The sequence below is a fragment of the Festucalex cinctus genome, chromosome 15, assembly GCF_051991245.1.
Source record: "Festucalex cinctus isolate MCC-2025b chromosome 15, RoL_Fcin_1.0, whole genome shotgun sequence".
Lineage (NCBI taxonomy): Eukaryota > Metazoa > Chordata > Actinopteri > Syngnathiformes > Syngnathidae > Festucalex > Festucalex cinctus.
Genome location: NC_135425.1, coordinates 8,982,697 through 9,116,225, shown reverse-complemented (window position 1 = coordinate 9,116,225; position 133,529 = coordinate 8,982,697). Strand labels below are relative to the sequence as shown.

At 38.7% G+C, this 133,529-nt stretch overlaps 6 protein-coding genes across 11 annotated transcripts; 5 read left to right on the top strand and 1 right to left on the bottom strand.

Annotated features, from left to right (window-relative positions):
• Positions 1–6,451: 6,451 nt before the first annotated feature.
• On the top strand, positions 6,452–8,650 carry ier5l (immediate early response 5-like). Its single transcript, XM_077497293.1, has one exon. The coding sequence runs from the start codon at positions 6,580–6,582 to the stop codon at positions 7,429–7,431; it is 852 nt and encodes a 283-aa protein (XP_077353419.1). The 5' UTR covers positions 6,452–6,579; the 3' UTR covers positions 7,432–8,650.
• A 10,404-nt stretch (positions 8,651–19,054) lies between these two features.
• ptpa (protein phosphatase 2 phosphatase activator) lies at positions 19,055–57,855 on the bottom strand. Of its 2 annotated transcripts, XM_077498602.1 has the most exons (11): positions 57,727–57,855; positions 57,215–57,512; positions 54,405–54,508; positions 53,861–53,947; positions 53,468–53,593; positions 50,213–50,330; positions 47,906–48,005; positions 47,568–47,692; positions 42,408–42,508; positions 31,555–31,662; positions 19,055–20,224 (listed from the first exon to the last, which is right to left on the bottom strand). In XM_077498602.1, exons 3-11 carry the CDS (start codon positions 54,471–54,473, stop codon positions 20,150–20,152), a joined length of 909 nt encoding a protein of 302 aa, XP_077354728.1. In that variant the 5' UTR covers positions 54,474–54,508; positions 57,215–57,512; positions 57,727–57,855; the 3' UTR covers positions 19,055–20,149. The 2 variants fall into 2 exon arrangements, with proteins under 2 accessions (XP_077354728.1, XP_077354727.1); XM_077498601.1 differs by lacking the exons at positions 57,215–57,512; positions 57,727–57,855 and adding an exon at positions 55,241–57,122.
• On the top strand, positions 55,285–72,512 carry crata (carnitine O-acetyltransferase a). 5 transcript variants are annotated; one of them, XM_077498599.1, is made up of 14 exons: positions 55,285–55,339; positions 57,249–57,545; positions 57,697–57,815; positions 58,676–58,729; positions 59,479–59,644; positions 61,420–61,594; positions 61,784–61,962; positions 62,084–62,184; positions 64,188–64,307; positions 64,405–64,527; positions 64,707–64,842; positions 67,805–67,867; positions 68,300–68,437; positions 71,699–72,512. In XM_077498599.1, exons 2-14 carry the CDS (start codon positions 57,261–57,263, stop codon positions 71,912–71,914), a joined length of 1,875 nt encoding a protein of 624 aa, XP_077354725.1. In that variant the 5' UTR covers positions 55,285–55,339; positions 57,249–57,260; the 3' UTR covers positions 71,915–72,512. The 5 variants fall into 5 exon arrangements, with proteins under 5 accessions (XP_077354725.1, XP_077354723.1, XP_077354724.1 ...); XM_077498597.1 differs by lacking the exon at positions 55,285–55,339 and adding an exon at positions 55,353–55,790; XM_077498598.1 differs by lacking the exon at positions 55,285–55,339 and adding an exon at positions 55,823–56,440.
• Positions 72,513–74,184: 1,672 nt separating this feature from the next.
• On the top strand, positions 74,185–91,910 carry LOC144002757 (leukemia inhibitory factor receptor-like). The gene is made up of 18 exons (XM_077498247.1): positions 74,185–74,817; positions 74,898–75,064; positions 80,402–80,553; positions 80,652–80,805; positions 80,904–81,179; positions 81,288–81,414; positions 83,950–84,086; positions 84,152–84,297; positions 84,386–84,539; positions 84,633–84,694; positions 86,217–86,433; positions 86,997–87,176; positions 87,269–87,370; positions 87,493–87,654; positions 89,648–89,776; positions 89,891–89,984; positions 90,079–90,145; positions 91,297–91,910. The coding sequence occupies exons 2-18, from the start codon at positions 74,995–74,997 to the stop codon at positions 91,714–91,716; spliced, it is 2,649 nt and encodes an 882-aa protein (XP_077354373.1). The 5' UTR covers positions 74,185–74,817; positions 74,898–74,994; the 3' UTR covers positions 91,717–91,910.
• Positions 91,911–97,172: 5,262 nt separating this feature from the next.
• On the top strand, positions 97,173–105,140 carry tdgf1 (teratocarcinoma-derived growth factor 1). The gene is made up of 6 exons (XM_077497488.1): positions 97,173–97,772; positions 97,877–97,932; positions 98,436–98,624; positions 99,822–99,936; positions 102,480–102,589; positions 103,786–105,140. Exons 1-6 carry the CDS (start codon positions 97,759–97,761, stop codon positions 103,887–103,889), a joined length of 588 nt encoding a protein of 195 aa, XP_077353614.1. The 5' UTR covers positions 97,173–97,758; the 3' UTR covers positions 103,890–105,140.
• Positions 105,141–113,981: 8,841 nt separating this feature from the next.
• LOC144002670 (uncharacterized) lies at positions 113,982–119,824 on the top strand. The gene is made up of 3 exons (XM_077498089.1): positions 113,982–114,510; positions 114,617–114,740; positions 119,573–119,824. The coding sequence occupies exons 1-3, from the start codon at positions 114,507–114,509 to the stop codon at positions 119,700–119,702; spliced, it is 258 nt and encodes an 85-aa protein (XP_077354215.1). The 5' UTR covers positions 113,982–114,506; the 3' UTR covers positions 119,703–119,824.
• The last annotated feature ends 13,705 nt before the right edge of the window (positions 119,825–133,529 follow it).

The following is a 133,529-nucleotide window of genomic DNA, read 5'->3' as shown; positions in this document are numbered from 1 at the left end:
GGTCATGCAACAATATATTAGTAAAAGTGTCAGAATACAGATTTAACTTGGTGGATGGTTGTCAACATACCGTATCTACATTGGATGGATATTACAGTTATAAATAACATATGGCTCATTGGGGTGCCGTCCAGGCAACGGTTGCCTTATTTAGCTATTAGAGTGGCGCCATCATATACAAGTTTTACTCATTCGATCTGTGACATAAAATACACATCTCAAATCATCTTTTTCCATTGTAATGAATGGAAATGTCATTAATCCGTTCCAGCCATCCACCAAAAACAACAAAAGTGACTGTAATGTGTGTTTTAATGAACGAAAATTATGTTCCATGATATTTTCCATTGTATCAGTTGAACCGCAAAAGTGCTGATCCGCATCGACCTCCTGGGTGCAGTATAAGACAAACAGATGGATATCCTGTAAACGGAGATGTCTCAAATTATATATACAATTACATACTGTACTTATACGCATAATATTGTCTGTCTACATTTGTTGTGTTCAGTCAGTTGCGTAAATTGTTACTGCACTTCAATATAGCTGATTTTCAATGTTAGCATCAAGCTAACAGACTTAAAACTAAGCTGTGTGGTTGTTTTAAATAAAGAAACTGTTAAGTCTGTTTGTTGCGTTGGACAGTAAACTTCATTTGGGAGAGGCAATAAACTGCTTGAAAGCAAATTCCATTTAAGAAAAAGTTGACTAATTGCGTCGAACTGCTGCTTGCTGTGAAGTGAATTGGGTCACTACCACCATATAGTGCTCATATCTCAACTGCGTGCTTGGTCAAAGCAAAACAATTTGGTTAAACGAGGTGTCTCGAAACATTTGTAAATCGAGTCACTCATATATCAAGGAATCACTAACAATTCCATATTATTCATATAAATGTAAATATTTCTGAATTCTTTTGATTTGTTTTCAACAAAATGTATTTGCAAGCAACTGCAGGCTATTACATTATACAGTACATACTACATAGCTAACTAACTAGCTACGTACCTGTGTTGCCTTTACTTAATACCAAAAGTAACAATAATTGAATACACGGCACTAACTATATTATGCTCTATCTGTACAAAATAACACATTAAAGTAGTGTAGGGGGCCTGGGGGTGGCCGGGGCCGCCGGGTTGTGGTGGGTGGCGGGTGTGTGTGGGGTGCGGGGGTTGGGGGGGGGGGGGGGGGGGGGGCGCTGTGGGGGCCTGCCAGGCCTCGTTCTGCGGCGTTGGGGGCGGGGGCGCTCCGGGGGTTTGGTTGGCTCGCCGACCGGTATCCGACCGATGGCATGGGGGTGGCCTTGGTGCTGTCACAGCTTGGGGGATTCTGGGGGGGTTGTGCTCGCTTTGCTGGGCCGCGGTCGACGGCTCCTTTCTTTGGTGGCGGTCCTTGTGCATGCCAGATCCATCACACCAGCATCTACTGAAATTCAAACAGAATTCGCCTCTCCCTCCCACTGCTGGTTGAATCAGTGGGTGCTGGTGTCTGTGGATCTCACTCTGCTTTATCTATCCTTCCCTCCTTCCTCTCTTTAGTTTTTCCTCTGGTCTCTTGAGATCTCCTTAATTTGTTGGAATTCAGAGGTTTTGGGGGTTGGCGTAAGACTCTGATTTTGTAACCATGTGGATGGCAGGAAGTGTTTAGTTGGTGCTGGATTTTATTTTGATTTATCTTTCTTTTCTTTGACCTATCCTCTGGTCTCCTGACCTTCTGAACTTCACGATTCTGGCGAGACTCTGAAGTATCCGGTTCAGGTGAAGGGTAATGGGATTTTGATTAGGTTTTAGGTGAATTAAGGAGTATAAATTTACACATATTTACACGCACGCGCACATACACATAAAATATATTTAAAAAAAATAATAATAATAATAAAAAAATTCTGCGAGAACAGAATTAATTGTAGCGTCCATTCTTCTGTTAGGTTTGTTTGCCCCGCCATCGGCACTTATTGGTTTCCTCCCATTCTAAACAACACCTAATTGGTCCGACCTAAAAAAGGTCGACTGCAAACGTATCAGCGGGAGCGGTACAAGATGCATTCTCCTGAGTTTGGGTACTCACAAATACCGCAAGACTTCATCTTGCTTGCCAGCAAGATGAATTCCACAAAAGCAATATTAATCAGAATACCATTTAGACTAGTGAGGCATCATTGGACATAGCGTAAAGATTTTGGGGTGGGGTGGGGGTTGTTGTTGACTTCCCCTTTAAGGGGTGTTCAAAACAAAAAAATACTCAATTTTTGAGTATTATACGAGCAGCAGCATGTTTTCAGATTAACATGTAATCATTTAACATGCATCTGAAGTTTGTACACAGTTTGTAACCACAGCGCTGATGCTACTGCCCAAGCAATGATGCAAATCTATTTACTACTCCTGCGCTGGAGTCCTGAGGTCACATGTAGTTACTTCTGGTGAGAGGCAACAATCTATAAAACCTGGACAGCTTGTCAATCAGTCACAGGAGAGTTTGACAAACACCCTTTCAACAAGTCACATTGACATTAACAAGTTGGACAGGGTGATTGGCCCATCACTTTTATAGGTGGCAAACACAGGCAATGCTCAGTTGCCATGGCAGCCACAAAGCAGCAGTTCTATTCATTTACTAGCCAAATGTAACATAAATGATTTTAAATGTTAAATGTTTTCCTGTAAAACATTCCATATTTTAGCTTTAATACACAATAATTGTTTCTCAATGTGTCTGATATCCTCTGTGCTGTATTTGAATGTTTTTCTTACAATCTTGCTTCATTCACTGAGCATGTTACTTATTGTACAGCAATGTGATGGTTAGATTCTCCAGTGATCATTCTGTGTTGCACGTTGGCTCCTTCATCTTCACCAGCCTCCATCTCGTGAGGGGTGATCTTGAAGAAAGTGAAGAAAATCCCCTTCACCCCAGAGGCTAACAGACCGTGGAAGAAAACACGATTCCCACTCTGCATCATACCTTCATCATCCAGTGAAAACATTACGATCAGGTGTCTCACACACAGTCAACGTTGCTCACAGAGCGGCCGCACTTCCCTCCCTTCATCCTGCATGAAAATAAATGTTTGGGCGGGATCTGCAGGGTATGAAGTCACTTTCTCCTCAAGGGGAGAATTTAGGAACAGTCACAAAATACTAATCACACCGCAGAAAACTAGAGCTGTACTGTCCTCTACAGGTTCAACACAGGTTATTGCACTCATTTGGCAAACATTTCAACCTATGATTGATCTGTAGAGGCCACTGCAATGCTGCTTTCAGGCTCAGCGCGACTGAGCGGGTTGCCCAGTCAGTGTGGATTCTCTTCCGCACTACATTTTTTTTATTTATTTTTTTGCTTTGCTTTGACTTATACATTAACAAATATCTTTTTATCAGTCAGACTCATTTTTCATTGATATGAAAAGCCATTGAGCAACTTGTCAGGGTGGAAAACCATTTCATTTTTGGGGTTCTGTCTTTAGAGACTACTTTTATTGTATGGCAAATGTTTTGTATTTCAGAAGAATACAAGTTGCGCAAAGTAACAAAATATGTGAGGTTTTATGGCGCGAGTAGGTGTATCTGGCATGTGCCTTGTTTCTGTTGAATCATGTGTGGGTATTGTGAAGTGATGACAGTGGGGGTCAAGGCACTGTAAAATAATAGTAATAATAATAATAATAATATTAAACACTTTACATATCGCTATTAGAGTTGCTTTGAGAGTTATTACAAAACTGCCTGTGTTTTATTTACTCAACTGTCACAGATTGTGTAAAATCTTAACACTTACTTGTGTTTTCCACCTGATTCATATTCATTTATTTTCTGCAAATAATATATACCGTGTTTCAAAGCAGGTCACGATAACCTGCAACAGTACACTAGTATTCTTTTCACTCTAATTTTTCAGCATCAAACACAAAAGAGGCCAACTCTTGACTGGAACTCTGCAGTATGTCTCCTCCCCCCAAGCCACCATCTAGTGGCCATGTGGGGCATTCTCGTGCTTTGTTTCGGCATCACATTCCATGTAGTGTGGCTTTAATGCACTATATTGGCATGTTGACGTTAAAATCTCCTCTAAGGCATTTCAATAATCTAAACAAGCAAATAAATAAATCTGTGCTGTTAAATACAAGTGCCCTATGATTTGTCGGAGACCAGGCCAAAAGTCAGCTTGGATGGCTCCAACTCACCGGGATAAAAATTGAGAGTGTTAAATGTTTTTGGTCCATAAGACAATTAAAAGTTTCATCTGTAGAGAAGCTCGTATTAAAAGTTGACCCCACAAAAAATCCCACAAATTGCAAATTGTGATCGATGAGTTGACACTTGATGAATTCACCCTTCATTCCCTCACGTGGCTTTACTCAAGCAATAACACATTATCATGACCATATCTCACCAGCAAAAAATATCAGCCACAATTTCTTCATTTTCTAGAGTTGCAACATAACCTCACTATCTTTGGGGGAGAGGCGTGATACACCCTGGACTGGTCACAGGAGGTAAAATTTAACAACACCTAAAGTTGAACAACAAAAATGGCCAACTGGTGTAGACTTACAAGTATCTTATTTAGCTGTACGAGAGAGGCAAAATATGTTGCATACTATAGTGGCTAATTGATATCTTACATAAAACCAAAACATTTTCTTTAACGTATGAATCACAATTTTCTGTAACTAATCACAATTAAATAGGGATGTAACGATAACGGCAATATCATGATATCGCGATATTAAAGCTGCCACAATATATCATTGTGGTCATGTCACAATATTGAAAGCAGCACATCTGTTAAAAAAAAAGTCAGGTTGATTTCCATTTGTGCTGTTCTAGCACCCTCTGGTGGCTACTTTTTTAGTGCAGTTTAATTTTCACAAGGCATGTTTTGGCCCTTAAATGTACATAAACTGAGTCAATATGTGGAGGAACTCAATGTGTGCTTGCATTAGCAAGTAAGTGCCTTCATTTTATCTATTTTATTTTTAGTATGAGCTCTTCTTTTTTTTTTTTTTTTTACAATGTAACTTTTTTTATCGGTAACCTCCCCACAATATCATGATAATTATCGTATCGCAGATAGTTACTTGAGTAATATCTTGGAATTAATATAAAATCATCATCAAATAGCCATATTTGAATTCAAACACTGTTCTAATAGCTTTCTTTGATCCCTGAATACAATTCTTCTGGAAAATACAACGGTTGAACAAAACTTTCAATACTGACTCAGCTTTACAGGCATATTTCTAATACTGTTCTCATTTATATAATTCTCAAAAACTCTCGGTAACAGGTTTAGGTCTGCCCACAAGCACCACACTCCAACAGCGTAGGTTTTGAAGGTAATTTGAAGAGTGTATTTGGCTCTGAAAGACGTGCAACTAAAATTCTATTTGAATTTGGCTTTGCAAAGTGCGTAAACAACTTTAGATTTCTAAAGCAAACTACCTCTCTAGTAAACTAAAAATGCACAGTACATTTTGTAGAGTACATTTTACTCTTAAAAAAAGACTGTATTCGGTCCCAGTCTCAGCAGAGTACACTTTATACTCGGAAAGGAGTAAAATATTCGCATTAAAAAAAAAGTAGTCAACAGTTGAGGAACAATCACAGATCCTTGAGGTTCAGGGACAGCCAACCTAACCACTGACCCATGCTACTGTACTCGGTGTCAATATATCGCAGGTGTCAGGTGGACTCCTCGGATACTTCCATTTTTGGTCTCCTTTGGGACACATCAGCAATTGTTAGCTAACAATAAGTCTAGCATAGCTCAAGTGTTAGAGTGGCTGTATTCTATGCTGAAAGTCTATGCTACCAAGTGTAAAAGTTTACTCGGTTTAGCGTGAGACCGAATATAGTCTTTTTAGAGTAAAATTTACGCTACGAAATTGACTGTGTACCTATACATTTGTCTATGTGCCAGTGGATCCTGTATTTTTGACTGCACACATGAGCAGATGTTATTATAGGCTGCCACAGAAAGTAACTGAGCTAGTTAACGTTATGTTTATTGATTTATTTTTCCACAAGTAACATTAAGATGGGTATGACAACTTAAGTTTTCGCTTGTGTCTAAAACGTAAATGTTTCCAGATTTTCCCGTTTGTTTTTGTTTTGTTTTTATATATAAAATAAATACGACTTTGTGTCGTCTACCCGGAACAGCCGGTTCATACATATTCAACGACAAGGAAGCGACTGCTTCTTGGAAGTTTCAGTTATGGGGCCGCTGAAATGAGGACATTCCTGTTCGACAGCCTGTGTGGAATTTGAATGGTACAGAGGAACCGCCAGAAGCTGATTGGTCGTGAGCGACATAGTTCCAGCGTTGAGTCATGTCAATCAACAAACCGTTGGGCCCCGATTGGCTCGCCATGCGTGGGGGCGGGACATGTGCCTGGTTATATATATATATTGTGGTTTCACAGCATCTGCAAATGATTGCTAGCTTGCGCTCGGAGGAGGATCCTCGTGTCCAATGTTTCTTCACAGAGCTGACTTGAACCTTTCCCCTCAGTCGAAAAGAACCTTCCCGAGATAGTTGGAAGTCGGAGTTCGCTGAAGGAGCAGAATTATGATCAGCACCATGGAATGCGCTGTTGACGCGCAGAGCTTGATCTCTATTTCTCTCATGAAGATCCACAACTCCAGGACTCAGAGAGGCGGCATCAAGCTCCACAAAAACCTGCTGGTCTCCTATGTGCTGAGAAACGCCAGGCAGCTTTACATCAAGGAGAAATACGCAGAGATTTACAGGATGCAGCAATACGAGGAGGTGATGGCGGTCTGCAACGAGATCCAGGAGCTGAACCCGTTGGACGTGGACGCGGAGGACGCCGAGAACGAGGAGCAGACGCGGGCTGCTTGCTGCGGCGAAGAAGCGACGCTCCACGGCCGCCCACCCAGCGCGCTCTCCGGCTGCGCCTCTCCAGTGGACGCCTGCAAAGAACCGGAGCCCTCCTACTACAGAAGCTGCTGCATGGAAGTCTCCAGCGTGTCACACTGCGAGCAGTTTCTCGCAAACAACAACACGTACTGCAACAAAACCACCGTGCTGGACTTGGACACGCATGTAGTGACCACGGTGGAAAACGGCTTCCTCCACCAGGACTGCTGCTGTGACGCGCTCCAAGCCGGCCAGGGCGCGCAGTCCCCCGGCAAGAAACGGAAGGTTGACTTTGGATGCTGCTTGTGCGACGTTGAAGAGGTGTCGGATTTTCCGCTCTCGCGCAAACGGGCAAAACGCGAAGAGTACACGTACTGTAACCCGGACTACACGGACACTTCCAACATCTCCAACCTGATTTCCATTTTCGGATCGGGGTTTACGGGGCTGTTGAGCAGGCAGACAGACTTGGAGCAGATCTGTAGCAAACAGGCACTGGCCAGTCTGGGAGCGTGGACTCGAGCCATTGTGGCGTTTTGAATGGAACACTTTATTTAGGGGGAGATGGGGCTCAACTGTAATATGTTCCCCACACATCACTGATGGGGAAATACGCTTATTTATTTGGCAACATTGAAACGTGCGAAGAGTGATGTTCCCAAAGCAGTTGTGGCGACAAATACACATGCTGGGTGGTTCAACAAATGTTCTGTAGATGGAGACATTTTAAAAGGACAGGCATGATTGAATGTTAACTGATGGAAAGTTAGGTGGAACCCTCAACAGGTAAAACAGCATCATAAATGTTCTCCGAATGTTGCAGAACTTAATGGGAACATACTGCGCCAACCAAGTAGTGTTCCATGCAGTGTTGTCGGTGGCATAGGATGTGCTTCATGCACTACATGATGTGCATTAGTTAACCAGACGTTGGGTAAAACTGGCAGCCTGATCCAAACGTGGGTCCATCTGAATACAGTTAGCAGGTACTAACAACCACCATTCATATGTACCCTCAGTGTATTGAATACAAGCAATGAAGGGATGAAGAATTATACCTCATTTTCATCATTGGTGTATACTGAATGACATCACTTGCACTTTTCTGATCCACGGTCATTGAGCCCAGTTTCCCCTACAAGGTCAGAGTGGAAAGGACTATTTTTGCAGGAACGACAGATATTTAAACACTGAGAAATGTATGAGTATAAGAGTCATGTCATATACAGTGTAGCGCGCAGGCGTTCACATTGGGAGATACACGCACGTGGATGGACTTCTGTTGCCTTAAAAACAAATGCACATTATTGCTAGCTGTTGTCAAAAATGGCAAGTTCAATGAAAGTGACTGAATGTCTGCTGTTCTGTCCTTTGCTAACGCTCCTTTTTTTTTTTTTCTTCAATGGATCTCGCACATTCTGAGCAGTTTAATCATCTTGTGGAACATCACACTCTAAACTCTTCCTGAGGTACACAGACATGTGATACAGTGCCAACAATCAAATCCTGATAGGAAACTGTTACACTGGGAGTTTGACATACATCTTTATTAATCCTGTTATTTTAGGTATTCAAGATCATACATGATTCCAAATTGTCATGGTTTTGTGAGTCTTACTTTGTTTTGTAAATGAATAATGGTAGTCCTTTTGTTTTAAAAAGGCAAAGTCATTATTTAGCCATAACCTGAAAATCCATGCATTAGCTTTATGAGCACTATGTGTACCAAAATAAAGAGAGTATTCTGCCATTCTCTGCATATTTTGTTGCTATTCTTGTATTTTTGTGCTTGGAAATTGTATATGGCCGGGTAAAACTGTTGCATAAAAGTATTTGTAAAAAAAAAAAAAAAAAAAAAAAGTATAAGCATAATAATAAAAAAAATATCTAAAGTGTGACTTAGGCTTGTTTTGTTACTCATACATCATCATCATTAGTGTGACAAATATTCAGACAATCGCGATTTTAATTTTTTAAAAGTGATAGAACAGTACTAATGAACACTGCTCAAAAAACAATTAAAGTGATACTTTGTTCCCTGCTCAAAAATGTTAAGGCAGGGGTGTCAAACTCATGTTAGCTCAGGGGCCGCATGGAGGAAAATATTTTACCAAATGGGTCGCGTAAAATGATTGCCGTCAATTATACGCAGATTTCTGCTAATTGTGTGCCAGCCCTAAATTATGGAGCTCAATTATAATCATATTGTTCCAAAAAAATAATACAAATGCAAATGGAACACGGCAACACTGAGTCCTGGATGTGTTAAATCTACCTGTTTTGCATATATACTGTTCCCAGAATGCATTGCGTGGCACAGTTAATAACGTTATAAGGACGCTAATCCTTGTCATATCATATATTTGTGTTACCAGTAATTCGTATTTAACACGTTTGTTGGTCTATGATTAAAATAAATACTACTACTACTACTACTAATAATAATAACTAAACAAATCGTAACTTTAAGTTGTGTGTAAAATAATGACATCCAGGACGATTTCCCCGTACAAGGACTGCTTGTGAAGTTACAAATTTTATATATTTTATATATTTTGATTGTGGCCGACTGATTAATTAGTCCAGCATTACAACTTTTTTTTTTAACTTTACAAAATCATCTCGCGGGCCGGATTAAACTCCTTTGCGGGCCTTATGTTTGACACCCCTGTGTTAAGGGAACAAAATGTTCCTTTAATTTTTTTTTTAGCTAATTATATAGTCAATGGGTAGTAAAGGCTGTAAAGGTTTGCAGTTAACAAATTATTGTTATTATTATTATTATTATTATTGTTATTATTATTAAAGAACTTTATAGCAGTTGAAATTTTCCATTGAACTTCATATTATTTTCATCAAAAGATGCTGTTAGAAAATCTTATTGTTTTTTTTTGTTTGTTTTTTTTAATAATGGAAATGCAAGCAGGCAATATACATGAAAACATTATATGAAAGCTTGCTAACAGGGTGGACATTTATGGTGAATGTTAGAATTGAATGAGCACATGGTGGACCTTCACTTAGCAACATGATTCGTTTAGCAAGTTGAACTGCTAAATAAATATTATTTTAAATATCTGTTTCATCAATTGACGTCACGATGACGGTTTAGATAATTTTGCAATATCCAACCACACACAAAATACACTGAAAATTCTGAAACAAGTGCACATATTTATTTTACAGCTTGCATTGAAGAAAGACAAAATGTGAGCTGTAATGTCAGTGAAAACGGGATTTCTTAAAGGGGCAGTTACTCCACAATGACAGGGTGGAAAGCAATTGCAGTGACTCATGCAAAATGTGGCTACAGCATGTATATAGTATTCATTATCAAATTGACTCATTTTACTAAATAACTTGTTAACAGTGTAGCTACTAGCTAGAAGAGCAAGTGTAGGACATGCTACAAAAATCAGGAAAAAAAAATGTATAAAATGAAGGAAATATGTTTTAAAAGACTTCTCATTGTACTGGTATGTGTGGAAAAATTGACCACAAGATGTCATTCATTATTGCACTACTGTACATCATAATGACTCAATGGATTCTGATGGGTACAAAGACACCTTATAGTGTTATTGACCCTAAGAAAAACAATGCAAATACAGCATAAGTGCTTAAAAAAAAAAAAAAACTACCACAAAAAAAACCCAAACTCAAATGTGATGTATTTACTTACAAGGATAAGCATGTGTTACTTGACCTTTAAATTTAAAAAAAAGAAAAAAAAAAAGAAAAAAAGTCGTCACTTGCAATGGATTATAAACAGTATGTTGTTTTCTGGATTTAAGATTTTTCCACACTTGGGTCACATGATGATCATCATAAAAGCTGAGGGGGAAAAAAGTTAACACTCAGATGAAGAGATTGAACAGCCTGGATATTTTTCCTTAAAAAAAAGAAATACAAACAAACCTAGAGTTAAATTAATTAAATTGTGATTTTCCATTATTCACATAACCAACATGGAAGCAAATTCATTCATTGTTTTCCTTTTAAACACCGTTGATTCTTCATGCCTATGCAGAAAGACTTTTGTCATAATTTGCATTTCCAGACTTCTATAATTTTGTTTCCAGAAACAATAATAAACTAAACCACAAAAAATGTAGAAGCAATGAAAAATGTGCGAGTCCTGTTATCTCTGCAGCGTGCCACTTGGTGGTGTTCTTCAAAATCAATGAATGCTGATCACGAGGGCTCTGTATGCAGAGAAGAGGCACATCTGACGGGCCCTCCCTCACACTCACTCTTCCTAATCTACACCTCTCCTCCTCCTTCTTCCTCCTTCGCCTCTTGGCTGGCTTGTTCTGCTTCTCAAATGGGGACGCTGCCGTTCTACCACGACCCATCACGTCTCTCACCGTTGCATTGGCTCCCTCATGAGCTTTGCAGTGTTTCCCCCCAAAAACGTAATAATAATAATAATAATAATAATAATAATAATAATAATAATAATAATAATAATAATAATAGAAAGTGGGCCATCATGGAAGCAGTGAGGCGCACACATACAGTAGCTCCTCCATCTGGTTCGGAGAAGACTGACACCCACTTCCATGCACACGCACACATTCACAACATTAATTTTCTTTTTCTGTCCAGAGCAGCACTTAATTTATTCATCTTTGCCTCACAACTGTTACTGGCACGACATTTTGATTATACTGTAGATTACTTTGAGATGTGTACATTGGACAACTAAGAATTTGGATCAAATCAAATCGCACTTTATTTAGACATTCAAATGCAACTCAAAGTGCTGAACAATTAAAACATCCATTAAAAAAAAAAAAGGAAAAAAAAGCTACCCCTCCCCCCACATCCACATGAACGTACCCATAGACACACACGCAAACCACAACATGGTGGGGCACAGAAGAACCCTGTGAGGAAAGGCACCCAGATGTTAAGAGTTAGTGATATATAATGGTATATGTGATGATAAAATGTAAAATAAGGTGTAAGATAATCCTTTGACCATAGTGTTTAAGCAGAAAAGCACATACGCATAATAAATAATTAAATTAAATAACATATATAGCCATCTTTAATTGTAGAAGAGTAAGAAAGTACCAAAAAGTTGCAAAAAAAATAAAAAAATAAAATACTTTCTGCGGACTCTGTATCGGTCCATCGTGGTGAAGAAAGAGCTGAGCCAAAAGGCAAAGCTCGATTTACCGGTCGATCTACGTTCCGACACTCACCTGTGGTCACGAGCTGTGGGTCGTGACCGAAAGAACGAGATCCCGGATACAAGCGGTCGAAATGAGTTTCCTCCACAGGGTGTCAGGGCTTTCCCTTAGAGATAGGGTGAGAAGCTCGGTCATCCGGGAGGGACTCAAAGTCGAGCCGCTGCTCCTCCTCGTTGAGAGGAGCTAGCTGAGGTGGCTCGGGCATCTGGTTCGGATGCCTCCTGGACGCCTCCCTGGGGAGGTGATCCGGGCATGTCCCACCGGCGGGAGGCCCCGGGGACGACCCAGGACACGCTGGAGAGACTATGTCTCTCGGATAGCCTGGGAACACCTTGGGATCCCGCCGGCGGAGCTGGTTGAAGTGGCTGGGGAGAGGAAGGTCTGGGTTTCCCTCCTAAAGCTGCTGCCCCCGGGACCCAACCTCTGATAAGCGGTAGAAGATGGATGGATGGATGGATGGATGGATGGATGGATAGATGGATGGATGGATGGATGGATGAAATACTTTCCTCTCCCTAATCACTTCGTCATCCCAGGCCATCCGGGAGCTGGTCTCTGCAGCATATCCAGGCCCGTCCCCGGGGCCTCCTCCCAGTGCCTAGTGGTATGCTACCTGAACACCTCACCAGGGAGGCCCCCAGGTGGTTCTTAACAAGATGCCCGAGCCACCTCATCTGGATCCTCTCAATGGAGAGGATCAGCGGTTGACTCATCTCGGATGATGGAGCTTCTCACCTTTTCTCTAAGGGAGGACCTGGACACCCTGTAGAGGAAACTAATTCTGCCACTTGTATCCGGGTTCTTGTTCTTTTGTTCATGACCCACATTTTGAGCCCATGGTAGAAACTTTGTGAGGGTAGGAACGTAGATCGGCCGGTAAATTGAGAGCGTCGCCTTTCAGCTCAGCTCCTTCACCACGACAGACTGATACTTAGTCAATCTGTGCTCCACCAAATGGGGCAGGGCTACATCCCCGATTTCCGATTGAGGTCAATGGTCTCAGATTTGGAGGGGCTGATTTTCAACCCAACCGCTTCAATGAAGAACCGCTCCAGTGAGAGTTGGCGATCGCAGCATGATGAAGCAAAATTACCACATCATCTGCAAAAAGCAGAGACGCCATAATGAAGCCACAAAACTGGTCCCCCTCAATGCCTTGGCTGCGGCAACAAAATATATCGCTTTCACAGTCAATACCATTCGGACATGTCAAGAAAGCTGAAACACACTCAACATAACACACAAAGCCTAACTTCAAAATAACATTTACCAAATACATATTATATTGACGGCAATGCAAATAGCCTTAGTAGACTATTACTTTGAAGTTGGCCCACGTTCTGGCGTGATGGCTAGCTTGACTTCCCTTTCAAAACTTTCTTTATCGTAGTTGATTGACATTATTATAGTTGTGACTAACACCAACACAACGCTATCGCAAACTCATGTTCAATCGCTAATTTAGGACGCTAAGAAACCGCTAATTAATTACGTCGTCTCATTGTATGATACGGCAGAAGTCGCCGACGTAAGTGGCTAGTGGCTAGCTGTTAGCATTACCAATGACTGGCTGGCTGGTAAATGAGTTTGTCAGCTGGCTTACTTGAATTCTTTTTCAATATTCTGGATCAAGGCTACTTTGTAATTCACTCTCCACGTTTAAAGTAAGGGAATGTGCCTTAAATTGCACGTTGAGGTCTTTTCAATATATATGTATATGACAAAAGAGCAATACCAGGTAAGGCACAGTGACGTGACATGGCTGGGGGGGTGACGAGCGTTGTTTTGAGTGTGTGTGTGTTGGTGTGTGTTTGTTGTGGTGTGTGTGGAGCGGGGGTTGGGGGGCGTGGGGGTTCCTGGTAGGAGGGGGTAGGCAAGAGAACAGGGAGAGTAGGGAGGGCTGGTATGGGGGTGGGGCATAGCAGGAGGAGCGAGGAGGGGGGATGCTTTGTTAGGAGAGGGGGTAGATGTGTTGGGGGTTGTCGAGACCACATGTGACAGCAGAAGGAGGGTGTGTGTGTGTGTGTGTGTGTGCGCGCGAGTGGGGGGCTGGGGGGATGCATGGAATAGGTGCACTAGGAGGGGGGAGTCAGACTGTGGCAGCAGAGATCGCACAGGTCATCGGTCTGAGGGATGTGATGCACACCAGAGCCTGTGTAATGAAAATGAAATTGGCCAATCCGAGAGTTGCTGTAACTCCATAACTAACAGCATAAATGAAGAAAAAACAAACAAACAAACAAACAAAAAACAGAATGTATCTATAATGCAACTGTTGGAAAAGCTGTTTGGTGCTTGTCAATTATGTTTGTTTCCAGACCTGTAGGTGGCAGTAATGAGAATTATAGAGTGTGTGACAACTGCCAAGTAACGGAAGGAAAAGAAGTTCCGTCCACCATCTTAAATGGATAAGAGAGCTCAAAACAGCCATTTGAATCCGTTTCAAACAGAAAGGAAGCCACAATACCCTTTTGACATCTGAAATGACGATAATTTCTTATTTCTTCGTCATTTATTTCTGCTGCTTTCTGTGCGATACGTCATTGTGTCGGCCATATTGCTTGTGGCCATCGTATTAGCCATAATATTGGCAAATGATGCTCGTAAAATGATGTTAGAATGGCACATGTTAATAAAATAATGGGCCAGTTTTACTGTAATCCCATTAGTAGTGGTGTGATACATCTCTAAGGAGCAAATGAACGAGGCATCTGCACAGATTGTTTCACTTTGCCACATCCAACACAGCTGCAACGTCGACGTATGATTCATTCATACCAGTGTAATTGGTTGAGGATTTGACCCAGTATGTTGGGTCAAACTTATGGTCCAACAAGGGGTAAAAACTACTCACTTTGAAAAAGTTCAGTCTCGAGGATAAATATATTTTCTAGTGTACATAAAAACGCTAATGCTAAAATGTACTAGGAGCCAACTGAAGTGAGACAGGTTTGCCATGGTAGGCTTATAGAAGAGTTTCATTAATATGATGGACACTAGCCTGACTAAAATATTAATTGGGAGCTCTCTAATAAATACATTTGGTGCATGCAGATGGAAAAGTAGAATTGTTGATGCTGAGCTCCAGCTTATCTATAGCAGGGGTGTCCAAACATTTTCTTCCGAGTGCCACATACAGAAAAATCAAAGGATATATGTGGCACTTTTTTTTTTACTTGAATTGATCAAACACATAAATTAGCCAATCAAGCAATCATGTATTGTTTAATTATTTGTTTGTTTGTTTTGCAAAATTGCTACAAGCAGTTTTGAAGATTGTAGGATTTTACAAGATTTTGTGGTGATTTATAACCTCTAACCTACCACAACATATCGTGACATTGCCGTTTTAGCTGATCTAGGACCTGTAGAGTGCGGTTTGCTGTGTTAAGCGTTGATTGCGAAACTTGCCGGCAAGCTAAATTCTTGCAGTATTTGTAAATAAATAGTACGAGAATACATCTTGTCTTGCTCCCGCTGATACGTTCGCAGCCGGCGTATTAAGATCGCCGTTTAGAGTGTAGGCGACATGACGCTGTGATGAAACCAGGAAGTGCCTCTCTCTCTCTCTAGTTGCCTCTCTTACCTTGCAAGATCTCCACATACCTTCACACCCAGCGACTCTTTTTATTGGCTACGAGCAACTTCCTTGTCACTTGTCAACCTACGGGAACAGCCGTGGTCCAAAAATTGCAAAGGATGCCGTTTGCTGCTTTTTGTGTAAGAATTAAGAACTATTTTACGGGTCTTTGGAGGATCCGTACGGGACATAACAATTTAGCCCAAAAATACGGGGCGTCTCGGCTCATATGGGACAGTTGGCAACCCTACCGCTATTTAACCCTTAGCTAGTGCTAGCGCTTGTGTACCTGTGGGAGTATCTTTGGCTTTTTCGCTCTTTCGCTCTCTTTTTTTCTCCCCCCCTTCTTTTCCATCCACCTCTAAGCAGTAATGGTAAGTACAGCATCTATTTTTATTTTATTTTTTTTATGTATTTGAGATTTTTTAAACATTGACTCTAATGGGGAAATTCAACTTAATTTGAAATTCGGGTTACATCGCTAGCGTAGGAACGGAACTCTGACGTAACATGAGGACACCCTGTATGCTCAGTTGACGTTTGGTGCTCAACTTCTGGAGATGGGATGCTTCCATTCCATTTCAGAGGAGGAGTGGACGTGTTGTCATGATTTGAGGAGGGACTATTTTATTAACTGTCTGATGTCTCTGTATATTTGTTTGCAATGTCAGGTGAAAAAGAATGAAGAATGTTTTTGTTAAGTTCTTGGCTGCTACGCAAGAGGACACTTTTTGCTTGATATGTCTGCTGATGTGCCTAATCTGCTCACGGGTATGGCGAGAGGTATGCACCCTGGACTGGTCGGCAGCCAATCGCAGGGCATAAACAACCTTTTATGATTTGTGAATAGATCTGAAAGTGGATGTTAAGTGACAATGGCACCATTATTGTTGCCTTGTAAAATCCAAAATAGTCATCGCTCTAACAAAAATAAATGAAAGCAAAAATAGACCGTAAGGGTAGAGCATTTTGAAGGTGGAGTCATCCATTCATGCTCAGTAAGACAAACCACACCCTCACAAAAAGCTCATAACTGGCTGCATGTTGTTGAATATTCAGTAAGAGTCTGACACACCCACAAACAGAATTTCAAAAACTAGGCCAAGGTCATTTGCATAACTTCATAGAATTGCTTTCCCTTATTTGCATATAATGAAAACGATGGACAGCATCTCAGAACAATGAGAAAGCTTTGAATGTCTATGTCTGGGATCTGTGCATTTTTCAAATTAAATAAGATACAAAAAAAGATAAACATTAAAATAATTTCAGCAGTTGGCAATCCTATCATAACATCCTTTGCAAATATGGCGTAATAAAAACTCTTTATTTGACCAGAGTTTGACAAGGAGAAAGTTAAGAGCAAACTATCGTGATTGAGACCATGTATACAGTGATTATTAAGAATGTCACTTTTTCAGCAACAACAGTATTTTCTTGATTTTAAGAAATATATATATATATATATATACATATATATACAATATACACACTCCAGAAAGATGGTGGCGAAACATAGCCTTTTGTAAGGTGAGGCACAATTTGTGTAATATAATTAGTGATTACTAGGGATGTCACGATAAGGGCAATATCGTGATATCGTAATGTTAAAGCTGCCACAATATCGTCGTCTTCATGTTCACAATATTTAAAAGGAACACATCTGTTAAAAAAGTCAGGTTGATTTCTATTTGTGCAGTTCTAGCACCCACTAGTGGCTAGTTTCTTAGTGCAATTTAATTTTCATAAGGGATGTTTTGGCCTTCTATGTTTAAAATCTATGCTAATTGACAGATGAAGGGGAACATAATTTGCTTGTGAAGCAATCAATGTGTGCTTGCATTAGCAAGTACACAAAATTATGATCTTTTTTTTTTTTAAAAGATTGCCAACGCCCCCACAATATCATAATAATTATCGTATCATGACCTTCATATCATGACAATATCGTATCGTGATGTTTGGATATCGTTATATCCCTAGTGATTACTAGACCTAAGTTTATTACAAAGGGTTGTTAAAATGAACATTGAAATGCTGAAACATTCTATACATTGTCCCTAAAAAAACAAAACAAAAAAACAACAACTTTCTGGGGAGCAGTACAGTTTGAATAAGAATTTAGTAGCGACCCAATAAAAAAATGACCTGAGACTTGCAAACATGAGTTTGTGAATAAAAAAATGTTATGTATTTTAAAAGTTCACTGCAGCCAACCACTGGAGGCTGCTGAATCTATGACAAGAGACATACTGCTACACTTTGGACAAAAGTAAATAATTGACAGGGACAGTTGTTCACGATGCGTCTAAGATTCTTCTCGCACATCTTGAGTTTTACTTTGGTTTTCTCTTTCAGAAGCCTCCTCTCTGAAGTCACTATTTCAAGACCTGACATGTTCGTACAGGTAAACGCAGCTACCCCATTCCTAACATTCTTCCAAACTAGACAAAAAAAAAAATCCAGTGTTACTCAGCTCAGACGTCTGGACCCCCACAATTTACGGTCACTATGTGCTACTTTTTAATGGTGATTCCGTTGTCTTATAAATCAACGTAACCTATTGATATCAGCTACTTATGTTGCTAGGGTCATGTGGTGCTTTTAATGTTTTTTGTCGGCAGTCAAAATAATTATGCGTAGCAACTTTATAGTACAGGGATTTGTACAATACTGTCTTTCATAAAGAAATGTTTGTTCTTATGAATTTTGGGTGTAGACAGAATAGATTGTTACAGTTAACAGCTTTAATCAACCGAAACTAATTCCTGCCTTTTTAAGTTCAAGTGCTTGACTGAACAAAGAGACCTGGTACATTTTGAGCAGAACACTATTACATGTTCCAGCATTTTTTGTTAGAGCAGTGATTCATCTGTAAAACATTCCATCTGTGGAGCCTTCAATCGTCCATCGAAAAAACAACATTTCTATGACTTCCATTTAAAAATCCAGAAATCAGACCGAGCGGTTGAACTTTTGCAAAGTTCTTTGGCAATCTTTGGACTGCTTGGCGCTCAATGCTGTCTAACATCCTCTCTAAAAGAGGGGATTCCCACCTTCGCCCTTGAGAGGGCTCATTGTTCGAGACGGGGGGAAAAAAAGTTTGCACTAGAATTGTGGATTTACATCGCAGGAGCTGACACACCAATTACTTGCACTTGGGTCTGAACCATAACCTGTCAATACAGTAAAAGTCTCAAATGTACATTCACTGGCTTTTGCTAATTCAGCTCTTGTGCATGTGGCACATGGACAAATATACTAACAACAAAGTTCCCTCATGACAAGTTCCCATTACCAACCAGACTCACATTAGTAGATTTTATTAGTTCACTTCAACCTTTTCTAAATAGAATAGTAATACATTTTAAGTCAAAAGACATAGGAAGGTGCACACAAAACTTTATTAAGTCAGAACAAGTTAATGCAAAAATAAGCACAAGAAACGCACACATGGTCTTGCATATGTTCACTCTTTGAAATTTTAAACAGACAAAACGGAGCCATTTGAAAACTTTGGAATATGAGCAACATAACTCGATCAGGCATAATCAGGCGGGAAAAGAAGGAAAAAAAAACAAAAAACAAAAAAAAAACAGCTTGGGATGACGGCATTAGCGACAGACCACTTCCTTTACAGCCCAGGTTTTATGTACTAATATTTACCCTATTATTAAAATAATCTGACAAACCAAAAATGATTGTGCCTCCTTGTATATTACTTATTGTGCCTTAAATGTTAAGATGAACGGGAAAATAAAGGGGGAAAAAAAAACATAAAATGGGAAAGATTAACATTTGGCTTCGAAAGCAATATAATAAAAATACCAAAAATATTTATATTACATATGCAAACTAATGACTCCTTTTTCTGTGTCATTACCTGCTCTAAAGAAAGCAAATCTGGAGGCAACTCAAGCATTCCTTTAAAAAACATCCCCTCTAAAACAGAGTCTGATCCAAAGTTTATCCAGGATATAAATACAATAACAATAATAGAAATATGATCAGAAAAATAACAAATCCACAACAGATGGACGATTTCAACGTATTCACACCTAATACACAACTTGGGTGCTCACACCGCAAACTGGCAGCTCTTCGATGAATGCAAGCAAAATCCATTGCTGTTGTCTCGGACATCTTGATGTGGTTGGGAGCGCACCAGTGACCTTTTTCTTACGATTTGGTAACACCATGACAATGAAAAGGTACATATCGCTTTAATTTCAGAAAGAAGTGGTTTGGTATAGTGTGTGTGAAAGTTGGAAGCTGTCAACATGTGCTCTGAACACTCAAGTTGCATTTCAATGTGGAGGTCCAACAAGCCATCATGGCCACATTTGGGAGAATGGCGCTTGTGTCCGGATCTGCAGTGCTGTAAATCCACGACAGGATGTTCGACGTTGGGGAAATGGTCGATCTGATGTGCTGGGGATTGTAGTCTTTCCATCATGGTCCGTGGAGTCATCCGGGACTGTCAAGGCTTTGACGGCTGGATTGACAGCAGGCTACCAAATTTGAAGTGCTGGATCACAGGGAACTTCTCCAAACACTACAAATGGTTGCAGATGAGAGATATTATACCAGAAAAAAAAAAAAAAAAAAAACTACGGGGGAAAAGAAAAACAAGTATATCTTATGGTAATTTTATACAGTGTATCATCTACATTTTCTCAAGTGTGATTCAGGGTGAATTATGCGATTGGGTCAGCTTTTATTCTAAACAATAACCCCGGGTTTTCACCGGATGCGGTTGCGGTGCGGTCCGGCGACGCAAGCAATTAGATTCCATTCATTCGAATGGTGCAGTTTACACCGCTTGCGGGTGCGTTGCGTGTCGACTGCGTCTCAGCTGCGGCGTGCCGCAGGCTTTCCGCAAGGATAGACCTATTTTCTATTTTTGCCGGACGCCGCAGCGGTAGGCCTCCGGCAAATGGCAAGCTAGCACAAAACACATCGAGCGGGACAGGAAGACCGAGGCAGTTTCAAAATAAATTTCCGGTTACCTTTCAGAATAAAACACTCGCCAGCTCCTATTTCGCAAGTTTTTCAGCAAAACGTGACGTGGGCGTCGCCGGGCCATGTGCTCATTCACGGTTTAGACACCAGCGAACATGGACGAGGAGAGGTTTATATTGGAGGTGGAAAACCACAAAATATATGACACGGCACATCCTTTTTATAAGGACTGTAATGTATTGTGAGTTTGATGTTCGCGATTGCTTGTTGTGCCCGTCTCGCTTGCCGTACTGAGCGGCAGCCGGACGCGGAAGACAGAAATAAAGAGTGGACCCGCACTAACCCGACTCTCGTTATTAATATACTTTACAAGGACAACCAAAAAAAGGATGCTGCATGGAATCTCATAGCAGAAGAAGAAGAAAAGGTTAAATCAAAAGAAGTCCACCTCTCTTTCTGCTTCTCTGTTGAGCACAGACTTTCTGTATGTTTGTCGTTGTGAAATGCCACATGATCGCGCGCGCGCGGTCCCGCAAAACACGTTTGGAAGTGGGCGGCGACGGCGCTGCCGGACCGCAGCTGTGCGGAGCCGGTGTGGATTGACAAAAAAATTGACCCATCCGGAGCACGCAGTCAAGACGCACCGCACCGCAACCGCACCGCAACCGCACCGCAACCGCATCCGGTGAAAACCCGGGGTAACCCTTTTATCCCTCTCCCATCTAAAAAATGTTAGCGAGAGCATCCGGTGTAAAAACTGTGACAACTAAATCATGTGAACCAGACAGGTGGAAAGCCAAAAATCACCTTTTCATTGAACTTGATGACAAAAACTAGCGGTTGGACATGCTCTGGCAGTGGTCCTCGAGCACCTGAGTCCTGCATGTTTTCGAGGTTTCCCACGTTCAACACAGCTGATTCATATTCACCCGTATTTTCCGCACTATAATGCGCACCTAAAAGCCTTCAATTTTTTCAAAAGCTGACCTTACGCCTTATAATCCAGTGTGCCTTATATATGGATCAATATTGAGCCGCAACAGGTCTCGTTGTCAAGACGCTATCGGTGACCCTGCACGATCGGTGACGCTCTTGCGCAGAAGATCCCGCCATCTTGGATCGCTAGCTAATACTAATACTTTACCTCAGAGAAAATAATAAAACGGCTGTTTATTCATTTTGGGAGTGAATGGAGTTGTCAGAAAGCTGGTTTGTAATCTATTAATAAAGTTTGACTGACCTATCTGACTGTTTTGTTGACATTCCCTTTAGCGCAGCACCATCTAATGGACGCATAGCGTAACCTCAGCCTCTACTGTAGCGCCTTAGATATGGAAGAAGTTTGAAAATATGTCATACATTGAACGTGCGCCTTATAATGAGGTGCGCCTTATAGTGCGGAAAATACGGTAAGCTCATCAGCAAGCTCTGCAGGAGCCTGATAATGATCCTGTTCATTGAATCAGAGAAACCTCAAACACATGCAGGACTCAGGCCCTCAAGGACCGGATCTTGACACATGTCCTCTATAGGAACAAACGCCTATTGAGTGACTGTATGTGCAAACACATCGTGAGCTCATATACATGGTGAGTAACGTTTGTGGGCAATATGACTCATCTGGCATTCGAAACGTAACCTTCTGCGGTGGTGCATTTAAAGTCCTGTATCTTCACTTGACTTGATTATTTCAAACCCACACTACAAACCTGACTTTGTACGAGACAATCAACCAGCATGTCTACAAAGAGATTCTGCAGCATTTCGTTGGTTCAGTGTGCGAGAAGAGGTGACAATACTTTTGGTTTCAGACCAAACGTGTCCAAACTACGGCCCGGGGGCCATTTGCGGCCCGCCGTCCATTTTTCAGTGGCCTGTGGACATATGCTAAAAATGACATTTGACTCAGTTCAAATAAAATAAACAAAACAAAAATGCTTGGAGATGGTCAAAGTAAGAAGGGAGGGTATCGAAAAACAGGTGCCATAAAACTAATGAAAAAACTTTAACTAAAATTTAAAAAACAGTATTGTTACCGAAAAAAAAACAAAAAAACAAAAGAAACAAAACTGCTTTTAAAGAAATGAAAACTTACTGAAACTACATTTTATGTTGACAAAACTAACTAAAACTAACAATAATTATGGCAACATCCTTCGTTTTAGTCTTTGGTAATGAATTTAATGCATGAGCCTTTGGGGATGATTTTAAATGTGATTTTTAGTAGATTTATTTTGATATAAAAACCGGAATAATGACGTTTGAAAGTATGTCACACAGACGTGACATCATCTAGCAGCAGCCAATAGAAAAGCACCTTCAGATGACGTTGCTCCCATGGTGTTTTTTAAATATTGCACACAAGTAATGTACATTAAAAAAATAATACTAATACTGAAACTAACAAACTAAACTAAAACTAAGCATTTTTAAAGAACTAAACTAATAAAAACTAAAATGAAAAATTCCATATTACAAATAAATTGGTTTATATACTGTAGCATTTTTCAAAATATGCAAAAGCACAAATTAATTATTTGTACAATTTTTAGGACTAAACACAATTTCTCTTCATAACATTATGTGGCCCTTGCGTCCTGGTGATTTTCTGTATGTGGCCCTCAAATGAAAAAGTTCGGACACCCCTGTTTTAGACCCAATCTTTTAAGTCTTCTGTGCTCAGTGAAACATAAAACATTTTCAAAATCCATTTCCCAAATGAACAATTTTCAACAGTAAATAAGAACGCAACGATTAATCATCCATCCATCCATCCATCCATTTTCTTGACCGCTTATTCCTCACAAGGGTCGCGGGGGGTGCTGGCGCCTATCTCAGCTGGCTCTGGGCAGTAGGCAGGGGACACCCTGGACTGGTTGCCAGCCAATCACAGGGCACACAGAGACGAACAACCATCCACACTCACAAGCACACCTAGGGACAATTCGGAGCACCCAATTAACCTGCCATGCATGTCTTTGGAATGTGGGAGGAGACCGGAGTACCCGGAGAAGACCCACGCGGGCACGGGGAGAACATGCAAACTCCACCCAGGAAGGCCGGAGCCTGGACTCGAACCCGAGTCCTCAGTACAGGGAGGCGGACGTGCTAACCACTCGATCACCATGCTGCCCGATTAATCGTTTTGGCTTGAAACCTTCAGGATGTTTCACTAATTCCACTGTAGTACTCTACTGCCGCTTGTGCTGTTTACATTTTTGTTTTTTTGTTTTAAAATAAAAACACAATGTTTTAGCTATTTGTTTTCAAGCAGGGCTGGATTGGCACTTAAAAAAAAAAGAAAAAGGGCCCTGGCATTTTGGACTTCGATCAGCCCACAGGATTTCTGGCTACCACTAATGTTGATTGGTTCCGTTTAATGTCTATACTGTAAATTCATTAATGCACCCTCTAAATTGTGGGTAAAATTAAGGTAAAATGGAGGAAACTAATAATCAAATAGAACTCCAAAGGATACTGGCCCACCGGGAAACTGCCCTACACTGTATGCCAGATGGCCAGTCCAGCACTGCGTATAAAACAACATTTTAGAGATTGAAAATGGGGGAAAACCAAAACACAATCCGTTTTCACTTCTGCCAAATGACCTTGACCAAAACAGTTTTGTTTCTTTGTGTTTGAAAAGTGATTTGTATAGATGTTTGCAGATATCAAAACACGCCAATTTACATAGTGACATAAAACAGAATGAAGCTTCATTTGCATACCACACCTGAAAGAAGTACAGTAATACAGTACAGTAGGAAGTACAGTATGCAGTAAGTGCTGTTCCTCCCAGTCTTAACCAAAATTGTATTTTTCAATAGTCTCCCGCTCTCCGCATACAGAGAATTTGAGTAATGGCAGCTAATGTTTCTCCACTGGTGACAATAAACGTATACTTGGTGGAGAAGCATGATCAAGCTTTTTATTTATTCATTTATTTGCATTTGACATGCACGCACACACACAACATGAATGAATGTGATGTTTTGCACATATCCTCTGATTTAGACCCCTCAGGTTTGTAGCTTTCAATGATTGTAATGGTGATTAAAAAAATTGAGATGCGTTTTTAAAAGTGTGCGCTAAAAATAGTTGTTGAGTAAACATGGGTTCAACACGGCACAATTTGTACCGTATTGTGTAAGCTGGGCCTGAATTTGATCACACTCTAAATACCACCAGCAATGTGTATTTGTGGCACGACTCTTGTGGCCAGCGGAGAAGACACTTTACTTACTTTTGGATAAGCTCTTGGAGAACAAGCAATTGGTGTTTCCTTGCAAAGTTTTATTGGCAAGGCATTCATACTACAGTAGGGATCTTCATTGATTTATTTATTTTTCCCTGAATGAAAGTTTTTAATTAAATCTCATCACATATGGCCAAATATGACAGACACCTACCCCCTGTGGTGTCGGCCCAGACGTCGGCACGTCGTGTAGAAAAATGACGTGAATACACACTGCACCGACCCAGACTATTAAGTATCTTTGGCGCATGCGCGAGAAGTAATTCCCCTCCATACCATTGGTGGCAGTAGTCATTCCTAAAGGCAACTGGAAACCTCTTTACGGGGGCAGGATATAAAAATGTAAACAATGCTTACCGGTTACTTTTTCTCTCACGATGTCATCGGATACGGCTCTTTGCACAGTATCATATATAAAAGTAAATCCTACCTGCTACGTCCCCCTGTCACGCCATAGTTTGGCTTTCATACCTTTGTCGGAAAACTTTTTAACTCTTTGACCGCCAAAAACGTTTTATAATGATTAGTAAAATCACAACGTATGCTGCCATAAACGTTAAATGACGTCAACTAAGTTTTTTTATTTTTTATTTTTCCTCAGTGCAACATCTAAATGCAGTGTTGCCTGATCAATGGGTTGTGGAATCAAAAACAACTGTGGCCAGCAGATGGAAGCGTTGTATCTCTTTTTGTGAATGATAAAAGCCTTTGTCATATCAAAAATTTATTTTTTATTTTTTTGATAACGTGTGGCAGTAAAAGATTTATGGTAATATACAATGTCCTCTTTTGAACCAAAGAGACAAAGTCATCTTCCCGATCTTCTGTCCAGACAGATCTTGTATGTTCAAATGCGGAGGTTACAGCAGGGTGACGATGCGCAAAATGAGGGTGAAAAAAAAATTGTCCAGGCTTTCCATTAGTACTGTTCGTCACTTCCTCTTCTTACCCCGTGCACTGATTCGCTAGCTAACAGCCACACACAGTGACCAAATGCCCCGACGCCAATTCAACATGTCAAATTTGCTGGAAACGCCCCCCGACGTATTCCAACTCGATCCGACTTTGTGACAGTAGTTTATACACTGGTCAGACGGCGCATGTCGTCGGGTCAACGCTGTCCGACTCCTTACGTCGGATTAGTGTATCTAAGCCTGAAAAGGTACTAGGGACATCCCAGTCTCTTTTGTTTGCACCCAAGTTTGAGTCCAAGTTGGTTAATTTTGAGCATTTGTTTATTTAATTATTTATTTATTTATTTTTCTAAAAGCTCAGAATTGTTCATTCAGTAGTCTTACCGATTCAACGTCTTATCATCATTGCTCTTTTTTTGTGTGTGTGTGTATGGGTGCGTGCGTTTGCGTGCGTGGGTGTGCGTTTGTGTGCGTGCGCGTGCAAATATGTATAAATTTATACTCATTAATTCACCTAAAACCTTATAAAAATCCCATTACCCTTCACCTTAACCAGGTACTTCAGCGTCTCGCCAGAGTCGTGAGGTTCAAATGGTCAGGAGACCAGAGAAAAGGTCAGAAAAGATAAAAAGAAAAGAAAGATAAATCAAAGTGTAATCCAGCACCGACCAAACACTTCCTGCCTTCCCCATGGTTACAAAAACAAGGTCTGACGCCAACCCCAGAAGCCTCTAAATTCCAGCAAATTAACGAGATCTCAATAGACCAGAGGAAAAACTAAAGAGAAGAAGGAGGGAAGGATCGATGAGGTAGAGTGAGATCCATAGAAACCAGTACATCCAGTCCATCAAAGTGAAATCCAGCACCAACCAAACACCTCCTGCGTGGTTACAAAACCAGAGTCTTATGCCAACCCCAGAAACCTCAAACTTCCAATAAATTGAGGAGATCTCAAGTGACCAGAGGAAAAACTAAAGAGAGGAAGTAGGGAAGGATAGATAAAGCAAAGTGAGATCCACAGACACCAGCACCCACTGATTCAACGAGCTGCGGGAGGGAGAGGCGAATTCTGTTTGAGTTTCAGTAGATGCTGGTGCGATGGATCTGGCATGTATAAGGACCGCCCCCAAAGAAAGACCGCGGCCCAGCAAAGTGAGCACCGCCTCTCCGGAATCCCCCAGCCCGCGGCAGCACCAAGGCCACCCCCCCGCCACCCGAGCGGACACCGGTCGGCGAGCCGACCCAGACGCCCGGAACACCCCCGCCCCAGACCCCCGAGCCCTAGGCCGCAGAACAAGGCCCGAGGCCTCCACAGCGCCCCACCGCAAACGGAAACGCTCTTTCAGGAGCGGGATATTAAATCGGAAATTCACACCCACGATGTACGCCAATCAGAGCGATCGACGGGCTGATGCCTATTCGACATGTTGAACTGGCCCAAAACACCCTCCAGACGCTCCCCAGCGGAATCCGATGTTACAACGGTGTTTTATACATCAATCGCATACCGATGCCGACACTTTCAACATCATGATTGGCGTATCAAGGCCTAAGGCAATGTGTGGTAGGTTGTATAACTGGTCTTATAAAACTGCTGTTTGAATAAATGACAAGCATTTTATGGAAAACCACAAGATTATTTTTTCGCTTGGAGATAAGATATATTAACTTGGCAATAGCCAGATAGATATTACGCTTCACTCAAGTGAGTTCTCCGCAAAATTAACCTGGTACCTCGCCACGGTAATTTGGTCGGGAAAGGCGGGACATTCTGTACAATAATTCGAGCTGATTGGACGTTGAGGCATTCTACACGTTTGTTTTAACCAATCATGGCAATGGGTGAAATTTTGTCTTCGTTCTTTCCGAAGGGGGTAAAAGCACAAACATGTTACCAGCGAGAAATGCACGAAGTGCCTCTCGCTGTTCAACATTCAACAAGGAAACGGTGAGTAATTCTGCAAGAACAGAAGTAATTGTAGCGTCCATTCGTCCATGTTAGGTTTGTTTGTTAGCCCCGGCATCGGCGCTGGCTTCCTGGTTTCGTCACAGTTGCATATCCCGCCCCCAAACACAATGTCGCTCTGTGTTCGGATCGGCGGAAATCAACGGGAGCGGTACAAGATGTATTCTTCGGAGTTTGTGAACTCACAAATACCGCTAGAATTCATCTTGCAAGAGCAAGGTTAAAGATATATTTCAATACTGATTTGAAAATCACGTTATCGAGACATCAACAAACATCATGAACGTTTTAATGTGATGATGGTTGAACTATTGCTGAAAAGTTTTTTGGACGTGTACGCTGGACCCAATTGAGGTTTTAGAAAGATACAGTCAACTGGGCAAAAGAGACACAAATTGTCAAGCAGTGGGCCTTCGCGATGAAGAGATCAGAGCTCACAAATGAATCCAAAGCTTGAAACTATCTCCATCCAAATGTGTCATTTCATGCCTTTGGAAACATTAGCCCCTTTCAGACAGAATAAGCGCTGGATCTTGCTTTCCCCAGGCTGAGCAGAACTCAGCCCGAAACCTTGTGTGGGGCCAGCAAAGGGAGTGAGGAATGCGAGTCTGCTGATGGTTGCTCCAGGCTTGGAGGAAGGTCGGGAGAGAGGGAGGGGTGGATTTAATGAAGGGAATGGCAGTGGAGAAGGAGAAGGGGGAGGGGGAGGCAGACAGCTTGGCCCCTCAGCTCTTTGGGAAGACTTGCAGGCTGCTCTGGAAAACACAGGATGTGGGCATGCAGGCGGGAGAAGGCTTAGACTTCCCCCCCACATACCCCACCGCCTACCGCCCACACACACGCACACATGCACACAATTCCATTCTCTCTGTTCCTCTCTTAACCCTTTCCTGCCTCTTCTCTTGCTTGCAGATGGTTAAGGGCTTGAGCTTCTCTAATGCCATTTAAAAAAATAAAATAAAATTCACAAGAAAATAATGCTTCCAAAATCAGACTAAATGAAGAGACCTAAATGGAACATTCAACAAGAAAGGATGACAAATCCTTCTCATGAAACAACGTATGACGATGCAATATCCCCAACTACAGTGCAATGACAATTTGCACTACCGTTCTTTCCGTTTCAGGCAGAAAACATCACCCCAAATTTGAATAATTTAAACACAAAACCACAAGCCAAATGTTTTTTGTTTTTGTTTTTTGTTTTTTTAAATTTGCTGACTAAAAAGAGGTAAACATTGAGATATTGCAGACAAATTCATCTCTACCACTGACAACAATTCTCAATAAAAAGTAGCCACTTTCACATCACATTCCCAGTTAATTAGCGCATCAAAGTAGAGCGAGCCGGCATTTATTCGCCTGTTCACATAGCAGTTGCGGCTTCCCTGATTAAAATAATTAGATGCGTGGTAACGTCAGTGCGACAGTGACACAAAGGGGCATTGGAAGCGAGTCTTGGTTGCTAAACTTCACACTCTATTTGTGTTAGTCAGTTACTACCTCAGAAGCCGGCAAAATCCTGGGCAACTTCAACCCTCCCGAACCCCATCAATACTTACACACAGGACGAAAAAAGCGGGGATGCAAAATTGTGAAAAAGATGGCATATTAGGGGTCTTTGGTCAAATTGTTTTCAATCTTTTATGGAGGTACCATCATTTCTGTCAATGCCTGTTGCATTAGTTCTATTTATTTACTTACTTACTTACTTATTTAGTTAAATAATTTTGTTAAATGACAATTTAAAACGTAATGACTGATTAGTATTTAATTTGCATGATTATTTTTTATTTATCCTTACTTTTATAAATCTCAAGTAATTTCAGGAATCACTTTGGGTTTTGCTCTCATTAAGAGAGGGGTACCAACAATTCAGTCCATGTGTATAAAGTGGGCCCTGCGATTGGCTGGCAACTAGTCCAGGGTGTCCCCCACCTACTGCCCAAAGCCAACAGATAGGCTCCAGCACCCCCCGCGACCCTTGTGAGGAATGAGCGGTTAAGAAATGGTTGGTTGGTTGGGTGGTTGGTTGGTTGTATAAAGTGGAATAGAGGTGTATCTGTTAATTATCAAAGTAAGGTGACATCATTGGAGTGTGTTAATGAATTACATGGGGAAAGATTTTTTTTTTCCCCCCAGGGATTTTTGTTTCCTTCCCATTACATTACTGAACTGACCATGTTGACCAATCAATGGACTGTGTCTAGCATAGGGGTCTCCAATTCCAGTCCACAAGAGCCCCTATCCGGCCGGTTTTTCATGTTTTCGTCCTCCAACACACCTGAATCAAAATGATCAGCTCTGCTGAAGCCTAGTAATGATACCGATTATTTGATTCAGGTGTGTTGGAGGAGGGAGAAATCGAATAGGGGCACTTGAGGACTGGGCTTGAAGACCCAAGGTCTCGTCTCGTCTCGTCTCAACTCAACTTTATTTATAAAGCACTTTAAGAACAGGCATTGCTGTATACAAAGTGCTGTACATAAACATAAATATCGGTTGTCCAGTAAAGAATAAGGTAACAAAACAAGAACAAAGCAAACATTTTGAAGTGCGTATACATCCTGAATATTCTGGTAATAGAAAGTCCTTAACTCTTTTAGTAACACACGTTATCAAAAAACAAACAAACAAAAAACTTAAATATGACAAAGGCTTTGATCGTTCACATCATCCTTGAAAACGTTCAAATTCATCAGATTTCATCATGTTTCATTGTAATTTCATACGCAATGAGTCCATTTAAAAGAGATACAATGCTGCCATCTGTTGGCCATAGATAATGAGTGTTTTTGATTCCACAACTCACTGACCAGGCAGCGCGTGCTGCACTTAGACGGTGAACTGGCCATTGATAAAAAATAAAACAAACCAAACAAACAAACAAAAAAACGTAGTTGACGTCATATAACATTTATGTCGGCATACATGGTGATTTTACTAATCGTTATTACGGTAAACGTTTTTGACGGTCAAAGAGTTAAACTGTGCAAATGTAAACTCTTTAGTGGAATTTCACATTATGTCAGGCTATTAACAACTCCAACCATATTCAGTATCCACATGAGGCTAAATAGTGTTGGAGATGGGTGGCTCCTTTAAGAGGGCAAGGCATGTATGCTGTGGGTGAAACCAGGAGGGAGGGGGAAGCAGACAGGAGAGCAGAGTGCAATAGGGAGTAGACAGCTACCAGGAACAGCAAGTCAAAGTTAGCAGAATGTGAGAACACTCTGGACTGGAAAATTCAGCATGCTAAGAAAACTGACCAGGAAGTTAGCAGAACTGCCCGTTCAGAGATGTGCGTGTGGATGATTCAAATCCGTCCTTTGAGGTAATCTCAAGGAAACATTCCAGTAAGAACTCTGATCTCACCGTTGTCTATGATTCCGCCAAACTATACAGTTCAGTTCACTATGTTACGTTTTGGAACATATCATACATGGTGCCACTATCAACAGTACTTTTTCATGTTCTTCCAATAAGTGTATGTATGCAAATGAGAATTGTCCATGTCGACCAAAGAAAAGCCAAAAATGTGTCTAACTATTGGTGCTGTACCCTGTTCAACGGACAAAACCAAAGCATGGGTTAGTCCTAGGCCATGTTACCACCAAGTGGGGCAGTTTCATTCTGTTCCCATCGGTGTGACTTGGCTGAGTAAATTGGACGAAAAAAACTTAGATAACATTTCAATGAAGCATGATGGGTTCATTTAATACAAAGGGAAATTAGCTTTAAGATCTATGAAATAAGGGAGAATTGGAGAGTAACATTAGTAAACCCACCTCAGCTTTGTACATTCTAATAAGACCCTGGTTAACTTTGGACCAGGAAGGAACAGCACTGATGTTCCACAGCTGGTTGGAGTGTTCAGCAAATGGACCCGTCTTCATCTAGAAAATTCAATCAAAGATAAAAGACAACACATAAAACACTGCAGGTATGACTGCTATACTGCATTATAGGGGCGGCATGGCTCAGTGGTAGAGTGGTAGTCTCCCATCAGTGAGGTTGTGGGTTTGATCCTCACCCCTGGTGACCATGTCAAAGTGTCCTTGAGCAAGACATTGAACCCTGATTTGCTCCCAATGAACCATTAGTGTGTAAAGATGACTTGGCTTGACTTCCTGAGGCAATGGCTCCATGCATCCAAGCACGGAACAGGTATTGGAGTGCCGCAAAGGCTGCATGACGGAGAAATTTGCCAGGATACAAACATGCACTGGCCTCATAACAGGCAGCGATCAGAATTATTGTTTTCGTTTCATAGTGCGTGTCTGGGTGGCACCAGTTCTAGCCATTTGTGGGTTAAAATTTGTTTTATCCAATCACATTTCACCTTCAATGTGTTGCCATGCAAATATTAGTTGCCCGAGGCCTTCAGAATCCAGAGTGCTAGCGTCGACCACACACAGAGTTGAAATTGCGGTTTCTCTTTTTAACCGCTCATATTTTAGATTCACCACTGCGCCCTAATGAATACTCGGACTGATGTCGGCATTTTTCCATCCTCTGATAGGTTCAGATACTGGACCAAAGTTTGATTTACAGGAGAGGACAGAGGTATCCAACTATCCATTGTTCAAAGATATTGTAGAAGGGTACCAAAAAAAATAAATAAATAAAAAATAAAAAATAAAAGCTCGGCCCTTCAGTCTGACGTTGCTTCCCATCGTTATCAACGCCCACTTTTCAGCGAGTACACAATGGTTAATTGATGGTCATGGACTGTCAATGCTGTTTGTCAGTTGCACATTGACCGACACTCCATTCTTACGTAAGCCCCTGCGTGCTGTCGAGTTGCGCCGGGAGTGACGTCATGTCGCCGACACATTCGGCCTTCGGAGGACCCAGCCTTGGCGTGCGTGAAGTTGGACACAGCCAACGATATAAGCCTCGATTAAATACACGTACTGAGCACCGACTGAATGTTTCTGTCCATCGATCGGGATGAGAAAAGAGTCCCTCTCGTTTTTGTCTCATTCCGGGTATTTTTCGAGTCAAATCATTCGCTCAACATGTGGAAGCACTCGGCAAAAGCCGGGTGTCTCAACTACAGGAACCGACGGGAGACTTAAAGGGATCGTTCGGATTTTTTAACATGAATCTCAATTTCATCCTCATCTCCAGTGTGTGCGATCAGCACTGACTTACACCTGACAGCGTTCTATGACACGAGTTCTGGTCCGGTGTTGGACGAGAGGAAAATAGTCCAGCAAGCTGGCTGCGGTCACGGAAATAAAAGTGTTTTTCTTCTAAAAACAATTAAGTGTTCAAAAGAGTGATACATTTGCATCACAATACTCTTTTCTGAAAAAAGTCAGACGCCATTACCGCCAGCCACTACTTTTCTGTTCGTTCGTATCACTGCGCGTCGTCCTGTAGACGGCTAATTGACGCACTGCAGCCAGCTGATCCTTCCGCCAGAAGTTGTCTCTTTGAAGGGGGAAGGATCAGCTGGCTACAGTGCAAAACGTGCTTTTAATTGTACCAGGCATTTAAAATGTCCAAAAAAAGGTGGTCAATTGGAGAAGATTTAGATCATATTCATTGGTATGATGATTTTTCTGTAGTTTGAGTTTGGCAACAGTTTATTCGTATTGTTTAGGTTTGTGTATACATCACGGATTAGCGTATTTCGATGAAATCAGGCTCAAATTGACAGTGTATACATCTCTATGCTCTGTCCATTTAGGACATGGGGTACATATAGTACGATATCTTACATATCGGATTTTCAGACACATTTGAAAGAAGCCTAATTCTGATATCGGGGTATCTGATTTTAGATTTTTTCCCCCCCCCTCCATTTAGCAGCTACATTGGGAAACAGTTGATAAGCATGCATATTTTTATATACACACATACACTTCGGTCTAAGGCCCTCAACTAGCCATCCATTTTCGCTTATTCCTTACTACATCACAAATACATGATGATAACCTGTTAATTGTCCCACTAAATTGGTGCTTTTGAAAATATGCTGCGAGTGTGAGAACCAGGAGAATTTAGACAAGTAAAAGAAAGATTATTTCAGTAAAAACTGAAATCTCAAACACGAAAAAGTGAATTTATGAATGAAGTTATATGCTGTTTTCCAAATATCTTTCCCCAAGAGCAAAGGAACCCAAACCCAGACCCTAGGGCATCCATCTAACAACCCCCTCCTTTTTCCATTCCACCCCCACCGCTCTCGAGACTTTCCATGGCCTCGCATGAGAACACAAGGGGGGAGGGGCATGGAAGAGGGAGGAAAGGGGGGTGGAGACAGCCCATATTCCCTGGAGGAAGGAGTGATTCACAGCAGCATGTGGGGAAGGAAGTGACTCATGTTTAGGCTGATGCATGCACGCACACACACACATACACTGCATCTTTGTGTGTGAATTAAAAACTGAATTTGCGTTGTGTTGAAGTATCCACATGTGAAACAAAACAGGAATAGAGTTCAGTAGACACGCTTACTACGAACAAAATGTAATACATGTAATAGAACCAAACAAAACATGAGGTCATTTCTCCTTTTTTCCACATACAAAGAGAGATTTAAAACAATTGTTAGTTAAGTTCTTGGACAGTGATTTTTTTTTTTAGTACTGCACATTCAAATTATATTTTTAATCTGCAGTAATATTACTGTGCAACCTCAAGTTACAAACATAAACGGTTCCCCGAGTCAATTTATGACCTCAAAAGTTCATAAATCGAGGTCATGTTTCCCATAGACTTGAATGGAATGCAATTAATCTGTTCCAGTCCCTAAACTAAGTTAGGTTTTTTTGTTCTAAAGCAATATGCGGTTAAAAATAATATAAGGCAAAATAGAATTAAGTAAAAACACACTATAAACAAACATAAAACAAAATACAAAACGTGAAAAAAATATTTCTTATTAGGAATACAGCTCTTCCATTGAAAAGGAGTCTTCTTCCATAATAACTTGGGGATTCCATAACATTGTGATCCAAATTTCATTTTTGTTTTTAATAGTGTGAGTTTCTGTTCTTATTCTTTGGTTGACCGTTTAGCGCTTTGTTTACTAATTTGGCAAAGGTTTGTGTCGACATGAGACCTACTTCGACGTTTATTCATAAAATGAGTCTGCTTCTGGCATCTGTGATTGGGTCATGGATCCATCCACTCGCACATGCCAAGAAAGATCGTAGCTCAAAAGATTTTCAGAAGAAGTTTGTAGATTTTTTTTTTTCTGCAAAAGCATGACCCAAATTGTTCGTGAAAAGGGATGTTTGGGAACTCGAGATGTGCTTCTGCCAATAAGGGAACCACTGACAAAAAACATATGGTATAATAAATGTCTTCTAGATATTACATCTGTTAAGTAACTACAAATGCAATCAAATGTTAATCATACTGTTTATTTCTACAGTGCTGTGCAAAAGCCTTTGGCTCATCAGCCTAATATTGAAACTGTTCATTCCCTTTTGAATGACTAAAATAAATAACTACTCAATCATTTCCACAGCCGACGTATGATTAAAAATCCAATGTCCTGGTAGGATAAAACAAAGAAATAATTTTCTGATTCTTAGGCCTTGATTTCCCATGGCTCATGAAATACTTGTGGGGTTTTATTAGTAACACCAAAATGAATCAAGGAGTGTTAAAAAGATTTACTTAATAAAATGTTGAAAAAGAAAGGTGGGAATAATTTGCTGTTTGCATGAATATGAATAATATATGAATAACTCTGATTTGAAAAGGCAAAAATTGCAATCACAAAAAATATATTTTCACAAAATATAATATTCAGGTAGCAGCAAGGGTCTATGACTCTGGTGAGGACACGTGGTACTGTGAATGTACAGGCATTAAAATGTAGGCCACCATATTAGCATGAAGGTGAATTTGCTGCTAACCAGATTTAAAAGTAGCCTCAAGCCACGCCCCTCGCAAATGTGCAAGTGACTTGCAGTCACTGACCTGTATGGATAGCCAATAGCCCATACATGCCAGTGTACACCATTAAAGTCACAGGGCAGCCATCTTATCACTCCAACCTCGCAAGCAGACTACTGTATAAACTACGGTATACGTACAGATGAGACATATACAGCTTGAAGCAGTTAGTATAAGGACGGAGGCGGGGTGGGGGTTTGTGGTCACTATTTTCTAACAAGTTTAAAAACAAAAAACAAGTGGACGGTATGTAAGACACCCTTTTTCTTTTATCACTCAGTTCTTTAGACCCCAATATATATTACGTTTGGCAGAAGCATCTTTTGTTGAATTACAGTTATAATTCTTTAAAGGTTCCTCCTGTACTAAATAAACATCATTAAGCATATAATTTATACACGTATTTAAGGCAAGTTCTAAAATGTCTGAAGACCTCTTGTTTATTTGAAAATATTCTTCAATTTCGATTTACAGTGACACCTCTACTTACAAACGTCCCTTCATACAAAAGTTTCAAGTTCCGAAACTCCTCAACAGAAAAATATTGCCTCTAGTTACGAAAGAAGTTTCAGGATGCGAAAGGTAAAACGACAGTATGGGCCGCTACTCGCAGCTCCCAAAGTTTACTGAACGCAACATACTTACAGCTGCTCTGCCATTGGCTATTACTGGCATCTTCCTGGCATCCCAATGGCTAAGAGGGACCTGTACTGTATGTGACCATAGGTACAAAACAGAATGTGTCTATGTAGAGAATGTGTCTATGTAGCGTCCTCGTCATTCGCCCCTCGGGCCATGAGATGTTTATATAGTTTTACGTAAATATTAACTAACAGCCGACGAATTTGTGCAAAAATAAAAACAATTGGTGATTGATGAAGGCTACATTTCACAGTAAGTTTTTAATTGCGACGAGACGGGCCTTTTTGGGAAAAAGATGCCTCGCCGTACCTGAAGTTTCCATCAAGTTTCGGAATTTATTGAAAAGAATCACCCAGAAAATGTGTTCACGATTCGGACGATCGCTCACTATGATTATGTATGCCTTGGACATTTTCGAAGGATTGATTAAAAAAAAACAAAAAAAAACAAGGGCTCCAGGTGGAGGAGTGGAACCGTCACTTGTCTTCGGTGCCGGATGGCGTAGGTTCGTTTATCCGCCTGGGAGATCATGTGTGGATTACAAGATGTAAGCGTGAGTGAGTGAGTGAGTGAGTGATTAAAATAAATAAATAAATAAATAAATAATAAGAAGATGATTGTTCAAAAAACAAACATCCTTGGATCAGTTCTTTATAAAACACCAGGCAAAAACACTTCTGAGAGAGAACATGAACCAAAAAGAGGGCAAAAAAATGAAGAGGACAGCAGTTAAAAAGGTAAATGACCCTCATTTTTATTCTTTGTTTTTTACATTATGCACAGCTCTCATTTATTGTGCAATAATCTAATTGTAACATGTATTTGTTACATGTTTTGATGCATTTTTATGCTTTATAAAACATTTCTGTCTGAATTTTGAGAGGCTTGGAACGGATTAGGGCATTTACATGGAAAATGCCTCTCTACTTACAAAATTTTCTACTTAAGAACTTTCTTCCAGAACTAATTAATTTCATAAGTAGAGGTACCACTGTATTGTAAATGTATAGGATCGTATGCCGAGAAATGTTTCTTGGGAGGAGCAATATGGTGGCCTCGTGACCTCAAAAGTCTTGGCCTATTAGGCTATCCAGTAGGGGTGGGAATCTCTGACATGAGGCCGACTCGATATGTATCTCGATACACAAGTTGCGATTCGATTGAAAAACGATTATCTTTCAGAACAGAACGGTTCGATACGGTTCGATTAAGTTTGGGAACGATACAATTTTCGATTCGATACGATTCATTTCAATATTCAAAACTTATTGTGACATTTGTTGCTTGTAAACAATCTTAAAACACCACATATTTTTACAGTATCAACAAATGTGTTAAAAAAGAACAACAACAATGTCTTCTATATTTTTATATATTGAATCAATTATTTAAATGGACCGGAACAAAGGGCTGGGCGATATGACTGAAAATGTATCAGTTTAAATATTTATTAGTTGTTATTAACAGTTACAATTGTTTTTTTTTTGTTTTTTTTTATTCAAAATAAGGATCAGGAAAACAAAAGGCTGATAATTCAATGTTAAATATAAATATTTAACCTTTCAAAAGACACCAACACAATTAAACAGAATATGTCCACATTGTGAAGTATTTCAGAAACATAAATTTAAGACATGAAATAAACCTACCGTCCAGCCAAAAGAAATATGAAGCCACCTTATGGAACAATAAATCTATCAAACCCATTTTAACAACTTAATATATCCAAAAATATTTCCAAAAGTGCCCTAACCTTTTTATCAACAATTTTTGTTTTTAACAATTTTTGTTTTTCTTTGCCATCACATTCATTTTTGGTTAATGTATGATATCTTTTTTGTTTTTTTAATCTGAGACACGATGATGACCATGGAATCACTACTGTTTGTTTTGTTTTTTGGGCTGTCGTTCATTTTGAGTTTGATGACGTAATTGCGGGCACGTCTCAGTTCCCTGCTGCTCATGCTAGTTGTGTACATTGACAGGGAGCCACAAACTGAGAAATGAGATACTTGCAGTGTGCTTTTAGCTTAGCTGGTTTTTGGCTGTAGAACATACCTGTGTCGTTTGAATCCATGCATTGGATCGTCACGGGAGTTATTCTTTTTGGCTCGCGTGCAGTACCAACGCCGGCCCGGGACATACAAGTGCACCGAGAGGACTCGATAGCCATGGGAAATACCAAGATGTACATCACCGGCTTCTGCTAACTGTCTCCACTGTTGCATGTTGTCACTCGGTGTGCGCGCGCGCCGTGTTGCGAGCACGGCGTTGACGGTAGGCGGCCCCCCCTCCCCCCCAAAAAGGTGCGTAACGTCTGTCTTTGCGTTATGTTTACAACATCCGGGGAATGAAGCGTCTCTGAGCGCTACTTTGCTCGCTCTCTGTAAACACGGAAGTAGATTGAATAGTGATGCTACTGAAATGTAAACAAAACAAGTTGAGCACGGTGCAGAACGCTTGCTATTGTTATGAAAACCATAAAGCCTCACTCGCAACCGATTCACAGCAACGCGATATCCGGTCCACAGCTTTACAAGCAATGTATCTAAGGATTCCCGGCGGATTTTGTATTGGTTGACAAGTCTGCTACCGATACGGTCGTTTAGTTCCCCTTGACGACCGATGGTTCGGTCGAATCGGTTTTTTGTCCCACCCCTACTATCCAGTCATATATAGATCAGAGCGTGCACTGGGCTTAAGACATGCACTGTATACAAGCAGACGTCAGCCACGACTGCTACATTAGTAGCATGGCAAATTCATGTTATGAACTTGCAAAACACTACGTTACCAGTTTCATGCTGTATTTTGGGGAATGCACAATCAACTCAAATTAAGAGATGTGATGACAACCTTGTGAGAACAGTCAGGTTGGCAGTGTGTTTTCCAAGCCCAGAGGTGCAGCAGTCCATGTAGGACACCAGTGTTACATATGTTTACCCTTGATTTGTTTCCAGAGCTGTCTAATTAATTCTTTGATTTTTTATTTTATTTTGCTAAACATGCACAGCAATGATTGACAGGCTTCAGTCACGCTTTCTGTCACAATAGTCTCTGATAAGTTACTCTTATCTCGGTGTGAGAAGTTTAAAAATAGCAATAAGAAAATAAGATAAGATTGGAACAGAGTGGGATGATTTTTCAAAAGATCATTTTAATAATATTCTACTGTCTGTCAAGTCATATAGTTTAAAGATATACTTCAGTTTTAACATATTTAACTGCAACATGCCCCATTTAATTCACACGCCACTGATGTAATACCAATGTTCAGGAAAACATGCCTCTAAAGTTTCAGAAAACGATTTTATAACTCATCAGAGCAATGTTATAATAGTAGCCCAAGATGAACTGTGTGTTTTAATTAGGGGTGGCAAAATTAGTGCATTAATTTTGGGTTAATTTAAAGTTCCTTTAACGCCACAGATTTTTTTTAACGCGCAATTAATGACCGCCACTTACTTGGAAAGCCTGTACTGGGGGAATTCCAGTCACAACGCAACAGACATGTCCATGTCAAAAATTTAGCAGTAATAGATTTAATAATACTGTAATGCATACATTTGTGGAGACAGGGATAAGTTATATTTTACAATTTTAAAAACCTGCAGAATTTCACAAGTTACTTCATATTAAAGACTAGATAGGTCTTAATATGAAAAGAAAAATGCACTGAGCTGTCACTAACTCTTACAAATGCCATTATGCCATCTAGTGGCAGAAAAATGACCTCAACACAAATCAATATACTAGTCTTTTACAGTACAGTACAGTACTTTTTTTTTATTTTAGAATTGTACATTTAAGAACCAAGTTAACTATTGATGTCATGATTAATTACTATTAAAACATTAAAACAATTTAATCGCCTGACACCCCGAGTTTTAATATTTTTTGCCTTTTTAATCAACATGAGAAGTCAACCATAGATGTCTGTGCTCTGCTGAGTTACAGAATATTACAAATATTATGCACAACATGCACAAATAAACTTAGATGGAGGCCAAGGTGGCCAAATATCTTTCAAGTGGCTTTCCCCCGAAAAAGAACATCAGACAGCTTTTTGTCCACTTAAATACAAGACCGTACTAGCTACAACTGCCTGGCTGGAACCACATTAAAAAAAAAAACTGTAATGAAAACTAAATCAAAAGAATACTATTTTTTTTAAAGCTAGTCCCTTGTGGCAGTTTTCCAGAGGGTACATATTGGAATAGAATAAAATGTTCCCGTTGTGGAGCGAACTAGTTGGGTTCAGCTGAGCTCATATTGAGAAAAGGGGTTTGGCTTGTTTAGGCCCAGTGGATGGGTCAATTACCAATTTCCATCCCAAAATCAATAATCTTGAGCAAGTCAAGTCAGTACCTCAGTCAATTAGGCACTCACTTGTTTCAAGGACATATCGCCCGGTATATATTTTTTGTTTGTTTGTTCCCGACACAGCTACCTCAACCGTTGACAGCAGGACAGTTCCTGATGGAAATGTAAAAAGAAAAAAGGCAAATGTCAAATAAAGAAATTTCAAACTGTGTTCTGGAAGTCCGTCTGTGACGTACGGATGAATCAATGAAAGGTAGTAAGCGTAACATGGAGACCACTTTGACACAGCAGCCCCCTTTCAGAACTGTGAGGAGGGCGGAACAGGTCAAACGGGAAGGAGGAGAACGAGGGACGGAGGCTGTGTGTCTGAGTGGGAAGGAGGAAAAGGATGTAGCATGCTCGACCAACACCCCTCCCCTCTACTTCCCTCCCCTCCTTTTCCTCCCAAAAACAAAAACAAAGCGTACAGTTCCTGATCTGGCACATCACCAACAGAATCCATCTGCTTTTCCCTGAATAAACCCGTCTCCTTTTTCCTGAATATTCTACGTTGCTAATGCCCTCCAATGTTTTTGCATACATGATCCAGATGATAAATAGTGTGATTCTAAAAGTTCAAGTACAGTAAGTCAATTGGATGAAGCAGTGATGGGATACAAATAAAACAATGTAGATACAAAATTAAATGGCATAATTGAACCACACAATAACCTAGAGACCTCCATGTGTTATGATCCCCATTTGAAACCGAGTGGGCTTTACTCACCAACTGTGCTTGGGGGGGGAAGGGGCGTGGAGGCCAAAGCCTAGCTTTCGTTGACGGATTTGCTTGGCTAAGCGGATTGGTTCTCAGAGCAGGCTGGGCGTGCACTGCTCAGCATTACTAAATTGCTATCCATTTGCAATCTTCAAATTATTATGTTTTACTAGTTGAGCTTTGATTTTACTAAAAAATTCGGACATACTTAATTTAAAGGATTTAAAAATCACATTTTATTTTTTATTTTTATCATTTTGAGCCACTACTGGCATGTTTAATGCAAATGCGTTGCTTTGATCCTGCAACTAAATGCTGCAATAAAATGATTAAAATGACACTGTTTTGTTTGGAGTTCAAGCTCTTTTTAGTCTTTGAAATTTGCGCCTTTTTTTTTTTTTGTCTCAGTGTGTACGTGCAGTCTTACATCTACATATGGACATTAACCAAGATCTTATCTACAAGTATGTGAATTAGAACAGCACACACTTTAAATGAATAAGAACAATGAGCAAAAGTGCATAGGTACAAACAATTCGGCTAGGGAAGAAAATCATCACCCCGCTAACAAAATTTGGACATTGTTTGGAAATTATGTCCAATGTCCTTTTAACACTGTATAACAAAACGCACCTGTATTAAGTTAAAATATACATATTTTGTATAACGATTATGGCGGTCTCTACTGACAATTTCTCGATCCAAGCTCAAGAAAGTTGCAATTTAGCATTGTGCTCTGGATGGTGTACTGTTTTCGTGAGCACTGTAAAAAGGAATGAAGTATTGAATATCATTTAGCTGACAAAGAAAGCTGAACCTCCACCATGACATGTTAGGTTTATGCAGTGAGGTGTAAAAGTATCCCTTAAATATTCCTGAATAAATGTGACACCATTAGTGCATGATCAATTTCACAGATAAATATTGATAGCTACTAAGGTGCTATTTTAGTCAAATGTATGCATGCTTGTGAAAATGCAAAGAGTTTCATTGTCCCACCTCATTTATGAACTTGATGCACTCCAGAAACATGTAGTCTTGTTGATGTTCGTTGACCACCCTCTCATCAACAAAGTGCCGAGGTTCGAGGGTTGGGTGATCTATGGGGAGACAGTGCTGCAATGTTATACATTCGCCATTAGGTGTCACTCTTTGTCTTCTCATTGCCTCAATTCCACACACTGCTGAGTTTATGTGAGAGAGCTACAATACATGGAAGTAATCAGAATGGTTACTCCCCCACCCACACTTGCTACATTATTCAACATCACTTGCCTCATAACTCTCCAATCAGTAGCAAATGCTGAGAATATTAGCAAGTTATTAAACCAAAAGAATGCACAATACAAGTATTTGTAGTAGATACTTTGCTGAGACACTAAAACTAAACTGGTCTTCCATGAATTTTGATCAGCCTTGAATGTGCTTATCAGAGCTGACAATAGTACCATACAATTAGAACACAGCAAATGGCAAGGCATGAGGTCGAAATAACTGCCTGGTGGGTTCCAGAGATGGAACTGGTAGAGTCCTGGGCAAAAATCTGCTTCATCCAATGTTCCCAAGAGCATAGCAGTCTCTATCCATAAAAGGCAGCAGTTTGTGACAAATGGGTTCTTCCTAGAGCAGGAATTTGCAACATTGATGATTACAGCTTCATATTGTAAGTTTTGTCCATCATGCTTATTTTGATCAAATGTACTTCATTTCTGTGGGGCAATTGAGTACAGTGTTGTGGGTTGGCAAGACTGAAGACTAAATTAAATCGGTACCGCAGTTGGGCACATCATGGAGACCACCACCAAGTAATATTGCCTAAATCAACCATTTAGCACACAGCAAAATTGTTAATGTTAACTAGAAAGTGTTTATATGTGTCCACACCAATGAGTGTAGTGTTACTTTTCTCCCCCTACACTTAACCAGTGTTACTCCAACACTGTGTAGTGATAAAACTCTACACTGGTAAGCACTGAGTAGTGTTGAAAGCACTCTACACTGGTGTCAGTGTTAAACATTTAATTCTGCCAAACTACACTTAACTCTAGTGTTTAAACAGAGTGTATTGTACTAGTGTCAGTGTGAAAAATTGAACTCAAACTACACTTTACTCTGGTAAATGGTATTTCATTTATATAGTGGTTTTCCTCCTTACAAGGCCCTGAAAGCACCTTACATTTTGACTACTGATGACACGGCATCAGAGGACAATCTTGCTCAAGGACAATTAGGCATAGTCATACTGGCCCGGGGATTGAACTCACACTCTCAGGTTTGGGAGAAGACCACTCTACCAATGATCCATGCTGCCCCAACAACAACAACAACAACAACAACAACAGGATATATCGCTATTGAAATGAACAGCATGCTGCAACATTGGAAAGTTTCTCCTTCACCGGAAATGAGCATGTGGTCAGTTTAACACTCAAGGTAGTGCTATTCATGTTACACCCAACATCCACACCAAAACACATTTACTCAGACAGTGTAACTTTTTATCCTAACAGTGGTAAAAATAACACTGCTTACAGTACTGCGTATTTGATCGAACACTGGAAATGTAACACTGACCGATTTGCTGTGCATGACAAGAAAAAAAATAAAATAAATCAGCAAGGGCCTCTTCAGATTTTGCTTTTGCCTAGGATTTTTTTCTCTCCCAATCTTATCCAAGCGAGATGACTCTGGAATGCTTAGAGTCAAATTCTACAGATGTTTAGGAAAGGTGTCTGTGTTCCACCTTTAGCCAAGGTTACTTCTGACCAACCTTTACGAAAGGATTATTTATGGCAGCAAATTTAAAAGCAACAGGGAAACAACGTAGTTGACAGACTATGAAAAGATGCTTAAGTTTCACAATCAATACTTTAAAAACAACATTTAAAAGAAATAGTTAATATACCTTTTTTTGTCTTAAGAGGATAGTCATTGAAACCAAGAAATATACCTTCAAAGCAAAACGAAAGGTGTGGTTCAACACAAATGGAATAAAATTATAAACACAAAAACAAAAATCATCATAGATCTTAGTATCTGTATTTTTTTCCCATTTCATTAATATTTTGCAAATAAAGTCTGCTAGTGAGAGACTTACATCGTAACGTCACCAATACATGCCATCGCATGATGACGTCAGTTAGGAAAAGTAGAGCCGAATTTGTGTGAAATTGTGAAAGCGTAATGTGCTGTCCTTTACTATTTTCGGAAGGAAGCACATTTTCATTTCTATTTCACACGATGACACAATCCAACAAAGGTTTAAGGAAAGGTGGCATAAAGGTAACTTTAGGAAGAGACCCCAAGTGTGCTTACTGTTCTTGTAAGGGCATATTCTGCAGAAAAGGCACGTTACTGCTCACTTTTTTGTCTGCGCATATTCTCCCATCAACTAAAGTGTGTCAATTACGCACCTTCATGAAATGTACCCACTCGGGATGGAGCGACGTTAAATGAGGACATCTCCTGTCATATCTACCAGTGTATGTATTTTTCTAGAGACTTATTTAGCATCTTTCCCCTTGCTGCTCAGGAGGCTGCAAAAATGACTAGCGCCTCTTGGAGGTTAAACATCAAATCGCACATTTTTGATTCAATGAACTGCTTCCGTGCGCCGCTCGATTGGCCGCGTCACGCCGGGCAGCTTCTGATTTGTGCTCGTGGCTTTTTGAAGGAACAGTTCACAACAACTAAAGTCATTCTAATAGTGAAATATTTATTTTAAGTTGACATTTGCTGGCCGTGAAATCCACAAAAGTGCTGCGCTCGCGTGTCCGGTGTTGCTCGGCGACGCTTAAACACTCACTTTTCAACTAATTCGACAGCTTCAGATATTCATTCAGTCATGAGCACTTCCGGATCCATATGTGGAAGTCAACTTCACATTTGAAGTGTGAAATATATTCCAAATGGATCTGTATGGAATTCGCATGTCTGAGGAAAACCTCACAATTTGGGAGACAATTAAATACCACCACATACAGTAGGTCATTTTGAAATGTGCCCAATTACAACCAAGTGTTACGTATTGTACTTTAGCGACCTGGCCGCCATGTTAATAGCGATGGAAATAGTAAAGTGAACCATATGTGTAGTTACTGGGACTCGAAACCGGGTCGTGTGGTCCGAAAACAAGTGTCTATCCGACTGAGCTAAGAGGCCAGTAATCATTTTCATGCTGTGTTTTGTAATGTGAATCATTCTACAACCTAACCCCAACCATTAGTCCGATGACGAATTGACAAACATGTCAGCATTTAAAAAAAAAAAAAACCCACAAAAGTAATTACAAGTCTGTTAGGTCAGATAGACGTTTGTCTTCCGAACAGGTTTAAATCCCATTCATCCATTTTTTTTTCTATTTGCTCGCTATTTACATGGCCGATAGAGGTCACTTAAACTACAATACGTAGCGTTTAGTCGTATTTTGGTGAATGGTAAAATGACCAATATCAATATATATATAATAGACCAATAGACCAATAATATATAGTATTGTGTTGGAAGACTTACATGCATCCTCACAATTCAATGGGTCACACCTCTTTGTTGACTGTGCCAGTTTTTGCCGGCTAAACTGGTGGGTGTGTTGGAAGAGTAGACGAGAGAATCTGCACACATTAAATGTGCGTAGGATGGACGCGTTTAGAAATTGACTTAAGCGCAACCAAGAGAATATGCCCCTTAGTGACATATGTCTGTTGTACTTCCACGGATGACCTGTGAGAGGCAGCATAGTGCCACAGAGGATCTATTCTAGACCGTTGAAAAATACTAAAAAGAAATACAAGAAGCTAGGCTAGGGCTTTAACCTGGCAATAGCCAGATTGATATTGTGATTTACTCAAGGGAGTTCTCCACAATATTAATCTGGGACTGCTCCACGATAATTTGCTCGGGAAAGGTGGGACATTCTGTATAATACTTCGAGCTGATTGGACGATGCGCCGCTGTGCACGTTTGTTTTGACCAATCACGGCCACGGATGAAAATGTCATCTTCGTTCTCGTTGAAGGGCGGAAAAAAAGCACAAACATCTTGCCAGCTAGAAATGCACGAAGCGCCTCTTGCAACAATCAACAAGGAAACGGTGAGTAATTCTGCAAGAACAGAATTAATCGCAGCGTCCATTTGTCCATGTTAGGTTTGTTTGTTGGCCCCGGCTTCCTGGTTTTGTCACAGTTGCATGTCCCGCCCCAAACACAATGTCGCTCTATGATTGGTGGAAATCAACGGGCTAGGTACAAGATGTATTCTCGGGAGTCTGCGAACTCACAAATAGCCCACCACGAGAATTGGTCTTGCAGATTAAGGTTACTAGGGTTTATCCTATCAAGGAAAAATATGCTTATACTTCAAGCATATTCCTTTTTAAAAGGCAATTGTGCAAAAGCATTTCACTTGCTTCTTTTTTACCACTTAAAAATACTAACAGGGAACTATAACCTGTACAGTTCACCTTAAAATAAAACAACATATCGTCACCCTCTTAAAATAATTGCCCAAGTCACTTTGTTTGCAAAAATTTCAAATATTTTTTTGCCTAAATCATCTCTTAATGTTGCAAATGGTTCTTTTTTTTTTGTGTTTCTTTAAAAATCGGACAAAATGACTTAGGCGATTATTTTACGAAGGCATCTATGTGTAGGTTGTATAATAAAAAATATAAATAAATAAAAAATCATACAAAAAAAAAAAAGTCACTGGTCTTTAGAGATCAGCATTTTTCAAGCTAGTGGTCACTTTTAAGTTGTTTTATATAGGCTTGCCAAGTCAAATTTGACTGTTCTCCTGGTAGAATATTTTGTTAAATCAAGTAATATATTCCTCACTTCACTTCTATATTTGAAGCAAGTTTCTGCAATGAGTTGCTCCTCTATTTGTGTCTAGCAACAGTGAGAGCTAGCTGCTGATCGGAATAAATGATCAAGGGTGGGAGAAAAAAAAAAAAAAAAAAAGTCTTGACGAGAAAGATTGACAAGCACCTATTGGTCTAACTCCAAAAATCCTGTTTCATGACATTAACTGTTCTAATAAAGTCAACTACCACTTGTTCATATGTTCAATAACCAAACAAACAAACGAAGCATTGTTTGTTGATGCCAGAAAAGTATAAAACAAAACATTTATTTTTTCTATTATAGATGAAAATCTTCATACCGATAAATTGTGAGCTACCCCATATGAAAGGTAGAAACTGGAAGTCATCGAGGCCCCATACACCTTGGCTTCCAGCTGGTTCCATCCTGTAAGTCCTCTGAAGTTTCCGCATCACTGAGAGATACCTAGGCAAAAAGACATGCTAAATTGCTCATGATTGAATGTGACAAGAGGTGGTGATAAACTGGGAGAAAATAAGCTTTAGAATGCAATGTATTTGTTTTACTCTTTTTTTTCTAAATTTGTAATTCTGGATAAAGAAAACAATTGGAAGCTATGATTATAGTTTCTTGGAACAACAAAGCAATAACACCAAGTAGTCTAGAGTAACTACTTACTTGTTAAAAACTTCAAAAACAATAGCCAGCTGATCATCTACTTTAAGAGCTCCAACCTTGCAGAGACAGCAGAGGAAAGCAGCAAAAGCAGCTTCATGACCTGAAGAGGAAAAACAGGACATGATATGTGACCAAAAACAGGGCACGTGCAGTTTCACTCCATGAGAGATAAGGGATATGGTGCTGTTGAGAAATTAACTTAATAATCCAAACATCCATCCATCCATCCATCCATCAACTATAATAGTAATTCTCAATTGAGTATGTCAATTTTTCATTCATATACAGTAAATTCACCTTTATCAATTTGTTTTGTGGAAGGTTCACATAAAACTCATGGAAGGAGTTTCTATTAAACCTCCTTGTTGAACAATACAAAAATCATTAAGGGACATTGGATACATTCAAATTTGTATTCTTTAGGAAATAATGGAAATTAAATAGTGTGCATCCAACTACTCATGGATTCCTCCATCCTGTTACTGTCTTTTGTGCTTGTTTTGAAACACCATCAAGTTCCACAAGATTGCAGTAAAGATTTCTTTTCTAGGGTGGCACGGTAGTCGAGTGGTTAGCACGTCCGCTTCCCAGTTCTGAGGTCTCCGGTTCGAGTCCAGGCTCGGACCTTCCTGGGTGGAGTTTGCATATTCTCCCCGCGCCCGCGTGGGTCTTCTCTGGGTACTTCGGTCTCCTCCCACATTCCAAAGACATGCATGGCAGGTTAATTGGGCACTCCGAATTGTCCCTAGGTGTGCGTGTGAGTGTGGATGGTTGTTCGTCTCTGTGTGCCCTGCGATTGGTTGGCAACCAGTCCAGGGTGTCCCCCGCCTACTGCCCAGAGCCAGCTGAGATAGGCGCCAGCAACCCCCGCGACCCTTGTGAGGAATAAGCGGTCAAGAAAATGGATGGATGGATGGATTTCTTTTCTAATAGAAGAGTGGTGCTCTGGCGCCATCTTGTGGACTTTTGGTGCTAAGGAACTATTTTGAAGTGAAGGGAGGAGCTTTAATCAAACATGTAAAAGCCCTTTCTAATGAGTGAATTGGCACCACCTTGTGGTTATCTATAAACAATTATGAAGCTTTTTATGGCAGCATCAATTGTGTGTGGTTTTTCACTATGACCCCTAGATGAACCCTATCCCTCGCCAACAGCAAGCAGTTAGTGTCTTCATGTTTCACAATCAAAACCGTTGCCAATACAACCCCTAGCAAAAGGTATGGGATCACCAGTCTTGGACAAGCACTCAGACGTTTTATTCTGTAGATTAAACTCAGACAAAAAGCATGAAACAGTCGGAAGGTCATTCCAAAGTGCAACATCTTGGCTTTCAGAAACACTATAAGAAATTAAGAACAAATTGTGCTGGTCAGTAAATGTTACTTTTATATAGAGCAAGTGCAGCAAAATAAATATGGAATCACTCCATTCTGAGGAAAAAAATATGGAATCACTCCATTATTGAGCAGAAAATAAAGACACCCAGTCAATTTCCTTGTTGCGTCCTTAATTGACTGCAAGCTGTCATAAAAGCCAGAGGTGGTGCAACTAAATAATAGTGATGTGCTTTGATTGTTTTTTTTTTCTTTGTCTGATTTTCATGATTCCATATTTCTTTCCTCAGAATGGAGAATTCCATATTTATTTCCCTGCACTTACGCTATAAAAGTAAGATTTACTGACCAGCACAATGTTTTTTCTTCATTTCTTTTAGTGTTTCTGAAAGCCAAGATGTTGCGCTTTGGAATGACCTTATGACTGTTTGATGATTTTTATCTGCATTTGATCTATAGAATAAAACGTCTGAGTGCGTGCTCGTCCAAGACTGGTGATTCCATACCTTTTGCTAGGGGTTGTATAACCATGGGGATATGGACCGGCCCTCCACCCCAGTGAATATATTAATTCATAAATGTTGAACCATAAATATATGGTGGTTCATTGTGCACTGTTTGCAGGCTATTTTTTGGGTGTTATATTTTGGCATTGTTATCATGTTAGAGGAGTAATGCATTGAGCAAACCAAGGAACAAACCAAGCAGTCTTAACTTAATGACAAATGACAAAGCTATAATCATGGGACATGATGGCAGTTTGAAAACTAAAATTTGGTGCAGCTTTAGACGCTGAATTGTACAACCTCAGAGGCATTCGATATTTAGAGATCCAATATACTCAATGCTTTGGAATGCACCACTGTAGTGATATACATGTGCATAATAAGAGCATAGTTCATTTAGTCCCATACTTTGTGTCAATCATTGCCTTTTTTTTTTTTGCAGATACAAATAAAAAGAATGATAATACCTGTTCCGTAGTCTATCCTGGTGGAGTTCCCCACGGACTCTTTCAGGTAGACAGCTATCTCTGGCGCTGCGGCTTGTTTGTCAGCAGGTAGCACTGCTGACACCAAGGCTTCTGCTTCCTGCGAACAGCAACATTACTTGGAAGTATCTACAAAAGATACTGAGCATCTGCTCAGCCTGAGTGGGTCAATATTGAGCTTGGTGGATTGGATGGGTGGCTCTGAGGATCTATAAAATCTCAGCTAAAATTACTTGCTGTATACTATGAATCTTAGGCTGTGTTCACTGCAGGCAAATGTCACCCAAACCAGAATTTTTTTTTGTCCAAATGCAACCTGTATTATTATTATTATTATTATTATTATTATTTTTAATAATGTCAGTCTGAACGGCTCAATTCCGATTTTTTCAAATCCGACCTGGGTCACTTTAATCTGGGATACGTATCCGAACTTTTGCAATGCGACCTCAATCTGAACGGCCAGGTAACACAGAACCGACCTGTACGCCATCAAAAGTGTGCTCCGAGCGGGAGGAGGTATTCGAGAGACATATGTGAATTTGCAAAGCTATTTTGAGTAACAGTTGTGACTTTATATTTGACTTTAAATTTCATCCCACTTGAAACATAAAGCATAATGTTGACATTGTGGTGATAATAGTAAATATGGCCACGGAGATGGTTCATTCATTACGTGAGGCAATGACATGATGTCAACTTTAGTAGTCGTCTCCATGAAATGAGGAGATCGAACAAGCTCGCCTAATTTTCCCAAATTATTATTTCTACCTCCTTCCGCATCGCTCCTGTTGTAGATATGAGATGATAAAAAGATGAGCTCCCATAACGGACTTATAAAAGTCTGTCCGTGATACACTGGACCATTCCGCAAACAACGTTGTGAGTGAAGTCGTCCCTTCTTCTGCGCAAGCAGGTCACTTTGAGGATGCATGTGGTTCACACAGCAGACAGACAGAGGTCACAATTAATATGTAATGTGAACGATTACAGCAAAACAAATCGGATTTGACCAAAAAATAAAAAATTGAAATTGAACATTAAGACCTGCAGTGGGAACCTAGCCTTAGTGTATTTGGCATTCAATCAACCTTGAAGATGACTGTGTGTTGATCTTGACACATTCACACAAATTAAATTGCATGTATGACATTACACATCCACATCGCAGATTTAACACAGATTAATGACATTAACATATAAAGCAGAGATTTAATGAGTCATTCACTGCCAGCTGTTTTCAAAGCATCCATCCCCCAATTTCCTAACGCTTGCTCCTCACGAGGGTCGCTGGGGTGCTGGAGCCTATCCCAGCTGGCTTCGGGCAGTAGGCGGTGTACACCCTGAACTGGTTGCCAGTCAATCGCAGGGCGCATAGAGACGAACAACCATCCACACTCACAAGCACAACTAAGGAACAATTCAGAGCGCCCAATTAACCTGCCATGCATGTCTTTGGAATGTGGGAGGAGACCGGAGTACCCGGAGAAGACCCACGTAGGCACGGGGAGAACGTACGAACTCCACCCATGAAGGCCGGAGCCTGGAGTTTTCAAAGCAGATATCCCCATATTGTAAGCTTTTTTACGGTATTCTTGAGCTTTCCAAAACCACTGAATATAGTGCTATGACAATATACTGTAACCTTGCAAAACAATATCATGAAATAACCAACCAAAGTAAACAGTTAACTTTCTTATTTCACCAGAAAAATATTATTTTAGAATTTAGTGCAGATTAGTGACTAAAGCTACATTACCATTAACTCATTCACTCCCAAAGACGTATTTATACGTTTTTTAGGTTTTTGTTTGCTAGAGTTTTTGTATGAAGGCTTTGATGCAGTTTCTGACCTGAAGTGGAAGCTTAAAGCGATGGTAGTTATTACAAAAAAAAGTTTCATTCATGAAACAGATGAAGCACACTTTTTTTTTGTTTTTTGTAATAACTACTATCGCTTTAAGCGACCACTTCAGGCCAGAAACTGCATCAAAGCCTTCATACAAAAACTCTAGCAAACAAAAACCTAAAAAACGTATACGTTTTTGGGAGTGAATGAGTTAATAGCCATATTGAATTTACTACGCTGATTGGATCTCTGTTTGGTAAGGTTTGCCCCATCTCAGAAACGCGCTTGATGCCGACAGTGACCAGACTCATCCGCTGGTTACAGCTATGCGTCTGGTTTTCACACTGGTGTAATGTAGCTATAAGATGTATGTGTGAACTGGTAGTTAGTGCTTGGTTATCTTAAGTGGTAATCAGTAGCGCTCTAATGCTAATCGCGATTGCTAACTGTTTAGGTATAGGATAATTTTGTAGGTCTTTAACTCATTCACTGCCAGTCATTTTAGAAAATTTGAAAATTTTCAATACTCACACGATATTACATTCAATAATTCAATAATTATATATAAACCGAATCTACCAAATAACAGAATAGACTCCCTACTTTTTGCCCCGTCCCATTCTTTCATAATTGACAGTAGAAAAAAAGTAGGTTTTACAAAATACAGCCATTTCTCCCATGGACTCTGAAACTGTGTTTATTTCGTATAAAATGGGGCAATGATGTCATCTACCGGTGGTTGGGCATCAGTAAAGTTGTTTCCAAGTTTGATATTTACAGTGGAGCATAATCAGATTCGCCCCCATTTAGCACCGCTCTAAAAAATACAATTGACAAGTATACTTGTCAAAGGCAGTGAATGAGTTTTAATGATGCATATGTATAAAACAGGTAATAAATTATGAGTACTTAGATACACTCAATTCAATGTACATCCTACCCTAGTAGAATAACACAAAAATGGTGTGGAATTACTCTTTAATTTAATGGAATAATCGATAGGATAATCAAGTTTAAAAATATAAGATGACAGAGACAGCATTGGATATGAGTATTGACAGAAAGATTAAAATATAGCGATATTCAACGAGGACTTGCATCTTTAAAGGAGGTGAAGGATTTATGAATTTTACTGGGTGCAAAGGGTCAAAGGGTGTGTCTGACTTCTTGCTGTGGAAGCTGTCAGATGTTGTTGTGTTGAGTAAAGAGACACAACTCGCTTTACATAGAGTTGTAATTCAGCATGTCTAATTATTCTTTACATAAACCTGAAATTGAACTGTTAGTCCTCTGTGAACCAACTGCCACATGAAAAAGGAACAGTATAGAGCCCCAAACAAGTAGTGGTACAGTACATGTGAGTGTTTTATGTGTGTATGCTGACTAACCTGGTCTAACTGAGCAAACCAGGTTCTGAAGGCTTTATTACCAAAGCGGGATGGCTGGTCAACAGGAGGGGTCTCATTTATCCATCTGTCCAGAGTCCCTAAAAGATCGAGGAGCTTCTCCACTGTCTATCATACAAAGTAACAATACAATAATGACTGTAGTCATAAGACAAGACAACTGGCTCATGTACAATATGTTTTAACCTGCTGCATCCCAAGGAAAACAATGTGCATAAAACCACCAATTATTTGTTACACAGTAAGTTTGGATGTTAGTCTTGTACAACATGAAGAATGTATCCAAACAATTCACAATCCCGGAACAGAAAATGCAATTAGAACATCATGAAATGAAGAAACTATTTTTCTGGTATAAACGAAAAGACAGCATACCTCTGACACTTTATAGTCACATGTTAGCTTCTTTCCTTTCACACTTTCATTAAGAGTCAGAATGAATCCCATGTAGTCAGCGTAAGCCTGTAAAAAGGATAATAATCTGCAGTTAACGTGCAGTCAGGCCAATGACTAAAATAAATGATTTTGATAAAACATTTGTTAAAAATGACAATAACCTCTTTCAAACTGACCACCGTGTTGTGATATGCTTATGGACATTTGATCAGTATTTACTGCTTCCTATTCTGGGTGGATCGTATATTCCTATCAACAGTTTTCTGTTTGTCATTGTATTGTGTTCTTTTATGTTTACTTAGATGTAGTATAGTGTGTTATTGTATGTTTATTGGATGCGTTTGTGAATTGTGCCCCAATGTTTGTTTTTTTCTGATTAGCAAAAGGTTTGATTGATTGAAGCTTGCATTCCACGTCTGCGATTTGTCTAAAAGGGACAAGCGAATAAATCCCAGCTCTAGTGTTATTCATCTGATGCGCCGATTCAACGGAAATGCTGTCTACCAACAGGACAGTCATTCACCTTAGACCGCTTCCACTTGCCCATGTCGGGCACCATGCTTATTTCTTTCTTGGGTACCATGAAAGGCATTGTAACCTCAAGTGATTCGCCCTCGGAACCAGCTCCTACAAAAAGACAAAGTCACATTGATTGAAATGTGTAGTAATTTAAAGTCTCCTAGAACAATCATACAAGCAAAATCGAAAAACATTATTGTACTGTGAATAACAGACTGAATATTTTTAGTGCTGTTTTTTTTTAAAAACAAAATTGCATGAAACTACGATCTATGACGGTGTAACGTAATGTGACAAAAACATTTCAACTGTGGGAAGTACGTCAGCCTGACTGTGGACTGAGGTTCTGGGTATGAATCTCAACACTCAATTGACCTTTCTGTGTGGAGTTTGCATGTTCTCCCTGTGTTAACATAAATTTTCTCGAGGTACTCAAAAACATGCATGACAGCATAATTAACGACTCCATGATTAAAACTGAATTATTTAAATGCAACTGTGAAGAATACTAAGTCAAGCTGACAACTCAGGGTTTATTATTGCATTCTATCTCGTAACTAAACGGACAACCCAACGTTTAATTAAAGCATAGGTCCACTTGGCATAATGCAGTAACACAAATGTACTTTAAACGCACATATCGGGGGGGGGGGGGGCAGCTTTGTTTGTGGACTCCACAAGACTTGTTATTTTATTATTTATCCAACGATTTAACGTTTACACGTTGATGTACAATGTGAACGTGTCGTATACATTATTTATTTTTCTAAATATTAGACACATGAGTAGAATCGAAACAAAGTACACAGACTCTGAAAACAAACATTTAGCTGAGTTTACCTGACTGCTTCTTTGATTCCGCCATGTCGAAGCTGTCAGTCTTCCTCGCGCATTACGAGGGGGAAAAATAGTGATGTGACTCGCTACCGCCATCATTGGGTAAGTACACGAATAAAAATGTTGAACTACTTTGTTTTTGTATAACTACTGTGCATATATTTAAACATACACACAACGCTTTCTGCATTCGTTATAGTGTTCATTCATAAAACTATATAATAATAAATAAAACAGTCAGTACTTTCTTCATGTGAACTATGTATGCCGGAAGTGCTCGTACAGTGCCAGTTCTGTTACTTTTGTACCTGAATTCATACTGTAGTTATCTAATCTGATCAGCGATCATAATACTGTATCTGCATGACACACATTTGTGACTTTCTAGTCGTATTCTGTATTTGGTTCGGCATCCGTCTTGTGGTTGTGTTTAGAGTTTATCCTCTGTTGGCGGTGCAACCTAAATACCGAATCGGAGCTTTCCGCTGGACTTCGGGCACTGACACAGGGGGCGTTTCTAAGACACATAATGTGGGGCATTTGCAGCAGAATGGTAAGAAATCTGTCTTTAGTCGAATCTTAACATGTTGCACAGTCTGCAATGATCATAACTGTTTGATCGTTTGTGACATAAACAACATAGTAGTGCGTTAGTTTGCTGAAGTGTCAGTTGTTGGTTACAGCAGTGTTTGCTCGCTGTTAGCACGTCGGCTAGCAGCAGTAATAAGCTATCTGGGTGAAAGGTTATTTGCGTTTTTGTCGTTTGTTTTTATGGGCTCCAGTACAGCTAGCTTACACATAGACAACGAATGGCAACGCCTTTCTCTCATACGTCTTTCTCTTTGAAGCGAATTTGTTTTACTTTGGCACGGAGAGAAATATTGACAGATTTTAACATACTATCAAATTGAACCGACTAAACAAAAGTTAAATCAGTGTGCAAATATCTACAGAAGCTTAAGTTGTGGTTGTTTACACATTCACACTGGTGCCACAACGCTGTTTATCAGCCAGAATAATCAGTGTTTGTTGTTCAAGCCTTACACTTAATTGTCAAAATAGCTAGAGTAGATTAATATTTATATAAAATCAAGGAGAGAAGAAAACGTTGCGTACTTTTTCTTGTTTGTGTATGTGACACAGTAAACGTCTATTCGTCACTTCACTTTGAAGCCTGATGCAAGTGCAGCCTGCCCTCTAGAGGTGACAATTATAAAATGCAGTACTGCATGTACAGTACTGGATAGCCAAAAAGCAATCGTTGTACTTGACCGTATTAAATAGAATACTTGATAATGAAACATTAGGGCTGAAAGAAAGAAATTAGGGGTGTAACTTTGGTACCACATTATATGTTAATTATTCTTAAGCGTATATGCAGAACAAGGCATTTTAGGTCTTTGTTTATTCTACTATTTGGATCACGAAAGGTGAGTTTTGCAATGTCATACAAACCTGCATTTTCTGTCGTGTGTACCAGCTGACTTTGGGCAAAAGATGGGTACAATCTGGACTGTCACTAATGATTGATCCCCAGTCATTTAGAGGGCACGTATAGGGAAGGCAATTTGTACAAAAAAAAAAAAAAGATTGTTCTAATCATGATTTCAATTATTACCATATTAATCGTGATTAATATTTTCTTCATAATTGAGGAGCCCTACCAATGGGCAATGTTTTGTAAAGAGGGAAGAAACAGTAGGTAAACGGAGAGAAAACACACGAGCAAAGCGACAACTAATACAGTACAGATTTAGACATGCACACTGCTAACTAAACTCTCATAGAAATATGGTCTTTTTATAGAATAAGCACACTTTGAAGTTTGCAAGGTAGATCTCTGGAAGACAATCACCAAAATAGTATTTTGAAAGTTATAAAGATCACATCCATGTCCTTTTCCACGTTTTTAGTTCAAACATCTACATGTATTGGATGTACCAAAACCGACATGATAAATCAGAAGAATGATTTTACATGTAAAATGAAACGATCTTATCTTATGTCCCAGGTAAAGGTGGGGATGGCGAAACCAGGGGGCCTGGTCAAACCCTGCCATTTGGTGAAGCCAGTTTCAGCAACCCGGATCACTGGGAGATACTTGACCCACCAGAAGGGGTTGCCCAGTCTGCCTATCCCGCCTCTGCAGCAGACCTTTGAGCGCTACATCACAGCCCTGGAGCCCATCGTGGAGGTGGACGAGCTGATGCACACAAAGGAACTAGTGGATGATTTTCAGAAACCTGGAGGAATTGGTGAAAGACTACAGAGAGGCCTGGAGAAGAGAGCGCAAAACACAGAGAATTGGGTGAGTTTGTAACAAAAAATAATGACCAGAAGACATACTTATGTTGCCATTTATATTCATGTTGTCGTATTAGTTGTACAATATCGTTATGTTTAAAATGATCTTTTATTTAGGACCATACAATGTCAGGTGTTTTATTGTGTCTGTGTAGTTGTCAGAATGGTGGGTGCAGGTTGCTTACCTCGACTACCGTTTGCCTGTGGTGATCCATTCAAGTCCAGGGTTGGTTTTGCCTCGAATGAACTTCAGTGACAAGCAGGGACAAATAAGGTGATCACACTACAGTATGATTAACTCATTTGCTCCTAAAGACGTATTTATATGTTTGTTTGTTTGTTTGTTTGTTTGTATGCTAGAGCATACATAAGGCATTGATGCAGCCTCTGAACTGAAGAGAATGCTTGAAGCAATGGTAGTTATTACTAAAACGCCCAGCAGGTGACATCAGCGTATAAGAGCTCAACCAGGGCCATGTTGCAACAAGCTCGTTTTGCCAGTCATTTCACCAGGAATGTGAATAATGATGAAACTTGGCTGAATTCTAATGCTAATTGCTGCAAAACAGAAACAAATAGAAATATCCTTTTTTTTTTCCTGACTCTAATCTATTTTTTGGTAGGTTCCATGTTTTTATAGCAATAGAACACAATAGTCTGTGGGCCATGCAAAATCAGTCCAAATTCAGTAAAACAGCCAGGAGCGAACGGGATTGCTTCAGTGAAAATGGCTGGGAGTGAATGAGTTAAAATATTTAAATAGACTCATGCTATCATGATATGTCAAGTCAAAGTGATAATTCTTAAAAGTTTACAAGTGAAATATAAAGTGACGTCTGACTAGTCTAATAAATAAATTCAACAGGTATTCCACGGTGGTCATTCAACCAACCATAGGTCGCAATTTAATTACGAAAGTACACATTTACCTTTTGGGCAAAAAAAATCGATCTCATGTGAATTTTTTTTTTTGTCTAAGGCGTATGCACTATAATTTACCATGTTCTGCAGTAGGTTGAGCAATTGCATTGATAAATAAATGTTCAGTGCTTGAAAACTGATAATACTCTATGTCCTGTCCTGTGTGACTGTGGTCATCTAAAACTGCATTATTTGTTTATTTTCGGTCTGCAGGTTTGCTGCCAAGCTGATTGCAGGTGTTTTGGATTTCAAGACAATGATTGACAAGTGAGTGCATGTAATGAAGTATCTTTTGTTTGTATTCTGTTTTTTAATGTACCACACATTTTGTAGTTTTGTATTACTATTACAACCCTTCAACAAATGAGCAACAATTAAAGCAGCTGTAAATTACACTGCTTATTAATAGGGATGTCACGATAAGGGCAATATCGTGATATTGTGATATTAAAACTGCCACACTATCGTCGTCGTCATGTTCACAATATTTAAAAGGAACATATTTGTTAAAGTCATGTTGATTTCCATTTGTGCAGTTCTAGCACCCTCTAGTGGCTAGGTTATTAGTGTAATTTAATTTTCATTAGGGATGTTTTGGCCTTCTATGTTTAAAATCTATGCTAACTGTTAGATGAAGGGGAATCTAATTTGCTTGTGAAGCAAGTAAGTGCCTCAATATTATTAGAGATTGTAGGTTGTTTATATGCATTCCTGTTATGTACAAAACCACAATATTGTGCTTTTTTTATTTTTATTTTTTAACAATATTGTGCCCTTTTTTAAACATCGCCAACACCCCCACAATATTGTGATAAGCATCGTATCGTGACCTTCATATCGTGATAATATCGTATCGTGATGTTTGGATATCGTTACATCCCTACTTATTAATGCCAAACAGTATACCAATATAGTACTACATTTAAGGTTATTTTAGAAAAATTAAAAATACACATATTGTCATAAATGCTGTATCGCTGTTGTTCAAATCAACAAGAGCTGTTGTACTACTGCAGTGAGACCATTCCGGTTGAGTACCTGGGAGGGAAGCCACTGTGTATGAATCAGTACTATGAAGTACTGTCATCCTGCCGTATCCCTGGTGTGAAGAGGGATGCTGTGGTGAACCATGCAAAAAGCTCCAGGCCCCCTAAACACATCACCGTTGTCCATAATTTTCAGGTGAGGAGCACAAATACGGTCTACTGTCGTCTGGCTGTGGGCTAATATTGGTGATCCCGACAATAAAATAATATTCTGCTCTTCAGACATACCGGTAATTAAACTAGAGGATTTGTGGGGATTTCTTTACAACATGAGGAATGATGATGTCAGAAGATCTGTCGCTGTCCTACTTAAGTACCATATGTAGGGCTGTGTAATTAATCAATATTAAAAAAAAAGATTATTAACTCATTCGCTCCCAGCCATTTTCACAAAAGCAATCCCGTTCGCTCCTGGCTGTTTTACTGGATTTTGACTGATTTTGCAAGGCCCACAGAATATTGTGCTCTATTGCTATAAAAACAACGAACCAACCAAAAGAAAAATTAAAGTCTCTTATTTCATTTCGAAAAAAAAGTATATTTCTATCTGTTTCCATTTTGAAGCAATTAGCATTAGAATATAGCTAGGTTTAATCAATTTTCACAAATATATTTAGAATTGTGAGTAATTAAGCTTTATTTTAATATGGCCCTGGTTGAGCTCCTTTGCTCTGCTGCCACCTGGCCGTTTGTGTAATAACTACCATGTTTTTCACCCTTCCTCTTCAGTTGAGAGGCTGCATCAAAGCCTTCTGTATGCTCTAGCATAACAAAGTAAATAAATAAATAAACGTATAAATACGTCTTTGGGACACTTAAAAAAACAAAACATATTTATAAATTATTGGGAGCAAATTAGTTAATACGAATTTTTGAATTTATTATTATTATTTTTTTTTTGCACCTTTCAATTCATTTTAAAGTAACTCATGAATTTTCATTCATCCAAAAGGACCTTGCATAATCATAGTGTTTCAAAGAATTTTACTTGTCTTAATATTTTTTTATTTGTTTGTTATGTTTAATTTTCTTGGAGCAAAAAAAAATTGTCATTCTGCACAGTGCACAAGCTGCACTCCAACTTCATGTTTTTGCCATCATAAACTAATACATATATATTATTGTAAATATATATTATTGTAAATTTTGTTTGGTCCAAAAGGAACTTACATAATTATGGTGTTTATATTTAGTTTTAATTGGTGTTTATATTTTTAAATGCGTAAATATTGTGTTTTATTTTTTATTCTTTGTTTTGTACCAAAAAATAAACAATTGTTTGAATATTTGTGATGTATAATCGTGATTATTTTTTCTACAATCGAGCAGTCCTAACCATATGTGAAATATTTTAGATTGGGCCTGTTTGTTAATTAGATATAGGGGTGTGAGTTGCCTAGTACCTGACGATTTGATCTGTATCACGATTCATAGGTCACGATTCGATTCGATACCGATTAATCCCGATATGAATTTACAAGTCAATTGTTAAGATTTTTTTTTACTCAATTTAGAAAATAACATTCAGTAAATTTGTACATGTACACTGTAAGATTTGTATGAAAATTTATTATTTATTGATCTGAAACTTCAGTGTTATAACTGTGAGCCACTGTATTTAACAAACAGGTTGTAACCTTTTTCATGTTAGAACAGCATTGAAATAAAATATTAAGGCTTAATGTTCCATTAATATAACATTCTTCCATGCTTAAGGTGTGAAAGTTATACATTTTGTTGAATATTTTTTCATCAAAAATGTATGTTAAAAAATCGATTCGGCTGCCTATTGAATCGATTCGAGAATTGTGTGCTGTAGTATCGCGATATATTGCCGAATCGATTTTTTTTAACACCCCTAATTAGATACATAACAGTTTCTTCCTCTCTCTCTCTCATTTTTGAATTTAGTTCTTTGTGCTGGATGTGTACAACAGCGATGGGACACCACTGACCGCTGAACAGCTCTGTGTTCAGCTGGAGCGGATCTGCAGCTCCTCTCAACAGACCAACGCGGATCCTGTGGGCATCCTCACCACCCAACATCGGGACGCTTGGGGCAAGACCTATGTTGACCTCATCAAGGGTAAGTGTAATTTCGCAATACAGTGTTATTAATAAACATTTTTTTGTCCTTTTTGTACATTATGCTTACTTGAAAGGTCTGAGCTGTTTAGTACTATCATCATCAAGAGATAACATTAGATGATTAAAATTTAATGTCTTCCACATGGATTCCTTAAATTTGGATTTCTTAATCAATTTGTTTATTTAGATCGGACCAACAAGGAATCTGTGTCGGCTATTCAAAGGAGCATATTCACACTGTGTTTGGATGGGCCGATGCCTCAAGTGCCAGAAGATGCTTATCGCAGCTGTGCGGCAGTGCAGATGTTGCATGGAGGAGGGAGTGTGTGGAACAGTGGCAACCGCTGGTTTGACAAAACACTGCAGGTGAAAAGGAACTCTCAAACTGGGCCTCCAGGCTAGTAAAGGTTTCCTGTATCGAAGTTGTTTAATTCACATGATGTGCTCTCAAATTGCTAGTTGTAAAGAAGAAGAATGTTTCTTTCAGTTCATTGTTGGGGAAGATGGGACATGTGGTGCCAACTATGAGCATGCCCCAGCAGAGGGCCCACCCATTGTAGCCCTGATTGACCATGTTGTGGAATACACGTAAGTAGTTGACAATAAATGTTGCATACTGTGCAGTCAACGTGACCCCACAGAAAACACACGGGGACTGATTTACAAAAAAGGTTTGCTGCTGCAAAAACAGGCACAAACTTGTTTCCTCCCGCAAATATGTGAAAGCTGATCCACCCGGGATAGCGTCTGTCAAACGCACAAATTTGCAGCACAGTTTATTTTAGACATTGTTGAAGGAGAATATGCATATTAGCGATGTCACGATAAGGGCAATATCATGATATTAAAACTGACACAATATCGTCGTCGTCATGTTCACAATATTTAAAAGGAACACATCTGTTAAAAAAGTCAGGTTGATTTCCATTTGTGCAGTTCTAGCACCCTCTAGGCTAGTTTATTAGTGCAATTTAATTTTTATTAGGGATGTTTTGGCCTTCTATGTTTTAAAATCTATGCTAATTGTCAGATGAAGGGGAACCTAATTTGCTTGTGAAGAGATCAATGTGTGCTTGCATTAGCAAGTAAGTGCCTCAATATTGTTATTAGAGATTGTAGGTGGTTTATATGCATTGCAGTTATGTACAAAAGTACAATAATGTGCTCTTTTTTTAGTATGAGCTATTTTTTACAATATTGTGATCTTTTTTAAATATCGCCAACGCCCCCACAATATCGTGATAATTATCGTATCGTGAACTTCATATCGTGATAATATCGTATCGTGATGTTTGGATATTGTTACATCCCTAATGCATATCGGTGAATTTAGCAGAAGTCATGAGACTTATCAACCCTGAGACCTATTGGATAGTTTTGTGTCCTTTTTTCTTTTATTTATTTATTTTTATTTTTATTTATTGTTTTTTAAGTCCACTAAGGTTGAACCTGAGTTTAATTTAGTGGATACGAATACACATTGTTACTTATTTTCTCTGCACACATGCATATAATTACACAAACACCAACAAACTTATCCTTTGCTAAACGATTCTCAATTAGCATTAGCCCTGATTAAACTCAAATCACTTACTTGTGTACTTTTCCTGAAAATCACTTCATAGTCCAACATAATGAAAAATCCAATTTGATCACAATATTAAGGCACTTAATTAGCACTTCATCATATGTTTACGAAACCTGACGTATTTGCTTGTCTCATTCAAACATATTGAGTTGTCAAAGCCTACAATGGCCATTGATGCAACATACTAACGGTACCGTACACCCACAGAAAAGTTTTCCAAATATCTCACGTTATGCTCCAAGATCCCGCGCCGTCACCCTAGTTCCATTCCATCCCATTCAAATCCATAAACGTCCGAATTGAGTTCGTTTTTACCTCCAGCTTCCGTTCAAACTACCTTCCGAAGTTCCGTCATTGTGTCAATTTGACTTGGTTTTTGCACACTTGGTGGCATAAAACTGGAGTATAATAGCCCTTACTTACAGCAAATGCTGAATTTATCATGCCTGCACGCTACTTGGAGGAGTGAGGGGAGAAAAAAAGACAACAACAAAAAAACAGGAGTCTTGCTCTGTTTAAATGTAAGTAGATACACCTTCCTATTGCTGATGCGTCGGGCCACCCGCCATCTTGCATGTGTCTTGCTGGCGGCAATAAATAAAATTAATTAAAGCTATTATTTATTTAGTGATTTTGAAGCGGATTGTTTTGTTACAAACGTAAGACATGTAGTAAAGTTAATTTTCTGCCTTTTCAGTCTAAAGACACCACAAACAAACCCTAAGAAGCAAATTTTTAAGTGCAACATTACACCAGATGGACAGATGCATCCTATTCTCATGTTTTTAGGGACAAGTAAACGCTCCCGATTGCATATTATTTAAACTTAATTTAACTAACAACATACACGATCAGAGTAATTGGACACACAATTTATTGGGAGATCACACCTGACTTTCCCACCAAAAGCCTGCACAATATTTTTGAGTGAACACGCAATTTAGAGCCTGCTATTTGAAATCTTCGTGAATTAAGCCCTATGTTTTGTATCACGTGATAACAGGAGGAAGCCAGATATGGTTCACTCTCCCACAGTGCCTTTGCCTATGCCCCAAAAACTGCAGTTCAACATCACACCTGAGATTAAGAAGTACATTGAAGAGGCCAAACACAGCATGAATGCGTGAGCACTGTTTTTTTTCCCACTTCCCGATCAATAGTCATATTTAAATCGCTCAGAGATTCACTTGTATGAATGACTGATATTAATTTCACTACAGACTGGCTGATGACCTGGATATGAGGGTTATTGTGTTCAGCCACTTTGGAAAAAATGTTGCAAAAGCCCACAAGATGAGCCCTGATGCATTTATACAGGTGGCATTACAACTGGCTTACTACAGGTGAGGTGCATGAAAAGCCACGTTATACACCATTAAAAATGTTTGCTCAAATGAAGCTGATAATACTGACCAACTAAGCAATGATCCAAAACTTATTACATAGCTGATGATAGCGATCATATGATATTGTATGTTTTCATTTCCCGTGTATTACTATCATGTTGTTGTTTTTTCTGCAGAATGTATCAGCATTGTTGTGCCACATATGAAAGCGCCTCCCTGCGTATGTTTAGACTTGGTCGCACTGATACAATCAGATCAGCCTCGAGTGCCTCTGCTGATTTTGTAAAGTCCTTCGATGATCCAAACAAACAGGTGTGAGATGCTGCTCTTTGAACTTTATTTAGAAACCTTATGTTCCACGCACTCCTCCAAGAGCTGTCACCTGATAACGGGGCGGAAGAGTTTGGGTGTCCAAAATGATCCTAGAGCTAAGTTGTGGGCTTTATGCCAATAATAGGGTCACCAAGGTTAAAGAGGTCTTAGGTGAGGGGCCAGGCAAAAGCATGGCTCAAATGACATCCAATCAAGTTGAAGACCGACACAGTTCACCTGTTTTCTGGGTGTAGTCATGTGACGCTTTCAAGCTGAGTCCTTAGGCACTGTGATGTCACTTTCAGTCGACAGCAATTGGCAGTAGCAGGCAAAATGGCAGACCCCAGAGATGGATTGAAAAAAAAAAAATGTGAATTTTCCTGCTAAAGTCATATTCCACAATTCTATTCTACAATATTACTATATATTTTTTTCAAGCTCAAAGTTGCACTTTTCTTTCATAGGTTCACTGGCACCCAAATTTGGCATTCCCTAAAATCGTGTTGACAGCTATGAACAATTTCTGGGAGCATTCAAAACTTTTGCTTCGAACTATGGAAAAGTTGTTCTTTTTAGCCAACACTTGGTGACCAAAGGCAGTAAATACTCAATGTTTTTCTTGGTCTTGTTTTGTTTTTTTGTTTTGTTTTTTTTTTTGTTTTTTTTTAAATAAATCTCTCCAAAAATGCGACTTGTACTTTGGAGTGATTTATAATCTGAAAAATATGGTAGTCAGAATACCGTTTCGATTAATGGGGGTACATAAGAACATATTATTGTCAAGAAAATATTTGGCTTCCTCTTTGCGTTTATTGATTACCTTTAAATAGGGATGTTCGATACCACTTTTTTTCAGACCGATACCGATACTCAGACCCTCAGTACTCACCGATACCGATACCAACTGCCGATACCAGTGACAAATAAAAATAAAAAATCACTAAAAGATATTTTTAAACAAATATATTTCCTTTAATTTTGACCAAAAAAAAAACAGCACAGTCACTCATCAATAGTCTTAACGCTCAAAATAAAACACAAAAATGCTCTTTTAGATTCACAATTTTGAAGTATTTCCAAACTGGTGAAGTTTTGGTGAAAAACTGCTGCAAGCTAGCGCCAGTTACAGGCAAGGAGGACTCACTTAACGTCTTCCCCCTCTGCCATCGGTCGCTTGTACTCGTCTGCGTCACGAGTACTCGAGTACTTGAAAAAAAAGGCTGGTATCGGCCCGATACCGGTACCTGATATCGGTACTCGCCCATCCCTACCTTTTAAGTATGTATGGGCCTGTCTCAGTGCTATATACTGCTAGTTTTAACCCCTTATGCGTTTGCCACGGCACCAGATCCTCTCATGGTTGGGGGGTTCTGGTTGATCCAAAGTCGCCGATAAAGCTACACTAAGGAGCTTTCAGTTTACGTTGATTATGGCAGCGTCATATGGACAAAGGCGGTATTGTTATGTCTGAAGGAAGACCATATTCCCTATGAGGACAAGAACATTGTGTTGTTTTCTAGCTCGCCCCAGCAAGTGAAATCCAGGTCAGTTTAGATCCTTGCCTGACCTTTTATTTGGATAGCTTCCTTTTTCCTTTTTGTCTCATCAGACAAAGCTTTTCAGTTGTTTTGCAGCTTCTGGTAGGAAAGCAGTAATTGTGGGTCGATATTCAAATTGACTTGCGTCTTTGTAACGAATGGGGAAAGGTGGAAGTAACGTATGCCATAAAGAAGTTCGCACATTTGTAGTTTTTTGTGTGGCATCCTCCTTAAAGTTGCTTAGTGCTAGTAAAAATGATACAACACCAAGGCCATGGCAAAGGTACCATTCAACTATTTTAAGTCGATATTTCATCAGAAGAATTATGAAAATATGTTATTAAGGTTGAAAAGTTCCTTAGTGCTACTTTAAAACTAAACATGATGGAGCATTCTCCATCAGGGCACCTAAACTTAAGAACAACGCGCCAAAGTAGCTGTGATACACAAAATTTGTGACATCTTTTAAATGTCTTCATAAGACCCTCTTTTAGAGTTTCTTTGATGTATTTCAAAATGTATGACTCTATTTTGACCACCAAATATCTGCCATCCTGGTCTCAGTTGAGTTTATTGGGTTGCCTGAGGTTTCCATTCATTGGTTTGTTTTGTTTTTGGGTGGGGTCTATACGACCAGCATGGCAATCCTCGTCTTACTTTATGTATGTGTTTCTGTTTGTCAAAGCACTTGTTTTAAAGGTGCTATTATGCTATTCAAATGAAATTATTAATATTAAGGAAGCATCTGTGTACAAAATAGATCATGTATTCAGATGTACTCTTTATGTTAAGTCTTTTACTGCCACACGTTATCCATAAAACAACTCCCACAGAGCCAGCCGATTTCAAGCAATTACAGAATATTGTGTGCTTTATCGCATTCTTTCATTAAGGGAAAAAAAACAAAAGTATTTTTCTTATTCCGTTCTTTACTAATCACCATTTGAAAATAGGTAATTTGAGCAAAAATTGAAAAGATGAGAAAATAAGCTTTTTGTGAAAAGATACACTTTCATCATAACAGTGACTTTGACACTAATATTTTTTGTTTAGTGATACTCTGTCAAATAGATTTAATGTGACAAAGGCTTTGATCATTCACGTCATCCTTGAAAACGTTCTATTTCATCAGTCGTCATGTTTCATTGTAATTTCATACACCGGCAGCCCATTGAAAAGAGATATAATGCTGCCATCTGCTGGCCGTAGTTAGTGGCTGTTTTTGATTCCACAACCCATTGACCAGGCAGCGCTGCATTTCACATTGATAAAAAAAAAGTAGTTGACGTCACTTAACGCTTATGGCGGCATACGTCGTAATTTTACTAATCGTTATCAAACGTTTTTGGCGGTTAAAGAGTTTTAAACAGTGATGCACTTTACACGGTTAAGCTGGAGCACTGTCGTATTTCTCTTTCTTGCAGAACACAGAGAAGGCGGCTCTCTTGGAAAAAGCTGTAAACGCACACAGGTCTTATACAAACCTGGTAAGTGTTTATGTTGCCTTCTCAGTTCCTGTTGAAAAGTATATGTTTTCAATGTTTATGGATTTTTTTGAATGTACCACTTACATCGTTACGAAAGTTGGATGAATGGATGGATGGATGGATGGATAGATCTGCTGCACTAACGTACTAATTTACCAAGATCACTATAATATCATTGTGTGCAATCTGAGTTATTACATTTAAGATCAGAAATGTACTGTTTCTGGAGGACAATAGTAGTCTTGCCCTAGAACTGCCAGTAAGTGTCTTGCTAAAGTGCCTTATATGCATGGAGATATAGTATATTTTTCAGTGATGATAGTATTACTCATTGTTGATTTTTATTTTTTTGTTGTGGATTTGCAAGTTCTAGTTCTGTACGCCTGCAATTATGATTAGTTAACATGGACAATTACACTTTTGTCTTTTCAGGCAATCAGTGGTCAAGCCATTGACCGACATCTACTTGGTCTGAAGATGCAGGCTGCTGAAGAAAAGATCTCAATTCCTGATGTTTTCAAGGATCCATCCTATGCCAAAGCTTTACACTACCGCTTATCTACAAGTCAGGTATATTTTGTCAATGATTATATAGAGAAACTGTGCACAAGTCTTGGGTTTTGCAATGCTATAATAATGTGCAATTATTTAGAGCAGGGGTAGGGAACCCTGGTCCCCGAGAGCCACTGTCCTGCCTGTCTTCCATGTTTCCCTCCACCAATACAGCTGATTTGATGAACTGGATCGTTATCAGGCTTCTACAGAGCTTGCTGCTCATGATAATGATGATAACGAGTCATCTGTGTTGGAGGGAGACATGGAAAACAGGCGATACAGCGGCTCTCGAGGACCAGGGTTCCCTACCCCTGATTTAGAGATATGATCAAAGACTTACAAAGGGCTGTACGTATATCAAGATCTGTAATTCCAATCCAGGCTCAATTCATTGCTATTCACAATTGGCTTGCAGCCATTTTCACTGAAGCAACCCCCTTCGCTCCCGGCTATTTTACTGGATTTTAACTAATTTTGCAACATCCACAGAATATTCAGTTCTACTGCTATAAAAACATGGAACCTACCCAAAGAAAGATTAGAGTCACTTCTTTCATCAGGGAAAAAAAGTATATTTCTATGTTTCCATTTTGCAGCAATTAGCATTAGAATCTTAGAAACTTATCAACTTATCTAACGAGCATTAGAAACTAGGTTTCATCATTATTCACAAATTTGCTTAGAATTGTGGGGAAACAGCTTGTTTTCATCATGGCCCTGGTTGATATATTAAACTCTGCTGCCACCTTCTGGCCGTTTTTATAATTACTACCATTTTTTTTTCCACCCATTCTCAGCAGTTGAGACGCTGCATCAAAGCCTTCTGTATACTCTAGCATTAAAAATAAAAAAAATAAAAAAAGTATAAATACGTCTTTGGGACACTTAATACATTTAAAATACAACATATTTATACGTTTGTGGGAGCGAATGCATTAATGGCAAACACATGGCAAGGGCACTGCTTAACCGTGGTTAACAACCCAGAGTAAACTAAGCTCCGCCCCATCATTAAAAGATGTTAGGACAGGTAAGGTATATCTATTCAACATACGTCCTTGACACCAATTTCTACATTCCTCTTTAGAGATCGACCGATATGCTTTTTTCAGGGCCGATACCGATTCCGATTATCGGTAGTCAAGGAGGCAGATAACCGATATTTGAAGCCGATATTCATTTGCAGTAAAAGTTAAAATGTTGGCACCAAATTTTTGAATAATGCAAACCCTAACCGTTCTTTACAATGGATTCTCACACTACACTTTTCATTTTACATCCTTCTATCTGCAATAAGACGTTGGTGGCGGGGGGAGTTAAATGTGGGGGCCAATGTGACATTACCTTTTATAGCATTTGGGATACTTGTAGTTTTATTCTATAAATGTTATATTTTTATATTTTGAAGTAATAGGAGGAACCCTGTCATTCAAAATGTGCATCAGCTGTGGCATTACTTATTACTACAGCAAAAATAAAAATAAAAAATTCCATGAGAAAAACTATTCATCCCTGAACACCATACAGTTCTTGTAGACCTTATTATGATTATTGTTATTGTTACCATATAGACAGTTTTGATAAGCTGAGGATCTTAAATCGAGAACAGCAATATCATGCTACTCCTCTCTACAAGAGAACTGTCAAAAGACACTTCATCATGTAGTTTACTGCCACTTAGGATGCCCCAATCAACGCAGAAAAAGGGTTGAGTAAAATAACTTGGTTATAATAATAGTAAGAATAACTTGGTTAAACAGACATTGTTGCGGTGGACCGCTGCCAGTTTCTGCTGTTTAATGTGTTTTACACTTATAGACACGTGTGTGTATATGGGCACACTATTCTCTCACTACTGTACTGTACTGTATCACTTAATGGCACAGATGTACTTGTCTAAGTAATAACTGGGCTGCAACATTGCTAATTCACATTAACAAGCACTATCTTAGCTGTCCACATGAATAGTTACTAACACACGAGAAAGTTATACAACACACCAAACATGAGCTCATTATTCAAAGTATGATGCACGTAATGAAATTACATCACTGAACATTAATTGCAGCCGTGTACGGCCGTAGATGTTACATATTAGTGGCATCCATTGAGAGGATAATGTCCCAAATGACGGCAGACATGACGTGAAAAGAGAGACAAAACGAGCAAATAAGCACACTATACTTTAGTGCACTTCTCTACTAATGCCAAACATACGGAAGAGGACACGTTCGTGTAGTTAAACGGTGTTTGAGACACTTAATTTGTTACGGAGCGGACTTTAACGAGGTGCACAACGAGCTGTCAATCAAATCGACGTCGAAGCTTAAGGCACTCAATGGCAAACCAGTGCGACAAATAAACACAATATAAAGTAACTAAACGCTATTTAGTGTCATTGTGGCATCTCACTGCATAATAACCGCTATGCAACAAGTAATGGACGTGACCCAGAATGCAATGTGTGCGTCACGAGAGGTAAATATAATGACGTTACTCTACTCTTAACATGGAACTAGACAATATAATAATGACAACTGTTAATATTTGGAACCTTTCTAACAAACATTATTTACTTAATTAAGTGAAAATGTGTGTGATTCCCTCCCCGAGTAGTTCAAGTAGCGAATTAGCTACTGGGTGTTAGCCTACATGCTAAGCTGAACACACCACTGTTAGCTAGCGGGGATTCAATGCAAGGCAATGCAGCTCCATTCATATAGTGCATTTAATACACAACATAATTCAATGTGTTTAGCTTATCATGGTGAAACGATCGGCGGAGTCTCTTCTCTTTTAACTTACCTTCGAAGCATGTGTCTGTCGCGTTGTGTACGTGGGTGCGTGTGTGACCGGCTACTGTGATACAGGCATACACTACTGATTGGTTCTGGCTCTTGCACGGCTAACCAATCAAATGCTGCTATGGGCGTTACATTGCTGGAGTTGGACTCCATAACAGACAGAGACGCTCTGGGCTGCATTCGAAGCGAAAAGACGGAGTTTTAAATGGATCGCTCATATCGGCCGTCAGATTAATAAAACAGACCGATACCGATATGTACCAATATGTCAAATATCGGCCCCGATTATCGGCCCGACCGATTATCGGTCGATCTCTATTCCTCTTAGCCAGGGTTTGATTCCATTTTATATCATCTCAAAGGTTGGATAGGTTTCACAGAAAATGAATGTGAATCGGTGAATTTGTGAACCGTATTGTGCTTTGCTTATTTGGGCATCAAAAACACTTGATTATTTTTTTTCCCCCAAAAGGTGCCGTCCAAGACTGACTGCGTCATGTGCTTCGGCCCTGTTGTACCTAATGGATATGGCGTCTGCTACAATCCCATGAACGACCACATCAACTTTGCAGTGTCAGCATTCAATGGGTGCAAAGAAACAAATGCAGCTGATCTGGCGCAAGCTGTGGAGAACGCACTTGTTGATATGAGGACACTGCTGGAACAAACTCCAAGAGCCAAACTGTGATACTTGCTGAAAAAAAAACTTGGTAGATCGAGACCAGGTTTAGTGTGCACGGAAATAACTTGAAGGAATTGGCCTCATTTCACAGATGTTAAATCTACACTTTTTTTTTTTCTTTTTTAAGATCTGTTCTTTAGCATGTCTTGAACCTTAGCTATCTCCTTATGGAGAGTCAAATCATGCAAAATCAGAGTCAAATCATTGCTACGTAAAATCAAAATAAAATTAAATAATGGTATTCTTTCTGTTAACTCAAGGTCAACCATGTGGTGGTAAACTATACATATAGCGAGTCATTTATAATGCCAGAAAGAAAACATTGTGTTAGAAAAGCCAGTGTTTTCTGCAAGAAGAACCTGTGCTCTGCAGATAACGTATGCACAAGTGGATAGTTTTGCTCCCTCCTATCCCTACTTAAAAATAACATTTTATTGTCCTATTTGCTGGTTTTAAACGGTGACAGGACTGTGCCTTGTATTATGTTGACACTTGACACTTTGGCCCATGTAGCATGGAATTTTACTTTGAATGGTCAGTTATCTTTTTTTGTACAAGATGGAATGTGGAATGTCTTTAATACAATAAAATTGTGTAAAAGTGATTGACAATTTGTGTAATATGATCAAGAGTTAAACTCAAATAGAATATTTAATGATCATCTGGTGTATTTTATTGTAAAGGAACTTGGTCCGATGTTTAAAACTCATTCACTCCCAAAAACCCTCTTCGCTCCCGGCTGTTTTACTGGATTTTGACTGATTTTGCAAGGCCCACAGCACATTGTGTTCTATTGCTATAAAAACATGGAAAACCTACCAAAAGAAAGATCAGAGTCTCTTCTCTCATAAGGAAAAAAGAAGTGAATTTCTATCTGTTTCCATTTTGCAGCAATTAGCATTAGAATATAGCTCATTTTTCATTCCACACAAATCTCTTTAGAAATGTGGGGAAAACAGTTTGTTGCAACATGGCCCTGGCTAATCTCTTATACTCTGCTTCCACCTGCTGGCCATTTTTGTAATAACTTCTTTACTGCTACTACTTAAACCGCTCTCTTCAGTTCAGAGGTTGCATCAAAGCCTTCTGTATACTCTAACATAAAAAACAAACAAACGTATAAATACGTCTTTGGGACACTTAATATTTACAGTCGAACATATTTATACTTTTTTTGGGAACAAATGAGTTAAGTGGTCCTGCGATTGGCTGGCGACCAGTCCAGGGTGTCCCCCGCCTACTGCCCAAAGTCATCTGACCTAGGCTCCAGCACCCCCCGCGAACCTTGTGTGCTTATTCAAGCGGCCAAGAAAATGGATGAGTTAAGTGGCGTTTGCCTCCAATTACTGGGGGTCTTTTTTTTTTTCTTTTGTTTTAACTGAAGATTTGGGTTTGATAAATTTGATGAAGATTCTACTGATTATTTTGGGATCATTTTTCCTGTAAATTGTCAGACAGAAAGGTCTTGAAAAAAAAAAAAATCTTTAATAAGACGTCGAAAGTGTTTATTGAAGTCTTTATTACCGCAAGATAAACAAACAAACAAACAAACAAAAAAACTCATAAGCAAAAACTTACTAAGTGCCTTCATACAAAAAGGTACTTTGTTGCTTGAAGAGCTGATTTTCTTCAGCATTGTCAGGGAAGCCGGTTAGAGTTGATGGGAATATGTATGGAGCTAAATACAGAGCAATCCTGGGGGGGGGGGGGGGGGGAAACAAAACTTGAGACTGAGAAGGATTTTTCATCTTCCAACAGAGACAACCACGGCTAAGCTTATAACCAAAGCTCCAATGAAATGGTTAGGTTAAAGAATATTCACGTGTTGCGTATGTAGGGATGGAAGAATGTTGATTTGTGATTGTATTGGTGTTAATGTTTTATGTTATGTTTGTTTTTATGTTCTGTAAAGCGCTCTGTGACAGTTCAGGCTGTTTGAAAGCGCTATATAAATAAACTTGAGTTGAGTTGTTATAATGGACCCAGGCAAAGTCCAGTTCTAAATCCCATTGAGTATTTGTGGCAAGACGTGAAAGTTCACAGATTTTGCTACTTAACATTTTTACCCCCCATTCCAACCTGCCTTTAACAGTAGACAGTGAGAGCAGCCTCATTATGTAAGGTTGAAAAGTTTTGTTATTGTTCAAGTCAAGAATTAAAGAAGTGAAAAAGCGAACTGGAACTGGTTTGAGTTGTAACCGCATTCAATATGCAACCTCCTGTTGTTAGAAGCGGGATGCAAACAGAAAGGAAGGAAAGAAAACGTCACAGCCTGCATAAACGGGTCAAGGAGAAAGTGAAATGCCCTCGTGGTGATTGAATAACCATCCGTTTTCTGTACTTTACCCCCCAATCATGGTCACGGGTTACATGCAATGTAATGTACATGGGCTAAGATTTGACTCCCTGTGAGACAGACGTGCTAACTGAATCCCCGCCCCCACCCAGGATGTAAAAAAAATGGACATGTCAGGGCAAAAGAGGACATTTAGTCAACCTAATACATGTATACTGCCTTGCTCAAAAGAACCTTAACAGTATGTGGGGAAGAAAACTGGCATCTCCCCAGTAGCAACTTGCTCTAATTGTTTCCCCCCTGAAATTCCTTTGAAAACATTTTTCTTTCCCACTGAGGCCCACCCCACTGCACACAGAGTGTCTCATTTCCAAGTATTCAGAGTTCATATATTTATCTGACCAGTATGACTAATGGTTACCAGAAAGTAGCGTCTCCATTTCCTGCATTCCAATCCCCATGGATTTCACAATCATTAGAAGGTTAGCCAGCAAATGGACTCGAGTGTGTGTGCCACAGGCTGTGTTTGATGCTAGTGTTGCTACAGGGACAAACTGGAATTTATTTTTGCCTTCATGATTCTTTTCTCACTCTTGTGGAACTATTTTCTCAGGTGAGACCTTTTGATTTACCTCAGTAATATGTAATCTTTTGATGACTGACACTAAACAAAAATGTAATTTATTTCCAAAGCTAACAGCTTCAGCAGAAGACAAATAATTCTACTGACTCTATGGAGATGAACTAAAAAGTTCTACTCGAAGGAATCTGGCCATATAGTTTCACCATCATGATCACATGGCTGTTACTTGTCTCGCTGTTCTGCAACAGCGCACAGGATGGACGTTTAAAAGACGCTGGTGAGTAATTAAAGATGGGACTTGTTATAGCTTGCAGTTAGTATTTAATGACAAACAATAACATGCTCAGTTGCTGTTACTGAGACTCTAATTTTCAAATCCACATCAATAAGACTTCTTTTGGTTGTCACAAATGCTCACACACAGCTGCTGCTGTTGCTACCTTGTGGTTCTATTAGTGTTGTTGTGTGTGTGTTTTTGTTCGTTTTTTAATTAAATTTTACACTTACAAGCTTGAGGGCTGAGATACCTTGTTGCTTTTCATTCATTCTGGAACATAACAAAGGGTAAGCGATAGCTCACTTGAGGATGGTGTCTGAATTAGCTTCAGCCAGTTGCTAACCTTGAACACATCACAGTACTTCTGCTGAAAAATAAAAAAATAAATAATAATAATAATAATAATAATAACATCTCAAGTTGAGCACGTCCGCTTCCCAGTTCTGAGGTCTCCGGTTCGAGTCCAGGCTCGGACCTTCCTGGGTGGAGTTTGCATGTTCTCCCCGTGCCCGCGTGGGTCTTCTCCGGGTACTCCGGTCTCCTCCCACATTCCAAAGACATGCATGGCAGGTTAATTGGGCGCTCCGAATTGTCCCTAGGTGTGCGTGTGAGTGTGGATGGTTGTTCGTCTCTGTGTGCCCTGCGATTGGTTGGCAACCAGTCCAGGGTGTCCCCCGCCTACTGCCCAGAGCCAGCTGAGATAGGCGCCAGCAGCCCCCGCGACCCTTGTGAGGAATAAGCGGTCAAGAAAATGGATGGATGGATGGATAACATCTCAAGATGGCATACACCAAACTTTTTCCTCAGAGTCACATAGAGAAAACTCAAAGTATGTAATTTTGAATTTGAATTTTTGAATTTTTATTCATTTATTCATTTACTTTATCAAGTTAATCAAAAGCAGTCAATCAAGCAATCATATATTGTTTACGTCATGTTATGATTTTTTTTTTAACTCTTCCGACTCCCTTTTATACATGTAAACTGCTTAATGATTGATTACTATATGTATGTCAAAAAAAAAAAAAAATTATTTTAATTTTAGTATTGATGTTGCTGGTTTATATGTTCAATAAACAAACAAAAAATATTAGTGTGTTATTTTTATTTTATTTATGTATTTTTTTGAAAAACTGCTATATGAACAGATTTCTATAAGGCAAATAGTGCACAATTTTTGGGGTGGTCAGAGACCAGGGTTGTAACGATATCCAAACATCACGATACGTTATCACGATTATGAAGGTCACAATAAGATAATTAGCACAATATTGAGGTGTGTGTGTGTGTGTGGGGGGGGGATATTTAAGGTGACAATATGGTTAAAAAACAAAACAAAAAAAACAATATTGTGCTTTTGTACATAACAGCCTTGCATATAAACAACCTACAATCTCTAATAACAATTTTGAGGCACTTACTTGCTAATGCAAACACACAATGATCACTTCACAAGCAAATTAGGTTCCCCTTCATCTGACAATTAGCATAGATTTTAAACGTAGAAGGCCAAAACATCCTTAATGAAAATTAAATTGCACTAATAAACTAGCTACTAGAGGGTGCTAGAAGTGCACAAATGGAAATCAACCTCACTTTTTAACAGACTTTTTAAATATTGTGAACATGACGACGACGATATTGTGGCAGTTTTAATATCACAATATCACAATATTGCCCTCATCGTGACATCCCTATCAGAGACCATGTAACCAAGTAGAAAATATCAGATCCTGCACTAATCAGCAGCTGAACACTGCTTTCACAACCAAAACACAAACAATCTGCAGTCACTTGGAATGTGATATGTTCATTATTTGGATCTTGACAGAGAATAAAGATGAGGAAACATTTTTTTTCTTGTAAAAATGATCATTATTCACCACAGTTTTCGAAAGACAAATGTTAGTAGTTTAGTTACTTTAGAAACACTCTACAGTAAGTAAAACAGTTAGTAGTAGCAAATGTCATTTTTACTATATCGCGCGGGCCAGTTAAAAATGGACATAGGGCCACAAATGGCCCTTGGGCCATAGTTTGGACACCACTGCCATACACTCGTACTGAAGAAATTCACTACCAAATGTTTTTGAAAAGTGAAGCAAATTCCTTCCAATTGTTTTGTAGAATGAAAACGTTTGTGTTGATTTTTTCAGAGGTGAAAACAAATCCGAAAATCTGATAGGTGCCTATGAAAATTAAAAGCAATCAGAATCATTGCATAAACATTGGTCATGACAAATACCAAAATTTGGAATGTCCTGAAGCCGTCAGTGTATTAAAAAGCAGTGTGGCAACTGCACAGGCCCCGAAATTAGTGACGTCAGGAACAAGCTGTAGAAGGCAGGAATGGTGATATTGAAATGTCAGATATTTTAATATTATTTAATTTGGACACTACTTCAGGACTCAAACTATCCCAGTCTAGTTATCCCACACCAAACGCATGCAGGTAGCCATGTCTTGCAAATCAGTGCAGTCAAAATGGTCTTCCCCAATTTTAAACAGAAATGGAAGCAAGTAAGATTTGTCCCTCCACGTAATCCATTTCCATTTTACAGAGTCCACCACACACTTTATACCACTCTGTTGATGGGATTTAAAGCTTAATTGCCTTCATTTGCTAGACCATGCACGCTCATGTCATTAAGTTCCCTGCACACGGGGCAAGTGGAGGTTGCAAACTCTTAAAAGTTATTGAGTCAGCACAGTTTTGCAACTTTTGCATACTGTCTGCCTCAGCACTTTGTAACCACACCCTGGAACTTACAGTGGTTTACTATTACAGTGCTAAATGTTTTCATTGCACACAGTTTAACACTGAGAAATGAAATTACATGTATAGGTTTGTTTGTTTGTTTTTTGTTTTTGTTTTGTTTTGCATTGGTGAGAGTCCAGGTCCGGAAAGTAAAAACGCAGAAATAGTTTGGAAACGGGTGCTTCTACGCAAAAGGTGGAGACATCCCCTACCGATGCCATCCCTCCTCGTTTGTTTAAGGAGGTTTTTGACACTATTGGACCACGTGTCCTTGAGATAATTAATTCTAGCCTTTTTACTGGTACAGTACCAGGTGATTTTTAAACATGCAGTCGTACGACCTCTACTTAAAAAAACAGGCCTCGACCCCCTCATTTGTGCTAATTTCAGGCCCATTTCTAACCTCCCATTTATTTCGAAAATATTAGAGAAAGTTGTTTACTCTCAGTTGTTAGAGAAAAATGGTATCACTGAATTACTTTAGTCTGGTTTTAAAGCGCTTCATAGCACAGAGTCTGCTCTTTTGAGGGTATCAAATGATATATTTTTATCAACAGACTCTGGAAAGTTTGTTGTTTTGGTTCTCCTTGATTTGTCTGCTGCGTTTGATACCGTAGATCATGACATTTTAATTTCTCGTCTTGAGCATTATGTGGGCATTCAAGGGGTCGCTCTCGAATGATTCCGGTCATACTTAAAGAATAGGAGCTTTTGTGTAAACATTGACGATTTTGTGTCCTCTCAAGCTCCTCTTCCACATGGGGTTCCACAGGGGTCAATTCTTAGCCCTCTTTTATTTGCTCTCTATTTATTACCTCTTGGTTCCGTTTTTAGAAAACTTGGTATTTTATTTCATTTTTATGCTGATGATTGTCAGATCTATTTTCCCTTGGCCCAGAACAGTACAATACAACAACTCACTGACTGTCTAAATGATATTAAATGCTGGCTTTCTTTTAATTTCTTGAGTTTGAATGACGAAAAAGGCTCTGCTAGTGTGGATCTTATCATCACCACTAGCACCTTATCTCAGGGACTGTGTCACGAATTTGGGTGTTAAGTTTGAATCAGATTTTAAATTTGAGAAGCTTATTAGTTCTGTTGTACAGAAAAAGTTTTTAGCAGCTTCGCCAGATAGCCAAGGTGAAACCAATTTTATCAAGACTGGACTTGGAAAGGTTGATTCATGCTTTTATTACAACTCGTCTTGATTATTGTAATTTTTGTATGTAGGCATTAGTCAGACTGCTCTTGCCCGTCTACAGCTTATACAAAACTCAGACTATTTTTCTCTGGCCTTCAGCACATAGTAATACTGATATTTACAAGCAGCAAACTGGCATGAATCTGTTTATATTATTTTATGTGTGTGGTGATTTCTAAGTATGTTCTTTTATATTTTATCTGGTGTTATTTTCCTATTTTATGTGCAGCACTTTGGTTTCCCTGTGGATTTTGAAATGTGCTACAAATAAAGTTGATTGATTGATTGATTGAATGAAGCTCATTTACCTGCCAACTGAGTAGAACCACCTGTGGCCAAAGTCGGATTTTTACTTTCTCGACCTGGATTCCCCAATCAACTATGTGGAAGGCCGAGTAAATTTTTTTTTGTCTGATTCACACACACACACAGACGCACACTGGTAATGAAAAGTTTGAATTACGGTATTTTCAGCACGATAAGGCGCACCTAAAAGCCTTCAATTTTTTTCAAAAGCTGACCATGCGCCTTATAATCCAGTGCGCCTTATATATGGATCAATATTGAACCGCAACAGGTCTCGCTGTCAAGACGCGATCGGTGACGCGCATGCGCAGAAGATCCCGCCATCTTGGATCGCTAGCTAATGCTAATACTTTACCTCAGAGAAAACAGCTGTTTATTCATTTTGGGAGTGAATTGAGTTGTCAGAAAGCTGGTTTGTAATCTATTAATAAAGTTTGACTGACCTATCTGACTGTTTTGTTGACATTCACTTTAGCGCAGCATCATCTAATGAATGCATAATGTAACCTCAGCCTCTACTGTAGCACCTTATATATGGAAAGTTTTAAAATATGTCATTCATTGAAGGTGCGCCTTATAATGTGGTGCACCTTATAATGCGGTGCGCCTTATATATGGAAAAAGTTTAAAAAAAAAATATGTCAATCATTGAAGGTGCGCCTTATAGTGCGGAAAATGCGGTAGTTTTTGAAATTCCAAATAAAACAAGTTTTTGCAAAGGGTCAAGGTTTGTTGGCTTTTTGTCTAAGATCAGTTAAAACTGAGAAATTAAATTATGGTGTTGGTTAGTTTGTGTGTTATTAAATACATATTGTATTTCCTGATCATAAAACAGCCATAAGAGGGCAGACAATACTGGTATCTACCACTGTCACAAGGACCAATACCATGAAATACGGCAGAGTATTGGCCTCATACAAAACCTGGTATCGGTGCTCGCCTATTCCTAATATTTATATAATATTATTTATTATTTCAATTTACTTTGGATTTTTTTTTTTTTTTTTAGCGAAAATGATCACAGACTAAGGGGACTCTCTTTAATGATCATATGTCTATTTTCCATTAGGTGTTTTCCGCTGTGGCCCACAGAACATAACAGTCAAGACTTCAGACCACGGAATATTTTTAACATGGCAAGATGACCCATCATGCGTGTCAGTACATGATATGCTGACATATGAAATTGAGGTGCTCATAGCTGACAAGCTAGTACATGATGTAAGTTTAGAGCGGCTAACGTTAACCATAATGATATCTCAAGTACTAAGTCAAGCTCTTTACTTGAATTTTATTTTATGCTTCCCCTCAATGTTTAGGATGAAGTCGCTGTTACCCCAGATCAGATCGGATCTACTCATTCGTGGAACTGGTCACCTCATTTAGCATTGGAGTGTGCTTCATTTGCGATAAAGCTCCGGTCTCGATCCGAAAACCGGACAAGCCAGTGGAAATGGGAGCACATTATTCCCGGTTGATAACAATTCTACTACTTATTTATGCAATTCACAATGCGATCACGTCACTTTGTTTTCATCAGACGCTAACGGTGTTCTTGTGTTATATAACAGCAGGCCACATTCACTCCGATTCACCACAAGTTTACCCACGAGACAAAGTGTTTCAAGTTGGCAGTACAGCTACCTTCTGCTGTGTTCTACCAATGGGCCAAGTTTTGGAAAAACTGTATCTAAGTGAGCAAAGCAGCACTAACTGGAACATTAGCAGGATCAGCAATCATACCTACACTTTGACTGTTCACCTGAATAAAGCATCAACGACCAGTTGCACTGACATCATTTGTGAAACAAAGACAGCTGACAATGGGGCTTGTGCTTTCATTGGATGTAAGTACAGAATAATAGATTTTCCCTCCTTAAAATTTAGATGAATGAATCAGCTGTTATTACATCCATGAATGTATATATATTTCAAACCTTTTAACTCTTGACCAGATCCACCTGATGATCGGGATTTTACCTGTGAAACTCGGGATTTCCAGTCGGTTGAGTGTCTGTGGACAGTGGGACGAAACACGCACTTGGCACTCAAGAGTCCAACAAGCTATCAACTACTAGAAAGGTATGGAAAACTTGATTCATTTTTTTTTCCTAAATAAAAGTTGCATCTGAACAAGTTGCTTAGATCAGAGAGTTTTTAAGGTGTGGCATGGGCAATGATCAAATTTCACTTCATTATGTACAATATCCGTTTTGATAACTTAGTAACCTCGTATTTGTACTGTTGCTAGTGTTGGACTTTTGACATTTTGATTTTACAGAATAGCTCAAATGATGCTAACAACATGTATAATCAGCAAGTATAATTTTAAACTTCCTCATTCTAAAATTTGTGCTATGACATTTTTGTGGTTGCAAAGTTTCTAACACATTGAATGTATAGACTCATTCACAGGTAATGAGTACCTATATGTTTCTCTTTGTTTAATTTCTTTTCTTTCAAACCTGTAAAGAATGACCAAATATAATATAATCAAGCTTAAGTCAATAAACACAGACAGACAACACATCAATTTCAAGGCTCATTTTAACTTAATGTGACAGAAAAGTACTGTAATATAAAAAAATAGACATTTCATCAGTTGCCATCTTCTTTGCAGCGTTACAAATTAAAATTCCATATAATATTCTGAAAAATCATCAGTTTTCTCATGTTTGCAGATTAAATTAGAATTACAAAAAAAATTGCCTTACTATACATGGTCATTAAAAAAAAAAAAAAAAAAAAAAAAAAATGCCTTACTGTACATGGTCGTTTTTTTATTAACAAAAAAAAAAAAAAGCCTCTATACATGGTTGGTTTTTATTAACAAAAAAAAAATTGCCTAACTATACATGGTCGTAAAAAAACAAATAAATAAAAAATGCCTTACTGTACATGGTCGTTTTTTGTTAACAAAAAAAAAAGATAAATAAATAAAAATCTAAAAAAAATAAACGCCTTACTATATGTAGTAATTTTTTATTAACAACAAAATTGCCTCACTATACATAGTCGTTTTTTATTAACAAAAAAAAAAAGAATGCCTTACTTTACATGGTCGCTTAAATAAAAAAAAACACAAAATACAAAACAAAACAAAAAAACGCCTTACTATTAGTGTTGTTCCGATACCGTTTTTTGGCCCCCGATACCGATACCTTTACCCAGCTTTGCAGTATCGGCCGATACCGATGCCATACCGATACATAGGTTGTTTTTTTTCCTCAACATGAAAAAGCTGTCCTGCCATTGGTTCAGAGCATTCAAGGGCCAATAGGATATCTTAGATCGGCATGCAGTGAACATGTCACATACCAGTGAATGTCATGCACCAGCAAGACACAAGATGCTGCATCCAAAATCCTATATTAGTGTTGGAATTAATGGTATCGGCATGTTACTTGTGAGTACTCACCGATACCGATACCACTGTTTTAAGGCAGTATCGGCACCTCTGCTGATACCAGTATCGGTATCGGAACAACACTACTTACTATACATGGTCGTTTTTAATTAACAAATAAAATTGCCTAACTATACATCGTCGTTTTTAATTTAAAAAAAAAAAACCCCACCTTGTTATACATAGTCATCTTTTATTAACAAAAACAAATTCCTCACTATACATAGTTGTTTTTTATTAACAAAAAAAAATGCCTCACTATACATGGTCATTTTTTATTAATTGTCTACATGCACAATATAACCTTAATTTTAATTATTTAAAATCTTTAAAGTCTTTAAAATTCAGGGGATCTCATGAGTTATCACATAATGAGCAACCCGGTACTTTAATTAATGGAAGCGGTGCAAAAATATGTTGTCAGTAACTCAGCACAAGAAGGCCCAATCAGTTGCCACCAAACTTTTTTTTTTTTTTTTTTTGCCTGGATGGAAGATTTCTATCCACATTCAAAAGATGAGAAATTCCGATAAGACTGCCATAATTTCAGAACTATAACAAAGTGCATCAGATTAAAAGCCGCAAAGATGAATTTAGCCATAAAAGCAAGCATGCACACATATTGGTAGCTTTTGTTTTATTAGACACTGGTTTCCATGTTATAAAATAGGATATTCGTAAAGAAACAGTCAGACAGGTGGATTTTTGTGTTTTACAAAATGACAATACTTAAACATAATTATACTTTTATGTCCTTGTGGATGAAATAGTGAAGCTTGTGGTAAAAATGTATGCAAACGGTGTACATACAGCACCGGTTCCATTCAAGTGAATGGGAGTGAGCCATATCCCCGTTTTCCGTCTATATTTTCACCTCTGTCCTTTCCTTGACTGACACTCTACATTATGATGGCGATACAGTACGACATATTGTATGGGGAGCCTCAGACCGCCATACAAGCTCACATTGCAGGAAGTCAGTATAGTGACTCACTCAATGTGCGGGCGTGAGGAGCCAATTGTCATTTGTTTGCGATGATCGGGCCCAAGTCATGTTTGCAAATAAGCATGTGCAGTTCTCTTCAACATGCATAAGTTAAGACAATAATAGTGGATCTCAGGGTCCAGTTTTGGTCAAATATTTCACTTCCCTCTGAAATGCACGTTATATGTGGGAGATAAGCTATATTCTCTTGGTCTTTGTGTTCCAGTAATTGTCCAAAGGGGTCCAGTGGGAGATGCTCTCACAAAGTACAAGTGGATTTTGGAGAGCGGAATTGGACTTTAACAGCACGAAACCAACTTGCCATAGTCAAGCTCACTGACAGGGCGGACCTTACTAAACGAGGTACCGCTGTTTAAAATCTTTTCCACAGTTAAAAAAAAAAAAAATGAATTTCTTGTTCATTTCAGTGTACATGTTTGCTCCACGAGAAGTTCAAGTGTCATCAGTGAATGCAAGTAACACCAGATTAGATTGGGAGTGGGCAATACAAATGTATGACAAGCTCGATATAAAATGCCAACTAAACGTCAGTGATGGAGAAACACATTCAGTAGTAAGTTAACAAAGCAAATATTTGAAAGGCCTTGATTAAAAAAAAAACACACTAAAAAAAACATTGTTCATCCATTGTGTGATCCTAGAGGGAACGCAACGGAATTGGTCTAAATTTCGCAGTCTTGAATGACTTGATTCCCAACTGGACATACAAGGTGATGATACGATGTGGAACAAGTGAACATTTCTGGAAGTGGAGCGAGTGGAGCTCAAGTGTCGAGTTCCACACAATGGGCGACGGTTGGTATTTCATGAAAATGAACAGACAACGCAAATGCAACTTATGGAAACAGTTTTTTTTGTTTGGTATTCACTCGCTTCATTGTCCCACAGTTCCAGACGCCCTTGACATATGGATGCAGGTAAAAGGCAGCCAAACCATAATTACTTGGAAAGTAAGTGTGGACTTTATTATATTTATCCTTGTTTTATTTAACTCATTTGCTCCCAAAAACATAAATACGTTCCATTTTAAATATTAGTGTCCCAACGACAAATTTATACATTTTTATGTTTTTGTTTTCATGCTAGAGCATAGAGAAGGCTTTGATGCAGCCTCTGAACTGAAAATGGTTGAGGCAATGGTAATTACAAAAAGGGCCAGCAGGTGGCAGCAGAGTATAAGATTAACCAGGGCCGTGTTGCAATAAGCCGTTTTCCCCTCAGTTTGAAACAGATTTCTGAATAATGATGAAACTTAGCTATATTATGTTAAGAAGGGGTGTGGTGGATGGACCCAGAGGCGGAAAAACCAGGCAGGGAGAAGGATGACAGTAACTAGAGTAACTTTGATGGGCTGAAACGTGGGTAGACTTGGCGTGACGAACGGGGGCAGAACTGGCGTGACGAACCTGGACAGATGCGGAGACTTGGCGTGGACAGATGCGGAGACTTGGCGTGGAGGACTCGAAAGACTTGGCGTGGAGGACTCGAAAGACTTGGCGTGGAGGACTCGAAAGACTTGGCGTGGAGGACTCGAAAGACTTGGCGTGGAGGACTCGAAAGACTTGGCGTGGAGGACTCGAAAGACTTGGCGTGGAGGACTCGAAAGACTTGGCGTGACTTCAAGACAACATACAAACATGCAACGTATAACATCTAACATTCGAACAATGCTCCCACCACCATCTGAGGCAAACACCACTCCCTTATACCAACACTAATGACACTAACCGGACACACCTGGGAGACACAGCAGGCAGGGGGAACCAATCAGCAACACACACGGGGAAGGGAAGACAAGCAGGTGGACAAGGTTGATGATAACGAGACTGGGGGAAAAACACACAAGAACACCAGACAACCAACACTCACCAAAATATAACAAAAACCCAACCCCAACCAAACTGAAACGTGACATATTCTTGTGCTAATTGCTGCAAAACAGAAACAGATAGCAATATACTCTTTTTTTTTTTCTTTTTTTTTTTCCATGACGAAAGAAGAGACATTAATATTTCTTTTGGTAGGTTTCATGTTTTTATAGCAATAGAACACAATATTCTGTGGGCCTTCGAAAGGGGTTGCTTCAGTAAAAATGGCTGGGAGTGAATGAGTTAATGATCAAATGCTGAAAATTGTGAATAATCTCCAATACAAATATAATCATAGTAGTACGGTGGCCCTGAAGTGCAAAACACAAAAACAAAAAACGGACACAACTGCAAATCAAAAAATTACATTTTTTTTTTTTCTTTCTTTGTGTTTGTGTTTTCTGATTTATGTTTGTGATTACCTCATTGTTGGTGTGATTTTTGATTTGCTGTGGTGTTTTGTTTTGTTTTTGCGTTTTGCACTTAAGGGCCACCGTACAATAGTAATTTTTAACCACTTTAGAACAAATGGTCGCACATTTTTTAGTTTCTCTTCTGCCTCATAATAATAATAATAATCTACCATAATATTCACTTTTTGTAGGTACTACTGGCCAACCAAAGCCATGGTGACATCACAGATTATGAAATTACTTGGGCACCAACATCTGAGAGGCCCAAAAAATCCAGAGTGATGCACCCGCAGAACAGTTTTGCTCTCATTCTGTATGCCATGAACGAGTATACAGTCAGTGTTACGGCCAACAATGAATATGGAAACTCATCTCCTTCAACTATCACCATCCCAATCCTCAATGCTGGTATGATGAACGATTCTGTAACATTTTTGTCATTATTTGAATTTAAGAATTGTAAATTATTGTCAGTAGGTTTGACAGTTTCTGTCAGTAAACGAACCGTTTCTGTTTGTAAACAAACAATTCAAAATGGGCGCCTCCCATGGCTCAACCCACACGAGCTCGTTCACACCCCCTGCCTCTGCCCACCGCCCCCCTGCCTCTGATCACTCTAATCACTCTACTCGTAAACAAACAACCCGTCTGCCTACACGCCCCCCGCTGCTCCAGCCACGCCCACTCCCAACCCCCGCTCTGCGATTGGGTGGAGGGGGAAACAACCGTCTGTCCACAGACACCACCCAGAAACGTCCCGTTGTTGACAAAACAAACACAAAATGGTAAAATATAGGCTGGAGGTTGGGGGTAAATTAAAAAAATCACAACCATACATTAACTTAAGCCTAGAGGAGTAGACTGAGAAGGAGTTAAAGTGTGTGCATCCTGTATTTAAAAAGTGCCTTTTCCAGAGTGAAACTGGCAGACAGCGCCTTTAACACCAACTTTGAATTCATATTTTCTTACAGGAAGTGATAAGGTTAAGTCGTCAAGGACACAAGGTATTAACGGTGGTTTCAACCTGTCTTGGTCCGCCAGTCCTATTGCTAGCTGTGGCTATATCGTGGACTGGTGCCCAACCAAAGGGCCATGCGTAATAGACTGGTTGAGAGTCCCTCCTAGTGAAACTAGTGTCCGTATATTTTCAAGTAAGTTACCTTCTTTTTTACGGGTACGATTGTGGAAGACATGATTGTGTCACAAAGCACCTTGCTTCTGCTGTTTGTTATGTCTTCACCAGAAAATTTAAGAGAAGGGGTCCGATACTTGCTGTCGATACATGGATGCACTCATGGAGCTCCAGTGTTACTTGAGAAAATACAAGGATATGTCAAAGAGAAACGTAAGATATATATTTTTGGTGTGGTTATTGCCTGTGGCCTGGTAATCTCTGAATAAATATGTCATAAAATAAGGGTTATAAAATGTTGGTTAAAGTTGTCACTGTTTCCTCTCCTTTTACAGTCATACAAGATGGTCTTTTTAAAACGCTGAAATGGGAGCAGAGGGATATGGATGTTGAGGTGTCTTGGGATCCTGTAGCTCTTCAAGACCAGTCTGCTTTCATCCAAGACTACATTTTATACTATAGGGACAACAACAGCAGGGTGTTGAATATCACTACAGGTAATATTAAACTCAAATGGTAAAGAATTTTACTTGTATTTTTATTTTGAAAACTACATATTGCCCCTCAGCTCAAAAGCTAAAGTAGGTTAGCTCAAGCACATTTCTGTACAGGTCTAAGGGTTATTCCATGTCGTCACACTCCCTCCCCGGTGACACCGCTTCAATTTGCCAGATTCCATATTCCATTAGTGCCTTATGATGTCAAAAGAAAGAATATGAAGTTTGAGCCCCTAGCTCAAACAGTTTTTGCGTTATGGCCCTTCAAAAATTTAGAGGCCCTAATCTTTTGTTTTAAAGGGATACTTTACTTATTTGGCCATTTTTGGCAGTCAAACATTAATATTTTGCCTATAATAAATTTGATATTTTCATTATTTTTCATGTACAATTAGTACCTTTAAAAACACATTTTGCAACTTGCTGTCGACTGAAAATGACATCACAAGGGCTCAGGTAACCAATCACAGCTCAGCTTGTGAATGTCACATGACCAAATCGAGAAAACAGGTGAGCTGTGATTGGTTACCTGAGCCCTTGTGATGTCATTTTCAGTCGACAGTAAGTTGCAAAATGTGTTTTTAAAGTTATTAATTGTATGTGAAAAATAATGAAAGTATCAAATTAATTATAGACAAAAATTTACTTTTTATTGCTATAATGGGCCAAATAAATGAAGTATCCCTTTAAGCTAGGTAAAGACCTGTAAATTGCTATAACTATAATTGCTATACATTGTATTCTGGCCTACCTATCAGAATCTGTGCTTAAAAATAGCACCGGTAAACTATTTTGAGTGATATTAACCGATTAAAAATGTATTTTAAACGCAGTACATTTTGTTGACATTTCTGGGGTCCATATCTTGGAAACGTTTTGTGTTGGTGGGTTTTCAACTGTTTTATAATCATGTTTGGGAACTCTACTATGTATTTAGAGAGTTTAAAGGCACTTAGGTCTTTGGTGGGGGTACAGGAGGGCTACAAATATGGCTACAGGACAAAATGACTATTTTGGACCCCGTACTTCAGGCCACGATGATGGGAATGAGCTTTGCACTCCATCAACAGTTGCCTTTCATCAACATTTTGACTCAATAAAAATTTGATTATCCAACTCGTTCACTATGTACTAATCTTTGAATATCGTTGCTGTCTTGTGAAAAACACTTTTTTTCCCCTTTTTTTTTATTTTTATGACGTCTGCGTTCAGTTTCATCCAAATAACGTAAAAATATAAACAACCCCCCAAAAAAAAAGTGTTTTTCACAGGCTAGCAACTAGGGGTGTGAATTGCCTCATACCTGACGATTCGATTCGTATCACGATTCACAGGTCACGATTCGATTCGATACCGATTAATCCCGATACGAATTTACAAGTCGATTGTTTTCATTCAAATTTAGAAAATACTAATCAGTAAACTTGTAGAGTGTAAGATTTATATGAAAATGTATTATTTATTTATATGAAATTTCATTCTTATAGAGGTTGTAATCTGTTTCATGTTTGAACAGCATTAAAATAAAATCTTAAGGCTTAATGTTCCGTTAACATAACATTCTTCCATGCTTAAGGTGTGAACCCTAACCCGAAGTAAGACGTTTTGTTGAATATTTTTCCATTAAAAATGGAACTTTAAAAATCGATTCAGCCGCCTATTGAATCGATTCGAGAATTGCGCGATGTAGTATCGCGATATATTGCCGAATCGATTTTTTTTAACACCCCTAATAGCAACTATATGGTACTTTTTTGGGATATTTTGACCTACATAAATAAATACAGCTTACAACAAGGATAATATCAATGTAAAGCACTTAAATCCATGTGTAATTATTACATGCATACTACACTAACCCTTGTACACTGTACACAATACAGTACACAGTACATTTTACAGTAGGTGGAACTTTGCCATCCACCACTGCTGAACTGCTGAAAAGTTGGCTTAAAGTATTTGTTTCATGTACAATGTCAAACTCTTGTTTCAGACAATCCTCAGGCCACCAGTTTAACAGCAAGAAACCTTCAAATCGACTCGTACACATTCACAGTGAAGGCAAATACTTCTGTTGGACAATGTGGTGCTACATCCATCACTGTCACCTTGAATTCACTGAGTAGGTTGCTTCTTTTGACTAGCAAGAAATGGATATTAACATTATTGATGAAAAAAAACAATATATATATATATATCAGAGCACTTCTGATCTGGGCTGTTTCTCTTCCACCAGCTGATAACTTGATCAATGCTATCGGTATCACCCTCGCTACAATTTTTGTTCTCCTCTGCTTAATTGTTATCTTGTGCTACCGAAACTGGGAATGGTGAGGAACACAACACACTGTTTCACGTCATGCAACATTTTATTGCCATGTTTTGCCCCTTCAAATATTGTTTATGGAATGTTGTCTTTTGTAGGATCAAAATGAAGGTCTATCCTCCAATCCCAGTGCCAGTTTTGAAGGACAAATGGATGACATCACTGGTAAGTACGTTTTACAGGAGGTTGGGCTTGATAACAAGTGGCTGGCAGTCTGCACCCTCTGAGCTGGTGTGCGAGGTCGAGAAGTTCCTATAGTTACAGTACAGACTTCTGTTCTATTTCTAACCTACAATGGTTAGTGAAATAACTTAAAACTGATATTTGCCCCAAATCCTCATTAAAACAAGCCACAAAGTTATGGAAGGAGGCTGGGCAGGTCGAGTCTCTTCATACTGAGACAGCACAGTGGAAAATGAACAATACTTTACTAAAGTATTTCAGATTGTCCCATGATTAACTCATTCACTGCCATTGACGGCTATAGACGTCAAAGACAAAATTTTACTGGGCTGGCAGTGAATGAGTTAATAAAAAACGACCATGTATAGTGAGGGAATTTTTTTTTGTTAATAAATTTTTTTTTACTATGTATAGTAATGCTTTTTTTTTTTTTTTTTTATTAAAAATGACCATGTATGTTAAGGCGTTTTTTGTTTTGTTTTGTTTCGTTAATAAAAAAAAACGACCATGTACAGTAATGCGTTTTTTTTTGTTTTTTTTTACGACCATGTATAGTAAGGCAAATTTTTTTTTAATTAAAAACGACCATGTATAATAAGGCTTTTTTTGTTGTTTTGTTTTTAAACTACCATGTATAGTTAGTTAGGCAGTTTTTTCTTTTGTTAATTAAAAATGACCATGTATATTAAGGCATTTTTTTGTTTTTGTTTTTTTAAACAACCATGTATAGTTAGGCAATTTTTTTTTTGTTAATAAAAAATAACCATGTATGGTGAGGCAATTTTTTTTGTTAATAAAAAATGACTATGTATAGTAAGCCGTTTTTTTTGTTGTTGTTTTGTTTTTTAAACGACCATGTATAGTAAGGATTTTTTTTTGTGTGTGTTAATAAAAAACGACCATGTATAGTGAGGCAATTTTTTTTTTGTTAATAAAAAATGACTATGTATAGTAAGGCGTTTTTGTTGTTGTTGTTGTTGTTGTTGTTGTTGTTGTTAATTAAAAAACGATCATGTACAGTAAGCCGTTTTTTTTCTCTTTCTTTCTTTTTTAAACGAACATGTATAGTAAGGCAATTTTTTTTTTGTTAATAAAAAACCAAGCTGATGTTTGTCATTTTCCTTATTTTCCAGACTAAACAAAGTTGCCGTCCTGTTTTTGTGGAAATGAGTCACCACAATGAGGCAGAATTAATGGCTATTCCAGAGCTGCATTGCAAATCAGAAGCACCAGCGATGGATTGTGCTGACCCGGGAAATGTTTCTTCGCAAACAACAAATGAGTACTTCCACAAACCAGTTGAAAATCTCGGCACACAATGCACCACCGCTCCATGCCAGTTACCGCTACTACCACCACCACCACTATCATCATCTCTTGTGACAGATGGACATCTCAACCCTTCATTCAACCTGACTTCAACAGACTCTTTCGAAACAAGTTCCAATGGATATCAGCCTCAGAAGCAAGAGCAACAGCTGGAAGAAGCTCCAGAGAATCCTTTGCCTTGTGCCTTAACTTACATTTTATTACCACAGTTACCTTCTGAGTAGTTTCTGCATGCTCATTTTACTGCTAGGAATGACAACATACTGTAAGTATGGAGAAATATTTGACACTGAATAGCACTTTTGTTGTTTACAAATCATCTCAAGCACTTTACAACATTCAGCACAATGTTCCCTTGTTATGTTATGTAATGTTACTTCACATGCAATTGTTACATTAAAAGTAAATGTCTGTTTTGTTTTGTTTTTGGGTTTTTTAGGTTTCTAATTAACAGGAAAACGCAGCCCTTTTTTTCCCTCCTTATAAATTAGCTTGAAATGCGGATCGGTGCAGCAACTTCAGTCATTGCTTTGGGCTTTTGTGATAAAGGATCCAAGATGCCAAAATGAGTTTCTTCACCTGTGCTGTCCTGTGTATCGGGGAGGGGATGAGGGTAAGGAGCCAGATGAGCTGGCTCGGGTTTGGTACACATCCCGTGGTGAGGAGAATGGACAAAGTGGCCGTGGGAGAGGGTCATCTGGATTTCTCAGGCTGATAACCCTGCGACCTGACAACTGATAAGCAAACAATGGATTGCTGGATTTTAACCTGTTGTCTGGATTTAATTTTAAATTGACACTTCTAGAGATTGGTTGGCAGGTCCACCTCCCAGTTCTGAGGACTTGGGTTCGAATCCAGGCTCCGGCCTTCCTGGGTGGAGTTTGCATGTTCACCCCGTGCCTGAGTGGGTCTTCTCCGGGTACTCCGGTCTCCTCCCACATTCCAAAGACATGCATGGCAGGTGAATTGGGCGCTCCAAATTGTCCCTAGGTGTGCTTGTGAGTGTGGATGGTTGTTCGTCTTTCTGTGCCCTGTGATTGGCTGGCAACCAGTTCAGGGTGTACCCCGCCGACTGCCCAGAGCCAGCTGAGATGGGCTCCAGCACCCCCCATGACCCTTGTGAGGAATTAGCAAGAAAATGGATGGATGGACTTCTAGAGATGTATTATTATGGTTATAGTTTGTATTGGTATTGGACTGCATCCTAATGAGATGCATCCATCTTATTCCTCTTATTGGGTGTCCGTCAGGGGGCAGAAACTTAAGCAGAGGGCCAAACTTGCCTCTCTCACACTTTTTATAGCTCTTCGGAAAATCCTAAGGCATTCCCAGGTCATCTGAGAGGTCATTATGTCCTGGGTCTTTGCCTCACATTTACCCAGTAGGACGTGTGTCTAAAAGTTATTTCTATAAATGTTGAGAAAAATACGTGATAAAGAACGTATGACTGCCACAATAGGTTCCATCCACCTTGCGGTTAAACAACTTCTGACGAGGGCCACGCCCAGACATTTCTCGCAGACCGTCACGTTTGATTTGACAATGACCAACTAAGTTCACTGTTTGCTTTATCCTAGCGAGTCTTTTTATATCTTAATATTGAGAATTTTTACATTAATAGCAGGTCATGTGCATGAGTGCAGAGAATCACAGGTGAAAAGGAGATCTTACTTGGTTTCATACACATGGAACCCAATTTTATGAAACAAAATCAGTTAAAAGAACCTGTAATATTTTTTGCTTTATGACAATAGTTTATACAAGTCATCCAGCAGAGGGCGACACAATCTCACTTTTCATCTAAGTGGCAAATAGCAACGCACTGTGCATGCAGCCAATCCAGCTGCACAGGCTGGCTGCAGTCATGCGTCAGCAATTGCACTGCTGTATATTCACACCACTTTTCTGTTATTCTTGTTACATTTTCCTGCACATTACACTCTTGGTAACTACTAACTACTAATAATTATTCATGGTCACAGTTTGAACGCACATTTAAACAGCACAGAGTAAGATGCATTTCAATTGCCCTTGCAATATTGATAGTCTGAAACATTTAGTATAACCATTGCAACATAATTCCCCATAAACTTTTAAATGGTTTGTGACTATATCTGGAAATGAATGAGGAACCGTGAAAAGGTGAACAAAAGTGTGTTTATCCCAGGCATGTTTCTCTGACATCAGCCTTTAACTGACAAACATGGCTGGCAGTGTATTCACTCAGTGACTTTTTTTTTTTGAAACCTGAAAACTATTTACTTAGTAGAAAAAGTGCATGCAGACAACCATTCACACTCACAATCATACCTAAGTGAGAATTCAACCCATGCTGCCTGCACTGACGATAGGTAAGCAAACCGGGAAACAGAGGAAAATGTACAACCCTTCTGCCAAATCAATCTGCCAAAGTCAGTTGGGCTCGGCTCCAGCTCATCCGTCACCCTAATGAGGACAAGCCGGAATGGAAGATGGGTGGATTGGTACGTGCTAGCTAGATAAAATGTAAGGGGAGGAAATGCAGTTGTGTTTGGAAATAGTACCTGATCAGAGGCCACAGTGTAAAATTATTGAACTTCCTTACCACTAGATGGACTCACACTTCTATGTTGCAATATGTTAGCATGCTAATTTGCTTTTCTGCATTTTATCAGATCTTATTGCTGTTAGTAGCTTACTTGACTATAGTGATACGTAATTAGTTTTCTTTATCACTCTGTCATAGTGATAAAGTGGGGGCGTGAGATGTTTTCTTCTTACTGGGGGGGCATGACAGAAAATAATTGAGAAGCACTGCCCTAATGTATCCCGCAATGTAGCTTGAAATGTAGTAAACAACGATTGTGTCTAGAAAATCAAATATGTCCCATATATGCGATAATATAGAAATAAATAAATAAATAAATATTGCATTTGTGGAAGTGGAATATGAATTTAGCCGAGGGGAAAAACATTCAACATCAATTTTAGTAACCAGCAGGTGTCAGTACAAGGCAGTACAAGCTCCTTAAAAATGGATAAAAACGGGGGGTGTTGGGGTTGGTTCCCATCCGCATAATTCTCAGACTCAGAATATTGTGTTAATCAAATGAGGGCACATGAAAATTTTTGATTTGACACTGGTTAAAAATAATAATAATAATAATAATAATAAGAGCAACATCATGTAACGCGGTGGCTGATCAGCCAGCCATGGACGATGCTGTTGGATAGCAAAAAAAAATAAAAAAAAATAATAAAAATAAAATAAAATAAAAAAAATAAAAAATAAAAAATAAAAAAAGAAGAAGGAAGAAGGAAAACATATACTTTTTTCCACCCTATAGCCGAGAGGCTTCTTGGTGCTACCCACGTCACAATCAAGCAATGCAAGTCAAACGAAAAATTGCTGCATAGGCAAAACAAAAACAAGAAGGCGCCACCTTCTGGTGCGATACCATACTACAGATTGTTACAATCACAACATGAATGGATAAGCGCTTTATTTTATTTTATTTATCTTCCCATTTTGTAAAATACACTCAAGTCTGTTGCCATTCTTGGTTCATTATTAATTATGGGAAAGAAACAGCTGACATTGATCCGACTTGTTGTAATTATGCAACCACAATTATATAATTAATGAGGTGCTTGAGTGGTGTTTGAAAACTATTTTGAATTTGACTGATGACGAATTATATGATATACTACATAAAAATCCCAGTACAAGCTATAGTGAGTTGGAAATGAGTGACAGATCTCTTTTAATTTTACCCGTTTTACTGTTAAAAAAGAAAAAAAAGAAAAAGAAAAAAGATTCCTATTCATATACTAAATGTATTATTGCAGAGTTGTATTTTAGCTACGGATGGGTGGGTACCAATACCAGGTACTGATATCTTAAAATAAGGTTTGTATCAGCACCGATACTATCGCGGTGATACAAACCTTATTTTAAGATATTGGTACTTCCGAAGGTGGCTGAAACCAGTATCGACTAGAAATTTAATATTTGAAGAATATAAAATTCCATTAATTTCATGCAATTAACAAAAATGCTACATTGGGATATATAGGTCTTTCTTCAAAATTTTCTGTCATTATTTATTTTTTCAGAAAGTTTAGGTATCAAAGTACTCGTTGTATCGGTACTCGGTAAAAGGTATCGGTAACTACTCAAGAGTTGAGGACTTGCACTGGTATCGATCTGAAGAAAATTGGCATCAAGCATCCCTAATTTTAATATTCACTTTGTGATGCTAAGTGTGCTCTCAATCTAGTTAATATTAACATGAAATGAGCAGAAATTCTATTCATGATTTGAAGCAAGAAGTATGTCGTTGCGAACTGACGCTCTTCAGACCTATTTACTTCATAACAATATAATTGCTACCATTTAAACAAGCTGTCTGAAAAAAAAAAAAGCACACCCGCACTTTTTTCCTTGCCTCTTGTGTGGTCTCTTAAAACCGTGACCTATTCTTTTTCTGTTTTTTTTTAGTTTTTTTTTTTTACTTGTGACTTTAAATAGCCAATTGCAGCATTAACCAAAGTGGAATGGGAGTAATGATGATTACTGTAGATATCAAAAGGTGCAAAAGTGCTTCTAAATAGCAGTGAAGTCAATACTAAAAAAAGATGTAATTTGATTTTTATTATAGTGTTTAAAGAACATGAGTTGTCCTCCCCCCCAAGTACTTTTCATTCAATTGAAATTTTCTGGAGTTATTTTTGTATTAGTTATTTTTGTCCACCCTGTGGGCAAGAACAATTAAGAAAAGGATGAGGACCAAAGAACAACCCCAGGTTCTCGGGACACCAAACAAAAAATGTTCTGTGCACCCCTTGACTCTCTCATAAGTCACACAACTGTACACACAGTACACCCCATGGTGCATTTCTTTTTGTCTTCAGATATCCTCTCGCCTTTCATTTCTTGCTATTGGCTTAGCTTTCAGATGGAGAATTCCTGGAGTTTTCAGATGAGCTTTCCCTTCATGCTGCTGGTGCTCCTGCTGTGTATTAGCATGAGATCAGACTGCATTGTGATGCTGCGCAGATTACAAAATACCCATTTCCACCTCTGATTGTCCCCCGATGGTCACTTGGGGAGGTGGGTGGGGGATTTGGTATTTGAAAGGAAAGAATGTGAAAACAAGGATACACTGAGATTACACTGCATTGTATCAATGTTCCAAAAACTGGAGGGTTGGAGACTCTTTGACGAATTCTAAGAACACGTCATCAGAAGAACAGGATGTTAGAGCAGAATTAATATTAGATGTTTTAGACACACAAATGACATACACCAAATAACAGGTACAATGGATGGATGGATATATTTGCAGCTTGTAGTAAGAGAATATGTTGTATTGCATGGCCACTTTTTGTGTGTATGGTACTCATTGTTTTGAAATTGCAAACGAATGACAAAAACCTCATTGTGGCAACTTTAAAATTGAAACTTAACCAAGGGATAACAACACGGAGAAAAAGCACAAGAAAGTAGCTACACACTTTAAATACATTTGTAAAATGGGTTTCTCACTGTGCAGAGAAAAGCTAGTTTCCTGGTGGTAGGTGTGCTTATTTAACATGTGAATGGCCGTATGGCCGAGTGAGAGTCATTTACATATGCATGAAGAGGGAGGAGGAGGGGTACAGTCAAGATTTCAGGCTTTCGACAAAAGCATCGTTGGAGAAACTGAAAGAATTTATTTAACAATTCTACATTGGTTGCTTATCACGTCAACAGATAAACGAACCCACATCAGGGTTGACGAATGTTGAATCATTCCAGACCCAAAATCAACTCTAGGTTACGCACGAGTTTCTAGCGTTGTTGTTGATTGGGCCAAAGATAGCGAGACGGCCGGTTGGGCGGGACTTCCGGCGGCCGCTCCACCTGGATGAGAGTCACCTGGGGTCGGGAGCGCACTCTCACAAGACGCCTGGCCGAGAGGAGAATCTGGAGGAGGACTTCATTTCGTTTGTCCTCGATCCTCCAAACGGGAGGCGATTTTCGTTTCACACAAATCCAGGATTACAGCAAAGACGATTCCGGATGGGAATTTATCGTCACTTCTCTACACAGTTCATCTGAATCTGACACAGCTGGATGTTTGTTTCTGTTATGGTGGATTCTGTCTAGTTTTATCCAGATTTTTATTTTTATTTTTTAACTTTATACTTCTTTTTTCCCCCCCAACCGTCAAATGCGGTACGAAACCAGAACGCGTTAGTGTGGATTTAATCCTGCATATTTTTTTTAGTTTTTAGGAACAAAGATGCAGCTCCGCAGGTAATAACAAAACAGCGAGGAGTGTGTGTTTATTTTTTTATTTTTTTGCGAGAGCCTGTTCATTAATTGTTTGTGGTTGTTTTGTTGTTGTTGTTTTTTTGTAGGATTGTGTTTTTCACTTTAATCTGTCTCAGTTCCTCAGCTGCTATCCCCGCATCAGGTTAGTGTTATAATTAGGCACCCTTTTTATGGCATTTACTGTTTTTTTATCTTTTAAAAAGTACTCCTACTACGATCATTTAGAATTATAAGTACATTACAGTTTAAGTAAGAGTATTGAAGCCTAGTTCCTTTATTGTGTCACATCCTCCCACAATAAGAAACTCCTGTCACAATTTGATAACAAGCTTAGCCTATACACTTAAAAATTGCAACTGGGCTGTACTAGATGTAACCACTGATCATGTTCAAGTGGTAGAGTAATATTGTGTTGAAATAGTGTTGAAATACATGTTCGCAGATGACTGTGGTGTATCCCTGCCAACATCATGATAATAGTCATTTATATGGACTATAAAAGTGATAATGTAACTGTTAACTGCAGAATGTGAGGATGCACAAACATAATGACATGATATTTCTGCAAAAATAAATAAATACAAAGTCTCTCATTTTTTTCATCTAGCTATAAAATCTTTCTTTTTTCCCTTTTTTTTTTTTTAGCTTGTGTGGGAGAAGAATGCAACAAAGGCCAGACTTCTGCATTTCTTCCATCGTCCCCCGCTGAGATCCATTCTCAGCAGCCCTCCCAAGACTTCCTTGATCAATTTGCCCAAGTTAACTTGCCAAACAACGGGGACCGTAAACACCGTGATGCCAACGCTGTCATGCCCTTCATCGGCCTCACTAACAGTAAGTTTGCCCAAATAGTCACTGTCTGCACAGACACTGACAGCCTGCTTTAGTCATTGCTTTAGTCTGCTCCGAAAATGACCTTTAGGTCAAATAAAATAGATAGTTAAGAATTTTACATCCATCAACAAAACACAAACTAGTATGTGAAACCATGTGTACTTATTTGCACATACGGGATAGGTCATTGGCGTGCAAACTACGGCCCGGGGGCCATTTACGGCCCACCGTCCATTTTTCAGTGGCCCGCGACATATGCTAAAAATGGCATTTTATTCAGTTCAAATTAAATAGACAAAACAAAAATGTTTGGAGATGGTCAAAGTAAGAAGGGAGGGTATCGAAAAACAGGTGCCATTAAAGGTTATTTTCAATGTGATCTTTAGTAGATTTATTTTGATATAAACCGGAATATTGACGTTTGAAAGTATGGTGTGTGTTTTTTTTTTAACATTGCGCACAAGTGAAGTCATACACATTAAAAAATAATAATAATAATAAAATAAAACTAATACTGAAACTAACAAACTAAACTAAAACTAAGCATTTATTAAAGAACTAAAACTAATAAAAACTAACAGAACTACCCTGAAAACTAATTAAAGCTATTACTATTAAAAACAAAACTCAAAACAAAATAAAATGAAACTAAAATGAAAAATTCCAAAACTATAATAACCCTACTGCCATATTACAAATAAATTGGTTTATATACTGTAGCATTTTTCTCTATATGCAAAAGCACAAATAAATTATTTGTACAATTTTTAGGACTAAACATAACATTATGTGGCCTTTGCATCCTTCTGATTTTCTGTATGTGGCCCTCATATGAAAAAGTTTGGACACCCCTGGAATAGGTGCAGTCTATTTGTGGGGGGAGAAAAAAAATCTGTTACTTTTAGTGTATTTTTGCTATTTTCGGATGTTTGTTCAGACTCTTTGTGTTTGTCTGCTGACGTAAAGCAGATGCGCCCCAAGAATGTGTGTGGTTAATGGGTTACGTCTCACACACACAAGCACGCGCACACGCAGATACTTGGGCCCAATTTGGGATCTAGTGTCTGACTGGGACCAAAATTCAAATAAAATCTAATCGAAAACACAAAACTGACACAGATTTCCCTGAATCTTGGTTCTTGTGATGGGCTAGTTATCGCGCAGATGTGTTTATTTAATTTGCCCTTATATTTTTAGGCGCAGAGCAGAGCCGGAGCTGCTGTAAGAATGGAGGCACCTGCATTCTGGGCAGCTTCTGCGCTTGTCCTCCTTTCTTTACTGGTCGGAGCTGCGAGTACAACCAGCGCATCAGGTAACGTAAAAAGAAGCACCCGCAATCAACAAAACTACTACAAACACATTTAAATGACCAACTTCCTCACAGGAATAGCTTTAGCCAAATGTAGATGGGTCATTTTCACATAATTTGATCAAATATGGCAAAGACACTTTTATTATGCCACCTTGGTTTGTGTATGTCCCCCATGCTGAAATAACGACACCTAAAGTCCTATTTTCAAAAAGTTGTTGACAATTTAAAGTTTAAGGCAGTAGTGTCCAAACTACGGCCCGGGGGCCATTTGCGGCCCGCCGTCCATTTTTTCAGTGGCCCGCGACATATGCTAAAAATGGCATTTAACTGAGTTCAAATAAAATAAACAAAACAAAAATGTTTGGAGATGGTCAAAGTAAGAAGGGAGGGTATCGGAAAACAGGTGCCATTAAAGGTTATTTTAGTTAACTAAAACTAATGAAAAAACTCAAACTAAAATTCAAAAAACAATATTGTTACCGGAATTAAAAAAAAAAAAAAATATATATATATATTTAAAAAAAAAAAGAAAACTAACTGAAACTACATTTTATGTTTATAAAACTAACTAAAACTAACAATAATTATAGCAAACATTTCCTTCGTTTTAGTCTTTGGTAATTAATTTAATGCATGAGCCTTTGGGGATGATTTTAAGTGTGATTTTTAGAAGATTTATTTTGATATAAACCGGAATAATGACGTTTGAAAGTGTCACACAGAAGTGATGTCATCTAGCAGCAGCCAATAGAAAAGCACCTTCAGATGACGTTGCTCCCATGGTGTTTTTTAAATATTGCGCACAACACAAGTAATACACATAAAAAAATAAAAAAAAATAAAAAAATAAATAAATAAAAAAATACTAATACTGAAACTAACAAACTAAGCTAAAACTAAGCATTTTTAAAGAACTAAACTAATAAAACCTAACAGAATCACCCTGAAAATGAATAAAAACAAACTAAAATGAAAAATTCCAAAACTATAATAACCCTACTGCCATATTACAAATAAATTGGTTTATATACTGTAGCATTTTTCTAAATATGCAAAAGCACAAATAAATTATTTGTACAATTTTTAGGACTGAACACAATTTCTCTTCATAACATTATGTGGCCCTTGCGTCCTGAATTTCTGGATGTTTCCCTCAAATGAAAAAGTTTGGACACCTCTGGTTTAAGGTATTCAGAGAAAAGCCACTCCTTATTGACCGATCAAAAGTTGGTAGCCACTGAAATATATTTCTTGCATACCAGTAAAGATAAAAATGCATATTGGTAAAGCGCTTCATAGCAATCATGTGAGTTACTTAATTTACATGTGTTTCCTTTCAAACTTCACAAATAGAGTGCATAAATGATCCTAACAACACATTAAATTCCTTATACTGTACTCTTGTCTTTAGAAAGAAATGTAAACCAATGACATCATTTATTTGTATTTAAGCAAAATGGTGCCTCATCCGAACACTTCGGCTGACGGATCCCTCTGCTGGTGGCAACAACATAATGTAATGTGGCTTTCCCAATTAACAATCGAGATGGTCTGAGTGAAATAGACAGACCATTTGTAAAAGAACCCTTAAAAAAAAAAAAAGGAACTCTTAAGACACTATGATGCATTTGTTAGTATTCATGGAAAATACATATAGGTGAACATATACAGAATTGGCACATAATTGACAAGACATTTTGGTGTTAAAAGTTTGAAAAATATTACTTTAGAAATTCGAATGTTTTTTCCCCCCTGAGAAAGAATTATTTCCATTAGAATGATAACAACTTCCAAATAACTGAAATACTCTACTCATATCAGTAACACTAATTTATTTACAAAATCAAATTCCGTGGGGTATGTTAACCATTAGTGATATTATATGAAAATGACACATATTCATTGTGTTTACATAATATTTATAGTATATTGTATTGATTTGTCTTCCAGGCATAGTGACATTACTAGGTACACCATTCTGATGCTATGTAAATATATGTCAATTGTTTTGTTCTCGAATATTATAGCTACTGTAACTTAATTTCTCCGAGGAGTTAAATGGGACTCATCTGCAATGGTTTCAGATTTTGGTGTACGCTGATAGTCTGAGAAAAAAAAACAAAAAACAAAAACGCCACCTCGTCCTCCCCTTTCCCCACGTACACGCAACTCGGTCCAGGCCGCCTCGGAAGCCAGCTGTCGGGTACGCACTACGCAATCTCCCTGCGCGTTCAAAGCTCAGCTCTGTTTTGTTGTGCACTCGCTAAATGGACCGTGTGGAAACAGAAGAGCTGTTGTAAGTGCAAATAACCAGTGTTGTTGAACGGCTGCGGTTAAGAAAATCCTGGACACGGTTAAACGTGAAACCGGTTAATAGCTGTATCCCTAATCTTAGTATCTGAGTATCAATATATTAAAACAAAAATAATAATAATAATAAATAAATATTCATTTCTATTCCATGCATTGTATTAGGAGCTCTTCAACACAGATGTATACCTCTAAAAGACTAGTAGTAACTAATGTTTCTTTTCTCTCTGTAGGCACTGCGGTCTGATTCCACATGGCGAATGGGTGCGGAAGGGCTGCTCATATTGTCGTTGTGGTTACGGTTTTCTGCACTGCTTCCCCCACGTCTTCCATAAAGACTGCGGTATGGATGCCATGGTTAATGCAACAACAATGCTCGAATATCACATATTTAGTCTACAATAGCCAACTCCCAACTAAAGAGCTTTTCCTGTTTGTGTGTGGACATGACAAAAGGTGTGGCTGGCGCATAAATACACATCAGTTAGTTAAAACCTTCCAATTTGCATCCAACAAGCAGCCCGTAGAGGTGTTTTCTTTCTAGTGTAAATGGGTTCTTGAATGGCTGCTGAGTCTGCTCGCATAGTTGCTAGGGATGTAACGATATCCAAATATCACGATCATGATATGCTCATGATACGATAATTATCACGATATTGTGGGGAGGATGGCGATATTTAAAAAAGGTCACACTGTTGTAAAAAAAAATTAGCTCATACTAAAAAAAAAAAAAAAAAAAACCACAGTACTGTGCTTTTGTACATAACAATACATATAAACTCCCTTCAATCACTATTAACACTTAATATTGAGGCACTTACTCGCTAATGCAGACACACAATGAGTTCCTCCACATATTGACTCGGTTTATATACATATAAGGGCCAAAACATGCCTTGTGAAAATTAAATTGCACTAAAAAACTAGCCACCAGAGGGTGCTAGAACTGCACAAATGGAAATCAACCTGACTTTTGAACAGATGTGTAGCTTTTAAATATCGTGAACATGACGACGACGATATTGTGGCAGTTTTAATATCACGATATCACAATATTGCCGGTTTCATTACAGCCCTAATAGTTGCCATCTTTCCAGAAAAAAAATATAATCACTACAACCATAAGCTTAGTTGATAGAAATATGGAACATTTAGAAAACATTCGGTGTTACCTTTTTTTCTGAACCGTCTGCCACATATATAAATGAATTTATACTACTGTGTTATCACGGTTGGTATCACTATCGCTATATACATTGCTCTCTTACTCCCATCTATTCCCTTTAATCGGATAATCTCTTACTGCGATTGCTCCAGGCTCATGGCTACCCCACACCGAGTCTTGGTTGTGTCTTCTTTCACCATTGTCATCAAAGTGCTTGCTGCATATAAGCCAACACTCTAATTATAAACAGTAATGAATTTGATACAAGTATTATTCAAACAGGGTGTCTAAAAGTGTTGCCCTCACATAGAGAGCCTACATCAGCAATGATTGTATTATGTGTGTTCTGAACAGTCTGTTTATGTGGTTTCTAGATGACTCTGAGGACGTGCAGTGGTATCACTCGTCTGCTGTCAGGACTCTTCACAACAGCTATATACTGAGTCTGACACCGCTTCTATTGTGTCTCTTCCTGTGATGGATCTATATTTTTTTAAGGCTGGATCGAAACATTTCCAAAGCTAGTCTGAGCTTCAAATGTGTTTTTAAAAAAAAATATTTATTTTATTCATGTGGAATGTTTCACAGGAGATAAAAAATATGTCTGGAAAAATTTGAAGTCAGATGTTGTTCCTGTTGAGCGAACGCTTTTAAATCCTGATGAGTAGCCATAAAGTTCAGCGACTGGTGCGCTTTATGGCCGATGTTTGATGATGCTGACACGCTTTTCAGCAGTGATTGTGATTGCGTCAAACAAGAGACATCATATTACTCACTTGCAGACTTCACAGTTTCCTTTGTGAACAGAAATGATAAAGCATAGGTTATTTCCAGACATCCAACCACATACCACGTGCACGTTTATGTTTTGAAGACAGCTGTACATAAAAGCTTTATGAAAAAAAAAATATATATATATATATCATTCTTGTGTATTTTTATTTTTAGACTAGCGGTACTTTCCCATGAAGTAAAGATGCACATTTTATTTTTTTCTTGTTTCAAACTTTGTGTCTTATGTTTGCACAAGAGTTGATGTGACACTTTATCCAAGGAATATACAGTCAAACCTCGGTTTTCGAATGCTTCTGTTCTCAACCAAATCGGTTTTCAACCAGAAAATTTGAGAAAAATTCGGCTCTCAACCAAAGTGAAAAAAGCCGAGCGTACCTGAACGCGACTCACTCGGGAGCCGAGCTTACTTGAATGCCCAGGATGCTTCCTCCGTAGCACATTCGTGTTCAAAGTTCATTTGGAGCAGACCTGTTCATTGTTATTTACGCAAATCTTTTTCTTTTTTTTTAGTTTTGCATCATGTATTAGCCCCTAATCATGGGTCCAAAGAAAGCAAGTGCAAATGGTAAAGCTGGTGAAGAAAAGAGGAAAGTAGTGCGCAGAACTATTGAATTTAAAAAAGAAATGTTTGCATTTTGTTTTTGTTTTTCCATCATTTTAGATAGGATATCTAAATAAAACAGTGTCTATTTCTACCCTTTTCTATTTATGGTCAACAGTATACAGTGCAGTTTATGGTGTAAAATAGTAAAAAAAAAAACTTGGAAAAAGTTGTTTTTTTTAAGACTTGTAACGGATTAAAATTATTTACATTAATTATAATGGGAAAACTGTTTTGGATTTCGAACAAATCACTTTTAGAACAGCCTTCTAGAACGGATTATGTTTGAAAACCGAGGTGACTGTAACAGGGTATAAACTTGTATGCACTGTTTATTAAATTTGGTACAAAACTGTTGTTTGGGTTGTGGTTATATATGAATGAGTGACCAAAAGCATATTTCTTTATTTTGACATATATTGACAAAAAGTTGAACATACAAAATGATCTACCACTTAATTTAAGCATATCAAAAGTTCTATTTGGTAACATATGCCTGAATGGTTTGTTCTCTTTGATGATTCAATGTTAATGGTTGAAAGAAGAAGAAGAAAAAAACGTGTTTGGGATCTCCTGAAAAGTGAACAATTTTGGAGGTACCAGGTTTAGGCCTGATGCCAGCGATATGAAGAATTTTCTAGGTGTAAAAATTGAAAGCTTTTTCAATTATCACTCATTCCTTTCCAGCTTTTCCATCTTGTGTCATTGCCATCCAGAAAATACCAATTTACTTAAAAAAAACAAAAAAAACAAGTACTGCCAGAACTACTACAAATTTTTGAAATGCTTGTACAGGTAATAGTGTTTGAAACGATACATTTTACACATTTCAAGCAATTTCCCTTTGCAACTGTCCCTCCCTCCTCTTATCTTATTTCTAGTGACAAGTCTCTTATCTCCACCGTTGGGTGACGAGGCTTGAATTGAATCTCTGTTGCCTTCTTATCTTAAACACACACGTCCGTTGTTGTTCTGCTTGTTGGCATGCTCAGTCTTAACTTAAATAATGATGAATAAATGCAATAATTGTGTCCTACTACAGTAAATTGTAGATTTTAAATACACCGTTGAGATGCATAATCAATTTTTGTGATTATGGGGGTATTAGTAATGTTCTCAGGAAGTTAAACTGGTAGTACCCGAGAGGCACCCTGGGCTGGCTGCTATAGCCAAGCACAGGGAAAACACAGACCCATTCACACTTACATTCACACCTATGCATAATTGAGAGTCCTCAATTAACTTGCACGTTTCAGAAAGTGGAAGTCGGAGTACCAGCAGAAAGTCCCTGCAAGCGTTGACAGAACATGTAGGCTAAATCGAGCCGAGATTCAAACCCAGAATTTCAGAACTGTGGAGCAAAGGTATTTACGACCAGTGCTGCCCACTCCAACTAGTTAATAAATTCAAATAATGGCAGTGTCAAAGAAATCAAAACATAATCATCTTTCACCCAGATAAGGATAATGATGAGATGTAATAAGGTCTTTTGTGTAGAAGTAGTTATTTTTAACATCATAATCTCCTGGTAATATGACTGTAATCCACCTTTTGTTATCCACCCTTTCAGGACAAAGAGAGCAGTGTCACCAAGAATAAAGTGTGATTTAAACCCAAAGATCCTATTAAAACTCCTGACAGGATTTTCATCATCAGGCTTCACAGCGGATTTCCACTGAAAGGTTCTCACCAGGGATGGATTTTCTAACCTGGTAAAAAATGTATTTGAATTTGGTGAAGCAAGAATTCAAGAAGCAAGAGGACATTTCGAAAACTCCCCGACTACCATATTTAAGCCTCTGTCAATATGTCTGCTGGAATGTCGTAATTGTCTTCTGATGGGGATAACAGGATTGGGGAGAATTTAAGAAGCTTCATTTGGCATCACAGGGAGCGTTGATAATTTGATCAGTGATGGATCTGTTTTGAATTTTCTTTTCTTAGTGACCTAAACATTAAGGTGACAGTGTGTAGTATTTAGTGCCACCTAGTGGTGAACTAATAAACAATTCATAAAAAAAAAAAAAACTATTAATTTTAATAATGTGCAAAAAAAAAAGTGCTGTCACATCAACATACATTTTGTTATATAAGGTCTAATAATCACAAATTATTAGAGATGGCACGTCAATGACTTTTGGGCATCCGTCATTCAGCAATCAACAGTCGGGACAGCCTTCCGTCATTGTTAAGCCATCAACATTTCAAGCCGAACCGCATTGTAATTAGGGGTGTGCTCAAAAAAATCGATACGGCAATATATCGTTGCGGGCCTCATTACAATACACGTATCGATACGCAGGCGTCAGAATCGATATTGCTCGTTAACTTTAAAGAGGCAGTTAACGTTTGCAGCTTGCATTGTACCTAAAAAAATAAAAATCAGCAGCGTCTTAGAAGTTAATTGCCTTCAATTAATGCAAAAATAGCTCACCAGTGATTGGACACTGTGACTTGCTAAGAAAAATTAAAGCAGAGGAAGAATATCAACATTTATTTACTTATAAACTTAACATGGCACGTGTCTCTATCTACCAAATTTCCTATATTTTGTTTAAAAAACAAAATAAAATGTGTTACATGAAAAAAATGCTGTTTTTATTTCCCCAAATATTTCAAATAAGCACATTTTAGAGCTGTATTTTAGAGGATACATTTAGACCAGGCATGCCGCTTGTTGGTAAACCAGAAGAGCTACTAACAAAAACATTTTTGTCATCCAGCATAATAAACATATTCTTTAGGTATACATATGACTGTTATTATAAAATCCAAGTAAATTAATGTAAAATATCAAACTACGTATCACCCTGAAGACCATGTATTGGGATACATACGTACAGTGTTCCCTCGTTTTCCGCTGGGGTTAGGTTCCAAAAAATACCCGCAATAAATGAAATCCGCGAAGTAGTTAGCTTTATGTTTTACAATTCTTATAAATGTTTTAAGGCTCTAAAATCCCCGACCGCACAATTTATACACTTTTCTCATTGAGGCATTTACATGTTCTCACATTTCTCTCTTGTTCAAACATTGACAATGTTCAAACCTTCATAAATTTTATAAAATGGGTATATTACTGTAAAAAAAAATATGCAAAATTGCACTTAAAAAAAAATCCGCGATACAGCGAGACCGCGAAAAGTGAACCGCGTTATAGCGAGGGAAGACTGTATTGCGATACGTATCGTATCGTGACCCCTGTATCATGATACGTATCGTATCGTGAGGTTGGCGGCAATACCCAGCGCTATTGTAATCGTCAATCCATCATTCCTCATTCTGTGAATGATATCGTCATTTGAAGTGGAAATCTGTCAACAAGTCATTCGCCATGAGTCATTAAAATGACAATTCCGCCACTGACGGACCTTCCATCAATATTGAAGGAATGTACACCTCTGGGAATTTTATTTGTATCATCTACAAATATTAGACAGATCTGTTAGTACTCACCTGGTGATTGATTATTACATTGGAGCACCTAATCTTGTCATCCACATGAGCACGAGATTGGGGTTGTAGTATAGACCTACTTTTTGAAGTAGAGTAGTACTCCTCAGTTACCACATAATTGTGGACATACAGAAGGTGATACGTTTTGCTATCTGTCAGTGATTTGCCCCACTGCCTACTATGAATACCTAAAGCAGTGTTTTTCAACCCTGGTCCTCAGGACACCTGTTTTCCATGTCTCTCTATTTGCAACGCAGGTGATTCCAATGACAGCACATTAGCAAGCTCTGGAGAAGCCTGATAACGATCCTCACCTGCGTTGGAATCGGGATACATGGAAAATAGGCTGGAAAGTGTGCCCCGAGTACCGGGGTTGGGAAACACTGACCTAAAGTATAACAATGACTCACTAGAAATGTAATGGGGTCAAAATAAAAAAAAAAACCTTTAAAATGCATTGAGAATCTATCATGTTTTTACAAATGTGCACTATCATGCAGGCATACAAGGTATTTTGTTTTAGTGTAGTTGCCGTAGTTAGCGATCCAAGATGGCCGATCTTCGTGCAGGGGTCACAGATCGTTGACAGTGGTTGTAGTTGGCAAACAAATATAGCTGATTTTCTGTGCATTTGGACCATTGAAATGTTCATGTAGCCCTTCTCCCAGTCATATCAATGGCATTTTCACTGTAGGCAGAAAGTAACATGAAAATGCCACAGAGAGGTGAACGTATTCTAGTTAGGCGTCTTTAGCGAGTGGCAACAAAAAAAGGGCTGCTGGTGCTCACGAAGAATATGTCACAGCATATAAACAAATTTGATTGCATGGTTAGTCTTTAGTCTTTCATGAAATTGGATGTGGCTTGCCAGGCTAAATCGACATTGGATTACAGTAGGCTACCAATTAAATCAGCAATGACATTGTTTACTCTGGAAATGTAAGTTTTGCACAGTTCCTAACCTGGATGTTAAACATCCGGGCGACTTTTACTTTGCTAGGCCAGCTACATGTCGTATGCGAAGCACGCTTTAGCCCACATTAGGAGAGGCCACACCCACACGAATGACATGAAACGTGACATGCTGAGGATTTTACTCTGACCAGAATTGGCGCGGTATTTGGGCTGGAAGACGGGGGGCCGGATACATCATCTTGATCACGTGACCAGGATAATGGTCGTTCACCACAGCATTTTGATACTTAATCGGTTTAAAAAAAATGATTATGGCTTACAGCTTAAGAAAACTCAAGTATCCTATTTCAAAATATTAGAATATTTCCTCAGACCAAGTAAAAATAATGCCATAATCAGCAATATTAAAACAATGAAAGGCTTGCAATATTTTCAGTTCATTTGTAATGACATTTTTGCTTATTTAATTGCATTACAGAAAATAAAGGACTTTATCACAATATTCAAATTTTCTGAGATAGTCTTGTAATAATTTAGTAATTGTTGTGGTCTATCTGAGGCACAGTAGTGTGTTCCAAAATTGTTGCATTCTGTTAGTTCACCATTAGATGGCACAAAATCCTACATACTGTCAATTTAAGATGTCAAAGAATGAAGGAATGTTTCACTTGTATCCATATTGAGACATCCATATGTGCGTTAATATGTCTTCCAACTCAAAATCCTTCAACTCAAAATCCTTCCTTTCAATGAAGAGCTTAAGGTCCAGATTAGGAGCATATTTTTGAAACATAGAAAGAATGCAGAAAAGCTAATCAAATGGTCAAAAATAATTAACTAAAAAGGAAATTGAATGGGTTTATCATCAGGTTCACATACAGCATCTGCTTATAAATCTCTCCTCTCTGGGGAATCTGACCACAACCTTGAGACACCTTGCGGCCACCAACAGGCTGCTGATGGAACAACTGCTGGTGGCTGACACAAGAACTCTGTCAGTTTGACACAAATTAGGTGTCGAAGGAGTGTTTATAAAAACGCAACAATAACTTTAGTAATATTAGATGCAGACATAATATCCTGCACTATCAGCATTTTCTAAACTCAAAGATGAATAAACATGATGGTTTATGTTCTGAATTCTTGAGTGTTCACAAAGGGGTGCCGCAGGGCTCTGTGCTCGGACCCCTCCTGTTCATTATGTACATTAATGATCTGGGACAAAGCGTGTTGGACGCCAATATGCATTTTTATGCTGATGACACAATAATTTACTCCTTTGGCTCATGCTCAGCTGCTGCTGTTGCTTCGTTGCAGAAAGCTTTTAATGTTGTGCAGCACACACTTCTGCAACTAAAACTAGTCCTTAATGCGGACAAAACTAAACTGATGTTGTTTTCAAATTCCAGGAAAAGCCCACAATTTCCCCCCAAAGTGTCCACTCTGGAGGGAAATGAAATAGAGGTGGTTCATACATATAAGTATCTTGGTATTTTGCTTGACGACACTTTGACTTTTAAACCCCATGTTGAGAACCTCGTGAAGAAACTAAAACTAAAACTGGGTTTCTTATTTCGGAATAAATGTTGTTTTTCTTTTGAGGTCAAAAAGCGTCTTGTCACTGCAACTTTTTTATCTGTTTTAGATTATGGGGATGTGTTGTATATGAATGCTTCAGCTCAGTGTTTGAGTAAGATTGACTCTGTATATCATGCTGCTTTGAGGTTTGTTACAAATTGTAGAGCCTTGACCCATCACTGTGAACTGTACTCTCGAGTGGGATGGCCTCCTTTGTCCACCAGGAGGTTGACTCACTGGTACATTTTTATTTACAAGGCTATGCTTGGACTGCTGCCCTCTTATATTTGTAATTTAATCACATTGAAAAGTGTTGATTCTTATGCTTTGCGTTCCAATGATCTTTTGTTGCTCTCTGTTCCATTTGCCCGCACTGAGCTGGGGAAAAAGGCTTTTGTTTTCTCTGCCCCTTCTGCATGGAACATGTTGCAAAAGGACTGGAAACTAACGGAACTTGTTTCATTGAACGATTTTAGATCCAGATTAAGAGCACTTGAGACGGCCTCATTGATTTGTAACTGTTTTATATAATTTTTATGTGATTGTAAGTGAAACTTTTATTTGTAACTGTAATGAAAACTGTTTTGCTGCCTCTTGGCCAGGACTCCCTTGAAAAAGAGGTTCTTAATCTCAACGGGACTATCCTGGTTAAATAAAGGTTAAATAAAATAAAATAAAAAGAGACATGCGGACTAATAGTGCGGCCCAACATACTTTCGTCTTAATTGATTTTTTAGCTTCATGGCGTTTCCGTTTACCCTTTTTCAAGTACTCGATTTGAATTTGCAGCAGTAGCTTCTTAATTTGTTTACATACCTTCAGTAAAGTATCCCATTGGTAATGACAGGCACACTTCATTGTGTTCATCAAAAAGATTTTGTTTGAACAAGTCAAACTCTCCCTCAAAAATGTGCAGCAACAGACCTGAATAGAGCACAATTTTCAATTCCCATGCACATTTGTAGTTCCTCAATGACTAGTGTCTGTCTGTTATTGTGGCATCATAGAATTTGACATTTTAATCCAGTGGTCACTGTGGAATTGTCCATGCCTTCCACACACATCCCACTCCTGTCAGCTGGTTTAATCCCGACCGTGAAGTTTGTGCTATGGTGCTGATCAGCTGCTAGGATGGATGTGACTAGGAGACAGTGCGGTGAGTGACATGATATTAAAGTTTTGTAATGCCTTCCGTCTGACTGCAGAGGGATTTTGTATGCAACCACCACAAAAAGCTTTGAAAACACGTACACACACCTGTTCAAGTTGTCATGAAAACAAACATCACGAGAGAAAACAAATACTGTAGGCTATGTACAAATTATGCTGTGAGCAAATTGATCCATCTGTGTACAAATTTAATGTATGACTGTATGTACAGTTTGCATGTTATTTTATGACTCAAAACAGTTGTATTTATTGATTGATAGCTGGCCTCTGAAAAGGGAGCGGTATAAAAGTGGGAGCCATTTTCAATGGGAGCAGGATAGGACACGATTTAATTTATTTATTTATTTTTAACGAGACTGGGATGGGACGTAATTCTTTTTCTGTAGGAGTGGGATGGGAAGTGAGTGAAAATCTACTTATATTTCACCCTCTTATCAAGACTTGTGCATGACTAGCATACTGCATTTAAAGGGAATGAAAGGAGCCGGTCTAATTGGCCATGATTGAAGTCTGCTGGCCTGCGCTAGTCTGTGAAATTACCAACATCGGGTCTAACCCACCTCCGTGCAGATATGCCATGTGCGGCACAGGATTTACACCGGTAATGTAAATATAGGCTCTATGAGAGTATGCGTGTGTGTATGCGTGTGAGGGTGTGCATTCACGTGCGTTCGTGTGTGGTGGTCAAAATATGTGAAGATGATGCAAAACACTGCAATTCTTCCATCTATTTTTACAATAAAATAATGCTTACGGTAGTAAATACCAGTGGCTCCTAATTGTTTTTAATTTTTTTATTTTTTTATCATGTATGTCTCTGGCTGGGCGGCACGGTGCAAGAGTGGTTAGCACGTCCGCCTCCCATTTCTGAGGACTCGGGTTCGAGTCCAGGCTCCGGCCTTCCTGGGTGGAGTTTGCACGTTCTCCCCGTACCTGCGTGAGTCTTCTCCGGATTCTCCCGTCTCCTCCCACATTCCAAAGATATGTATGGCGGGTTAATTGGGTGCTCTGAATTGTCTGTAGGTGGGATTGTGAGTGTGAGTGGTTGTTCGTCTCTGTGTGCCCTGCGATTGGCTGGCAACCAGTTCTGGGTGTACCCCGCCTACTGCCCAATGCCGACTGGGATAGACTGCAGCTCCCCCGTGACCCTTGTGAGGAGTAAGCGGTTATGAAAAAAGATGGGTGGATGTCTCCCTCCTAGTTTTCACTGCTGTTAATGATATTGATGCTGTCATGACTGGGTCACGCCAAGGTTGAGTTTGGGTCATGACCGTGAGGTCAAGTGTCTGTTTTGAACTGATGTAATAGCCATCGAGTTTCAACTGGTTTTAAGTAGGGGTGTTAAAAAAAATCGATTCGGCGATATATCGCGATACTACATCGCGCAATTCTCGAATCGATTCAATTAAAAAAAAAACGTTTTTTTTTTTTTTTTTTTTTTTTTTTTAAGAGCTCAGAATTGTTCATTCGGTAGTCTTACCGATTCAACGTCTTATCATCATTGCCTTTTTTTTTGTGTGTGTGTGTGTGTGTGTGAATCGATTTTTAAACTTCCATTTTTAATGGAAAAATATTCAACAAAACGTCTGACTTCGGGTTAGGATTCACACCTTGAGCATGGAAGAATGTTATATGAACGGAACATTAAGTCTTAATATTTTATTTTAATGCTGTTCAAACATGAAACAGATTACAACCTCTATAAGACTGAAATTTCAGATAAATAAATAATACATTTTCATATAAATCTTACACTCTACAAGCTTACTGATTAGTATTTTCTAAATTTGAATGAAAAAAAATCGCAACAATCGACTTATAAATTCGTATCGGGATTAATCGGTATCGAATCGAATCGTGACCTCTGAATCGTGATACGAATCGAATCGTCAGGTACTAGGCAATTCACACCCCTAGTTTTAAGCTATGTGATGTCATGAGCTATGTGATGTCAAGAATCTTTAATCTCTTTTTTCTGGTCAACAGCCAATCAGATAATTCCATGTCAGTCCTGTTACCCACAGCCACTAGCCACAGCTAATCCGATCATTTCACTGTCTATTTAAGACAAACGGAGAAGTGTTTGTTTGTTTTATTACCTCTGTTCCTCTGTGCATCTCCACAAGGGGGCTTGGCATCTCGTGATTCTCGATGCATTCTCGTTGTTTCTGGTCAAGTCAAGTTACTTCCACGCCTTTTGATATTATGTGAATACAGTGTTAAAACTCTTATTTGTGTCTGCGCTATGGGATCCAACCGCCGAACGTAACAGATGCAACATTAGTCAGTCAGAGGGGGCAAAAAAAAGCAGTTTTATTCTACTGTGTGGTATAATGAGCATTCAGTCGAACCTTTCCTAGTCTGGTTGCAAATGACGAGAGCGACAATGAAATAGAACGGTGAAGAGGAGGGGAGGAGTCAAGAGAGCAGATAAAAAGACTTGAATAGAGCAGCATGCAGTTGGAGATATGAGTCAGGAAAAAAGAAGAGAAAAGGATGAGAGAAGAAGGTGAATAACAACAAATAGTGAAAACTGAGAAATAAGGGTTTGTGGAGGAAAGAAGAGACTCCTTGGAAAGCATGAGTAAGTAATTTAAGCAGTCAACTCGGGATTTAAAGCGCTATAAATGTAACTTATTGAATAAAAGCAATGAGATGAGGAACACTCACATTTGCACGCTTCTGCCAAGTGATGAACGTGGCTCAGATCCATGACAAACAGAAGTTGAAGTTCTTCTGGGAGCGGAGGATCAACCAGCACATCCAGCAGGTGATCGAAGAGGAGAGCCGCAGGAAGAGCAGCGCTCTCACAAGGTCATCACTGCCATTTGATCAAAACAAACTCAAACTTGTCCAGGAGGGATAATTAGTAAGATCTAATAAGGTACGATTGAAGAGCTGTGTTAATTATGCTTTGATAAAGTTAATTATGCTTTTACAAAGTTAGTAAGTGCCCTTGCTTATAGCATCAGAATCTGTGGTATTTATTTCACAATATGTCTATTATTGTAGCTGAATATTGCTGTGGTGTTGAGCTGGAATTACATTGAGTTTTTGCCCCCCCCCCTCATAATTTTGTTATTGCTTTGCTTTGCTTTGCTTATTTAGAAACACACTAAGATTAGGTAGAAGAGAGACATTTAATGGCACACTTATCTAATATAGGAACTATATACAAAAAAAAAAAAATCTCTGTTACGAAAATAAGAATGATCTGATTTGAGTGACACTGTCATAAAAGTGTTAATCCAATAATATGTTTACCATTGTGCAGTTTTCAGTGATGGAAAGCGGCATTGTCTCAAACTGTCTTATTTGCTTGAATAACAGAACAGAAATACTGTTCACACCTCTCATTGTGATGCAGCTTAATCCTAAATATAGTACACAACTTTCAAAATGGATGTACCGGTATTTATTGTAACTCCTTCAATTGCGTTGGTATGGAAAGAAGCAGCTGAGTGTGTTGATAAATACATCTTTTAAAAGTCTTCTAATATTTCATTGCAAAAGTGATATGTTTTCGAAATCGAAAAAAGATCAAATTTCATTCAATCTTCACAGCTTGAAAATTAGTTTTAGTTTTATAAGTTGTCCTAGTGATGCTCGTCTGTCTGTCAGCACATAGTAGCCTGGGAATGTTGATTAGGGGCGCCTGGCGATACATTTGAATCCCCCAGATCAGCGTGAATATCCGAGGACAGATGAGTAGAATGATAAAGATTAAGTGAGACGTGATGGCGCGTGATGACAGATCCTCACTGACACAACAGGCACAACAACATGGATCGAGATACCAGTACCGTGCAGGCTTGTGCCATTTTTTTTTACAACCTAATTATGCCTGACAGCAGTAACTTCAGATCAAGTTGCAGCAGATGCCTGCACGATTAATCTAAGCCCGTACCCAAGAGGGGAAATGCTGGTCTTAGTCAGGCCGCCGTTCTTCTTCTTAGAAACAATGAACATGGATTTCAGTAAGCCAAAAGTCGCCATAAAATTTGCGTCGAATATTGACCTTTGATTCTTGACTCAACTTACATAGCCTACACTTTAGATAGCATACTCCCACGAGATCCGACACCCGTGTTTACGTGTGTAGTGTATGAGAATGTTTAGCTGCCTGTAGCTGTTTAATGAGCATTATTTTAAACTGTTAAGCAAGACAATAAAGCCCATCTAGGCAGTTTATCAACGCCTTTATCGTCACTTCGCTGTTGGCCTTTGACACCATCCTCGCACGAAAGAAGTTTACAAACCAGAGGGACGAACCCTCTTAGGTTAGCATTAGCGCTAGCTAGCTGGTATTCGTATGATTGAACACAGATGGATTTAAAACTTTATCAAAAAGTGACATCCTCCGTGAGCGGGCACCTTACCGTGGTGGAGGAGTTTGTGTGTCCCAGTGATCCGAGGAGCTATGTTGTTTGGTATGGAAGCCCAAAAGTGTGAATAAATAAAGGTTTTGAAATAACTATCCTTTTGATAAATAACAGACAATTATGTAATATGGCCATTAAATTGTAAAATGAGGCATTAGTATTATTATTAAAAGTGTTCATACTGTTCTTTAATTTGTAAAAAAAACAAACATATTATTTTGATTAAATATTTCATAATGATTATTTTAAAAGTCATCAAAAGACAGTTCAGAGTCCCCACCCTTTTTGGAGTCCTTGGAGGGTGTGCTGGAGAGCGCGCCCCCTCCCTCGTTCTGCTGGGGGACTTAAATGCTCACGTGGGCAATGACAGTGAGACCTGAAGGGGCCCCTACGACCCGACCTCAGATAAGCGGTAGTAAATGGATGGATGGATGGACCAAAACTTGACAAATATAAATACTCTGAGTTCTGCCATTGGCCAGTGTACAGCAAGTGATCCTTGAGGATTCATTAGTACAGATTCGCTCATATCTTTTAAATCAAAACCACTTTTTCTATTCAAATGGTTGTCATTAGACACGTTTGAGATTTATATATACTGTCTGTTATTGTTTATGTTTTTTAACTTGTGATTAATAGTGACCAGAAGTCCATTCCACATGTTTTCATCATACTGGAACAACTAGAACTACTTCCTGCTTCAGTGTCTAATGGGATCTTTTGTCCTGCTAGCCTAATACTGCGGCCGCAAGTCAGACCCAACACAAGCTGAGCTTTTCTTGTGGCGTATTTCCAGTGTTACAATGTGGGACCGACATGAGGGAAACAGCTCAGCCAGCTGCCGTAACTGAGCAAAAAAAGTTGGCTAATACTGAGTGCATTGATGGTTTAGTACTGTTGAATTGTCGACCAAGAGAGCATTTAGCATTAGCACTGGTCATCAGATTGACTATAGTGATTACATTAATTTGTTATAAATGGTTCCTGGTGAGAATTTATTGTATATTTCATTTTCAGTAAAATTGTGGTGTCACAGTTTTAATTTTGAAAATCTGGTCACCCTATTAATACCCCGCTCACAGTTCTACACATTTCTTGGCTTGAATGTCATCATCTTGTTTACATTCAGTACAGTAAGGGAATTAAAGGCACAATTTAAACTTGCTTATGAATGAATGAAGCAGGTACAAATTTACTGACATGTAAAATAAAACTTCTACAGGACGCTGTTCAATAATACTACACACAAGTCCATCATAAAAAAGAAAACACATAAAGGCATAGTGCCGAAACTCACACTTATTTTTGCCTACCCTGATCTTGTAAAAAGATATTTCCTTTTTTATGATGGACCTGTGTGTGGTAATTTTTTTTCCCGATTGATCGAAATAAATGGCATACATTCATTCATTCAATAAGTGAAAGTTTATCAAATAATCAAAATCATGTCTTCATCATTAGTAACAATTAAATATTTAATAACAGAACAACTTCAATATTCCCTTTTTAGAAAAGTGAAATATAAATCGTCTGTGTTCTTCAGGGGGAAATGAATGATGCAGACAAGAGCCACAGTAACAGTTTGATCATTCTGTATTATTGTACTATAAAAACTACAAAATCATTTGTCACTGCTTTGGCTTGAACTGATGAGTCCCGAGGGCGGCTGTTTAAATGTAGCTGCAAGTTACATCTTCAACGCACCTTTGTTTTCTCGCTACGAAACTTTGATCTATCAATCTGATTTACAAGCTTGCATCTGCCAGCTAAAACAGAAATGTGCTTTCTTTTGAATCAGTATAAGTACATTTATATTGTTGTTTTACCTCCCACATACTGAAAGCAAAGCACTTCCACGGAACAAATGATAGCAATTGTGATGGGTCACACTGTCGTCGTAGGCGAGTAAACAACTCAGTCACACGACTGATGAAACTGCATCAAGTGACTTAATGTTAACATCTTGCTGAAGGCTACTTAAGAGTTGCCGCAAACTCACATCAATAAACCAAACCATACAGTAAACAAAATATGCAGATTTCTTTTTCTGCTGCACTCTCTCCAAGCATTCACCATCATCACCACATTTTTTTTGTTTTCCAGCCAGCAGCGAAGTTTGCCACAAAGCCAAATCAATCTCTGTAGAAAAGTGAGCAGGCAAAGCCAACAGGATCACACACAAACGGCGAAGCTATTTCACGTGGCGCCACTGCCAGTTGGCCACTTCCAATTGCCGGTTTAGTGTGTACCAGAATGCGGCCATATTGACTAGGGATGTCACGATAAGGGCAATATTGTGGTATCGTGATATTAAAACTGCCACAATATCATCGACGTCATGTTCACAATATTTAAAAGGAACACATTTGTTAAAAAAGTCAGGATGATTTCCATTTGTGCAGTTCTAGCACCCTCTAGTGGCTAGTTTATTAGTGCAATTTAATTTTCATTAGGGATGTTTTGGACTTTTATGTTTAAAATTTATGCTAATTGTCAGATGAAGGGGAACTTAATTTGCTTGTGAAGCAATCAATGTGTGCTTGCATTACCAAGTAAGTGCCTCAATGTTATTCGAGATTGTCTTTTTTAACTCATTCGCTCCCAGCCATTTTCACAGAAGCAATCCTGTTCGCTCCCGGGTGTTTTACTGGATTTTGACTGATTTTGCAAGGCCCACAGAATATTGTGTTCTATTGCTATAAAGGCATGAAACCTACCAAAAGAAAGATTACATTCTCTTCTTTCATCAGGAAAAAAAAAAGTATGTTTCTATCTGTTTCCGTTTTGCAGCAATTAGTATTAGAAGATAGCTAAGTTTCATCAGTTTTCACAAATCTATTTAAAATTATAAGTGATTTAGCTTTTTTTCTAGATGGCCCTGGTTGATTGATCTCCTTTGCTCTTCTGCCACCTGCTGGCCGTTTGTGTAATAACTACCATTTCTGCAAGCGTTCTTGCAGTTGAGAGGCTGCATCAAAGCCTTCTGTATGCTCTAGCATAAAAAACAAAACAAAAAACAAAAACGTATAAATACGTCTTTGGAACACTTAAAACATGAAAAAAACATTTACGTTATTGGGAGCAAATGAGTTAAATATCGCCAACGCTCCCACAATATCGTGATAATTATTGTAATGTGACCTTCATATCACGATAATATATCGTGATGTTTGGATATCGTTACATCCCTAATATTGACCGACTCCTAGTGGCAAGGATTGTGGAGTCTTTGTGTTAAAAAGGCCTCTCTTCCACTGTCTCCAGGCTGAGGGGGCAATGGTTAGTCGAGTTGGATCAGAGGAACCGGCACCAGCAAGGATTTTTTGAGGACCGAATCAGACGATCTCAGAAGGCCCAGCAGCAGAGCACGGAGCTTGACTCTCCTTCGTCATGATGAAAAATCTAATGCGGCCCAAGTGAGCTTTGAAATGGAGAAGCAATTGATTAGAATTGATTGAATGATACATCTGTGAATTGCAAATTGTCATTACTGGACTGTACACTGAATTTCTAGAGATGAAAACCATGTTGATGCCAATGATGCTAAAGATGAAATAAAACTTCTAAAAGTTTGCACCATGTTAGCATTTGTACTTTTTGTTCATATTTTAGTTCATAACTATCAGTTCTTGCATTTAATAGTATAGTGCAGTGACTTCCTTGATTTGTAATTGTATTTAATATTTTCTACACTCTAAAAAACAGGATTGTTGAACCATTTTAAGATTACAAATTGAATTGTTGACCAACTTAAAAAAAAAAAAAATCACTTCAATTGGTAAAACACTATTGAATTAATTCAATCCAAAGTGAAGTATGAGTTTGTTAAACTCAATATAGTCACTTGAATGAAGTTAATCCAAAATGAATATATTATGTTTAATGAACTTACAAATAATTAAACGTAATATATTCACTTTTGGATTAACTTAATAGTGTGTTACTTATTGAAGTGATTTTTTTTCCCGTCAACATATCAATTTGTAATCTTAAATTGGTTCAACATTTTTTTTTTTTTTTTTTTTTTTAAGAGTATACACTGCTTTGCAGGGTGGGAATAACAGAGCAACCTGTTGGACAAATGACATTTTATATTTTCCAGTGCAATTTAAAAAAAGAAAAATATGAAAAACTGCAATATCCCAGGTTTTTACTATTAATACTAAACTTTATTCTCCTGTGAGAGCAAGTGTCCGCTGCAGCAATGATGACAAAACACACCGGTAATTAAATAAACAAACAAGAAAGATTCCGTGCCCGTTAAATAACGTGCATCATTTTATTGTTATTGACTGCTGTACATGAAAACATCACTCAGACATTCTTGTTAAACCTCCACTGGAGGTCAGCATTGCATTAAATTGGTCGACAGTGAAGACATTAATTTTAAGTTAGGTAAAAAGAATATAACTTCAAGTACATAAAGTGGAAATTGCACTTTATTCAATTACCTTGGCATGGAAGTAGTTTCTGTACACCTGATACATAGACAATTAGTGTTATCGAAAATCCAAACTCTAGCTCTAAAACAAACTGGAACATCTTGTCTTCTTCAGGGTCGCACAAGTTGGAGCCCATTTTTTATGAGTCAATCTTAGGACTGACAACTAAATACACTCACACCTAGTTGCAATTTAGAGACTCCAATGAACGAACAATACCTTATTGTTATGAGTGAGCACTTATTCACTTTTCAATACACCTGAAATAAAAATGTATATTCAAACATTCCGGCTGTATGGACTTTAAACGATTTTAAAATATCACAAGATCACAAATACGTGCAAACAACTGTCTGAGAAAGCGCTTCATTATGATGATAACAAATCTCCGTTGTGACATTTTGAACTCTGCTGGCCGCAGTGCACAGCACACACGATGCGTGTGAAATATTGTCGCCCTCACAGGGTAAGTAAAATAAGCGAGCATTTTTCTTTAAATTATTTTTTTTTAAGTACAGCACCTTTTAGAACACAGATCAACGTAAGAAACAAACGTTTAGATCAGGGATGTCCAAACTTTTTCATTTGAGGGCCACATACAGAAAATCAGAAGGACACAAGGGCCACATGATGTTATGAAGAGAAATAATTACAATATAATAATTTATTTGTGCTTTTACATACTTAGAAAAATGCTACAGTATATAAACCAATTTATTTGTAATATGGCAGTAGGGTTATTATAGTTTTGGAATTTTTCATTTCAGTTTTTCTTTAGTTTTCAGGCTGGTTCTGTTAGTTTTTATTAGTTTAGTTCTTTAAAAAAAAAGCTTAGTTTTTAGTTTGTTAGATTCAGTATTAGTATTAGTTTAAAAAAAAGTGTATTACTTGTGCGCAATATTTAAAAAACACCATGGCAGTGACGTCATCTGAAGGTGCTTTTCTATTGGCTGCTGCTAGATGACGTCACTTCTGTGTGACATACAGTCAAACGTCATCATTCCGGTTTATATCAAAATAAATCTACTAAAAATCACATTTAAAATCATCCCCAAAGGCTCATGCATTAAATTAATTAAAGACTAAAATGAAGGACACATTTGCTATAATTATAGTTAGTTTTAGTTAGTTTTGTAAACAGAAAATGTAGTTTGTTTTTGTTTTTTAAAAAAGCATTTTCGTTATTTTATTTTGGTAACAATATTGTTTTTGAATTTTAGTTTTAGCTTTTTCATTAGCTCTAGTTAACTAAAATAACCTTTAATGGCACCTGTGTTTTTTGACACCCTCCCTTCTTACTTTGACCATCTCCAAACATGTTTGTTTTTGTTACTTTATTTGAACTGAAACTGAAATGCCATTTTTAGCATATGCCGCGGGCCATTGAAAAATGGACGGCGGGCTGCAAATGGCCCCCGGGCCGTAGTTTGGACATCCCTGGTTTAGATGCTAAAGTAGTAACTATTTATAAAGCCAAAAAAAAAAAAAAAAAAAGCATTGCTTCTGTGATGCCATTGTTATTCAATGTCACTACATCTAAAATTAGAGTTGTGACATTAATCCATACACAAAGCTCAAATAAAAAAAGTGTTGTCACTTGATGCCATACTGTACATACATTGTTAGCAAATCCATACAGGTATTTATAATGCATCTTCTTTTAGACTTCTAGTTATAGTCATAATGTGCATGCGATATTTAAGCTGTTAAGACTGTCATTGCATGCTGCACTATATTATATAATAATATTTTATGCCAGTCTGGTTATATACGTTTTATTAGTTGCCTTTATGCCATCAAATGACCCCAAGTTAATAGTTCATATCTTTCATGGGGCCAAAAGAGCATGCAAATGCCACACACAAAGGTCCATCATGAATCATTCTCTATGGCAACAGTGCAAGTGCTGCCACAAATTAAAATTCCTGGTAGAATTGCAGGGAAAAAAAATATTTAAAAAAAATACTGCAGAATGAGTACATTTCTGCCCAATTTAAAAATGGCAGATGTCAGTTAGGCCTGCTCTCACTATGCCGTTTCCTTGGCAACTTACTCTTCCACACAACAGAAACCAGGGAACACAATAGACATCACTGTACAGACACATATTAAGGAAATTCTTCTGAAAACAGGTGTCTTTTTGTTCTTGTTTATTTACTAAAACTATTTTATGGAGACTTTATGGGATTTTATAATTCAGTCAACTTTCACAGAGGGTCAGTTACAGTTACATTACCCAAACAGTGCCCTTTTCTAAACAAAGACATCACATTAATGTTGATTTCAGTGGTAAAGATAATTCTGGCAATGATGAGTCTCTGTTAATTCATCCAGAACATTTAAGCAAGAACACCTTTTGAATGATTTTAGCTATAATCTCATTGGATATGAAAAAGAAAGAAAGGAAAAAAACCTCCACAATCGATACGTTGGCAAAACGAAGACAATCACTTCTCATTTTGACCTTTAGATGGCAGCAACACACAGTTAAACCCATGAAAAGTAAAAACGAGAGCAAGTCACTCCGTGGCCAATAATGTGTAATGTTCCTTCCCCATATTTTAGAAAAGGGTTGAAACTGTGTTTTCCACAGTGGTGAGAACCTTCATTAAAATCAAATGTGAGGGATTGTTCCCAGGTTTTCATTTCCTCCTAAATGACAATACCCTTGTACTAAGGTAATACATTCAGAAAGTTCCCTCTGTGAGGTGTGATTTGCACTGAGCCATGACCTCAACTGGACTCACATGTTCACCTAGCATCAGTGTTGGACCTCACTTGTGTTCGTGTGGCAGAATGGGAACATCCCTGCAGCAAGGTAAAATGCTGTTACAGCAGTAGAAAATAATACACGCGCTGAAAATCACATGGTTGCAGAATCTGGATTTCATGACAGCTTGGTCTCTATGACTAAGGCAAATCAGTTATTCGGTAGAAAAACTTCCCAAAGATTAACACCATCATTTCGAATGACATGTTTAAGCCACCACAGCTCATTTTTTAAAACATAGGTCCTAAATTATACTAAAGTAATTCATATTTCCATAAACCAGTAATGTATTTCGATTATTCTATGAAAAGCAGAATCCAATACTTTCTCTTATCATGTGGTGGAAGTTTGTCACTTGCTGAAAAGGAAAATGCTCAATCTGAGCAGCATGCAGGATTTAAGGGAATTCCTAAATAGATGATCTAAATATGGTCATGCATAAATCAGTGCTACCCATCAAGCCAACCTGCGAGCAGTGCTGTAATGGTGAGCTGGTATTTTTTGCTTTTTATAGTTTTGTATTTTTATATTTTTGCTTTTTCAAATTCGAATGCGGTATGCCACGAGGCTAGGGCACAAGCTGTTCATGAGGAATACACACAGTAAATCAGGAGACACTAATTTGCTTTTCGTTTTGTTTCAAGAAACACATCCGTGTTGTTAACTATGCTGGATGTGTGGGACACGGTTTAGAAAGAAATCTATTTTCAGTAATATGAGGCTCAGGAGAATGGAATTAAAGTGGTTGTTGTGTGGTATCACCACTCAGAGGCTCTTTAGTAGGTCCAGATGTGTTGAACATTTAAGAATGCAGAAATTCCAGAATTACAGTCATTATAATTCAGACAGTCTATTTAATCATCTGTTGTACTTAAAACAAAAAAACAAACAAACAAACAAACAAACAAAACCTTCATTCCTTATTATTTTCTGCTGGTCAAAATGTATTTATTTTTATTTTTTGCTAATTTTAACTCCTTTTCCATTAGAACAACATAGAATTTTTTATTTTTTTTTGCTTATCTCATGTTTTCAGTTGTTATGGACGCCGGGATAATATGGCTGTAACGTGTTGTAAACTTATAATCTTATATGCAACATTTTTAACATGAACATCATGCAAAGATCCAATCATGAAACAGAAGTGTTTACATCAGGGGTGGCGAAATCCGGTCCTCGAGGGCCGCAGTCCTGCTGGTTTTGGATATTTCCCTTCTTCAACACAGCTGATTCATGATCAGCTCATCAGCAAGCTCTGCAGAAACCTGATAACGAGCCTGTTAATTGGAATCAGCTGCACTTCGAGTAGGGAAATCTACAAAACCTGCAGGACACCGGCCCTCGAGGACCGCAGTTTGCCACCCCTGGTTTACATCATCCAAATTATGTTTTATTTGTTTAGACATGCGAATATTTCATGTCCACTGCAACCATCTATGGGTCTGAATGGGTTAAAAAGTTCAACAGACCCAGAACCAATGGACCCCAGATTCAAGTTTAAACAGACAGAATGTCCAGTACACTGAAAATGTACCTTTCTACAGTACATTTTAAAGTCTAATCGCTCCGGAATTGGCCGTAGTTTGCTATAGGTATAGGTTTCATGTGACGCCATGACAAGGGCCCAACCTCAGATGGGGGGGCCGGAAGTAATTTCCACATAGGAAAGAGCTGGGAAAATGCCCAAGTTTTGTGCTTTTTTATGGCTACACCAACTGCTCTAATCGAGAAAAAACAAAAGCTATTTTCGCGGCCCGAAAGTAGTAACCCATATAGGTGAATAAAAAAATAAATAAATAAATAAATAAAAAATACAGAAAGAAGACAGCAGACTTGGATTAAAAACCGGAGGAGCGAAGTCGAGCAACGCTCGTATATGTAGTGATCGTTTCGTGAAAGGTAAGGCTACAGTAATGAAACTACTTACATAGCTGAATAAAATTCTTAACAGCCCGTTGTGATATTACTGGAAACGTAGCTAAACGTGATAATACTATGTGGAGTTTGTTCTACAGCTTGTGTTTCCATGCTAGGTGGCTGTGTCTTTGTTTTTAGCAATGCTAGCTACGTTAGCTATGACAAAGAGTGGTTCTTAATTGAGGTCCTTCTTCCAGGAAGGCCACAACATATGTTAGACCTCTGAGAATGGTTAACCTAGCAACACGTAGAAAATGGCAGGTAAAATGACAGTTAGCCAGCTAGTTTGTAGCTTGATGCCAGTGGTACCTTTGTCTACATTTGAGTTGAAAAGAGAATGATCCTGAATCACATTTACTCACCCGAACAAAAAAAAGATGGCAGTCATTTAGTGCTTCTTTTGATCCAAGTTTGCTGACTCAACCACACAGGAAATAGTTGTTAGCCTCCAGGCTTTTATACACTTTCATTTGGCTAGCGGTGTAATACGATGGCTGGAGGACGAGGTAGTTCGTGATGTCGATTGCCTCCACAGTCCACACCAGGCAAATCTGACATGAGTTCGTGAAAAACCTCTTTTCTTCAGTGTAAGGATCATATCCGACATATTTTACTATTTTTAGAGCCTGACATCTACATCCAGGCTCACCCAACGCTTTTGCATCGTTGCTCTCCATCATTTTCAATGCGTGTTCCCTACTTGCTGACCCCCAGTTGAATTTCGCGCGCTGCCGGAATCACGTGATTGCAACCCACCTATTCTTTTGTGCACCCAAACCTGGCAACCCACCAGTATACTATGATGTGATGCACACAGGCCAAGTCAAGTCAAGTTAAGTCAAGTCAATTTGATTTTTAAAGCATCTTCTCGTCCAAATGCAACTCAAAGTGCTTTACGACCCCCCGCCCCCCACTCCCCGACATTTACAATTTAAAATCAACCGATAAAAACCCTCACCTAGCCAACCATCCACTTCCTTACTCCCACTCTACACTCCCTGGCCACCATGTACCTCATCAAGCATGGGAGCATTTTTAAACAGGATCAATCACATTAAAACAGGTCAAAATTTAAATTGACTGTTTTTATATTTGCACACATAGAGATGCCCTTCACTGAAAGAGAAAAAGCATTTTGAGTATGCCCAATCACAGTCCAACAAGACAGTACAGCGTGCATTTGTGAGGGAGTTCTCACAACAGTCAGCAACAGCAATGCAGATTTGGACATGGAACAAAATAAATCAAATAGGAAGGAAGGCTGTTTGTGCAGGACTAAAGGATCTGGCCAAAAACATCAGAAGCGACGAGCGAGCGTTTGTCAAAATATCTTGCGAAGCTCAACCTAAAGAAATTGTTACAATTAAAAACTCTGAAAACGGAGATTCCTCCAACGACAGTTTTGCACACCCTAAGGAAACGCTTGATAATGAAATCCTACAAGACATAATTCGTTCAGGCCATAACAACAGAGGACAAGATAAAGCACAAATAATTTTCTGTTGACATGCAAGAGAAACTTGAAGACGAGTTTGAGGAATGTCTTGTTTTCAGACATGAGGTGCCCTGTTGCATATTGAAAATTGATTGCGGAATCCACGTATCTTTGAATTTTTCCTTAAAATTTGGAGATATGAATCCTATATTGTTTGAAAAATATAGGCGATACTAAAAGCAGTGTTTTGTCAATTTTTTACTCACCACTGCCACCTCTGGCCTAAAGCATAATTGCAGCCTCTGTGTCAGGCTTTTTCATGGTGAGCATGTGTGCTCGAATAAACGCTCTTTTTTTCTTTTTTCTGTTTTTTTTCCAGCTTTCTTTGAGTCTGGGCTGTGCTGTCTTGTTTTTTCAGTTTCCATCCCAATTGACCTTGAGTAAACCACGTGCCCAAATGGTCAAGGTCTGTCAAGCTCATGTCCAGCCCACAGAGTTCCATTGTAACATCAATCCACAAAAGCTCTGTATGCTGCCATAAAACCTTACCAAAAAAAAAATAAAAAAAAATCCAAGAATCTGTTGACCTCCAACAACAAAATGGTGAAGTAATGTGCCTAGCTGCCCATTATTTTAGAAACGCTTTTCCAGGGTCAACTAGTTTGGTTAACTGTTGAAACATCTACTTTAATTAAAATGCTAAAATAAAGCTGTAGGATGTTACTATCAGCTATGCTAGTGTTTCTCAACCCTGGTCTTCAGTGTACACTATCCAGCCTGTTTTCCATGTCTCCCACTCCCACAGCCAACACAGGTGTTTGAAATGATCAGCTAATCAGCAAGCTCTGGGTGCATCCTGATAATGATCCTCAGCTGTTTTGGCTGAGATAGAGATCAAAAACAGGCTGGATAGGGGTACTCGTGGACCGGGGTTGAGAACCAGTGGCATATCATGTGACCACCATACCTGGAATGACACACCGGCGCATAAATTATTGCCAATGAAAATGTTTTTATTTTGATTGATGTATTTTATTTACTTTGTTGCATATATATTTTTAACTAAAATCAATTATTTCCATTGTATATAGGCCTATTTAATGCACCGCACTAGTGCTGTGCTCGCGCCGTTTTTTTTTTTTTTTCATACTCGGTGAGCATTGATGTTTGCTACTTTTCAGAGTGCATTGTGGGTAATTTTGAGTGCCCTACATTTTCGCTCGCTGGACATTCGGACACCACTACAAAATGGCTCAGTGGGGCACTATACAGTATAGGGAATAGGGTGCACATTCAGACACAGCCCATGTCTCCCGATTCCAACACAGGTGAGGATCGTTATCAGGCATCTCCAGAGCTTGCTGATGAGCTGTTATTGGAATCACCTGCGTTGGGAAGAGGGAGACATGGAAAACAGGCTGGATAGTGTGCCCCGTATGTTAGTTGATGTTGCTAGTTTTTCTTTTATTTTCAATTCCTTTTCTGGAAATAGCTCTATTTTAGATACCGCATTGAATGTGTATGTTAGTAGGAATAGTAATAAACAGTGCGTGTTTGAATGAATTATTAATCCTTCATCTAATCAAACGAATCAAATTCAAAGTTTAGCTCCTTTATTTTTAATTTTACCTATTGATTACTGAGGTTTGCCATTTGTTTTTCTCCTTAAATGAATTAAACAGACGTAGTGCCCCGAGAGGTGACCGAGAGATTTACAGTTCCCTTCATGGGTCGCTTTCTTTTTAGCTCGCCTTCCTGACATCCTGAAGAGAGCAATTTGCACTACAGAGTCACAATAATGACACATAACCTTCAATCTAATAACGAAGAGAACAATTATTTGTTTCAATGTTTCACTCAGTGATATGAAAGGAGCTAACCAAATGAGTGATGAGTGAAGTGTGCTTTGACATACACCTTTAATTTGTTCTGTATCATAGCTCAAAACAATCATATTACAAATCATCTTTCACCATTGAAATTAATGGAAATGCCATCCATCCATCCTCACCAACATTTGTTTTCTTATGTGTTTTTGAAAAAGAAAATTGAAGTCAATAGTTTTCCTGTATAAAAACAACACAAGACTTAAAGCAGTGTTTCTCAATTCCGGTCCTCAGGGTCCCCTAGCCAGCCTGTTTTCCATGTCTCCCAATTGCAACGCAGGTGAGGATCGTTATCAGGCTTCTCAAGAGCTGGCTGATTAGCTGTCATTGGAATCAGCTGCATTGGGAATTGGGAGACATGAAAAACACTCTGGCAAGGGGGGGCCCCGAGGACCGGAATTGAGAAACACTGACTTAAAGTAAGAAAAAATAAATATGAAACAGTTACACATACAAATTTTTGCACATTTTTTTTTTTGTTTTTTTACATGGCTTTTACTAAACTTAATCATCTTTCTTTTTCTTTTCTTTTTTTGCAATGCTCTTCTCACATTCATCTGCTGGGGATTTGAATAAAAAAAGAACATGAATCTTCCTACCTTTCAGAATGTTCTGGAAAGGTGCTAGTTACATTAAATAGCACCAATGCACGACCATTTCATGCTTTTTTTTTTTTCTTACCCAATAAACTGAAAGTCTTCCCCACATTTACGTGTCCATTATCTCACTTGTAAGAGATTCGCCTGCTATCATTTCAGCAGAAGTTTTGAGGTAATGCCCCGCTGTTTTCACATCTGCCTCACCATGCCTGATGAGTGATGACGATGCTGCTTTTAAAATTCTCCAACCAGCCCCGATTGCCTTTAAACTCGTCCAGCACCTCATCCATTGAATTGCTTGTGGCCTGCTGCATCAAATGTGCTTTCTTTCAGATTACATTCCCACCGCATCGCCTTCGAGCTACTTCTTTTTTAACCACACCAACGACACCTCTTTCCATTTTTCCCCATATCCACAGTTTAGAAATTATTTTAACACCCATGGCTGGTATTATCGTATTGAGCAACTGCACTACTTCAATGATTTTTTGTTGTTGCTAGATTTCAAGCTACAATTTGGTACAAACTTGACTCAACACCTCTGCACCTCCATCTTGTGGCTGTGCTCCAGGCCTGACCCGATCCACTTCCTCCTCCCTCATGCGTTCAAGGCTCCAGACACAAAGTCTGATCCATCTGCCATCTCGTGCCAACGCCGGCGGTGCCTTTTGATTTAATCATGAGCAGTATGCCTCAGTGCCTCTTTGTGTTTGCGTTAACCTGTGTGTTAATAGCCCGGCAGTTGACTTGGTGTATTTTGATGAGCTCTGTTTACTCATTTGTGCTATTTGTTTGCAACTTTGAAACTAGGGATTTATTTTTATTATTTATTTGTATTTTTAATAAAAGCTGTTTTCATGCATGCACATACCCTACAGGAATAGAGTGTTACTGCTCATGTGCATATGGTTCATCATGCAAGCAGTGGTGCAGCCTGGAAGGTCTCAAATGATCATAAAAGAGTTTGCATTGATGTGCCATCTTGGGTGAGCAGCACTACCTGCGCCATTTCAGCAGCTGCTTGACACCTCCAGCGGTGGGGCATTGACAAAAATGCAAATGTGAGTAAAACATCAGCCAGAAAGGATGAGAGTAGAAAAATGGTCTGTGGGCACTACTTGCAGAACCACTCTGTCATAAAAGTTGTTGTAATGATAATTGCCACTCATTTCCACCTGTTGCCTGTTCCATTTACACATCAGCAGGCCAAATGGATTCACAATCGGCATTGCTTCCTAATTGGACATTTCACAAAAGTGTGATTAATTTGGAGCAACATTGTGTTATTTTGGTGTCCCCTGTATTTGTTCAGCACTATATTTTATCGAGTGTTGTTCCGATACTGATACAAGTATCAGCAGATGCCGATACTGCATTAAAACAGTGGTATCGGTATCGGTGACTACTCACAGGTAACATGCCGATACCATTAATTCCAAAGCTAATATAGGATTTTGGATGCAGCATCTTGTGTCTTGCTCGTGCACGACATTCACTGATATGTGACATGCTCACTAGGGATGTAACGATAACGGCAATATTGTGATATTGTGATATTAAAACTGCCACAATATATTGTCGTCGTCATGTCACAATATTAAAAGCAGCACATCTGTAAAAAACAGGTCTGGTTGATTTCCACTTGTGCAGTTGTAGCACCCTCTGGTGGCTACTTTTTGAGTGTAGTTTAATTTTCACAAGGCATGTTTTGGCCCTTCTATGTCTAAAATCCATGATAATGGTCAGATAAAAGGGAACATAATATACTTGTGAACAGAGTCGATATGTGGAGGAACTCAATTTACTGTATTGATTAATTTCTTATGTATTTTAAATAATTAATTTGTTTATTAATAAAAATGTATCAATTTATTGTAATGCTTTTATTAGTGCCTCTCTATTTATATATTTTATATATATACTATTTATATTTTTATATTTTTCATTGCTGTATTATATAAAAAAAACAATATTGTGTGTTTTTGGTGTTGTTTGCACTCATTTTTTATTTTTATTTTTTTACAATATTATGACCTTTTATATCACCAACCTTCCCACAATATCGTGATAATTATTGTATTGTGACCATATCGTGATAATATCGTATTATGATGCTTGGATATTGTTACATCCCTAATGCTCACTGCATGCTGATCTAAGATATCTTATTGGCCCTTGAATGCTCTGAACCAATGGCAGGACAGCTTTTTCATGTTGAGGAAAAAAATTCTTAGGTATCGATTTGGTATCGGTATCGGCCAATACTGCAAAGCTGGGTATCGGAATCGGTATCGAGGGCCAAAAAACGGTATCGGAACAACACTAATTTTATCCATCCATCCATTTTCTTAACCTCTTGTTCCTCACAAGGGTCGTGGGGGTGCTGGAGCCTATCCCAGCTGGCTTCGGGCAGTAGGCGGGGGACACACTGGACTGGTTGCCAGCCAATCGCAGGGCACACAGAGACAAACAACCATCCACACACACACACAAGCACACCTAGGGACAATTTGGAGCGCCCAATTCACCTGCCATGCATGTCTTTGGAATGTGGGAGGAGACCGGAGTACCCGGAGAAGACCCACATGGACAACATGCAAACTCCACCCAGGAAGGCCTGGACTCAAATCTGAGTCCTCAGAACTGGGAGGCGGACGTGCTAACCAGTCATCCGCCGTGCCGCCCTATATGTGTGTGTGTGTATGTATATATATATATATATATATATATATATATATATATATATATATATATATATATGTGTGTGTGTGTGTGTGTGTGTGTGCTATCAAAGTTAAAGCGTTAAGTAATTAATCACAAAAAAATTTATCAAATTAATCATGTATTAACGCAGATTAATCACACTATTAATTTTGACCCCATGATCACCATGACAGTCACATCACAATAAATCTATACTTCTTTTGTTGCATGCCTGGAGATGCAGCAAAATGAATTGTCACCATGACCAATCTCCACATTCTTTTCAGTTAGACATTTCTATTTATCGAAATTTAGTGTGAATATTTCCTTGTAATCAAAATGTTCTCACAAAAGCATTGTGAATAAAAGCATCAAGTAAGTGCTGTTTCTTGTCCTGCAGCAATATGTTCCTGCTGGTACCTCATTTCACTGAAATGAGCAGGAAGTGAATATGACAGCTCTCTGTTCAGCAACTGACAGCCAATTAGCCCAGTTTGCACAATGAAATGAAAGAGGCTCTATTCCTGGACTGTGAATTGATGAGCAATGCCAAATTGTTGCATGCCTTTGGATAATATTGCTCTTTTATTTATGACTATACCGGATTGAGAAAAACAGAAATATGGGTGATAATTAATGATGCAACATTTGCTGGCCATTAATTTGTGATTCAGGGTTCTGTAACTTTTTTTTAAGCCAATACCCATTCTCAAATACATGCAAATATTTGCAGTTGCAGCTTCTGGTGTCTGTTCTTCATAGTTCAAATACTTGGTACATACAGTAACCTCACCCTTACGTTATAGCTCAATGAAGTCCCAATATTTATCTATAAAGTATGTGAGCGGTTACTATATGTACCAAATATTCAACAATTCTGAGCTAAAGTAGGAAACAATACCTTCATATTTGGTTACGTTCACAGATGGGAAGTGAAAAGTTTGAAGCTGAGTTTGTGCTTATTGTTGTGCAACTCTGGACAGGTGTTTTGCTCCTTGAGTGTAAACATCTGTTAGTTGAGTAAACATGTTCATTTTAGTGTTTAAGGCTACGTTCTCACCAAATCCGAAAAGGCGAACTGGAACGCTGGAACGAGTTTTTTTTTTTTTTTTTTGGAACAATTGCCGCTCATTCGCGGTTTCGCGAGTCAACAAAAAGTGGGCGCCGCCAACTACTTTCACTTCTTTCCTGGGACTAAACAGCCGTGGCACTATTTTCTCCTCTTTTGAGGTACGTGATGCACTCTCTTTTTTTAGTGGCAATCTGGGGGCCGGCATTTGTGCTAAAAATAGCTTCGGCATTAATAATAAGCACTGCTGCTAACTCGGTATAGTTCAAAAGCAAGTAGACTCCTGTTTACCAGCACTTTCTTGATCATCATTGTGTCACGGCTGGTCGTGTTGTTGCGCTCGGGGTGACAATAGAGAGGACGCTGTGTGTGACGTGGCCCGTACTCGAAGCCGATTGGC

Excerpts from the sequence above, each read along its gene's own strand:
- ier5l (XM_077497293.1), top strand. The coding sequence starts at position 6,580 with ATGATCAGCACCATGGAATGCGCTGTTGACGCGCAGAGCTTGATCTCT.
- ptpa (XM_077498601.1), bottom strand. The coding sequence starts at position 55,265 with ATGGCGGAATCAAAGAAGCAGTCAG. Across the intron at positions 54,509-55,240 it reads GGAATCAAAGAAGCAGTCAG|GAGCTGGTTCCGAGGGCGAA; the intron begins GTAAACTCAGCT and ends GTCTTTTTGTAG. Across the intron at positions 42,509-47,567 it reads GGGTAGCTCACAATTTATCG|ATCACCCAACCCTCGAACCT; the intron begins GTATGAAGATTT and ends GTCTCCCCATAG.
- crata (XM_077498595.1), top strand. The coding sequence starts at position 57,129 with ATGTCCTTTTCCACGTTTTTAGTTCAAACATCTACATGTATTGGATGT. Across the intron at positions 62,185-64,187 it reads GACCATGTTGTGGAATACAC|GAGGAAGCCAGATATGGTTC; the intron begins GTAAGTAGTTGA and ends ACGTGATAACAG. Across the intron at positions 64,308-64,404 it reads GCCAAACACAGCATGAATGC|ACTGGCTGATGACCTGGATA; the intron begins GTGAGCACTGTT and ends ATTTCACTACAG.
- LOC144002757 (XM_077498247.1), top strand. The coding sequence starts at position 74,995 with ATGATCACATGGCTGTTACTTGTCTCGCTGTTCTGCAACAGCGCACAG. Across the intron at positions 81,180-81,287 it reads GGCTTGTGCTTTCATTGGAT|ATCCACCTGATGATCGGGAT; the intron begins GTAAGTACAGAA and ends ACTCTTGACCAG. Across the intron at positions 89,777-89,890 it reads TGTCACCTTGAATTCACTGA|CTGATAACTTGATCAATGCT; the intron begins GTAGGTTGCTTC and ends CTCTTCCACCAG.
- tdgf1 (XM_077497488.1), top strand. Across the intron at positions 99,937-102,479 it reads GAGTACAACCAGCGCATCAG|GCACTGCGGTCTGATTCCAC; the intron begins GTAACGTAAAAA and ends TTCTCTCTGTAG. Across the intron at positions 102,590-103,785 it reads CGTCTTCCATAAAGACTGCG|ATGACTCTGAGGACGTGCAG; the intron begins GTATGGATGCCA and ends TGTGGTTTCTAG.
- LOC144002670 (XM_077498089.1), top strand. Across the intron at positions 114,741-119,572 it reads AAGAGCAGCGCTCTCACAAG|GCTGAGGGGGCAATGGTTAG; the intron begins GTCATCACTGCC and ends CACTGTCTCCAG.